Raw genomic sequence first — 144,179 nt, 5'->3', positions numbered from 1 at the left:
ACAGACATTGCAATGCTAATATGGAAAGCAAAAGTATTTCCTCTGAGAGAAGGAAGTATGCAACACAAAAATACTTAAAGTCTTTCTTTTATGCGCCGGGGTGGTTTTGGATGAGGGCAAGGTTTGGAGGGAGCAATCTGTTGTTGCAGTTCAGAAGGAGGTGACCTGCTTTTTTGAGATGGTGGAGTAGAGCCAGAAGAAACAGGAATCTCCGGAAGTTTTCTTTGTTGCATGTGATTCTTAATCTGGATTTGCAGGGCATACTCCTCAGCTGCAGTAAGGACAAGCAAACAAAAACTCTGAGTAATACTGATGGCCTAAGTCAGTGGTAGTCAACCTTGTCCCTAACGCCCACTAGTTGGCGTTCCAGCTTTCATGGTGGGTGGTAGGGGTCTGCTGTAGCTCTGCTTTATAAATGTTATAAAGTAAAGTTACTTCCCTACTTTATAAATCACCATTACTATGGAACCAGTGGCCAGTTAGAAATTTTTACTACTAATAGAGATACAAAAGTGGGTGGTAGGTATAAAAAGGTTGACTACCCCTGGCCTAACTGAAGAGCAGCAGTACAAAATCAGCTCTGGATGGCACGAATTTTATGCAGGCTATCACAAGGGTAAAGTGGCATAGGATTATTGTCAAGTCCTCAAATTCCAATACTAATTGAAATCTGCACAAAGGTAGACAGTCTCAGAAATGAAGAGCCTGCCATATCAAAGTTTCCAATCCAGCATCATGGTCTAAGTCATCCTTCCCCAAATTGGTAACATTACATGTCCTTACAACAGCCAGCATCGAAATGAAGAGTAGTAACCCAATGTATTTGGGGGCTATTGGTTGGGAAAATCTGCACCATGATGACTTGATTATCACTTGGCTGCCTTTTGTCTCTCATCATCTCCAGTCATCTCTACTTGATATCACATTTTTTAAAAAAAAACTTATTTCAGGACACAGTCTCAGAAAGCCTTGGGTAAATCATCATCATCCACTTTAAAAAGTAAACATGGATCAGAAATAAAGAATATCAATTAATTGAAATATATACAAATGTACAAAATAGAAATACTAAAGTACAAAAAAGGTCTTTATCATAAAAAAAAAGTTAAATAAGCTAGATCCTAAGTCCTTGTCTACTCTTTGCTAACCTTTGGGATATGTCCCATGTCGGAGCATTTAAGGTGAGGTTTTCCAAAAATGTTTGCTTGGCAGGGGAAAAAGAAAATAAAAACCATGCACCCACTGAGCACATTTTAATGATTTCATTTTTGAGGAACCAAGGTTGAAAAGCAGAGCAAAAATTTTTTAAAAAATCACACACTTTTATAAAAATCAGCCTTTTGGGGACACATTAAGTAAAATGCTGTATTTTCTCTGTGTTTCCTTTCTTCCCTTCCTCCAGACCTGAACTTTAGTTTTCATTAAAATATATCTAGAAATTGATTTAGTGCATATATATATATATATATATACAGTGACTAATAGGTTTAGCATGCTTGGTTGTTAGAAAGAGAGAAGGTTGCTCAATTTCAAATGGAAGGGATGCCAGGCTTACCTTCCCTTTCACGTCTTTTTGCTTTCTTCATTCTGATGCAGTAAATAATCAGAGCCAAAAAGATGATCAATATGACTACACTTCCCATGATTATCAGGATCATGAAGACCATAGGTCTTGAATAAAATACATCTGAAACACAGAACAACTCATAAGAAAAGACTGTATGTGTGAACTTATACAAATATACGCATGCCCATAGATAAAGGAAAGTGAGCGTATACAAAAGAGAAAAAACAATCTATTATTTTTTTCTGCCCTCCTAACATGTTAAAAATAAGGGGAAAAAACACAAAACTTTTATTTATGGGTTCCTTAAAAATGGTTTCTTGAATATATCACAGTTGGCATAAACAATCAAACCACAATTTCATTTAGCATCTATTCGTGTAACCGATTGGCTCTGTCACAATTACAAGGCTGTGTATATTTAGATAAGTGGAATATCTCACAATTGACTTGATTCATGTTAAAAATTACAAATTACAAATAGCTCAGTCTGAATTTACACATTAAGCCAGAAACTAAACATGGTTTATTTATTATGGTTTACATATTTAATATTCCAGGCTATACAGTCTAGCATTCAGAAGTGTGTTACGAAGCTAGGTTAATACCTGCAACTGGACATGTGATTTCTTTCTCGATATAATTCTTCATAGTATAAACATCAACCTCACATCTGAATTTTCCAGAAATGACATTTAATTGTAATGTCACCTTCCATGTTGCATTGTCATATGATGGTTGTACAGATATTTCAATTTCTTTAGTATCTTGAAACAATTTAAATCTGGGTTTTGCTTCTTCATAATATTTCACCTCACATGTCAATGTTTTTTGGGAACAAAGCTCGTTGATTTCTGGCAGAAGCTCTGAAAAAAAAGAAATATGCTCTGCTAAAAGATTTAAATACACCATTATTTTTTTTTTTAAAAACCAAGAATTGCATAATAGAGGATTAAATCTTTATCTTTTTGACTACTATTTCCGTGCAGAGCCACGGTGGCTTAGTGGTATAAAATTCAATATTTCAGGCTAACTCTGTCTACGGCCAGGAGTTCAATCCTGACTGACTCAAGGTTGACTCAACCTTCCATCCTTCTGAGGTCGGTAAAATAAGGACTCAAATTGTTGTGGGCAATATGCTGACATTGTAAATCACTTAGAGTGCTGCAATGGGGCAATATATGAATCTAAGTTCTATAATCTTCTGTTACTGGCTTTGTTGGATGGGACAAATAGGAATTGAATTCCAAAATATATAAAGGACATTAGAATGCATAAGCAGCGTGGAAAGAAACAAGAGTTATCTTACAAACTGCAAATTAAACAAAAATAATGAAAAAAAATCAGTATTTGGCTATTTAATAATGACAGATATTCACTGAATTCTGTAACTATTACTATTATCAAATAGAGCAGAGTAAAATGCAATACAATGTAATAATAATAACAATAACAATAACAATAATAATAATAATAATAATAATAATAATAATAATAATAATAATAATAATAATAATAATAATAATAAATAGATCCTTGAATAAGTTCCATCTGAGTCTTGTTTTCTTTTATCTAAAAATAAAGTAAATTGCCTATGCTCAGACTGCTTGAGGGATTAAAAAAAATATTTTCCTTACGGGGGGGGGACTATCAAAATGGGAAGCATGCCTCTGTCTGCATAACTAGGGAGAGACTCTCCACCCCGCAAAAAAACAATGGCTTGAAAGCGGCTCCTCTGCCATCCTCCCCCATTCATCTGCTACCTTTCCCAAACACCTCCCCCATAGCAAATGCAGCATGCTGTTCAGGTGGGAAATGCCTGGAATGCAATAAAGCCCATCCCCTCATCTCCTGCTGGCAGGCTAGCTAATGTAGTGAGAGGAGAGGCAGAGAAGCCAGAGGGGAGCCGATCGGAGCCCTCGGAAAGAAGGGGACTGAGGGAAAATGTGTGTGCTGCAGCATGCTGCGGATACCCTCACTCACGCCTTTGCCTGACTTCTTTCCTCCTGTGGTCTCCTCAGTGCTCACTCCTCCTCCCACTCCTCAGTCTAGCTTGATTGCAGGCGGAGCCACATTGCCTTTTGCAAGCCCGCTGTTCTATGAAGCTGGGTGCCAGTGAGGGCTGGCTTTTTGCATAGCTTTCTCCTGCTGTTGGTGAGGAGGGATTGCTTCCTCCCCAGGCCTCTGTCTGTCCCCCCCCAGCTGGATAAAGCTAAGACAGCTGGATAAAGCTAGGTAAAAACCCATCCCACACCGGCGCCCAGCTTCACCAACAGCAGGCAGCATTACCTTTAGGAAGCTGCAGTCTCAAAGACTGCATGGTAAGAAAAAAGGCATTTCATTTCCTTTTGCAAGAAGTTCAGTGACCGTGGCCAAATTTCCACCACCTGTTCACACGAACTGGTGCGAACTGGCTGAATAACACATACCCGTGGCAGACAGGTTTTTTTGGCTCACTTCAATCTATTGGTATTTGTTAGAGACTTGGGAATCTAAGATGTTATTTTCTGAGGGTTGTCTATCTTAGGAATGCTTATCAATTTTTCATAATTTACAGTAAAGACCATATGGGAATATCAGTACCCACAGAAATCCAACTATGGCCAATCCGAAGTGCAAATTTGAAGGAAAGAAGAAGTAAAATAAAGGTGCTCATAGGTTGATGGAGGGTAGATTGGTATTCAAAAACTCACCATCAACTTGCAATGTAATTAATTCATGAAATAATTCTTTGCCCTTTTCACCATGTGCTTCTACAGTGTATTTTCCAGCATCCATTTTCTTCAATCTATTTATTTTCAGACTTCCATTAAGAAATAAGTTGTATTTGTTTGGTTCTGGTTGTTTTTTTGACATAGTAATAATATTATTTGCAAACTCTGCAATAAACGTAGAGTTCTTTTTCCATATTAAAAGTTTTGGTCTGGCATTGGTTATGGGTGTTGAAAGAATAATTTGGTCTCCTATATGACCGTAAATCTTGTCATTCGTGGACCCAGAACCTACAAAAAAAGAGAACCAGTTGTTAAATTATTTAAATCCTACCATCGCATATTAGATGTTGGTTTAAGTAGAGGTATGGAAGTTTAAAATCCCCATTGCTTCAGTTATTCTTTTGTTTAATTTTAAACATGCATGAACTGAATATATAATAAATACACTGACCTTGAAAAATTCTGATACTTTGTAAAGTGTGTGTGTGTGTGTGTGTGTTAAACTCAAATCACTTTTAACTCTTGGTGACTATACGAATAAGTCCATGCAGTTTTATGGGTGACATTTTTGGGATTAGTCTTTTTCCCCAAGGTTCAAAAAGTGTGACTGATCAAAGTCATTCAGTTGACTTTAAAGGCAGTATTAGAATTTAGAATTATAAATTTAATCCCCAGGACCACCTTGTCAGTGCTGCTGAAATCAAGAAAGGTGTCAAGCAAGGCTGCATATTGGGCCCACTCAGTGATGGGTTTCAAATCCCGTTCCAACCGGTATGGTTGGAACGGGCCCGGAGACATCCTCATGAAGGCATGCAGTGCGCGCAATGCATCTTAGTGCCTGCACAACGCTCCAGTTGCTCTGCGTAGCATAGCGCAGGCAATGTATGTGCCATGTATGTGCACGGAAGCGCAGAAGCCTTTAAACGCAGGCAAGGAGCTTGGATGGGCAGGTGGGCCCTCCGGCGCGCCATACTGGAACGGTATCTGGTGCTCCAGGCTGGCTCTGGTACGCCCGTATCAGGGCGTATCGCCTGCAATCCACCACTGGGCCCACTCTTATTCAATCTGCTCAATACAAATTTTTATCCATCCAACCCCAAACTGGAAGACATTTCTCTGTTCTACTCTGTGCTGATAATGTAGATGATTCAAAAATACCTATTGGCCTTAAATGGGCATTGAGCACACTAACATGGTATTGCAAGGAAGACTAGTTAATACTCAATTATCAGAAATCAAAATTAAGGCATTTACCAAAGGCCCAAGAACCTTGGCCACAAAATTGACCAGGCCTCCTGTTTCAAATAACTGGGGTAAACATTCTATCAATAGTAGGAAACGTCATGGGAACAATGTTTCTGAAAATGCACAGATACACTCATCTGCCATCCTTGAATTTCATGACAATAGGAGGCTACTATTTACTTGCAACATTCAAACTATTCAAAACTGAGCCAATAACACAACTTCTTAATGGTGCCCAGGTGAGTCCCATTTCCTATTCTACATCATTAGAACTTGTTCAATCCAATATTTCTTTTTTAATATTGGCCTTTTAAGTCGCAAAATGTGTATCTGATAGCATTCAGGGACTGGAGATAGACCTCATGAAAATGGAGGCTAGAATGTAGGTGGTCATACTCAACTATTGACTCAAACTATTCATTTCCCCCTTAGCTTTGCTCCATTAACTAGTTTAATTCACATGGAAAAAGGAAGTAACAACTAAAATCTCATCTTTGGCTTTCTCTCCAGGTTGTCTACTCAGCATGAATATGATATCAGCCCAAAGCACTCATTAAACACAGAGCAATAATTGGAGCTAGCCAACCTTTATTGCCAGTGAATCCAATAGGTATTCTGTCTCCCTTATGACAAATTTAATTAATATTGACATATCTAACCATTGGAGGACATATATTCTGGCACAGCATTATGCAAACATAGCTGAATGTGAAGGCTGAAACAGAAGACTTCCCTGCCCAGAAAGGCAAATGCTCCTGGGATCCTGGACCAGTGACGTGCAGTCAGGTGAGGCAAGTGAGGCACAGCCTAACCTTTCATCATCAGGGCAGTGAGTCATTCGATGGGAAACTTGCCTTTTGGGAGGAATGACCCAGCTTGGCTCCCGCTTTCAATCTGCCGCCCAACGACCAAACGGAGAAGCGAAGAGGCAGGAGAGATAAAGCAGGAGCCAAGCCGAGTCATTCCTTCCAAGAGGCAAGTTTCCTATCGAATGACTCGCTGCCCTAGACTCGAGGCTCCAGTCCAGCCTGCGGTGCTTGCAGCCCCCGCCAGCTCCTCCAGGGACTCCCAAGCTCGGCACCAGAGAGCCGCCGTGAGAGAGGCCGGCCAGGTTGCCCGGGCGGCGGCAGAGGTTCCCTTTGTTCTGGGAAGCGGAGGGAGGCTTCCTCCACTCTATCCGCTCCCCACCTGCGCTGCCCTCACCCGACAAGGGCGCCCCGGATTCCGCGCAGCTCTGGCAGACGGTGCCGTGGCCGAATCCCAGGGCGGAGGGCGGCAGGTCGCAAATGATCATGCCTGACTGTGGAATTCTGGGAGTTGAAGTCCACAAGTCTAAAAAAATTGCTGCCTCACCAGCTATAAACCTCACTGCACATCACTGTCCTGGACACAGGGAACATGACTTTGTGAGATAATAGAGAGATTCTACCAAAGGAATAGTCAAACAAGAGGCAGCATAGCTCAAAACTAGATGCTGGTCAGAGGAAATGTCACAGTTGATAATTGAATGCCACAATTGTTAAGCAAATCCATTGTTTTCTATGGAAAAGGATTTAACTGGAAATAAACACCAGTTTCTGCCAAAAATGCCAAAAATTGCAGTCATGTGGTCATGGGGTGTCGCAAATAATTGTAAATGCAGCTGTCGCAAATAATTTAAAATGCAGTCATGTGACCATGGCAGGGCCCCAGACATCAGAATTTTGACTCTGGGGCAGCTTTTTGGCTATCTGCTGTAACTTTCAACAGTTGCTAAGCAACCAGTCATAAGCACCGACTACCTTATTCTCATAGCCATTTCACAAAGACCCAAAATCATTACAATTGCTTTGAGGAAAGTAAAAATAGGCTCTTTTTAGTCTAGCATTCCATTTCTCCCAAATGCTCAAATTGCCATTTAGTTGACTATTCATCCACTTTAATAAAATCCTTTTCATAACTACTTTTGTTTTTTATCATCCTGAATATTTTAGTATTGTCTACAAACTGCTGCCCCTTAACTTTTATGAACAAATTAAAAATACTGGTCTAAACACAGGTCCTTGAAGGAGTCTATTTCTTTCTCTTCATTGAGAAAACTGCCTATTCTGAGCTATGATCTTTAATTTAAATTGTGAGTCTGCAATTAGATTAAGAAGAGAAGGAGAAGGAAAAGCTAATAACACATGCATTCCCTTCTGTCCTAATTGTGATAAACTGAACGAAACACAAGGATAATTAGATCTATATGGATATGTTTATGAAAATAGAACAGAATAAAATAGGATAGGATAGGATAGAATAGAATAGAATAATAACTTTATTGTCACTTTGAATGTACACTAATCGGCATGCATTAAAATGAAATTTTGTTGCATACAGCTCTCAAAGGGTCATCACCTCCAATATATAATACATAAACATTACAAAATAAATAAATAAATACAAAATTATGTATATATCCACATATAATATATGACACAGAGAAACAACACAGTGTAGTTCAGATGTATACATGTACATGGTGAGTTTAACAGATGATGGCATAGGGAACAAAGCAGTTACAGAATCAGTAGTCCTGCTAGAAATATTCCAAAACCTCTTTCCGGAGGGGATTACAGAAATGGATTGTAAAGTAGCGGGGCGGGTGTCTAACAATGCTTTGAGCTCTAAGCACAAAGCGCTTACAAGCAGTATCCTGAATAACAGGAAGAGAGCTTCCTATAATCTTCTCGGCTGTCCTTACCAGTCTCTGTATGGACTTTCTATCTGCAGCCAGCAAACCAAACAGCGATGCAATTTGTTAAAATGCTCTCAAATGTGCCTCTGTAAAAAGTGGCCAGGACAGAAGGAGAAAGATGTGCTCATCTAATGCGATATAGGAAATGGAGTTGCTGGTTTGCACCCTTCACTAAGGATGATGTGTGTATTAACACTTAGAATCAGGTTACTTTTATTCAGGTTACACCAGTCCACCAGAGCCTTCACCTCTTCTCTAAAGTTAGGCCAGTTGGGAGGGAGCATTATTATAAATTATTGTGTGCATAAATACATATGTAAATATGTAAGTGAATAACCTTGAATTGTGGAATATGATGCACGTACTGCAGATTTGCTGCTTAATTCAGTAAAATAATATATGGCCGAAGAAAGTATGCAGTAGAATAAATTATTGCTTAGCAAATGATTCAATTTTGTGTAGGAAGTAATGCGATGTAGGAAATGGAGATGCTGGTTTGCACCCTTCACTAAGGATGATGTGTGGAGAGACCAGATCAGATTGTTAGTTATCTGCACCTCCAGATACTTAATACTGATTACCACCTCTACAGCTGCACCATTGATACTGAATGGAATATGACTACTCTAGCTCTTTTTAAAATCTACAATGACCTACCTTGTTTTATTAACACTTAGAATCAGGTTACTTTTATTCAGGTTACACCAGCCCACCAGAGCCTTCACCCCTTCTCTAAAGTTAGGCCAGTTGAGAGGGAGCATTATGGGTTTATATAACCAAAAGATTAGGAGGGAAAGGGCTTCACATTCAGGAACAGCTTGGTCAAGATAACACATACCTTTCTAATATTTAGGCAAACTATAAAACAGTTACATTTCAGAGCTTTTGTTATAGAAAAATCAACTTAGTTTGACAGTAAAGATGGTAAATAAATGGATTCCATTTTATTTAAAATGGGGTTCCGTATGGTATTTTATATGGAATTTTGATAGAAGTGTTCTGTTTTGACTGCCTATTACAAATATAATTTTTAAGAAAGCAATTCGGCTGATTCTAAACTACTTCAGATTTGTTGTTTTTCAGTGTTGGCATTACAATACAATTTTTCTCTGATACCTTTTTTGTAAATGTTTGTATTAAACTGCTAGGTGAAAGCAGATATTCACAATATTGCATCATATGTTCCATAACTTCTAGAAGGTCCATAGCTGACTTTCATAAACGTCAATAAAATTGTACAAAACCCAAACTCTACTAAATCCTAGGAGACTCATTTCCAATCTTAATAGCTGTAAGTCTAGAATAGTGATTACGGTAAGATGTTAGACTTGGACTAGGAGCACCCAGGTTTTAGTCCTACTCTCAGTTGCAGAAACTAACGGGGAGATTTTGGACCAATCTTTTTCTCTAAGTCCAATGTCTGAAAGATTAGCCTAAAGACATTCACTAACTTTTCACTGACACCTCCAAGTCCAACATCTTAGCCTGAATATTCTCATTTTCAAAAAAATGTATATTAAAAAATACTAAACTGTAATAACTTTGTTACTACAGGGAAAACATTTGCAATAAGAGTTCTTTGCATTTGCAAAGAAATCCAAAGAATGTTGCATTTTTAAACTCACCTTCCAAGCTGAACAAGATCATTAGGAATTTAATTAGGAATGGGTTGCCCAGGTTCATGTTCAAGGCTGTATTTATCTCTAGAGAGAGAAAGAAGTATATGACACAGCTTGCAGTATCTGACTCATGTACATCCCATTGTTCATTTTCTCTTACTCTCCCTCCCTCCGCCCCTCCCTTCACCCACACCACCTGCACTTCAGCTTTTCTTTCTGTAGTCATGAAAATAGCAGTCAGTTATAATGGCTTTCAGTATCTTTATAAGCAGATATCTAAAAAATATACCACTGATGTTTTTTCCTTTCCTTCCAAAATCTTTATTTTCTTCTGTGATTTCAAAGAAAAGTTGAACAAGGTTTATTGGTAAGTGTCAATACGCAACTGGAGGGTTACATTCAGCAGTTTTCTATACAGATGGCATATATGTCTGTCAAATTGTTAAAATCATGGCCAACACATCAAAGGAGAGGGGACCTGATTTAACATTAGTAAAAGTAGATGCTTTCTGCTGAGCAATTTTTTTCTCTTCAGCAAAATGTATAAATAAGAGAAAAATTATTGTGTGTATAAATACATATGTAAATATGTAAGTGAATAGCAAATAGTAGATTTGCTGCTTAATTCAGTAAAATAATATATGACAGAAGAAAGTATGCAGTAGAATAAATTATTGCTTAGGAAATGATTCAATTTTGTATAGGAAGTAAGTCAATTCTTTGTGATGTCTTCTTGTTTAAGATATTTATGAAGATATGGATAAGAAATGGTTGTGGGAACATGACATGTGCTGGTTTGGGACAGAAATGTATTGTTAGTGAGAACCTAAAAAGAACCCACAGATATCAAATATTAGATAGTGTTAGGGATGTAATCCTAGGCTTGGCTTGGCAATGTATATAAGCCATGATTGTAACAAATGTTACTGTTACTTTAAATGCTTAAGAGATGTAATTGGTTTGTAGATCAAGCAGCTATAAGAGGGAGCCAGAATGGCTGTTAGATCTCTGTTTTGTTAGAAGCTGATTGGTGTATTTTGAGGTATTGTAGTTTGCTACTGTTTAGCTATACTTTGTGTGTCAGACTGAATATTTTGATAACTGAATTACTGAACTTGGACTGTTAACTGGACTCTGAATACCTCTATATTTCTACATAGTAAACTACTATATTTTTATACTATCTCTGTATGCTGGTTTGTGCGTGTTATTCCATATCACTCTCATTACGCTTCTCTGCATACTCATTCTTCTAACGGGGAGCTTAATTGCTTAACAGATAGATTATTTGATATAAGAAGGATGGAGCTGAAAAAATGTGCTGAATACCAAAACAATTGATGGGGAAAAGTTATGCCAAAATATTTTAAAAAAAAATAAGAGAAAGAGGTGAATTACTATTCCTTGGTAGAATATTGACCAACCATAGGAAAATGGATGCAAATGCAAATGACAACAAAAGGAAGTGGGTAGGATATGGTTTGTTGCAAAAATGATTTTTTTAAAATGAGAGAAGCAAAATGACAGGCAGACGAGGGTGTGTCTTTAATTACTTTGTTGTAGGAAACCATAACAGGAAACTATTAGAATTTCAAACAAAAGGTAAAAAGAAATTGAATTAAATGGAAATGACTTGTACAATAAAATAAAGCTGAATTAAAGAATGGGTGGTGAATAAATTAACATTGAATATGAAAGTAAATGATCACCCCCCAAAAAAGAAACAATGACAAGGGAAATCCCTAGAATATAAAATAAGAGTAACCCACTCCATATTATGGTAGCACTGATGATGTTATGAATGATGATGATATTTGGTAATGAAACCTCTAGAGGAAAACAACCAAGCTCAGAAAGCACCAAGGATTCCCCATTTTAACCATTGTTGCTATGTGAACCCCTTGTAACAGCAGGTTTCCTATTTCAATTATTTCCAGGTACCGTCAGCCAGCAAGTCAAAACTGTACTCCTTGGTCACCCATTGAAGAACAGAGTTTATTCATGTCATCATGGCCTCCCATTTCCTTCTGCACCAGTCCTCTAATCCCTTTATCTATCAAATAAGATATTTGGGGATACATGTTTAGCACATTTTTGTGCTAGTGCTCTGTTCAGAAATAACACAAGTGACATGTCACAGGTACAAAGAAAGGATTGTATCAATCCAGAGCACTAGAACTTTTTATAGGAACTCTTTTGTGAAAGGGAAGGAACAATTTTAAATGTATTCAAATCAGTAATGAAGACAGATATTGCTCTGAAGGCATGAGGGGTAGCTATTCCAAGTGTGTGAGCCCAGCTATCATCTTAGTTTGAGAAGGACTTTACAAGGAAGGCCACCTGAAGACAGACATAACTTTATCTTCATTTTTATTTTTCTCCTTATGGAAATGATGATGGCAATATTCTGAAAAAATGTTTTCAGAAAACAATGGGCAAATAAGTTACTTGCTCACAACTTGGCCCCACTTTTGTCAATGGCATAATATTACACACCAGATTTCACGCCATGGTTCAATGTTAGACTTTGGAAGAGAAACTTGTTACTTTCCAGAATGTCATGAATCTGTATCAAACAGATTAGTAGAATCTATTAATGCTAAATAAGCAGTGGAATAACCTGCCTTCTGAACACTGGAGCTCTTCAAGAAAAGATTGGACAGCAATTTCTCCAAGACGTATGAAGATTTCCATGTTGGACAGTGAGTTGGACTACTTGGATCTCCAAGTCCCTTCCACTTATGTAATTCTATGGAAATATGTTTGTGCATAAGTAAAGATCAATTTGATGTGATTGAAGGGTAAAACCAAGGCTGGCAGACATTCTGGCATTGACGTAGGAAAGAGGAGTCTCTTATTTAGGGCAGGAATGCCTAGCAGAAGAAAGATATTTTGGTTCAAAGAAGCTAAACTTCTTCTTTCAGCAATGTGAACCATGTGAGATTGCATCTCCACAAAAGTCTAGTGGGGATATTTTTCCACTGACTTTCAGTGGAAAATGAAATAAAACACGTATGTTCAGCATAATAGCATATATGCTATTAAAAAAATTTTTTGTCTTTGGGGCTTCTTAAGATGTTGGCTATTTTTTGGTCAGTGTTGAAGGCTGTCTTGAAAAAAAAAGAAAGAAAAAAGAAAAAACTTTCTCCCTTTTCCAGCACCTTAAAGCTACAGGACATGAAATTAATTTTGAAGGAACCAGGTTAATCTCCAAAACAGAACACTTCAACAAGAGAATAATTATGGAAGCTATCGAAATAGAGAAACACCCCCACAACATGAATAAACGTGATGATACCGCCCGCCTTCCAGACATCTGGAAACCAGCCCTAGTCAACAAACGAGCCCCACCCACCACTATTACAACACAAAACAACAATAGACACACAGCCAGCACCAATCAGCACCAAATGTTGCCAAGACAATCTCAATCTTATACGGGAAAAGGCCCGAATACAACAAGACCAGCAAACCTACACCCGTGAAAATCTACAAAAACATATATACATACATATATACACACATACATACAGTATATCTTTGGATGAAGATAGATAGAGCCTGGTTTAAATCTCCATTCAGTCACTGTTGACATATAGCCAATTACTTTGTTTGTTTGAAATATTATCGAGTGGAGCCTGGTGTAGAAGACAGCAAAAGAAAGGAAGAAGAGGGGGAGACAGAGATAAGACCAATTATAATAAATGTGGTTCCAGCTCTTACCCCTTGCATATTTTAGTTGCAGAGTTTTGTGTCTTTGCAAACTGCCTGGCTATTATAACATAACTAAAACAATATTTATATCCCAGGGAAAGCTGTATTATTCAGTTTTCCATCAGGTAACTCCCCAAGTTACAAATATCCTGATGGAAAAGGAAGTCAGCAATCATGTCTATATAGTTTTTGGAACTGCTTCAGATAATAGCATTATGTAACAAAAGCTTGTATTCACAGAGTTGCATTCTTTTGTGTAATTCATCCTCTCTTTAACTCCTTTGTCTGGGAGTTAAAGAGACCTAGCTATATTCTCCACTACGATGTTTACATCACGTTTATCAAAATGAGTTACAAAAATATCAGTGTGAGTAAGAATTCTGAATAATAGTTCAGAATTCTCCCAATTATTATAAACCAAGCAGCTGAGCTGCAGAGAGTGGAAGACATTATTAAAAAAATAATGTGTACCATGACAATAACAGATAGCAGCAATTAGCCTAATATTGTAAGTTTTCACAGATAGCTTAAAAAAGGGGCGGGAAATAACATGAAATGTATGCATTTAGACTACACAAATTGTCACAAAGGCAACTGGCTTTTGTTTTTCTTGAAAAAAGGACAACCACGACCTGGTTGATTAAGAATCTCCATAGATAGATGGGTAACTCTGGCCAATGAGAAAGTTGTATATACTGGCTTGTGGTTTTCATCGATACAAGTCAAACATGAGTCAAAAGCATGATAAAATAGCTAAAACTGTAGTTATCAAAATCCAGGTGTCGTTGAGTTCTGGTTATCATTTTACTCTGTTTTATCTCAACATTAATGCAGTGCACAGTTGCAAAGTTAGTCTCCTGATAACCATAAAGGAGTTCTCAAAATCAAAATCTGTGAATCTCAGCAGTCTTGCATGTAGATTAAAGGTACAGGAAGCTAGTAAAAAAACACTATAGTGTTTCCACATGCGTAGTGGAAACTAAAATGAAAGCTGCTTTTTTTTAATTTTCATAACGTATATCAGAAGCGTGAAACAAATCCAGATTCTAAAAATGTGCAGGGCAAAACAACATTCTATGGAAAGATACTGGAAGCCTTGCAATAGCAGATTATTTTACCTAGGTTGTCCAGAAATCGAATCATGGCAACTGAACTTTCTTCTTTTTAGTTTGGAATATTTTGCTAGTTATCCAACTAGCCTTTTCAGTCTGAACCTATTTTACCTAGACTATTCTCAGTGTTCATCCTAGGGTAGAGTAATTAGTTATTACTTTACTGCAGAGGTGGGCATAAAAAATGTTAGCAAGGGGTTCCTGGCCCGGTTGCTGGGTGTGCATGACCATGGTGGTTGTGGTCTGGTCAGATTCCTGCACCACAGTGGAGGGGGATTGCCCTCCCTGGGCTTTCCTCAAGGCTCCAGGAGGGCGAAAATGGCCTCCCCATGCTCTGGATGCCATCTGGAGGCCAGAAATGGGCCCATTTCCGGCCTTCCTGAACTTCCAGTAGGCCCATTTTTCTGCCTCCCTGCACTTACAGTACCTGCATCCAAAATGGACTGCATGGGGACTTGGGAAGGTGAGTGGGTTGTGCGGGGCCAGCCAGGTGTGAGATACGCACAGAATCTTAGTTAGAGTTTCTCTTGAACCCCTGCGAACCCCCAGTAGCCCAGCCCTGCTTTACTGGCTCACATATTTACAGGCTAAATCACCTGCAAATGATCTTTGTGGCATTTCAAATGCTGCTAAATACAGCATCTTCCCATTGGCTAAACTGTTTGGGATCACTGAAAGTTGCAGCGAATGAAGCAGTGTCTAGAGTGCCACAGATTGCCTACGCCTGGTGTAAGCAATATTGGGCAAGACAGAAATGAGACGTAAGTATTATCTTCTTTCTTTCTTCCTTCCTTCCTTTTTTTCTTTCTCACCGTTTTATCTTTACAACAATCTTATGGGACAGTTAGGCTGAAAGATAGACAAGACCAGTTACTGAATAGTTGCCATTCCACACCTAATATTATACTTTATATTGTTTTCTGTTAAAGAAGAATCCTCTTTTGTCTGCAGCCATTTCCCCATTTTCTCTTTGTACCTTGATAGAGAAACGTATGCCATCGCTACAATTGAACTGTCAACCTTCTAAGTGGGAGGTGAGCATCTTCACCTCTATGCCACTATGCCATTCACTGTCCAGCCTAAAAATAAGCAAGAAAGCAAAGCAGATTTTAGGCAAGTAGAAGTTGCCTCTGGGCTGTGTAGGAATAATGGACTAAATTCTTCTTCGATACCAGAACAATTAAGAACAACATAACTCTGACTTATTCTTCGACAAGATAAAGACAATGTCATGGAGACACAAAAAGAGAAAGATGTTTCTGGGCGACATAAATGCTGCAATTAGGCGTACATGTGGGAAGGCCTACATTTTCTTTATTGGTAATCCATCTGATGATGATGATGATTATTATTATTATTATTATGTGGTTAATCTTTGGTGAGATTCACAGCCTTTGGGGATGGTTGGTAGCCTAACAGCTCGAGTCCTAACCAAGGACCTAGGAACTGTTAAAGTAACTTCGGAGGATATAAATTGTTCCAAGTAGGGTGGTTTTTTGTAGAATCAGAATGTTCAAGTCAGGTAAATTTAGAATTTTCAAATAGTGAGGTAGCCCTTTAGGTAGTGCTCCAAGGGCTCCAATTACAATTGGGACAACACATGATTTCTTTTCCACAGTCGCTCAACTTCAATTTGCAAGTTCCAGTATTTTGTGAGTTTTTCTTGCTGTTTATCTTCAATTCATGCATCACCAGCAGGGACTTGCAGTCAGGGGAGGCAGGGGAGGCAGAGCCTCACCTCTCATCATGAAATAATATATCATATATAATAATAATATATATTTCCTCCCATCCCTTTTACACGGCTCCCGCTAAGCTTCGGTAAGGAGAAGAGCCTTTGGGGAGTGAAGAGGAGGGAGGAGGAGGAGGAGGTGCACGGGTGGGATGGTGCCAGCTGGGCAACCGGCGGAGGCAGGAGGGTTCTCGGAAGCGCCAATGACCTTACTGCCTCCGCTGTACTTTGTGCGCTCCTCGCGACTGCAATAGAGGTCCAGATGTGGCAGGGGCTGTTGGGCTGGAAGCCCAAACCCCATTAGCCACAAAAGCCGCTTCTGGACATCTATTGCAGTCGCGAGGAGTGCACAAAGTCCAGCAGAGGCAGGAAGGTTCTCGTCATTCCCCAGTCACTTTTGTGGCTTTGTCATCAAGACGAAGTCCTAGAGCGCTGACAACATTTCTGCCTCCGCTGGACTTCGTCTTGATGACGTCACCGCAGCTGCCAGGTGCGGACGGACGGAGGTAGCCAGAGTGGCGCCGAGGCAGTCCGGCGGGCGAGCGACTGAGGATCAGGCTGCCTGATCCTCCATCGCTCGCTCATTCGCTCTTTCGTCCGCAGCGCCCAGCTGCTGCGGCGACGTCATCAAGACGAAGTGGCTTGGAGGCGAAGTGCTTTTCAGTACTTTTCTGTGCATCTGGCATTTAGATAGATAGCGGGTTGTCCTAAATGCCAGATGCACAGAAAAGCACTGAAAAGCAGCTGCTGTTGGGGACCGCGGAGCGCAAGCCAGCGGAGCACGCTCAGGAAGGCGGGGAATGGGATCACGTGTGCTGGAGGCTGAGGCAGCCTCAGCCTCCAGCACACGTGGTCCCATTCCCCGCCTTCCTAATGACGTCACCAGCCTCACCAGCCATAAACCTCACCGCACATCACTGATCACCAGGTATTGAAATGTCAATGAACCATACTTTTTTCTTTTCAATTATTGTTATGTCAGGTGTGTTGTAGGCCAAGTGCCTGTCAGTCTGGATTCTGAAGTCCCACAAGATTTTGCCTTTCTCATTATCTAAAACCTTCTCAACCTGATGGTCCCAGTGGTTTTTACTGTCCAAACTCAAATCCAAACTTGGCACAATTTCCAGTGAATAATCTTAGCAACACGGTCATGGTGTTGTGAAATTTTGCTGCACCTGCTGATAAAGTTGTCCACTGTCTCATCTTTCTCATTACAGAGGTGACATTTGCTGTTAGTGGTAACATGTTGAATTTTTGCCTTCATGGAGTTTGTGGCTAAGGCTTGTTCTTGAGCTGCCAAAATGAAGCCTTCTGTTTCTTTTTTCAGTACTCCTGATCTTAACCAGTTCCAAGTTAGTTTTTGGTCAGCTTTGCCTTCAGTACTTTTCAAGTATTGGCCATGCATAGTTTTTCTTTTCCAATTTTCAGCTCACTTTTCAATTACTTCTTTCTTATATTCAGCTTTTAACTTAGTTGTCTTCAAAAGGCCTCCTTTATTTACTTCCTTAATCATTGGTTCTTCACATTTCTGGATGTTTTTCTTCTTCCACAGTCTGCTTTACTTGTAGGAGTCCTCGACTACCCTCTGCTCTTGGTAGATACAATTGGTCAACATCACTTTTAGGGTGCAAAGCATGATTCATTGCCATAAGCTTCCTTGTTTTTATGTCCAAATTGTCCAACTCCATCTGGGTCCAGTCAGTTAGTCCTGCAGAGTATCGAATTTTAGGTATAGCCCAGGTATGGCTTTTATGATGTTTCCTCCACTGAGTTTGGACTTTAATATCTTATGAGGTCGTCGAATGTACTTGGTTGAGGTTAATTCCTTGACTTTATTATGCATTAAGTCAGAGGCCTCTAAAATCCTCAAGTACTTGTAGCCTTCTTCTGGTTTTACTGCCACCATTATTATTATTATTATTATTATTATTATTATTATTATTATTATTATTATTATTATTATTATTATTATTATTATTATTATTATTATTATTATTATTATTATACGATTGTATCACAGTGGCCAGTTGTTTTGCTGGATTTGGCATTGATTACTAGTCGGGCCCCACCCAGGGGCCTAGGACATCATAACATATTTTCGTAATATATGTGCAGATCCAAACAGTGCTGCTTTTTGCATTTGACTGATGGTGATTTTGTCAAGTTTTAACTGTTTTAAATGTAATTCCAGTACTTTTGGAATAGCACCCAGTGTTCCGATTACCACTGGAATTACCACTACTGGTTTGTGCCATAATAGTTGAATTTCAATTTTTAGGTCCTGATATTTCGCGTTTTTTTCATGTTCCTTCTCGTCGACCCTGCTATCACCTGGTATTGCGATGTCTATGATTGTAACCTCATTTTTCTCAACCAGTCTGATGTCTGGTGTGTTATGCACCAGTATTTTGTCTGTTTGTATACGAAAATCCCATAGGATCTTGACTATCTGATTTTCGGTGACTTTTTCAGGATTATTATTATTATTATTATTATTATTATTATTATTATTATTATCATCATCATCATCATCATCATCATCATCATCATCATCACTATTATTATCTTTGAAATGGGTCCTGCAGAAAGGTTGGATAAAACAAAGAATAAGGTAAAGGTAAAAGCTCCCCTTGCACATACAGTATGTGCTAGTCGTTCCCGACTCTAGTGGGTGATGCTCATCTCCGTTTCAAAGCCAAAGAGCCAGCGTTGTCCGAAAACGTCTCCATGGTCATGTGGCCGGCATGATTAAACATTGAAGGCGCACGGAACACTGTTACCTTCCCACCAAATGTGGTCCCTATTTTTCTACTTGCATTTTTTTATATGCTTTTGAACTGCTAGGTTGGCAATGTCACTGCGTTAATTGGTTTGCTTAGCTGTGCTGAAATTTATTGCGGATGCTCCAGTTCTTATCTGACAAATGATTTAGTACGCATGCTCATTCACATTACTTAATTTTTTCTTCTGATCTTCTGTTTGCCTGCGAAGGGTGCAGGCACATAACTCTGCAGAGATGTAATTAATTGAGTTAGCAAAGTTTTGTATTTTTATTTTCTTTTATATTAAAATGTTTTTATTAGATCTTGCTTCGGGTTTTATTTTTGCTTGTCTTCAGAAGTATGCTGCTAGGAGAAGCCACGGTCCACGCTTCGTTAATTCAGGGTGGAACTCCCCCTTGACAGGCAGAAGCTGGGACAAATAACAGGAGCTCACTCCATTACAAGGCATTAGGGATTCGAACCGCCGAACTGCCGACCTTTCTGATCAATAAGCTCAGCATCTTAGCCATTGAGCCACCTCTTAAAGAATAAGGGCCAATAGCTAATTCCATATTTATTAAGCTCTAAACTGGCTTCTAATAGATTAAGCATTTTTAAAGTGATAGAGTAGCTTGCAATCCGGACTTGACAGTTTTGAACTCGCTCCTCTTGTATTAGACTGTATTAGTCTTTCTTACACCAAATATTAGTTATTAATGAATGATTATTTCCCAAAGTGTGATGTTATTTGCAGCATCTTTGCAGGAGTTTGCTAGTTAGTCATGACTGACGTAATTCATAATAATGGAATTAAAGAAGGCAAGGTCATTGCAGAAATGATCTATAAATTAGAAAGTCATCTTTGAATTTAGGCTTCATGTTTACAGAAATATTTACCTTTTCATAATTAAATTTACAAAACTACATATGTTATGAAAAGAAGATCCAATAGCGCTGGGCCTCTTCAGACCAAGCATTTATTTTAAAAAGCTTCTTCATTTGTTAAGCTGTCTAGAACAATAATAAAGCAGTCTTTAAAAAATAAGTCTAATAATTTGAACATTCTATAGGCATTTACAGTTATTGACTTACCTTCTTGCAGCAAACAGCAAACAGCCTGATTAGCACAAGAAAAACAAATCTGCCTCTGTCTCAAAGTAATTTGCCTCCAGGAGCAAACAGCAAGTTTCACTTTGAGTTTAAGTGTGCCTCCCAATCATCATCTGTTTCAGGCTGCTGGGATTGCTATAGCCTATGGCAGCCTCTGCAAATCCCATTTTTCCCGTTTCCTGCAATGAGGTAAATTGCTGGGAGGCAGAGGCCAAAGGGAGATATCTCTCTCTCTCTCTCTTTCTCTCTCCCACCCACCCCCACTTCCCGCTTCCAACTTACTTCTGCAGAGGGTAGAGAAGAAAGAAGCGTAAGGAAAATACAGAAAGAAAACTATGCCCTCTCCAGTCTGAGGTTCTTAGAAAAGTAATGGGTCCTACAAACAGCTTTTGCTCAAACTTCCAATGCTGAAGTTTTGCCGTTTGCTGTCACCCTGTGGCAAAATTGTCAAATTGCACTGCTGTCCAATGCTTGATGCAGCTTCCTGAATGCATGTTAAATTATTTACTAATTAAACTCCTCAGCATAATATTCTGGATAACTTGTATACCTCCAACTTGCTTTTCCCGGTTAGAAATATTGTATCCTAATACTACCTACCCATGTAGACTGAAGAAATCTACCCATGAAGAAAGAAAGCAATCAAAGCAAATGATGAAAAGTATGCTGGTCAATAACTGGACATTGAATCTCCCTTAAAACTGGCCACACATTAACATGCAGTGTTTAGTATCGCCTGGAGATTATATAGTCCCATAGTTAGTCTTTGTTAGCTGGGCAACTCTTCTGGTCCAAAAGCTAAACAGGTATGCCTGGTTATTATTTGATTGGCTGACCATTAGGCAATACCCAGGTCTGTGGTCTATACCACAAAAGGTATATTTTAGAAGGTAGCATGGGTTTTTTCTTCTTGCTGCCCTGAAAAACTAGCAACTTAGATTTTCAGGCTAGTTTTTTTTAACAATATCTACAAGGTGAAAATAACATAGTGCATACCTTTTGGGTCCTTCCCTGATTTTGTGTTCAAGTCCTATGCATTCATCATTGAGTCAGCACAAATTAATTTTAATAATCTTTATCTTATTCTGCTTCCCCGTTGCATCCGTTGTAGTTCATTGCCAAACAGATCTCTTGTCTTGAGCAGGAGTGTGCCACTTGTTATGAAGGAAGGTGATTAGCTACTAGGTTTTTATTTCTTCTTTTCCTTCTTCTTTTTTGAAAACATGGATCAATATTCAGATGAGGAAACCTTAAAAATCCAAAATATCATGGCTGGAATTCAAAATCTATTGGAAGGATATGGGAGAATTGAGAAGAAGTTGGAAAAAACTAGTGTTTCTCACAGCAAAAGATGAAGGGGTTGGAGCCCAAAAAAATTAAGGGGAGAATGAAGACATAGAAGATAAAGACAAGACAGCAGATGAATTTATTAATGGAGCAAATGTGGGTGAAAGTGGAATGAAGGGAATATGGAAGAGGGAATTCGACGAATTGGAGCTCTACCCCAGATTCCAAGATACAGAAGAAGAAAAAAGGGTAATGATGATGGATTTAAGAAGAGAATTTTTTCAGAAGCACGATTGACAACCAAAGACAAGCTAATTTTAATAACAACTGGAGGGCAACGAGATTACCTGAGAGATCCTTCAAGCAACAAAGTATGGAGAGAAGTCTATATAAACCTTATAAAGGAGATAAAAAGAAGATTGACACCACAATTGGCAAGAGAGATAAGACTGTTTTCTTACTGGAAAGATACAGGTTGACAATGAAAGTTGATAATTAAAAAATAGTTAATTTTTGGTTGATCAATAAGTAGGAATTTAGTAATTTTTAGATTGTTTTAGATTGTTATTAAATGTTTATTTCTCAACAAATAAATAACTATAATAACAATAATGAAATGATAATGGATACAGCTTAATGATATATATATATATATATTTGTGTTACAACCCCTGGTATGCCTAAATATGGGAGGAAGGTCATTACTCCCTCATTTCTGTCCTTCGGCTTATCACAGAAGGCCATGCAGGCAGAAAACCATATTTTTATTTTTACTGTTGCCTTTTTATATTTGTGTTGTATTTGTACTGATAAATAAATAAAGGGAGACTAGTATAGATCTATTTCGAGCTAATTAGCTCTCATCAGCTAGCCATACCCTTACTGGGATTCGAACCTGGGCTGTATTATATCTTAGGCAGAAGTCTTAGCCACTAAGCCACAGGCTCGCCTCCTTATCAGTTGAGCCAGGGAAATAGGTATGTATTTGTGTTACAACCCCCGGTATGCCTAAATATAAATAGGCGAGCCTGTGGCTTAGTGGCTAAGACTTCTGCCTAAGATAGCTAATGAATGCCATTATGTGGTTGTGTCTTTAAGTATGAATAATTTGAGATAAAGGCACGTTCAAATAATTGTAGTCAAATGAGAATTGTGGTACATTGATAGTAAGATATACAAAGATTTTTGATTTAAAGTGTATAATCTAACATGAACTATAAGTAATGACTGTGGAAGAAATGTACGAAAGTTATCTGTAACCAATTGACATGCTTTCTACAAGATGTAATGAAGGATGATTCTTTTTTTGTGTTTTTGTTTAATTAAAAAAAATCAAAAAGAAAGAAGGTGATTGGTTTTCTCCTCTGGTTTTATTTTCACCTTCTTTTGATGAAACACCAACCAATTTTTTTTTAAAATAGCATTTACCAATAGGACACTGTGGTATAAATGGGAAAGATTTAACTTTGAAACTCTGCCTGACTGGCTCTCCTCTTCTTTGGGTTTTTGTGAAGCCTATCCAAATAATGTTTCTTACCTTCTCATCCTTTGAAATCTTCTCTTTATATTTCCCATTCTTTTCTATTCCTCTGGCTCTTTTCCTTCTTTTTTCTATGAGAAACACATTAGCTTTGAGAATGAATGTTATCTCCCCTACTCTCATGTCTGCTATAGCTACAAAAAAAAGCAACAACAATAAGTTCTATTGAGAAAATAAAAGGTAGCCCTGAGTCATTGCATACAAAATAAAGAACTTTTGCAAGCTAGGTCCTACAGAGCTAGAAAACTTAACCTGACTAACTGCTGGGGATGTAAGATTTTAGATCAAGGCCAGAGGTGGTATTCAGCCAGTTCTGACCGGTTTTGGTGGACTGGTAGCGGACATTTTGAGTAATTCGGAGAACAGGCAAATACCACCTCTGGATGGCCCCACCCCATCTATTTGCTGCCTCCCCTGTCCCAGCTTATCGGCTGGGTCTTCTTTTGTTGCCCTGCACAGGAAAATGGAGCTGAAAAGTAGGTTAGTGGGTGGGGAGGGAATGGGGATTTTGCATAATTTTCCCCCAGGAGTGGACATGGAATGGGGATTTTATAGCATCCTTCCCCTGCCACACCTACCAAGCCACGCCATGCCCAGTAAGCCACACCCACAGAACCGGTAGTAAAAAAAAAAATAATCCCACCACTGATCAAGGCTGAACAGAACAACTAAAACTGATAACCAGGGCCATGAGTTATTATAGCTCTATATAACTGGGTCAAGGGTATATACAATATATAAGGAGGAGAGCCTGATAAGGAGGAGAGCCTGTGGCTTAGTGGCTAATACATCTGCCTAATATGTAATACAGCCCAGGTTCGAATCCCAGTAAGGGTATGGCTAGCTGATGAGATGTCCATCATCACTAAAACCTAGCTAAATATACTTCAGCATTAATTTTGCTGTAGAACATATATATCAGGTAAATCATTACAAAGAAGAGAGACCTCCAATTTTATGGTAGTTTTTGCTTCATTTGCTCATCCCTCTGTTAGGTAATCAGATTGCATTGGCTCAAGGTGCTAATGGCTAATTCAACACTATATGCAGTAAGATTATCTTTATTCATAATTTGGTAGTGGATGAAAATATGAATTATCAAAAACCAGCTAGATAAAAGCAATAATAGTTGGCCTAAGATCTGCCTAGCAAAACTTTGGTTCTACAGCAAAATTAATGCTGAAGTATATTTAGCTAGGTTTTAGTGATGATAGACACTTTATTTTCAGAATGGGGCATAGGTCAGCCTTCTTCAAGTTTATAGGCAGTTCCTCTTCTGGTAAAAAGATACTGACAGTGACCTGGACCTAAGCACCTGCTTCCACATGAAAAGGACAGGACAGGCAGAAGAAAGAGGTCATTCCTACAGTTTTCCAAAATTCCATACCCATGTCTATAATTATGTACAATTAATCACCTGATTTCATTTTCAAAGTAAAAAGTGATAAAGCAGGACAGTTGTAAACATTATGAAGCTGTGGTAGAATAGTGTAAGCTTAAGGGGGACTCTACTTTAACACTGGTACAGTTAATTATAACTTAAGACTGTTTCATGAGGCCAATGCTGAAGATTAATATTATAGTATAGCCTTTATTGTCATTGTACAAAATAAATATAACAAAATTGGTTTTAGCCCACTGGTGCAATCCATGAGAACAAATGCAAACAACATAAACAGTATAAAGAATAATCCCAAGGCAAGTAATTATGGGAAAAGAAAAAAAGAAGCAAAGAAAAAGAAAAAACAAGTCATATGTTTCCCCGTGTATGTGTAGTGATTGTGGTTGTGTTTAAGAGTCTGACAGCCCAAGGATAGAAATTATTTTTAAACTGATTTGTTCGGCTCACTATGTTTTGATGTCTTCTGCCCAATGGTAGAAGTATGAAGAGACACTGACCAGGGTGTGAATCATCTCTGAGTATCTCCCTTACTCTGCTAAAGCAGCAAGACCTGGTGATGTCATCCAGTGGTGCTAGAGGACAACCAATGGTTTCCTGTGCCAAATTGATCACTCTCCGTAGTGCCTTCCTGTACGCAGCAGTTAAACCATATATTATACTGTAATGCAGCATGTGAGGACACTTTCTATCGTGGACTGATAGAAAGAGGTCATCAGCCGTTGTTCCACCTGATTTTTTCGCAGGACTCTAAGGAAATGAAGTCTCTGTTGGGCCTTGCCAATCACCAGGGATGTGTTATTTTTCCAGGTGAGATCTTGAATAATAAACACTTCCAAGAATTTAAAGGAGGAAACCCTCTCCACACATCCCCCCTCGATATACAGTGGGGCAGGTTTCTCTCTGTGCTTCCAGAAATCTAGCACCATCTCCTTTGTCTTACCAGTATTTAGATGTAAGTTGTTTTTTGAGCACCATGCAGATACCTTCTGGACTTCTTCCCTGTATGCTGGTTCGTCCCCTCCAGTTATGAGACCCAGCACCATTATGTTGTCTGCAAACTTTATAAAGATGTTGGATGGATCAGAGGATATGCAGTCATGTGTATACAGTGAGTACAGGTAGGGGCTGAGCACACAGCCCTGAGGCGAGCCTGTGCTGAGCTTCAGCATGGAAGACTACCCTTACTGTTTGTAGACGAAAGTCTTTGATCCAGTCACAAGTGAGGGGAGGGAAATTCAGATCAGTCAGCTTTTCAATGAGAATGCCTGGTAAGATGGTATTAAAGGCCGAGCTATAGTTTATAAAAAGCATTCTGACATAATTCCCAGATTTCTCAAGGTGGCTCAGTGCAATATGTAGAGCACCAGCGATGGTGTCCCCTGTCAGCCTGTTGCTTCTATAAGCAAACATCAGCACTTCATCACTATAGATGTCAGTGCAATGGGTATATAGTCATTCAGGCTGTTTATGGCTGCTTTCTTCGGAACTGGAATAATTGTGGCTGCTTTCAAGCATGATGGGACTGTAGCCTGTTGCAGGGAGATGTTAAAAATCCTTGTCAATACCCCTGTTAATGGTCAGCACAGGTTTTTACCAGTTTCCCCAGCACCCCGTCTGGACCTACAGCTTTATTGGGATTTACAGCCTTCAGCACAGCTCTCACTTGATGTTCATCCAGGTTAAGTGGCTGGAGATTAGAGGGCCGTTGGGCTAGAGCCACAGAGAAAGGTCTTTTGACCTCAAAGCGGGCAAAGAAGCTATTTAGCTTCTCCACCAGCAGGGCATTAGCACTGGCTATTTTTTTCATGTTTCCCTTATTGTTGGTTAGGTGTTGTAGCCCCTGCTTCTCAGATGCTTCTCTACCTTTTATTTGTATTTGTATTTAGCTGCCTTAATGCCTCTTCTCAAGTTTGCTCTGACCCCATTGTATTCATCTTCATTTCCTGACATCCAGAGTTTATGAATACTGTAAACTCTGATGTGCTTATTCACTGTTACATTGTCTGTGCATGTTTTAATGTATGAGAGCACAACATCAGTGAATTGCTGCAGCTCCAAATGTTCAAATATACTCCACTTGGTAGTCTCGAAGCAGTCCTACAACTAATCATGGTGCAATTAGTTTTATTCACTTATGATTCATTTATCAGGCAGTAGCCTGATAGTAGCAGGCAGTTAAAGAGAAGCAAGCAAAGTATCTCCAAATACCAGTATACTAAATACCAGTATCTCTCCTTATTTTAAAATAAATTTGGTGCCAGTCTACTTAACAATGAAAGTTAATGTGAAGTAGGTAAGATATTGGACTAGGACTGAAGGGATCCCGATTCAAGTCCATCGTCAGTCCCTGAGTGATGTTGAGATTCTTGTAACATGTAACATTTGTAGGAAAAGAATCTACGGAAGGAGTTTTATATATGCTATCCTGAGTTTCCAGATGGAAGACAGAATTTAAAGTTACCACATACAATAACAGGGAATAAATATGAATAGGACTGTTGTTTATACATAATTCTCAGGATTTCTTCTCTTCCCTGGGAAATGGAATAGTAAAATTAGACTGGCAAGAGAACCAGCTTTGGGTTGCTGGAGGATAAAGGTGACTCCTGGTTTAAAAAAATGCCAAGATTGCTGAATACGCTGCCAGGTAAGAATTTTAGCCAATGTTGAAGAATAAGCAAGTAATACAAAGAATCTTCGTTTTAGGTATATAAAACAACCTCTTTATTAGTGAAGGACAGCATCATAAAAAAATCACCATGGTGAGAATACAGCTCAAAGCATTACAGAAGAATGATTTTTCAGACATTGTATTATTGCAATATAAAGCGAGGGTGGGGGGAATTAAGCAAAGCGGCAAGCTATAGCTATTCAACAGAATATACAAATATACAATATACCTCGTGCCTGGGTGTTCTTTGCATCTTCTTTGGTGTAGTAAAGATGCTCCTCATTCAAAAAGCAGGAAGTGTCTGTTTTATTGTCCAAGGGGTCTCTAAAAATGCGTATCACCAGAATACTTTCATTTTGATTTAGTTACTTTTTCCTAATTAATACTCTTAATTGTATAACCCCCAATGAGCCTGGCCAAATCTACCTTAAAGCCTTTAGGAAGATAAAAAAAGAAAATCCTGCAATAATCCTGAAAATATGCAAGTGGTACAATAAACTTTGCAATCAAGGTAACTATTATTAAATGTACTGTTTACATACCATGTTTTTCTGAAAAGAAAAGGCATAAACATCTAGCCCCTAAAAAGGGTTGGATGGCAATAAAGTAGAAAAAACAGCTTTATCTCTGCCTCTTGTTTATTATTCTTAAAATCTTTCAGCGTACAATGCTTTAAATGATGGTTATAATAGATGCCAAAGCTGTATTTGTCATCACCAAATTGTTTGGTTGTTTTCTTTTTTTTTTAAGTCCACTGGAAACACCTACAGCCAATTCATACTATAGTATACACTCCTGCATTTCTTTTTTGATAGCAGACTAAGCAGTTGGAATTTTTTTGTTCACTGAAAGGAAGAGTTTTAAGCCTTAGTTTCAGTTTTTCATGAAATTAAGGCCTATGTCATTTAAAAAAAAATAAAAGCTTTAATTCTTTTTTTTTCTTATGGCAAGATCAGCATAAATGTTGCTGATTTAGATCAAAAGTCAAGCATGTTCAGCCTCATAGTTGCCACAGTGGTTTATCTGACATTTAGAGAAAATACACAAGACAATATGGGGGCAAACACTTCTCTTGGTTTTGTCCTTCAGAAAATGGAGGATGGTTTTAGAAGCATGAAGCACTGGTCCTTTAAGCTGTTTGTACCGGTAGCTATTGTAACTAGAAGTCTTATCTTCTTACATAAACTTGTTCACAAAATTCCACAGTAGGACACCTTCTATAAACATTTCTCACATTCAACAAGATCACAAGACAGATAAACTCAAAAGATACCTATTCTTTATTTTTAAAACAAACACAAAGCACATCTTAAATAAAGATGAGAACAATTATGAAAATATTGCTGAAAAACAGTGGATTTAAGATGATAGTATCGTCTGAAAAAACGGCGGTGAGGGAATTGCTCTGTTATTCTCTACCTGTTAGTCACACATTAAGAGCTAGAGTATGTATAGAAAAATACTTTTGCATAATTCTCTTCAAATGTCCAAGAGAAATATATGATTAGAATCCTCACCCTCAGCATTATAAAAATGTGGTGAAAGGGTTTTCGTTCATAATTCATTGGTTATGGACTGCTGTTGAAAGAGGGTGCAGAACACCCAAAATGTCATAGGCAGTTTGAGAACATCCTGTGTAGCGTAAGGAGCCTGCTGCTAACGCCTGGATTTTATGGTTCAAGAACCAGTTTTGGTTCATGTAAACACTTAGCACAGAAGTAAATAGACATGTTTAATCACAAAAATCTGCAACAGCTAAACATTTCAGCGAGGAAGCTTAAAACCGGCTCTAGAATTTTCTACAGAATTCTTGATTCTGATTTCAATGTAAAAAGAGCTAGAATTCCTCAAAAGAATTTCATCATTTGTATGTCTACTTAAGATGAACTAGGAATCTTGGGGACTTGAAGGCCAAACATTAACTTGGTAGAGAAATTATTCCAATTTGGGGAGAAGGATATCTGATATTTAGATTTCTCATATCTATATCATTTCTATAAATGCCCTTAGGAATAGAAACACATCAGAAAACCACATTTGGGGCTAATTTCAAATGGTTTATAGACTTATGCTATTAGCAGGTAAGTAATTTATAAAGGACATTATACTATTCTGAGAAAGCTTGGAATGAAGAAGCCCCAGTTCCCCAGACTTGGAGAAGGGAAAAGGAGCACATTCGATCAAGCAACAATAGGATCAGGAAAACAGTCGTCTATAACTTCCTCGGCTGCATTGTCAATTGTGTCCTCTTGGAACTCTGTTTCTGTCCCCACTTTCTCCTCTTTTCTGCATTCTGATTTCACCTCAGGTCCCACTGGAGGATTTGGATCCTCCTTATGGTCCGGTTTGAAAGTTTCACAGATTTGTGCACCTTTAAAAGAATGTCAGGAAAATTCATAAAGTATATAATTTAGTATTGTGTACATTTTCTTAAATCTTTCATCAAATCTTCATGTTGTCTTGCTTTTCATTCTTGTACATGACTCTAACATGAGAACTGAATTCTTGAACTTAAAACCTGTTTATTTCTTGTGAAGTTGTTTATGGATTAGTTAAGCTCCATTTATTTGAGGAAGTCTTCAAGAAATCATAGGATATAACTGTTATTATTAGAAAGAAAATCTATATCAGTTTTACTTCTCCTGATGTTGTGAGAAAGCATTTGACAAGGAATTCTGGGACACAACCCACTTTAGCAAATTTGTTTTACATAAACAATTGCTTAAAACAATACATGTACGTATAGAACAATCACTACATAGAAACTGTTCCAAGATTTCTTATTACACTTGCAATAAGTGCAAAAGATGGCTTACTTCAAAGGATACTGGAAAGAGTTGTATTACTGTGGCTCATCTCCATGCCAAAGTAGACAGTAGGGAAAACAGCTTTTAGAACAACACAGATACATTTACTTTCTGTTGTATAATAACAACACTGATGTCTCTGTACTTACTAGTATTGGGGGTACTATCAACAAGAACATCTGTAACTTCACAATGGTCTCCATTAGGAGGAGGATTTGGTCTTTCACTAGAAATGGCAGGCATGGTTATGCCCTCATCCTTTTCGTCTTCTGTAGAAAAGCACAGTCAGAATCTGAAAGCTCCAATTCAGGAGTGTTCTTTCATTCTTAATGTCGAATATAGATATGCTTCAGTCCTATACCCTTCGTATCTGGAAAGAAGTTCTAATGGGCTTTATGACTGTCATATTGTTGTCTTATTAATTTATTACATTTGTTTGCCGCCCATTTCTCTGCAAGGCAATTCTTGTGGTTTACAACATCAAGATATACATATATATCTTCTATATTAGGGTTTAGTGAAGCTTTGAGGGATGTTTTGAGCTGATGAAGATTCAAATGAATATCCCCATGAACTGTTTTGAAAAGAGTGAAACAGTGTGACCACATTCTTACACAGGGGTGTCAAACTCATGACCCACAGGCCAGATGCATCACAGGTCGCCCCTGCCCACCTCTAGTCTAGCGAAAGGGGGGAAATCACAATACTTCATGTGACAATAACATGACTCTGCGAGTTTGACACCCCTGCTCTTCCACATCACTCTGTTTGAGAGCCTATCTCTGTTTTTCTCCTAGTATTATGCTACATCACAGAAGAGAGCTGAAAATATTTTTTTTTCTTTTATTTTTGGCAAATGGTCCTGACTGGTCTTGGACAAGAATGTTTGTTCTATGAAGCTAACCAAGATCCATCAACAATGAGTGACTTTAACCATCATTATATGATTGCCAGTCAAAAGCCACTTAACATGTGTTGCCATGGGTCTTCCAGTTCCAGGGCAACTTTGGAAAACATGGAAACACACTAAGATTGCACAGCCTGGAGTCTCTTCCTGACTATTTGGCAACTGCTTTGGTAAAGGTCATGCTCTGGTGAATGCTCTGCTTACAATAGTCAGCTTGGTAAGTGGTCTGAGAAGGTAAACAACATGGGTTCAGCAGCATTCACCAAAGATGGAGATGTCTTCCATAAAAATATCTGCTAATTATTTTCCAATTCTCCTACAGGAAGTTATTAATAATAAATATAAATGGAAAAGAAAAACTTTCTGTCTATTTTTTTCTGATTTTCTTCATTATTGTGTTTAAATACTTATTTTCAAATAAGCGTACATGGGGCTGCATTTGTTGTGGCCCGCCAGCGAGTGCTCTGCGTCAGAGGCAGAGATGGGGCCAAGGCTATCTGACAGTTATCAGCTGCCTTCAGAGTCAGACATCAGTGAGGCAGACAAACAGCTGGAGCCTGCTGTGTGCATGCACAGAGTTGCCAGATGAAGGGAACAGCTAAGGAACAAGAGTCGACCTGGGAGTAAAGCCACAGATGGACAGTGAATGGCCCCTCCCATAGATAATAAAAGAGGAGCAAAAGGGGGAGGGGTGTTTGCAGGAGACTATTAATACATTCCTGCATTCTTGCCAAGTATTGCGGCTTCTGAAAGATATCACCCTGGCCACTCTTTAAGCCTGATAAAGGTCGGTAATTGTGAACTATCTTGAAAGACTGTGGGCCAGGACTTTGCTGGAGAGGAATTCGCTGTAAATTAAATAATCTTATCGGGACAAGGATTCGGCTTTGTGCTGCTGGGGAAGCCTAGGTCAGAACAGTATTATGAGACACTACATCAATGAGAAAAAGCATTACTCACCCACAGGGACCCGAACAAAGTTGTGTTTGGTTTTCATGCAGCAACATGTGATCAGTGAGGCTGTGACGGCTAGCAAAACCGCGCCACCTCCACAAGCTGTTAGGACATACAGGAAGAGGGGATTCTGCATCAGATCCCCTGGTAGAAAGAAAGAAATGGCCTTTAGCAGTTGACAAAGTAGAAGAAATCAATGCTAGTTTTCTAAACATTAAACCCTATCAGAACTAGAGCTGATGTCAGATGCATCTTGACACTAAAAAAGGCAGAGTTTTATTTTTTAATGTTTAAATATATGCATTGAAATATTATAAAATGAAAAAGATTCACAAAGTGTATATATCTTATGCCTTAAATAAAATTAGTGCTACGTATCTATTCATGTCAAATTCCACAATGCTGAGGTCAGTTTGTTTTGTTTTATTTTGTTTTTCACATTTTGAACTGGCATTTCCCTCAAAGAGAGTCTCTGGGTGGTGAAAGAAGGACTTTGGGTGGTGATTTAACAACTAGAAGCCAGAATGAAACATATGAATTAATATACACAGATATAGTTTTTATTAGTTTTACAAAGGGAATTCTGAACTGTAAAATACTCATTCAGAAAAAGGGGACAGTGTCAATGTAGTGAAATCTATCAATTTCCTCTGAAATAGATGCTATTCAAAATAAGTTTTTATTAAATTTAAATAAATTAAACAAAAATCTATATAATTCTGAAAGAACAGGCAACAAATATATATTTGATATAATATCATCATGTTACAGCAACTCCTTTTATTTCACATATTAATTTTGTTCCGAAAACTCGCTGCTTTTTGTAGATTTTTTTGCATTAAATGTGAATTGTTTGGAAACCAATTAGGAAATAATTGAAAATGAATATTGCTTTTGTAGTTGCCGTGCTCCAGATTTTAATTATCTGGAAGTGATCCCAGTCCTTCTCAATTTTATCTCGACTTTAAATATGGATCTTTGAGGGGGGAGAGTTTCCATTCCTGTCTGGTTTCTTTCCTCTTTGCTATCGTTTATTCTTTATTTTTGTATCCTACTGTATTTTTAAATGTATTTGTGAGATACCCAGAGATGTTGAGAGTCAGACAGTAAACAAATTAAACAAACAAACAAACATTTTTAAGATAGCTGAGTAAGCATCAAACTGCTTGAAATCTACCTGCATGATATTTTTAGAGATTTGGATTGCATATCCTAATATATATATATATATATATATATATATATATATATATATATATATATATATATATATATATATATATATATATATATATATATATATATATATATATATATATATATATATATATATATATATATATATATATATATATATATATATATATATATATATATATATATATACTTAATCCATAGGGATAATTTTATTTTATTTATAAGAGTTGTGCTTTTATGGGTTTTTCTCTCTTTTTTCTCTTTCTAGTTGCAGCAATTTATAGTAATTTTATTTATAGTAATACATGAAAATAGCATAACATGGCTTGCTTGCAATCTGCTGTTCATGGAAAGACTATAACATTTTCCTTTTCTGCAGCAGTTTGGAGTTATTCCCCCCCCCCCCTCATCACACACAAACAGAAGCTGCTACTTGCAGGTTAGATAATCTTGCACCAGTCTCTTCCACTGACTTAGACGCAAAGGCCCAATTCGACTCTCTTTCTGCAGCTCACTAAATCCATGCTTTCTCACCAATTTTCCAATTTAGCATGCTGTCTAAAACCATTTCAGTGTGTCGTGTGAATCTATAATAATTGGATTGAGAAAATCATCCAGCTAAGGTAACTATGAGTCAATAGGTTTGTGAATATAATCTTAGTGTCACTTCTGGTTCATTAAAAAGAGAGGAAAAGAAAACTTCTCAATTTGAAGAAGAAAGTCTTGGCAAGTAATCAGATAGGAGTGATGTGTCACTCCTCTGGCAAGGCAATCCACTGGGAGCTGAGAGAGAGGAAGGCTAGAGGAAACTCATGTGGTCATGATATAAAGTTTGACTTCTAAGATTAACAGTAGGAAGAATAAGTGTGGGTCTATACTTGTATTCATTAGGGTAGGCTGTTTCTTTGGTCCACTGATATGCTATACACCAGATTTTTGAATCACAAAATTATCATGATCATAATGTGAGAGAATACCCTCATCTTAATAGCAGTGAGTTGAATGCTCAAGGCAATATAATTTCCTTGACTTTAACATACAATTTTTATAAAATATCTGCCAATATCAACAGTTGCAGAAACCTTAAGCATAGTTAGACAAAATATTTTCTACTTTAATGTTTACATCCTATAAAAGACTAATAAAAGTTTAATAATTTAAACAATTAAGGGTAAAGTTATTATTAATTCATTGATTCCCTTATTTATTTGGATTATTCTATGTCAGTGGGTTGTCAGAGCTGCTATCTGCAAATAGTTGTGTGTGGCTTTGATGTTTATGATTCAGTGACAGATGCACAATCCCCTCAGAGATCATTGTTAATGCTCTTTTGCACCTTGCAATAGTGATAGAGCATAAACTATAGGAATTACTCAGGGGGTGGGTTCTGGCAGTCACTACTGCCGGTTTACTCGTGGGTGTGCCGTGCAATAAAAATTGTTCTGCACAAGAGCAGAAGCAAAAAAACAAGATGGCGTCACCTACAGTGCCACTCAGAGAACCAGTTCGATAGAGTGGCAGGCCTGGGTCGCTGCCGTTCCAGCGTCCCAGGCCACCAAACCACTACCAGTTCGGCTGAACCAGTCCGAACTAGTAGAGACCCACCACTGGAATTACTCAATGTTAGTTCAAGTATAGCCAATCTTAACAAAGAAATAATGTTAGGCTAAGGCTGAATAATCTAACAAACACATTTTATTTTATTTTTATCCATCCTTTACTATTTTTATACATAACTAAAGGTGGTGAACATGGATAGTAGTCCCTCTTCTTCCTATTTTCTATACTACAACAACCCTGTGATATAAGTTGAGCTGGGAGAGAAGGAATGGTACAAAGACACGTGGCAGGCTTCGATGCCTAAGGTAGGACTTGAACTCATAGATTCCCAGTTTCTAGCGCACTCAGTGATGTGCAGTCAGGTGAGGCAAGTGAGGCACAGCCTCACCACTCTCATCATGGAAAAAAAAGTAAAAGGAAAAAGCTGAGCTAGTTGCTGCCTCACCGTGGATGACTCTGCTTAACCTCACTGGTGCTCTCCCTCCCCAAGTGTAGTGACTTCCTCCCCAGGCCCCTATTCATTTCTCTCTCACACACACACAGCTGGATAAAACTATATAAAAATCTAGCCCAGCTTCACTGATTACAAGTTTGAAAAGGCAACGTAGCTCCACCTGCAATCAAACTACACTTGGGGAGGGAGAGCACAAGAGAGCACTGAGGAGACCACAGGAGGAGGCAGGAAGCCAGGCAAAGAGCCATGCTGTAGTACACACACTTCCCCCCAGCCTCTTTCTTTTGGAAGGCTCGGCTCAGCTCCCCTCCGGCTTCTCTGCCTCTCCTCTCACCCCAGCCTGCCAGCAGGAGGTGGTGGGTGGGCTTTATTGTGTTCCAGGCATTTCCCACCCAGACAGCAGGCTGCACCTGAGGGTAGAACAAGAATGGGTGGAAATTAATCAAGGAAAGAAGCAACTTAGAACTGAGGAGAAATTTCCTGACAGTTAGAACAATTAATCAGTGGAACAGCTTGCCTCCAGAAGTTGTGAATGCCCCAACACTGGAAGTCTTTAAGAAGATGTTGGATAGCCATTTGCCTGAAACGGTATAGGGTTTCCTGCCTAAGCAGGGGGTTGGACTAGAAGTACTCCAAGGTCCCTTCCAACTCTACTATTGTATTGTATTGGATTGCATTTGCAATGGTGGAGGTGTTTGGGAAAGGCAGCAGGGGAATGGGGGGGGGATGGCAGAGGAGCTGCTTTCAAGCCACTGGAAAAGATATCCAATCCAACTTTTGTGTGTGTGGGGGGGGGGGTTGTTTGAGAGTGAGTGAAGAGGGAAGGGGTAGGAGAGATAGTCCAATCCAACTTCTGTGTGTGTGTGTGTGTGTGTGTGTGTGTGTGTCTGTTTGTGTGTGTGTTTGAGAGAGGGGGAGGAAGGGAGAGAGGGAGGAAGGAGGGGAAGGAGAAGAAAAAGAAAAAGAAAGAAGGAGCAAAGGAGAAAAACAAATGCTGTCGCTTTAAATTGGAACTGAGCATGCCTGGCTGTGGAATTCTGGGAGTTGAAGTCCACAAGTCTAAAAATATTTGAAACTCAGCACTGTGTCAGTGCCTCACCAGTCATAAACCTCACCGCACGTCACTGAGCGCACTATCTTAACCATTAGACTACTCCAGACTCACTTTGTTTGTGTATTTGCATTAACAGCCAGGTATTTTATTTTCTGATATAGTTCTTGAAAAATTGAGTTTCAAAGCAATCAGTGAGTTTGCATGCAACATCTAGAGGGGTTTTTGGGGTGTGTGTGGACATTGTTAACTATTTAATTTCTTTAAATAGTCTCATCTAGATTATACTAATGAAAAGCAAATTATTTTGCCATAATTATATTTTCAAATATCCATAATATCCACACCTAATCAAATAGCTATGTTCATATCCACATCAGACTATTGATATAACCTTTATTTCTTTCTTTCTCTTTGACTCCCTTTTTTCTTACATCCAAACCAGGACTCAGGAAAATAAATACAGATGCAGAAACTGCAGTAGCCAGATTCAGTGTCAAGTTTGGAATAAAGCAGAGGTGGGTTGCTCCCGGTTCGGCCTGGATCAGGCGAACCGGTAGTGGCAGCAGGAGGCTCCGCCCACCCACCCAGCAAGAGTGCACACGCATAAGCAAACCAGTAGTAAAAAAAGGGAAACCCACTACTGGAATAAAGGATGAACTTCATAGGAATACATGCTAGAAGATTTTGAATTAGAAAAGCCAGGATAGGGACAGATTACTGGTGGTGATATTAGATCGTCACTCTGGCTTAATCACATCTAATGGGTGCATTTACTGTTCCCCATCGATCACAAGTGCTATCCTTTCATCACTTGTGCTGCTTGGTATTTGCAAAAATAATTAGGAAGATTAAAATATGAGAAAAAGGAAGGAGTTCGCCTTATCATCTACACTACCTAAACAAGAGCTGTAGTTTCACACTAATGAGGACAAGAAAAGGATTTGATAGAAATAAACAATTTTCTCTGGCCAGATTAAATGAAGGATACATAAAGGAGTGCAATCTGTATATTTATCTATATAACATTTTGAACTCCAATAAGACAAGTTAGATAAAATATAACTTACCGTTATCACATTTCATTTCAACAGGAGAACTCTTACAGTGATTTCCTCTTTGGCAAACATACTTGCCATGTTTACCTTTTTCCAAAATAATTCTAGTGCCATTATCCTTGATACAGCCATCACTTACAGGATTTCCATTCAGAGTCCAATGTACATTGTCATTGAACTGGCCACCTGTTTCACACAACAGGCTGATTTTTCCATTAGGGAAACAATGAATGTGAACAGTTGGAAGCAGATCTAAATGGTGGGAGATCAACAATCAGAAGGGAGAGAAGAATTCAATAGGTTATGACAATAATGTTGTTTCAAATATAGACAATAAAACATAATACAATAATACAATAGTAGAAGGGACCTTGGAGGTCTTCTAGTCCAACCCCCTGCCTAGGCAGGAAACCCTATACCGTTCCAGACAAATGGCTATCCAACATCTTCTTAAAGACTTCCAGTGTTGGGGCATTCACAACTTCTGGAGGCAAGCTGTTCCACTGATTAATTGTTCTAACTGTCAGGAAGTTTCTCCTCAGTTCTAAGTTGCTTCTCTCCTTGATTAGTTTCCACCCATTGCTTCTTGTTCTACACTCAGGTCCCTTGGAGAATAGTTTGACTCCCTCTTCTTTGTGGCAACCCCTGAGATATTGGAACACTGCTATCATGTCTCCCCTAGTCCTTCTTTCTCTTAAGCTAGACATACCTAGTTCCTGCAACCATTCTTCATACGTTTTAGTCTCCAGTCCCCTAATCATCTTTGTTGCTCTTCTCTGCACTCTTTCTAGAGTCTCCACATCTTTTTTACATCGTGGCGACCAGAACTGAATGCAGTATTCCAAGTGTGGCCTTACCAAGGCATTATAAAGTGGTATTAACACTTCACGTGATCTTGATTCTATCCCTCTGTTGATGCAGCCTAGAACTGTGTTGGCTTTTTTGGCAGCTGCTGCACACTGCTGGCTCATATTTAAATGGTTGTCCACTAGAACTCCAAGATCCCTCTCACAGTTACTACTATTGAGCACGGTACCACCTATACTGTACCTGTGCATTTCGTTTTTGTTGCCTAAATGTAGAACCTTACTCTTTTCACCATTGAATTTCATTTTATTAGATAGTGCCCAATGTTCAAGTTTGTCAAGATCCTTCTGTATCTTAAGCCTATCTTCTGGAGTGTTGGCTATTCCTGCCAGCTTGGTGTCATCTGCAAATTTGATGAGTTCCCCATTTATTCCTTCATCCAAATCATTGATGAAGATGTTGAAGAGTACTGGGCCTAAAACAGAGCCTTGGGGTACTCCACTGCATACTTCCCTCCATGTAGATGCAGTTCCATTGAGGACTACACGTTAATAAAATGAGTAAAAATCAATCTGGTTTAATGGTCATAGGAAAATATATCAGAACTTTGCCCTGGATAGTTTTACAAATAAGAAGATTTTATTCCAACAAAAACTTCATCACATTTCATTTTATATATAAAAGATGCACAGTGTGTCTTGCTAACATGTGGTAGGATTGTGGTATCTCTTTATTCAAAATCATTCAACACCAAATTGCTATGCTTTTCACAAAACATCTATCAACTTCTTTAGTCAGAAAAACTACAATTGCACATACTTCAAAAATCCTTATAGATTTTTCCTATTCTCCTGAAAAAAAAAAGATTTTTACTATTCTGTGCCTCCTGGAAAATAATATTTCTTTCTACACAAGTTATTTGGCGGCGGGGGGGTGAAGTCTAGGAACTTTATAAAGTAAATCACATGATAATACAATATTTCCAAATATAACATAGTACTTCGTTAAAGGTGAAATGACACTGCAATGAAGATATAATACAGGTAGCCCCTAGGTTATATTCAGCAACTTTCAAAGTTATGACTCCACTGAATATGTGATACATGACCAGTCCTCAGATTTTCAGCTGTCACAATGTCTTTGCAGTCACCACTCACCCCTGCAACATTGCAGCAAACTGTGGTCATGTGATTGCAATTTCCTATGTTTTCTGCTGCCTTTCCGCAAGCAAATTCAATGGGGAAGCTGTCAGAAAGTCAGAAGTTGTGGCTACATGAGGTCCTCATTTAATGAGCTGCACGGTCTTTGCATAACACAATCAACCAGAACTGCTGCATGATCCCACAATATCACCTGCTTTTTAGGGATGGCAATTCAAATCCCAATTGCCTTCATAAATTAGTGATGGTTGAACCTCAGCCAAATGGCAAAATATACAAAATGGAATTGAGTTTTTAAAGAGCACTTATGTTCTTTAAACATTATATCCATGACATTCCTCAACTGGCCACAGCTCATATATTAACACTGAAGAGAAGGGTAATACGTTTCCTTCCACCCTGAACATTCCCCTAGTCACTGGGTTTCTTCAGCTCTACCAAATTCAGAACAATTCTGCAGCATTTTATCTCTGATATCAGCAGTTTTCACTTGATGAGAATTTCCCATCTCATCCTGACTCAATTGAAGCCACGGCACTATGGCTCTTAAACACTATATCATTCATTTTTAAATTAAGTGACCAGTTTTGCCTCCCAGTGAAAACAAACACAATGACTTACTGAAAAAAGATTTGAATGGAGATGGGGAATGAGAGAAGTGTGGAAATTAATAATAATAATAATAATAAATATTTATTTCTTAGCCGCACCCTCTCCCGAAGGACTCGGGGCGGCGTACAACAAAACATATGAAATAAATATGTAGACGAGACAAACATATAACAGAGACATATATCGAGACATACACAAGGAGGAGGGCGGCTGATGAATAAAAAACAATTAGAATACAGTATTTAAAAACCCCTAAATAATTAAATATAATTAAAATACCCCATTAAAAACCCGTCAGGAGCGATATGGTTAGATCAAAGTTGAGCCAGGCCAGCTACTTGGAATAATCCAGGGCTGCACCTATGTATTAGCTTTTATGCTTTCCCGTGGTCACTTTTGTGGAGTACTGAGTGTTACAAAGATGACACTGCTGAGAAAAGTGAAGAATGTGTGATATTCCTCCTACTTCATCCTGCATCTGTTCTCTGCATCTCTGACTTGTCAGCCAGGCTATTTTTGGACATAAGTTAGCAGTTCTTCAAAAAAAGTAATAGACCAATGTTCAGAAATAGCCTGACTGACAAGTCAAAGACAAGGAGGAACTCTTGTGAGAGGCCTCTGGGTGTTCCTTCCTGCCTCCTTCGTGCTTATGACTGTCAACAGACTCAACAGACATAAAGGCAGAGCATGGGCTGAAGCAGGAGGGAAAGATCAATAATGAGTGAATTCTATTCTTGATTGCCAGAGAATGACAGGGCTGCTAGCAAATTACCTTTCCTGCAGCATTTGGAAGTAGCAGGTTAATTTGGCACAAAACACACACATGCCAGCAAAGTAATAAGTACAGTAGAAGCATGGACGCAGGAAACACCTTGTCAACAAAAGTAATGCAACAACTGAAGCACTCATTCGTGATAGGGCCTGGCTGCCTTTCCTGGTTTAAACTGATTTTTGCCCAGCTCAGGTCTAGCATTTTCTCAAAACAGCACTAAATCTATGTATATAAGAAGGGCAAGATTTACATGCTGTAGGTGGATGATTCAGAAGCCAGATGTCCCAGCTCATCTGTACACAAGGCTCAAATGAGCATAGAAGGCAATGGCCAGCAACTACACAGAAGGGTCTGTGACTGCAGCAGAATGAAGTGGCCAAGTAGAGCTGGCCAAATCCCCCTAACAACTCTTCCACCAACCATATCCTTAGTGAGATATACTGGATTGTGTACAGGGCAGAAATTGTGCCATGACAGAAGAAAATCCACAATAGAGAAACTAAAGATGAATTGAACGGCATTGATATGGGCTCAGGATGAATGAAGGCAACATTATGAAGAAATGTATATAAAATATTTATAAAACAAATGGATAAAAATATTCTTGCCAAGATTAGGGAGATATAAGAATTGAACTCCATCATTGAAATATAATAATCAAAAGTATGGCATGGGGATTTTTAACAATCGGAACTATGTACAGTAAGCAGAAACAGAAGAGAAGGTGCTTTGAATAAAAAGGTCCCTCTTTCCACAGCCTGTTTTCCAGATGCCTGAGGAATTTGTTCAAATACTTATTTGTCTCACTTGTCATAGGAATAGTTGTGACAAAAATGTTCTTGTACAGGGTTAGCTTTGTTTAATAAATAAGATGGGCTTTTTGGTCGCTTCCTATTCCTGCACAAAATAAAAATAAGAACAGAAAATATTGAAAAATACAAATGCGTGGTTAGAGAAAGAACACTGCATTTTTGTGGGGGTGATACTTGAATTAAAGATTGTCATTTTTAATAATCCAGGGCTGCACCTATGTATTCAGAAAGTTGGAAGAGAAATAATGTGTTCATAAATACAGCAGAAGTAAAGAGCATTTTCATTGTTCCAAATCTGTTGATTTGTGCAAAAATTGTTTATTTTATTTATTTATTTATTCATTTGTTCATTCATTCATTCATTCATATTCTTTTGCCCTCCCATCTCAATACCAAGTGAATCTTTTTTGTTGTAGTGTGAAATGACTAAAACATTTCTGTTCCCTGTTAGTCAGTTACTAAGATGACAAACTCCATAATCTTTCTAGGATGAGCTATATACTTTTAATATCAGTCCAAATTATTTTAGGTTCATGGTAAAACCAATAATGTGAAATGTCAATAATACGCTGCAGTCATTATTTAGTATGTCTGTATGGCATCTGGTAGGCGAACATAAAGATAGTTGAAGTTGTGACTGACCATCATAATAATGTGCCACCTGAGGTGATGATGAATGCCAGTTGATTACAAAATATGTTCCCTGTGCTATAGCCTTTAGGCTCCACTGTGTTAAACTCAGGTTCCAGGCGCCCAGGAGTAGGGCCTTCTCTGTGATGGGCCCAACCCTCTGGAATGACTTCCCCCCCGATATTAGAACCACTACTGACCTCCGCTCCTTCCATAAGAAACTCAAGACCCACCTGTTCCAATTAGCTGGCCTAGCCCATCTATAGTTCTATTCTTATCCTCCTGGCAGTTATTTTTAATTATTTTTAATTTTGGGGTAGATTTTAGGGGTTGATTTTAACGTTGTTCTTAATTTTATTTTACTGTACAGTTTGTATATTGCCTCCTCTATCTATATGTATGTATGGTGTTTTTTACTCTGACTGTACACCGCCCCGAGTCCCTTTGGGGAGAGGGAGCGGTTTATAAATCTAAATAAAGTTAAAGTTAAAGTTAAAGGTTCATTTAACTGCAGATCACGGTTTAAGATTAGATGCTTAACTGAAGTAAACAAGTTTAAGACATAAATACATATAATGCATTAGGAATTGTAATGAAGTTCTTTTATTTTGTCATTGTTGACCCCAAAATCAAAATACTTACCACACATGCAAAGAAAAGATGAGTCGTTTCCAGGGCAGCTGTGTACACAGTTTATGTCTCCTTTCCCTGATCGATTATCCTGTGATACTTCTGAGAAACTATTCTGAGTGGTTAAATTATTGGCAGCACAAGTCTTGCCTATAATAAAAACAAAACAAAACCCATTCATTATTGAACTAGTCTGGTATAGTAGATGTTATATGTATCTGGCTTTATAATGGTAAAACAGACAAAACATTGACATAGAGAGGAGTATATTAATTGACTGAGCGAAAGAGTGGTATTGCATTTGGGAATGTAACTGACATGCAAGAAAAAAACTACATCATCAACATAAAAAATAGTGAATATACTATAAATGTTATAATGATTAAAACAATATAATATGATTAAAGAAAAAACTTACAGAAAAGAGTAATCTAATAACCATAGACAATAATATAACTTTAACTCAGTACTAACATAATTTATGTTTAAATTATTTATTCATTTTATTTTATTTTATTGTATCCCACCCTTATTATTTTTATAAATAACTCAAAGTGGCACATATATCCAACACACCTTCCTCTTCCAAAATCACCCAGCTGGCTTTTATGGCTATGTGGGACTTGAACTTATTGTATTCTGTTTTATAGCTTGGTACCATAACCACTATGCCAAATTGGTTGTCATATATCACCATTTTGTTTCATTTGTTCGTTTTTAGAACAGAGATTTTTCACTCAATCCCTGATCATTTCCCATTCTTATGCTTGGACGACAGCAATGCGCTATACATGGGGCTAGCCTTGAAGAACATTTGGAAGCCACAACTGGTGCAGATATGCTGTGCAGACTGTTCTTGGGGTCCCTAGGGTGGTCCATGCCACACCACTGATTATTACTTTTAAAGCCTTGCGTCAAATGAGTCCAGGTTGCTTGAGAAACCATCTGACCCAATGGATTGACCCAACCCATGCTGACAGAAGCGGCATGATGTGAGTCTGTTGGGGAATTTTGGCTGGGTGCAAGGGAAGAGCCTTCTTTGCCATGGATTCTGCCCTTTGGAATATCTTGGCCCATGAGGTAAAATTGGCTCCCACCGTCCTGACCATCCATAAGGGTTTGAAGACCTAGCTCTCCAACTGTCTTGGGGCACCAACAGGAGAGTATCACTGGAGGTGGCTGATGATTTAAGAAAAGAGCCCAACTCCCCTCCTCCTGCTCTCTCCCATCTTTTGTTTTACCTTTACTTTGGATTGTAATTGTATTTTTATTGTTCTTAGAAATGTTTATTTTGTAAGGTTTTATTGCTTCTAATACTGTAAGCCACCCAGATTCCCCTCAAATCGAGATGGGGGCAAACAAATTTCATAAAATAAATTGTAAAATGGTACTCAGGCTTGATAGACCAAAGTTCCTGACAACATGGCAGACTCCATCTTTAGGACTATAATTCATCATCAAATTGACATTCTTAAATATAATATTTCTTTCTGTGATTCAGTTGCCATTTTAATTTAAAACCAAAACAACACTGAAGTTGGACACGATCAAATTATAAATGAAATAACATTTCTTACAAAATGAACACACACACACAAACAAACACACACCAGATATCCAACCTTTTTAAAACTTGCTTCAAGAGGTACAATAAATATGAAATAGTATTTTCTGGTAAACTAATATTTATTAATGCCTAGACCTCTTGATTCTCCAAAACTCAAAATCCTCGTTCACTTCACAATTCATATAACACACACACACACACAGAGAGAGAGAGACAGAGAGAGAGAGACAGAGAGACAGAGAGACAGAGAGACAGAGAGAGAGAAATGAAATATACACATAGTTCATTTTAATCTAATTCTCAAGCAAATGTTGTAGATGAATCATACTAACACATAATCTTTCAACATCTTTCAATCAGCTACTATGTATTAGCAACCAACTGATTTAAAGTATGTTTTTTAGTTAGCCTAAGTATTCCATTAAAATATCTTCTCTGCTGCTTGGGTTCTACAACAAATAGACATCAAAACTAAAGTCAAATTATATAATTAAAATCCTGATAGGTTAAAGCTATCAACATCAAAGGATAATCCCAGATAGTCAAGGATATCCTGAGGGTTTAAGCTTGCTAAAAAAAAAAACCACTTAACTAATTTATCTGTCTTTATATTATACAAATTGGCAAGGGAAAAGAAGTATCATTGTGATTGCTAATATAAAACAGCATAGCCTTATTATTTTGGGAACAGATTTAAAATATCTTCATATTGCTTTTCTTAGCTCACATGTTTACCTCATCAAAGTTCAGAGAAGCAGTAGATAACTGTTTAAGGAACATTACAAATGCTATGATTACCAAGTTGGTTTACATATAAAGCTCAATTTGATGTGATCATAGCTGAGAGTAAATCCTGTTCTATATTTATTCATCTATATTATCTATCTATCTATCTATCTATCTATCTATCTATCTATCTATCTATCATCTATAAATTAAAGCAGATGAGTTCACAGATCTCAGATTTAAATGAGAATGTTTGCTAATGTGTTACTAAAACAAAACTACAATCTATACATATCACACTTTGAGCAAATATTTAAAATTTGAAATATATTATCTGTCTGCTTATTTGTGTAATTAAGTACACCTTATAATTGTCATATATAATGAATACAGGTTTATATAATTATATTGGTTGATTCAGAGGCTTCAAAAATTAGGAGATGTTTGTTCACAGTTCTACACTAACACACGTATAATAAACCAGTAAGAGAAATAGCTTTCATTGTTAAATAAAAATATAAATAAGGACATGACCAGCACATATATATATCTGAATTTGTAATATTCTTTATAATATATATTCACTGATTCTTGAATAATGTAAATGGTTCTGGTATTTCAAATTTTAAAAACAAAGCAGTATGATAAAATCTTGAAATTTATTTTCAAAACTATATACAACTGGCCTAAGTGATTGGGATGATTTTTCTTAGCATATTTACTCAAGGACATATTAAGAAAAGAGAAGAAAGCCTAAGAATTATTGATGTTTAACTTCCCATTTTACCCACTGTATTATGTGCAAAGCCCTTCAATCAGTTTTATTTTCATTATAAATGTAGTAAGCAAAAAAAATAGATAAATGTAGTTCAAAAAGAATAGACTTAATTACCCCATTTTATGCTTTGATGATGATAACACCAAGACTTTGCTGAGATTTGTTGACACCTTTTAAAAAGGTATAAATGTCTGTGCAAAAGCACCATTTCCATTCTGCTAGGCATCGTGTTAATTTTATAAAATAAAGTTTGACTTACCACTAATAATGGTCAGGATCATCAACATACATGGCAGGAAAAATGAAAAATTGAAATCCATTTTAAACATCTTCTTGCACTGCATGCTGAGAGGATCTAGCTTTGCTGTTAAACCAATTTACTACTCAGGATATGATGTCAGAAGCAGTAACAAAAAATGAAATAAAAAAAGAACGAATACTGGAAGGATCCAAGATTAATGTAGAATCAAAATAGAATGGAAGGTTGTTTGGTTGACTGACCTCATGCTATAGCCACATTAGCAAAATGATCTATTTCAATGGCCATATACGCAGGAAGTGGGGTGTGTAAGAGTAAATTCAGAAGATGAGATGAAATAGTAATCTAAGCAAGACCATCTTAGCCTACAGGTCAAAGCTAAGAAAAAAAATAAAAGTAAATTCTGACATTACACCAGTTTCCTGTTTTTAAGTCTTTTCTTAAATAGATGAAGCGAATAATGAGTTTTTTTTTTAAAAGCATTATCCAATAAATGACTAAAACAGTGAACCAAGTTAGTTGCAAACACTGTGTGTTGGAACAAAAGTGCAAAATTCTATGGTACCTATACATATTGTACCAGATATAAGCTCAGCCAATATATTCTAAGCATGAAGGAGAAATAACATTTATGTTCTACATCTATAGAAAGAGAACCAACATGGAAAGCTTAAAACCGCACTAAGACATGTTCCTTATAAACAATATTACAAGTCACAGTGAAAATCTGTAGTCTTCCAGATGTGGTTGGTCTCCAATTGTTTATCACCTCCAGCTAGTATGAATCATGGCCAAGATGGCAAATGTCATATAACATCAGTGTCATATATCCATTCACTTCTACAAGTGAAACTTCATATATACCCATTCACTTCTATAAGTGAAACAGTATTTCTTATGAAATATTAAAAATGATCTACTGTACTTTACTGTACTAACAAGCTGAGATCAAAATTAATGACTAGTTTGTAGCGATAGAACTTGCTTAGTGATTGCCTCAGGCAGTGACCATTTGAGATTATATCAATGATAAAAAAGTAACTTTGCAACTAGTGCCTGTTTTTGCAACTTTCACAGCATCTCTCTCCCTCTTTCTCTCTGTCATGTGTTCACCATTATAGTCCATTAGCATGCACTGTTTGCCTGATTTATTTTTTTCTTTACTCGCAATGCATAGAGATTGCTTAAGCAATCTCAACAATGTACCATGTTTCCCACAGGTATCATAAGATAACAAGCTCAGCATTCTGTCCTTAATTAGGTGGCTTGTAGCTGCTGCCTGTAACTGATAGACTTTAAACACTTTCACACCAACAGTCTTGTTTCCCTCCTAAGCAGCTTGGGACTCATACCCATGAGCATTCTAGTCAAACAGCAGCACTCATGCATTCCCTTCAATGTGTATTCCCCATTCTGTACTTGCTTACTTTCTTGTAATTTTTTACATTCTAGTGAATGTAAATAAAAACATGATTTCCTTTCTTGCTATTATTCCTGTACTGCAGTGAGCATTCCAAAGAGTGGGAGAAAAGGAAAGCTGAAATAAAATCGCAGACATGGGATTTTTCACTTAGCAACTGTATCACTTAACTGGTTCCCCCATTGTGGTTGTTAAATCAAGATTACCTATAATTGGACTATGTCAGAATAAGTCCAAGTATGAAATGGGACAATCTAGCCAGAGTTCAGTTCTTTATTTGTTTACGTACAGCAGACAGAATCTTGAAACCCTTACTACTCCTAGCCTAAGAATATACCCTGGAAGACTCTAGGACCTGGGTATCTCACCCCCTTCCTCTGTCTTCTATGGGGATTATGCTACCTCTTGTCTCAATCTCCTTTCTGGAATTAGCTCCCTCCTTCCTGAGAAACTGCCATTTTACTGTAGAACTACAACTCCAGCTTGCCTTCCATAGGCACCATTTCTCATAGTAGTTACCTTCAAACTATTGCTAACCTCAAATAGAATCGAGTATATGTGTATGTATATTAATGAATTAAGTCAGAGAAGAAATGAAGGATTAGAGCATTAGCGTCAGAATGTAATTGGTTCCCTTTCTTTGTGCATACTATGGCTTCTTTTCTTTGCTAGATCCTACCTACCTTTATCATTATTGCCACTTTCATGGCAACCAGATGACCCTAATATAGGAAAAATAGCTATAATACAGTAATACTGATAATATTAATACAAATTTAAGTCTTGTTTATATTACAGCTGTATTAAATATGCAATTTTGACCAACAAAGAAATATAGCATATACATTTGTTGTGAATATTATATTAATGATCTATATGGTATAAGTATACACCATTTTTGCATATATATTGATCCACTGTACTGTATATAATGTATCTGTATATAATGTATTTTACAAAAAAAAAAATAGGCAGAGTCAAGTTTATAGTTAGTGTGTTGGTGGATTCCCCATCTAGCCCCAAAATATCAGACTCCATTGCTAAAAGCAGTAGAACTGACTGAAGGTCATGATAACTTAATTTTGTCTCTACTGCTCTCTCTTTTTAAAAAAAATCAGTGATCTAAGATGTGACAAAAATAGCCTTCCGTGAGAAAAGCAGTCATCTGAATCTCCAGACATCTGCAGGCCAGCACAGAGGGGAGAAAAGACATTTGCAATTAGAAAGGTACCCATGGATGCCCTTGTTCTTTGTGTTTTGGATTTGCGCCAACTCTATGCTAATAGGCTGCTCCTCTTCTCCCATCCTAAATAAAATAGGTAAGATGGAGAGAATGGGATCTTGCAATTGTGTATGTATTTGCACAGCAGCATCATGAGCTATAAAAGAGCCAATCCCATTTCGCCCTGTGTTATTGCACGATCCAAAATGCGTAGTTCCTGGTGGATTTACAATGTCAGGTGGACTTATAAATGGCAATTATTCTGGCTATTCTTGCTGGTCTTCTAGGTATATCTATTCTGAGAATAATAAAGGCCCAAATGTGAAAATAGTGTTCATAGGTGAACAGAGAAATATTCAGGAGAAGATTGCAGTCAGGTCAACTTGATATTTAAAGAGACTTTGGGCTTTAGAAGAAGCTCCTGTCATTTTTGAGTAGCAATGGCACATAGCAGTAACATTTTAACCAGCCCTCATCACTAATAGCTGCCTTTTAAATTTGCTATAATGTCAGAGATCAAGGCTACATTAGAGACCTTGTTGGAAGTTCGTATAATAGCTGGACCCAAAATTTTAGAGTGTAAATTATTTTTGAAGAGAGAGTTGGATGAAATTCATGGGGGGGGGGGGGGGCTCTGAGACTGTAAGACCAAAACTTACTGTAGCTTCAACTTCCTTCTTTTGGCTCTAGGTAAACATAAGAGAAAATGGCAGGAAAATCCTTCTGCACTTTCTTAGCAATTTTTGTTCAGTATGGCAAAAAGAGAAATTATTTCTGATGGAAGAAAAGTTTCTTTTAATGAACGCAATTGTCTTTTTCAAGGGAGAAGAGAATTTCTGGATGATTCTTATGAGTGGAGCGCTGGTGCACTGAACAAGATGGGAAAGGGTGTATGAGCATATTACACATTCATCTCTTAGTTAGTCTAAAGCCTTCCTAACTTTCTACATACCAATCAATTTCCCAGGACCGACAGAATGAAATAATGCTTTCTCCTTTTTTCAGTAATAGTATTACCATCAACCTGCAGTGGAATGCTGTCCTTGAGAAATTGTTGGAGAAATGCTACTTTTGTCTCTTTTCCATCCAATAAATTTGGTGAAGAATTTAGAAAAACTATTTAATGTGAAGCAAACAAAATTAAAAAAAATTCCTGAACTAAATATTTGGTGTATAAAGCAAATTCAGTTATATCTAAAATGACTTAGGATAATAATTAGGTTGTCCCTTGTCATTCAGAACTGAATTTCCAGGTTACCTGGCACAAGGTAATTTCTTAAAGGCATGAATGTATGATGTTGCCCTAACTAAACCCACCCATATTTGTATTCATAGCCAATTGCTAATGAAATTTTCTTCTGTGTAGCTGCATATCAAAGGTAGTATTTTTCATATTTTGCAACTCAAACTGTGTGGTCCTGTTTCCAAGCCGTGCTTCAATTCCTTTAAGAAAAACCCCTCCACTTCTGCTAGGTACTTAGCCAGCCATGCTCAGAGCAAAGTAAGAAGTTGAAATTCAGAAAATGATCCCTTAAGGTGGCATTATTTCCAGCCATTTTATGCACTGGAATCAGGCAGCTGAGAGCTGAAATGTGGAAAAGACTTTTTCCAATTCCAATTCTTTTTCTAATTTCTCACTCAAATAACCATTGGCAAGTTCTTGCTTTTGCATTTGCTTTCCCTGATTCCATACATCCACTTCATTTAAAGTCATGTGTGAAATATCAATAGGCACTATTGAATAAATGAGAATAACAATTAACACTTAATTTCTAGAAGTATAGAAAACTATTACAATAGAATGGACATACTGCAAATCCCATCAGTCAAAAAGTGTGGACTAGTGGGAACTAGAAGTTGGGCTTGCTTTTTTTGTTTTTGTTTTTGCTGTAGCTTCTGCCTTATGGAATATTCTCCTCATGGAGATTAGAATGGCCCCAATCTGTTGGCTTTTCACAAAGCTTTAAAAACCTGGCTATGTAACCTGGCCTAGAACTTGGAATGTGTTAAGGCCCCATTACTTGGCTTTAGTATTAGTTGATTAATCCTCACAGCTGCTGTTATACTTATTTATTTTCTGGGTGTTTTTATTTTTTTAATGTTTTATAATTTTAGAATTATAAACTGTCCATAGTCACTTGATTGAGTTTTGTGGCTATAGAAATTAAATAAATAAAAACTCAAAGGTAAAATTCAGGGCATAAGTGTTTGGTTTGAAGGAAAGGCAATACGTGTTGTCTTTCCTCCAAACCAATATTAATTATGATATTTAATTAATATACTTTAATTAAGTATATTTAATAATTAGTAAAGTGATATTTCCAATCATGCATATGATTAAATCAAATATTGATTATGGTTCTAGATTAGCATGAGGAAGGTACGGCAGTCAATTAAAAAGCATAGGTGATGCGTCAGAATCCAAAAAAATTATAAAAAACTAAAAGATATTAAAAATATGTGTATTAAAACAGCAATCATATATGAAAAAAACAAAAGTCTAAAAGGAGAAGGGACTGTATTAAGTGAATACAATGGAGCATAAAGGGTAGTAGTTGGAAAAATATAGCTATCAAATTACAGGTTTGTTTTATTGAGTACATCATTTTGACACAAATGAAAATAAACCAGCTCTAAATATTTACCGTAGTTTCAGTATAATTAAAGAAAAAGATAATTGCCTCCATCATGGTCCCAGATCACACTGTCCAATTAGGTGTTCTGGCATCTCCTTGGCAACTCCACTCAGTCTCTGGCCAGCACCTATTAAGATGACCTTGATTCCCATGGGTTGTTGTTGTCTGGTCTGACATTCCAGACTTCCCTTCTCCCACACTATGTGGCAATATGACAAACAGAAAGATGGCTGTGGCAGGCCCGATCCATTTCAAAGTTGACATAAATTTAGTACGACGTTGTTGTATGATGATCGGTGCCAGGTGCTCATTAAGTCTAGCTTATGGCACTGATCATCATACAACAAATTTAAACACTGCTGCATAGAGCCTGGCAACACTGTATGCAAATTTGATATTTCAAAGCAGCAACGAAGTATAGAATTGTCCTGTGTGTGTTTTTGTGCAGTAATGCTGAGATTAAAATAGTATTACTGTTTCTATAATGTAGGCACTGGAGAAGCACAGACTTTGTTGTTTTTGTCTGTCCAAAGTATTGGGACATTGTCTCTCTGTATGAGGGAATCTTCCTATATTGGTCTTCAGAGACAGCTGAGGGGAGGGCATAAAGTGCCAGAGTAAAGGCACTCTTGTGTTTAGACACTTCAAATTTAGTTAAGCATGCCATAGGGAAGTCAGAATATCTGTTGGATTTATTGGCACTAAAGATTGAGGGCCAGACTAAGTCCAGTTAGTACCAAGGATGGGATTCAGCTGATTCAGACCAGTTCAGGTGAACCAGTTGTTATGATTTTGTGCAGTTTGGAGAACTGGTAAAACTGGCTAGCCCCACCCGCCCCATCCCACCCTGCCCTATATATTATCTTACCTTCACCATGCAATCAAGAACATCCAGCTAAACTCCATGTCTCACTTGCATTGCTCACCAAAGGTAAACATGCCACCCGCTTGCCTTCACCTCAGGTCAGGGCTCAAGAACATGCCATTCCCTGGTTCTGGCCTTGCCCCAGAGTCTCTGCCCGCTCACCCGTCGCCTCGGCCAGGTCGAGGAATGTGCCATTCCCTGGCTCCAGCCTTGCCCTGGAGCCTCTGCCCGTTCACCCTTCACCTTGGCTAAGTCAGGGAATGCGCCATTCCCTGGCTCCAGCCTTGCCGCAGGCCTCTGCCTGCATGCTGCAGGTCTCAAACTACAGCCCATTGGGTCCAAAGCAATTTATTTAGCCTGTGGCCTGCCACGCTAAGCCGAAGGGCTGCCATGCAGTTGGTGCAGGAGGGCCAAAGTGGTTTGGGAATGGAATGGATGGTTCTTCTGTAAGAAGTCCCATCAGAAGGTGCTGCAGCAGAGATCTTGCAGCTGCTTCTTCCGTCCTTGCCAAGCCTTGGTCACTCGCGGAGATGCTCCATGTGTTCTCTGGGTCAGCAGCTTCTTCTCCCCACTGCTGCTCTTATTGGGAGAGAGTATCTTGTCTAATTTAGCAGCTGTGAGCTGCAGCTTCCTTCTAAGTCCCAACCAGAAAGTGTTGTGGCACAGAGAACCAGAATTCAACATGGCTGCTGCTTCTCTGTGCTGCGTGCTTTCCGGATGAGACTCAGAGGAAAGCGGCGGCTTACAGCTGCTAAATTGCACAAGAGATGCTCTCTTCCCCAGCAATAGTAGCAATGGAGAGAGCATCTCTTGTGCAATTTAGCAGCTGGAGAGCAGAGATGGAGCAGAGCAGCCCCCGAAAGGCTGCTTAGTCGATCCTTGTTGCTTGGCAGAAGCTGCACATGTGCAGAAGCCGTGCGTATTCATGAAACCAGTTTATACTACCCTTTTACTATAAGCTCCAGAATTTCTGTTTTGGATTTTGTTGTCTATGTTTGGATTTTTCCAATCCATTTAACTTTCTATTTCCAAGTCCTTAATTTATAGAGCCTTTATTATACCCCATTCCAAGGTACACAAATGTTGGGATTTAGCCTTGTATTCTTGACCAAATGGATAATAAAATTAAATATTCTACTGTTTGCTCCGTTCACTGAAAATTGTGAATGGAAGGTTATTTTGTTATCTTCAGAAATTAGGACAAATGGTAAAAAAAAAAATTCACAAATTAGAAATGCACATTAAAATTCCATATAAAAAGCTTACACGGGTTTTTTTTTGTGTAGAAGTTTTTCCCTTCTACATTAAACTACAGTAGCTAGATGATGGTACACACATGAAAATATAAATCAAATGTTTTCATTTCTAATCTCCCGTATCTATTTAATTTCAAAACTTTTAATAATATCATATTCTGTATATTTAATACTTTAAAAACAATATTTACTTCATTACACAACTGCTCAAGTATGTTTAATATTTGTATAACAAATTTGTATTTTTGGTGGGGCAAAACTGTTTCCATAAGTCATCTAATTGCATTGATGCAAGAGACCTGAATATATTTGAGTTAACATTTTATTTCCCATTAAAAACTGCTTCATGTTATCCTATTTGTACAGTTACACAACTTGTGCACAGTAAACAGTGTCTTTACAGTTAAATCAAGAATCATTAGGAAAATGGTTTAGTCCCTAAATAATTTATTATTGGCAAGGATGTTAGAGATTAATTGACCAGACAAAGAAGGCATCCTATCAATTATCCTCCACATTCTATATAACTGAAAAAGGTGCTTAAGAAAAAAAGAAGGATACAAAGATTTGTTTAACATCATGCATTCAGAAGACTTAGATGGTCCATCTCCACTGATCCTCTCTGCACTGAATACTGAATATTTGCTGAAACAGAAGACTTTATTCATAGAAGTAATAAATAATTATTTCAGTTATTAATAATTCAGTTAGTATTTGTTCAAAATTCTGATCCCTCGTTGCCTTCTTTTGTTTTTCGTATATTTCATTTTTTCCAATAAAACCCTTTTTATATTTAGTGGTTTGGATCATTGGTTTAATAACAGAACTTCTCATTAAGACCTTCTGTGTAAGCAGGAGCTCCAAATTGGCGCTATTCTCATATTTTATTTGTGGAGGTTCCTGTGTTTGAGATTTTTGGGGAGGTTTCTGGATTGAGGAGAATGTTTGCTAACTTCACGTAAATTTTCTAGACAAGGTCACTTATTGCATTTTAAAATATAGTTCAGATTGTATACAACTATGGTTTATTGAAATACCCCAATTGCTTTGATTCAACAACTCACTGAGTCACAAACTAAGCACACTGAACCACAAATTAACTAATCATATTTTAGTTCAGCATATTGTTTGAGTTTCTTTAGTCACTTTATTTAATCATAATCCCTTTTCCCTGGGGATTCTACATGTTTCTCTGGTTATATAATTTACAGGGGACCTGCAGCTACCACACTGGATCACATTTCCTAATCAACAGACCTTCAGAGTCCCAGGTTTTCAGTCGCTGTTTTTGAATTCCAGGTCAATCTATAATATGGCCTCCCTCATTTATGACTTGATCATGGATGATAGGGCTGACCTGGCATGGATTACTGAAACCTGGCTGGCCTTAAAGAGGAGAGTCCCTCTCTCAGGTTTGCCCTGCCAGGTTGCAGTATAACTAAGATTCCAATCCAGGGCTATGGTACTTGTTATCTCTGTTAGCATTTAGAGGTGATACTCTACAGATTTCTGGGTGAGAGACCGTGTATGTTGATTTTTCTCCAAGCTCGGTTGGGGAGTATTCTAACTACATGGTTGACTATTTTTCTATAAAGTGAGAACTTTAGAGAAGTGAGAACTTCAGAAACCACAATAGTTTATTCTCTTGTTTTCCAAATAAACCAACCAATAAATTGTGGATGGAATAACAATGCTTGTGTACCCCAACATCAGATTTTTGAGAAAGATGGTCTCTCTCTATCTGTGAAGGTAACATAGAAATTATCAATAATCTTGTCATCTCCCGCCACGTTGTATGTGCCATTAATTAAAATAATAAAAGTGACCTAAATATCAGGACATTCCCTGTGAAAATACAGACGTCTGTAAAAATTTTGTTTTGCAAAATGTTTGTGATTATTAGGCTTTTCTATACGGTATGTTGTTCTCTAGGGGCGTTGCAGAGTCTTGATGTCGCTGAGCACTGCGTTACTGATCATTGTTATCATTAATTACTAACACCCTTGAAAACCAGGAAATGAATCAGAAGATTATGGAATACATGTTTAAAGGCTGTGGGCAATGAATATTATTAATAGTAAACCTAATTAGGGCCTGTATTAGAGAAAAGTTTAGACAGTACCATTGACCACAACAACAGCACAATCACTAACCTCAATGGCAATCGCTTCTAAAACAAATTGTAATTCAGTTTTGAACCAGGCATAAGAAAGTCATTTTAGTAAAAACCTGGAAGTATGCAAAATAATTATTTTTTAAAACATGAATTCCAAAAGTGTCCAATGTAAGAATTTTATTTCCTTTGATAGTTGTTACTCATGTAGAGCAGAAAAACTTCCAATGCTTTTCTTTCAGGATTTGAAATTTTGTTTGCAAAAGTTTATTCAGAAAAAGGTTATGCAATATTTCCATAACTATCTCTCTAATTAATTGTTTCCAATTTGGTGGCAACAAGACTGCAATTCAGGTAATCCTTGAGTTACATCCTTAATTAAAACCAGAATTATTTTGGTCATTAAGAAGGTCCCCATATGACCATGTCCGAGCTTTTTTGTGGTGGTCATTAAGCAAACATCACGGTTGTTAATTAAATGCTGCAGTTGTTAAATTAATCCATTTTATCTAAAGCCTCTTTTTTTTGCCAAAACCAGGAAGTAAACACTGAAAACTGGCAAAATATGCTGAACATCTCAGTCAAGTGACTATGGAATGTTGCAAATGGCTATAAATGCCATCCAGTTGCCAAGCATCCAAAATTTTGTAGATACCGTTTTTGTGATTTATTTTTAATTTTGACTCATTGTTAAGCAAGGATTACCTGTAGGGAAAAAAAAAGCTGGGACATATTTAGATACCTCTTGCTCTTTTCATCAACCTTAAATGTATGTTACTGTAAACAGTAATAGCCATTTCAGATCATTAACAAACATATATTTTTCATTTTTGGCATATATATATAAAAGAAAAAACTTCCTCCCTTTTCCAGCACCTTAAAGCTACAGGACATGAAATCAACTTTGAAGGAGCCAGGTTAATCTCCAAAACAGAACACCTCAACAAGAGAATAATTATGGAAGCCATCGAAATAGAGAAACACCCCCACAACATGAATAAACGTGATGATACCTCCCGCCTACCAAACATCTGGAAACCAGCCCTAGCCAACAAACGAACACCACCCACCACCCAAGCCGTTACAATACAAAACAACAATGCACACACAGCCAGCACCAATCAGCACCAATCTACCAATCATGATACAACCACACAACCAATCATTCCACTTACTAAAACAAAGCCAGCACCCCCTCCCCTCCCACCAAGATTTACAGAAAGATGGCAGCTCCGTTCCCATTTTAAGCCCAAGCTTGAAGATGGCAGGTGAGATCTTGCCGAAACGTTGCAAAGACAATTTCAATCTTACACGGGAAAAGACCCGAATACAACAAAACCAGCATACCTACACCCGTGAAAATCTACGAAAACAAATATATATATATATATATATATATATATATATATATATATATATATATATATATATATATATATATATATATATATATATATATATATATATATATATATATTGTTTATGCTTCAGTAGCAAGGTATACACTTGCAACTTAAAATAATATTTTAAAGTCAGTGAACATTTTATATCATCTCTTTCTGTTTCTGATCAGCATGAATTTTTTTCAACATTTCCAAAACTGTTCTTATAGGAACGTAGGCTTTTTCATGTTCTTTTAGAATCTATAATATGAGTCTTTAAAATATTCAGTGATACTCTCTCTCTCTCCATTTCATTTTAGGCTTTTTCCCCCCCTAACTGTCTGTAGGATGATATCTGCTGACTGTGGTAAAAGAACTGCAAGTGTCAAAAGAATCTTGATATGAGTGTTAATTAGCATTGCTATATACTTAGCAGAATTCAGAAAAAGGCTTTCCAAAATCATTTTAAGAATATCAAAGAGAAAAAGACTAGTCAAATGAAGCATAAAATGTATCTCAACAAGTATGAAATGTAGAAATCGCCAATAGAGAATAAACTGATAAAATTTGAAAGTTCTCAAGTTTTATGCATTAGCATCTAATTACTTGTTCTGTTTTATTTTGATGGGAATAAAACTTTAACTGAACTGATATAAGGAACACACAAACAGTTCAGTTGCTTAGCAAGCAAAGCAGTTGGCAAGCTAGTTTTTAGGAAGAAAAGGGGTAAAAAGTGATATGATTGGGATTAAAAAGACACAGGCACAAACTGGGGTTTAAGAAAGAGACCCCAGAAAGATAGAAAAGCCAAAGGATAAAAAGTCCAGGAAGAAATAGGTGAAAAACCAAGTCAAATGATTTTGGTATGGGGGTAAAGATTATTTGAAACTTAGAAGGAAAGATCAAAACTTGAGTAAGGAAGATAGGAAAGTTGAGTCAAGAACTGAATAAGCAGAAGTTATCTGCACAAGTTGAAAAATGAATCAGCATTCTGGAAAAGAGGGGGGGAAGAGGCTACATAAGACTGTTGTGCACTTTTGTGCAGTTCAAAGGTGGCTCTTAGACTTTTGTAATCAAACTGTAGAATGTTAACTACGTTTGAGAAGCAGCTGCTTTATTTCTGTTCAGTTGCTGTGTATTTGTAACTTGAAATGCTGCAACTTTTTGTTTCACAGTTTTAGTAATGTCAGCGTCCCATACCTCCCATATCCCAGGCTTGAGTCCTAATAAGGTTGAAGGAGTTTGATGCCTTTTCAGTAACTTCTTCTAGAAATAGCCTTATAATTTTGCATATGGCTAGGTAAGTATATATGACATGACTTAAGATGTGCATGTTTATTTATTTACATTTTTTATTAAGATAATCAGAAAAATATTTTTTATTTATGTAGCTGCCTATCTCATATAGCTATTCCAGATTACAGCCCAGACTATAGTTACACATAGGGGCGCATTTAAATGTAACCGTTTACAATTTGGGGTCAGCGTAGCACCTGGACTTTTTCAAAATCTAATGGAAAGGCTGCTACAAAGGATACCAGGCGTCGTTCCCTATTTTGACGACATCCTGGTATCAGCCCTTTCCCTGTCCACCCTCCCGGCCCGATTGCGAACCATACTTCGGCGTTTCCGTGGTGCTGGCTTAAAACTTAAAATGACCAAGTGCCAGATTGCAGTTCCCCAAGTCGAATTTTTGTGGGTTTTAGGGGACAAGAAAGGAATTCATCCGACCCCTGAGAAAGTGCGGACTATTAGTCAGGCTCCTCCGCCTACAACCAAAGCTGAGCTTCAGGCTTTCCTGGGTCTGCTCAAGTTTTATAATATTTTCCTGCCTCACAAAGCGTCTGTTGTAGAACCCCTGTACAGATTGCTAGACCACTCAGCGAAGTGGGTTTGGGGCAAGAAGGAAGCCACAGCTTTTGACAATGTTAAAAAAAAATTAACTTCTGAGAGGGTCCTGCTCCAATACGATGAATCCATCCCTGTGATTCTGACTTGTGACGCGTCTCCTTACAGGGTCGGAGCAGTCTTAAGCCACCGTCTGCAGTCAGGACTAGAAACTCCTGTGGCGTTTTTCTCTCGCACCCTGTCCTCGCCCAAAAGGAACTATAGCCAGCTAGATCGAGAAGCTTTGGCTATAGTAGCCGGGGTGAAGCGCTTCCACTCGTATCTCTATGGCCCCCATTTTCACATAGTGACAGACCACAAGCCACTGCTGGGCATCATCGCTGGGGACAGACAAACGCCCCAAATTCTATCTCCCAGATTCACAAGATGGACTGTGTTCCTGGCTGCCTACAACTATACCTTGCATCACAGACCGGGGAAGCACATTTGCCATGCCGACGCCTTGAGCAGGTGCCCCTTGCCCATCGCAGTAAAAGACCCAGCGCTTGCCTCTGAGGTTTTGCTTATCAACGAGATGCAGTTGCCGATAACAGCAGCTGATGTGGCCTCACACACAAGTCGGGACAAACTACTCGCCAAGGTGCTGGCTTGGACTGAACGAGGATGGCCAGCTAAACCACTGGGCACTGAGTGGCAACCCTTTTCCACCAGGCAATATAAACTCTCTTCTCAGCAGGGTTGCCTCCTATGGGGTGGCCGAGTGATCGTTCCTGCCTCCCTGCGAGAAGCGGTGCTGACAACTCTTCATGAAGGCCACCCAGGCATCATCTGGATAAAGTCACTGGGCCGGAGCTATGCTTGGTGGCCGGGCATGGACCAGGACATTGTGAGGTGGGTCTCTGGCTGTTCTAAGTGCCAGGAGTCCTCACCTGCCTGTCCCAGAGCTCCCATCCAGAATTGGGAGCAGCCAAGGGCTCCATGGTCCAGGATTCGTATGGACTTGGCAGGGCCAGTAAAGGGCCAAAGTTTTATTGTTATTGTTGATGCTTATTCTAAGTGGGTTGAAATTGCATTATTGTCTACCACCACTGCCCCTGCCATTATCAAAGTGTTAAGGAGGGTGTTCGCGACCCATGGGTTACCAGATCTGGTCGTTTCTGACAATGGGCCCCAATTTACTGCTGCATTGCTGGGCAATTTCTTTGCTAGACTAGGGGTCCAACATGCTTTTGTAGCCCTCTTCAACCCAGTGGCCAATGGCCTAGTGGAACGCACTGTCAGATCAGCAAAGAAGCCCTGGCTAGGTTTGGCCCCCTCAATTGGAAGGAAGACATAGACACATACTTGCTATGGCAGCATGCCACCCCATGCTCCATGACAAACAAAAGCCTGGCATAATTATTAATGGGTCGGCGAATCAGAACAACACTAGACAGGCTACACCCAGAGTATGTCCCTTCAAAGCCCTTAGACTCGCACAGTCAGCTTAAGGGGTTTCCATTATACGCAACAGTTTATGCACAGAATTATGTCAGCCACCCACTATGGGTCCCAGGGGTAGTCAGAAAAATCACGGGCCCCTGCTCATACCTGACAGAACTAGAGGACGGCCGAGTATGGAGGCGCCATATCAATCAGTTACGAAATCGGCAAAGAGAGTCAAACATGGCAGGGGAACAACAGGGCCAATCCTATAGGCAAGCCACCGAGAGCTCAGAGCAAACGGCTAGGTCTCGGTCTACCTGCCCTGAGCGATCACATAATAGAATAGAAAAACCTAGACACTTACCTGATCTTCCCCGTGAGTTTCCAGCATTGACAGAGTCTGAAGGGGCAAGGCCTGAGGCCATGGGAACCGCGGCCACTAACTCTGAGGCAGAGGTCACTCTGTGAAGATCAGGGCGGGTCCGACACCACCCAGGCTATTTGGAAGACTATGCATGCGCGTTCTAAGTATGAAGGAGTGTTATGTATCATAGTTTTCCCTCTGGTCCGTTTCGCTAAGGGGCGCTGTGCTCGACGCTGATTGGTTGACTGTTTGACAGCCGGCATATATAAAGGGCTGTCAAACAGGGCTCAGCTGTTGCTAGTTAGCTGAGAGGCGCGAAATGTGAAGTGCCGCATTTGGCAACTTGTTAGCAATAAACTATTAGCATTTGTTAAGTCCTGGCTCGCCTCCATTTGTCCACCCGCGTTCTCCCAGCTAGAACAACTCCAGCTTCTAGGGTTGAGTCACAGCCAGTTTCTGTCCCTCCAAACCCTTACGGGCTCCAAGTACAAGCCAGCACCTGAGCAATTACTTTTCTGGCTGGCATAAAATGTATAATTGGGTATCATCAAACCTACTGATTACACTGAATCTCTCCCAGCAGCTTCATATATAGATATAGAAATAGGAGCAAAAAGAGATTTGAACCATGAGGCACCCCACATAATAGGGCCCTAGAACTGGATTTCCACCACAATTTGACTTGTTTTCCTTCAGTTTGTGTGACAATTCCAGAAACTTTCTGTTTACATTTCCATAATGCAGTCTTGCTGTTTCCCAGAGACCTTAACCCAGTGGTGAAATTCATTTTTTTTACTACCGGTTCTGTGGGCATGGCCTGGTGGGTGTGGCAGGGGAAGGATACTGCAAAATCTCTATTTCCACCCCACTCCAGGGGAAGGATACTGCAAAATCCCCATTCCCTCCCCACTCCTGGGGGAAGGATATTGCAAAATATCCATTCCCACCCCACTATGGGGCCAGACAGAGATGGTATTTGCCGGTTCTCCGAACTACTCAAAATTTCTGCTACCGGTTCTCCAGAACTTGTCGGAACCTAATACATTTCACCCTTGCCTTAACCCGTATAAATATATTGCAAGTCATACTTTCTTTTAGCATATCCACAAACTTTATACATTGCTTTTTTCCTTCTCTGTTTCTGAGAGTTTCATTAATTGCAAGAAACCATGATTTTTTAAGAATTTCTGTTCCTGAGAACTCCTTCACTCTTCTATTACATATTTCTTTTACAAATTGATCCCCATTCTTTGTTTTCATCTGACCAATCTATAACCTTTTTATTAACTACCTTTGTATTCAGTCTATGATCATTCAACATCCATACATATCTCATCTTATTTTACCCAAAACTTATTTAAATAATCCTCATTCCATTCAACCTTCTTTTGTTCCCCCTGATATCCACAACTCTCATTACCTGCCTTCCAGAGGTGGTATTCATCAGGTTCTGATCAGTTCTGGAGAACCGATAGCGGAAATTTTGAGTAGTTCAGAGAACTGGTAAATACCACCTCTAACTTGCCCCACCCCATCTATTCTCTACCTCCCGAGTCCCAGCTGATTGGGAGGAAATGGGGATTTTGCAGTAACCTTTCCCTGGAGTGGGGAGGGAATGGAGATTTTACAGTATCCTTCCCCTGCCATGCCTGCCAAGCCACTCCCACTAAGCCATGACACACACCCCAAGCCAGACCCACAGAACCAGTAGTAAAAAAGTTTGAATCCCATCACTGCTGCCTTCCTTTTTCATTTTCTAAAATCATATACAAATGAGCTCAGTACTACCAGAAATATTGTAAAATAAAAGCCTAATAACACGACTCCATATATATTAGAATTAGTCTTCTTACAATTAGAATTGGATTCTGAAAATAATTAGTTATTTTACATTATTCCTGACAGATCATTTGACAAAAGGCTCTGATTGAACATTGAATAACATGCTTAAACATTAATATTAGCCTGTCAATAAATGAAGTAATTTAAATTAAGTACTATGCTCCTAACATTTTCCTCAGTTGATCACATAAAAGAAATATTACTTTACCTCAACAGTTAATCATTTTTTCAGAAAAATATTGCTTGAAAAATTAACAAATTAATTAACAAAGCCTTAAGCTGAGAGACAATACACAATCCTAGGACTTGAGCTGATAATAAATTTTGCAAAAATAAATTAGCCTATTAGCACATATTAAAGCTGTGGAGTATAGCAAGTAAGGTGTTGAACAGAACTCTGAATGGTCTTGTTCTACCTCAAGCTGCTGCATACAAAATTATTTGTGGCTTCAGAGTAACTATTTTTATTTCTGCGGATATGTATGGTCCATTAGATTAGTTAAGATAAAATACTTTTGGTCTGTTTTTAGGACTCTTATGTTTAACATGTTAAAACAAAGTGTGGGAAAGGAAAGGGTTGCTGAATTTATGTTGTAAAATTTCAAGATCTCAGAAAAAGAAATCAAAAACATGGTGGTTAAACCTATAGTTAGTGATGTTTCTCTAAACAAACAAGTTCATTTTGCCATCTCTCATAGTTTTGTCGTCTTCACCAACCATTGTGGGTATTTCACAGCCTTTCCATTTTGCACATATAATAATCTCACAGCAGTAATTAATTGTAAAGATTATCTTCCCCTTTCCAAGCACATTAACATCTGCTTCATTGTTGCAACAAGGATTTTTTTTTCTGGTAGAAGATTAAACATATAAAATCATATAAAAAGTAGTAGCCTTGGGCAATCATAGTTATCTTCCACTCCTGCTCTGTTAATGTACTGTATAAACCTGATCAACCATGTTGCTCAGCAAACTGTTTAGGCTATTGGGTTCAACCCTCTTTGCAGTACAAGAATCAAAATGAAAGCATCTCAGACAGAGTTCTTTTTCTTTATTTTCTGGGTTTTTTTTTTTTTTGGTCCACCAATATTTGTCCATCTGCAAAGATCTGGAATTCCAAGGAATTCCCTCAAGTGCCTCTTACAGGGAGACATTAACGGTTGTTTTCCTGCCTTAGAAGAGTTAAGCTATGATTCTACTATTCCCATGATCGCGATCCTATGGCACGCGTGCCACAGGTGACATACAGAGCCCTCTCTGCAGGCATGTCAGCCAGCTGGTGGAGATCCCCAGCCCAGCTCCACCGTGCATGCGTGCATGCCTCATGCCAGCCAGCTGGATTTTGGATCTCTGCTGAGCATGCGTGGGGGGCAGGAACCTTGTGCGGGCAGCACTCACATTGCATTTTGGGAATTCATTCATGTACCGCTTTCCCTGCACCCCGTTTTAGTCTTGGAAGGCCTTCTGCACCAACCTGGAAGCCAAAGGGGGGCCTGGGGGAGCCATACAAGGCTCCCTTGTGCCCCATTTTGTGCATGGAAAGCCTCCTGCACCAATCTGGAAGCCAAAAATGGGAGGCGGGGGGGACGGGGCACATGCACAGGGATGCATACGCATGCATTCTGGGGGCAGGGGGCATGTGGGGTTAACCATCACTGTAATATTCCCTCTAGTTCTGTGATTGCAGAATAGAAAATAGATAACTAAGTTGCATGCAGATGTCTCCATGTGTGTCATACATAAAAAACTGGCAGAACTTAGATCACACACTTGTCATTTATCATACCCTGTGGACATAGAGAGACAGAGAGAGAGAGATTTTCCCTAAGTAGCTTATGCCACGATGATTGGATTCATATATCTTAATATATAATAATATGGTATATTTTATTTTAATTAACTCAATATGTAAGTTCGTATATGGTTTCCTTAACTGTGATCTGTTGAACAGGACATAATTCGCTAGGCTTACCAAACACTCAAATCATAAATCAGACTACAGTAATTAGATTCAAAGAACTCTTAAAATCAGAATAAAATTACCACATTTTAATTTTGACTGATGTGTACCAGATATTGCACTGATAAACTATAGTTCAATAGCTTATTAGCTTGCAGGAATTGAATTAATGTGTTTTTTCATATAGTTTGAAATAAAAAGGAAAATAATATTGTCTTCATATTTAAAAATGTAAATAGCAGTTTTCAAGGAAGAAGAGACTAGAGGTACTCTAAACTGGTAAAGTCATTTTATCTAGTGTGTTAGACAGATCAAATATCTCTAACTAGTATATGGTCCAGTATATTATGATAATTTAAACAATTGGGGTTAGTACATTGTTATTTGTTTATTTAAATAATAACCCAGCTGCAACATCAGATGGTGCCAATATAGATTTTCCTCTCGATGTTAACAGGAAATTTTGAAAAGTGTGGTTTTAACTCTTATCTTTGTAACCAGTCTCAGCCAGTCATCAGTATGCAGTCTTCAGAAATTTGGAGTAGATTCTACATTACAGATAATTATCAGTGGCTCCTTGGTCAGGAAAGCTGCATTTATATGTATATACCCGACTGCAATCATACTCAGATTTTCAGCATCTGTGTATATGCAACAGAGAGTCTTATTGGGCATATTTTTAACAGAATAAACATTGATGAATCTCTCTCTCTCTCTCTGTCTCTCTCTCTCTTTCTCCCCCCTCCCCCCCTCCCTCCCTCCCACCCACCCCCCTCTCTCTCTTCTTCATGCACCTACAAAGTTTTGGCATGAAATGTATTTAGTGTTTGGCCAATAGACAGTCTGGTCAAAGTCTTCTGACCATGCATCCTGGATGAATTATTGGCCCTTTCACCATTTCACTGTTTAAATGCTTATCCATCCATCCTTAAGTCAGCAGAAAAAAAATATTTGCATGAAAATTGCAGTCTATGTCCTTGGCAATCTATGTCCTTCATTATTATCTCTGTTCCAAGTCATTGCTGAAAAGTGCTGTCCTGATCAGATATACGTGCACCCTGACATAAATGAAGTGATAAGCACAATATGAATCCTACATATTGTGCTATATGACAGTCATGTGTTTATAGCTGAGAATTAGTTGCATGCAGCTGGAGCAGTTTCCATGTATACAGCGGTGTATCATTTGGTAAACTAGTTCAGTTCTATTGCTGTTACACAAATTCAAAGAACCCAGTATAACTTATTTTTATTGAAGTAAAACTGAGGTAGGAAGTGGCATCACAACCACTGCTTCCACCCTCCAATCCTTGTTAATGAAATAGCAATAGCATTAGCGCTTAGACTTATATACTGTTTCACAGTGCTTTTACAACCTTCTCTTAAGCAGTTTACAGAGTCAGCATACTGCCCCCAACAATCTGGGTCCTCAATAGGAGTGTATTAATTTAGCCAACTGACCATTTGAATTGAAAGATTCTGAGATAAACATTTTCTGGCACAAGAAATAATATGGAAGGAGTATAAAACAGCAAGGTGCCAATTATCTAAAATGATTGTCTACGTCATATAAAAATATTATTCATGAATATCAACCATCAATATTATTTTTTATTTTCCACTTGATAAAAAATTCCATTCCAATTAAATGTAATGATTTAAACAGTGGAATGCTTATCCTAGCACTGAAACAACTGTGAATTTCTAGTGCTGCCCGAGCTTGGTTGATTTCTTGCAGATGTTTCAGTACCAAACTAGGTAACGCCATCAGTGCAAATTCTGTTCTACTCTAGAAAATGTGACTATTTTCTCAGCATTTACTAACAATATTGTGACCTGTGACAACAAATGAGAATTTACTGCACATTTTACCTCTAGGAAGCAATAAAAAGATATTTATTTATTACCTGTTTCCAAGTGTTTCCTATTCATTTCAATAGGATTTACTTGCTGCTTGTCAGTAAGGTTGTCTTTTCAAACAGGTAATAACATAAGGAAATGTCTAATGTATGACCACAAGATGGTGCTGATATCTTGAGAATATATTGTAAAATGCATGCGCTTAAGTTTACAGAGAGCAAAAGGTGTTTCATGTTCATTGAGGAATTTTCACAAGATCCCTCTGAAAGTTAAAACTAACTTTGGATCTAACGGCACAATGGCATATGGTTTTGAGCAATTAGCCCTGTTTATTTGCTTGAGACTGAAAATGATTGAGTTTCATTTGTTTGTTTTGCAATGTTATTCCTTTAAATGAGAATAAGCAAGCAATCTATCATTGGAAGGAATTGAACTTCAGCCATTCTAGGCATTTTTATTTTATTTTATTTTATTATTCTGATGGTTTTGCAAGTCTGCATCATAGGAGGTAGACATATAATTTCCTTTTTAAAACATGGCCAAAGAAATGCAAATAATATTAATTCATGGATGACATGGATGTATGTTTGTAAGAAATTAATGTGTTTCTCTTTGATGCACCATGTATGCGAAGGGATGTTTGCTTTTCCAATACTTTTTACAGCCCAGGTCAGGAAGTGATTATTTTTGTTCTCAGCATTACACAGCCAACTTTTGAGGAACTGAAAAGATGAAAACAGAGTCAGTGTAAATGTATTTTAATGCAAGTCCATCTAGCATAAGTACTTGTAGCATCAGATGAATATATTTTCAGATAAATGTCAAATGAACTCTGGCAATCAATGGGGTGAAGGATACTGTAGTCAGATTGTCCTCACATGCATTAGAGAAATATATTTATTTTAAAATTTTCTGAAATATTTTAAGTTAAATATTCAGCTTCTGATATTTAGCTAAACGTTGGTGGCTACATATATTTATTAAACACAGTAAAGATATAATATTTACAAGGTTACATACATCACACTCCATTTTGGCTGCCCACTTCAAGCCTAAAATATTTCAGAGTGATTAGCTACTTTTGAATTGAACCAGCCTTCCTAATGCTGGACAGGGACATCAATGAATCAATGTGATTAAGGCAAAGATCTTATTTTTTCCTTCAGTGTCAAACTGAGCTTATCAGCAGTCATCTCCCAAAGGCAATTTCCTTCAAGGTTCTCTGAAAAGAAGCCCATTGAGAATGCACAAATGTTTCTATGTTATCACTAAAAAAAACATAGTGGAAATTTGACTCATGCAAAGGACTCCCCCAGCCAGAATGCTGGAGGAGGAGAAACTCCAGTAATCTCAAAGTCAGATCATGGAGAGGAAGACATCCACCAACTCTGCTTTAGAAAATCATTAATAATGTATCAGTGGGTCATTAAAATAAGGAAGAGCTAAGGGGCAGCTGAATGAAACTGCCCATTGGAGTGATCCACAAGGAGTATCTTCTCTGATTACTAGGCCACTTGTGAGCAAAATACCATATTGTCACTCAAGAATGGGATATGTTACAAAAGTAAGCAACAATTACAAGCAGTGGTGATTTATTGAATTGAATCAGTCTATATGAAATTATCTTGAGAAGAACTTATGCTACTTTCCTTCCACAAACCCTGGTTCTACATGTTAATTAGGATAAGAAGAACATATGCACGTGAAGGCTTCATTATTTAGAACAGCGGTCCCCAACTTGGTGGTCAGCGGGGGACGGGGGGAACCAAGCCAAGTGAACAGCATGTGCACGTGCGCAGCTCAACTTGTACGAACAGCAGTCCAACACACAGGTGCATGTGCAGATTTAGTTGTGAATAGGCCGCGGCCTGATAGCAGACCACAGCCTGGGGGCTATGGAACCCTGATTTAGAAAATGTTCTGTTTGTCATTATAACCAAAGGATACTAAATGGATTGGTGTAAGAGCTGAAACTAGCCAGATTTCATTCACAGACAGAATTGCTACATAAACATTTAGTAGTTATCTCTAACTTTTAATGCCAGAAAAAGAATGGCCAAAGTCTATTGACACCCAAAAGGCAGGATGGAAAGATATAGAATTGAAACACTTGAGACAATTATATCTAAGGTTTCATTTTTGTATTCATTAGTAGCAGATCTTCTGCACTTATATAACATTTTATCTACCATAAAGCATTTATTTAGCCAAGTTGTATCTGTGAAACTTATGCTACAAGACTATGATATAGGCTGACTGCCTGATGTGTAAAAATGTATTGCCTTGCATGAATTCTTGCAAATGATAGCACATAATACCTTGAATATACTGAGTATGAGCAGCCCTAAGATGCAGAGGACAAAATCCGCTACTTTATATTGAATATGTACATGAAAATATACATGTGTAGGACCCCATTATCCTCATTACTTCATTAAGTAAAAGATACACTGTATCTACTGGGGCTTTCAAGGTATACTCATATTGTATCAATTGTTTTAACATCATGATACAGCATAATGTAGTATTGGTTTTTGGTGCAATGTATGATTTGTGTATTGAGATTTATGGATTAGTATGTTGTATGTATGTCAGCACGTATTAGTATATTGATGGATTAGTATATATAGTATATTGGCAACAAAAACTTTTCACTTGTCCATCAAATCACAATTAAACTCAGCTTTAGTCTATTGACTTGATTCATATATCGTTATGATATATAAATCTAGTCAATAGGTCAATTACGATGATAGTTAATGCAATCTAATTTCCATGAACAAGACATAGCCATATAAGCATAAAAAAAAAAGCACAACTCACTAAGAGAGAACCTTGTTTATTAGTCTTCTACATTTAAAAAGTTACTGTATAGGCTAAGCTTACATATGGGTAGCTCAATTAGCCCCAGGCTGATGACTTTCCATTATTGTGAATTAAAATTTCTGGAGTTCCAGCAAAATGCTGATTGATCTTGAAATCTTGTGTACCTGTTGGGCACGAGTTTGTGAATAACTATAGCAGTTTGTTCTTTTCATCTGTACCAGGCGTGGGTTCTGCCCGGCTTTACTGCCAGTTTGCGCACAGTTCAATTAAAATTGTTCTGCGCATGCACAGAACTAAAAAACAAGATGGCAGTGACAACAAGAGAACTGGTCCAGGGGCATGACAGACCTGGGTCACTGTAACTGGCAGTGACCCAGGCCTGGCATGCCCCTGGACCAGTTCTCTTGCTGTAACTGGCAGAGATCCAGGCTGCCATACCACTACCAGGTTGGCCAAACTGGTAGAAACCCACCACTGATCTGTACGTACAATGTAATTTTTTTATGCAAAGATGTTAACAGAAGGTTTCCAATGATTTGTACAGCTAGGAAACAATGTACTGCTTTCTGCCAAGTCTGAAATATTTTCTGATATTGATAACACTTAGCAACAAGTTGTCTATCAAGAAAAAACCTGATATTTCAGAAAAAGAAATCAAACTGCTAGTGTTGTCACATAAAATAAGATGATTTATATTAGGATATCAACTAAGCAGGAATCATTGCTATTATTTGTTAAAAGGGATCCTTGTGTTATTTGTTAACAGAAGGAAAAGTGACAGCATGGCTTCTGCACTATTACAAAATAAAGCTAGTTTAATAAAAAAATCAAAGTTTCATAAGGTTGGAAAGTGTCTCAGATTTTCTGGGTCTTCACATGGAATCTTTCAAGATTTTAGACATTTTCTTTTTGTTTAGACATTTTAAACCCTTTTATTATAAAAAAAATGCATGGGGAAATTTTGAGGGTTTTTAAAATTTCCTGATGCCTTCAACATGATACAAAAAATAACAAACTCAAGAGCTCTTTAAGCTGCTAATTCTGCCACCCAATTGTAAGACTACTAATGCTTTACAAAAAATTAAAAAAAAAACATGAAGTAGTTCTTAATGGTCATGTTTATCCATTTTTTTTATTTTTAGGATTTTTTTCTATTGCTTTTAGAATAGTCTCAACCAGAAATAATAATCACAAAGTAATACTGATCTGTGTATGTATAAAAAATGTAGAGGGAGAAAGAGATTTACATAGATATATTCTTTGTTTCACTTTCTCTCTGTATGTATGTATTCCTGTATGTGTGTGTATGCATTTTGTTTGCATCTCATTTTATTCTTTCTAGTTGTAGTGTCTCCTCCCAATTGGTTTTCTAAAACAATGATAATTGTCCAAAGAGTATTGTCAGCAAAACCTGTACTTGAGCTCATCTTATGATAGGACCATTCAGTAACCCCAGCTGAAGCCTTTTATGGCTATACTTTATCTGTAAGGCAATGCTGATACATCATATCAGACAATAGCAAAATAACATGGAACATTTTCATTACAGCAAAATATACTGAGTTTCACTTTCAAAATAAAACATTAATCTCACTGGCATCTCCCATTACTGAATGAACAGGACATTAAAAACAATAACAAATGAACTTCAGATGTCATACATTGTTGTTTTGTCCTTCATAGTCCAATGCTCCATGTCTCGGTTTCAAGACATTTCCAAGAGGATGAAGATTTCCTTTTCCAGATGTTCTTGAAAAGTATTTCTTAATTTACAACAATCACTGTGTATTTATATGAAGTCTCTATTTCTGTCTGTATGTGATTCAGCAGAGAAATGGGACAAACTCGCTGAACCTGTGGCAATGTTTCCTGTGAAACATAAGATTCAGTGCATGTGGAAAATCTGCTATATCAGAAAACAAGAATTCTACTATACATTGAAATCGCTTCTTTAAAACTGCAAATGTTCCAGAGAGGGCTCAAGATAGAATATAAAGGCAGCACCTTTTCAGAAAGACATCCGAGAATAAATTTGCCAAAAGGAACCTTTGTGTTTTATTTCTTAGTCAAGTAAGCTGTTCCCTTCCAAGGGGTTTGACCATCAATTGCATGAGATCAACTGGATAACACTGACTATGATATAAGTTCTCAGTTCACAAGATGAAACATACATCTCTGAATGTACCCTATGAAAGCATTTATTTCTTTAAAACTTCATGACTTCATGACTGTATTCCCAGTCCATTAAGAGAACTCTTCTATAGCAACATCAAACCACAAGGGACATCCTTGTTGGGAATTCATTCTGGGGGGAAAAGAAAAGAGAAGCAAAAATATAAAATCTAAAAGCAATCAAGAAAGATGGAGTATAACATACCAATGTTTTACGTCCTCCTTCCACCCAAAAAACCATAAAATGAAAAGGGTCAACATTTCTGCCATATTATATCCCTAATACACACCTGCACAGCCTTCCAATTGAAAATAATGAAAAATATAGAAGGGTTTCATGTTGTATTCCTCTTTTTTAGAGTTAAAAATGTCCCAAGTACACACTCCATCAAAGGGCCTCTATTTTTCCCCTTCTCCATTGAAATAATGATCCCCTAGCAATACAATAGTCAGTACCATAAAATATTGTGTGGTCAAGTGATTATTCTTTCAGACAAAAAGAAGAAAGGCTTCACTTCAAGAGCAATGGGCCTTTATATGATATAAATAAAGAAACAAAATAAAAGGAAGGCTCTTCAACTATTTTTATATGTTAAGGCAAATTCCCTTTCCTCTTTTTTTCTTTTATTCAATGTGAAACAGGCAAAAAAATCGCTGTGCTTCTTTTCACATGGAACACACAATTCAATGAAATCAAGTATTCAGCCTTTCTTTAAAAAAAAGCTTTTGCCCAATGGCTTGGAAAAAAATATTTATCCATTTCTGAGTTATTCTAGGAAGAAGGAAGAGACAAAACAAGGAACAGAATGAAGTGGCCATTTGGCCATTTCAGGCCAAGGGACTATCCTGTAAGTCAGATATAATTTATCTGGAGGCTTGTCATGTGCTAATTGTAATCAATATGGATTTTTCATTGATTTGTTTAATGTTTATTATATACAATGATCATGAAAAGAAAGGTGGCTATGAATCAATTATTTATTCATTCATAGGAACCTTAAAAACTTGTGTGGACAGTTTGTCCCCATTCCTTTAAAATGTCTTCTCATAAGCACAACCTGAAGTTTATATTTAATGTAGGTAGTCCTCATTCAGGGACCACAATTGGAACTGGTGACTCAAGCAGGAAGTGAAAAATCATGTGACTGCAACTGTCTTTATGTTATTGCTTCAGATTTTTTTTTATGCTTTACAGAGTCTGAAGGATACAAATGCTTATATAGCCCCTTTTCCCTACTCTCTTGTCTTTCAGAATGTTCTCCCCACCACTAGGATAATTAGCAAGAACAAAATCGATATTTGCATTTACATTCAATAGAGAGGAGGGGAATACAAGAGAGTAACAGACACACAATGCACTACATCAAAAGGAATGCAGAAGACCCAGCTGTTTGCTTAGCATACTCCCAGCTGCCAGCCAATAGCTGCCCAAAAGACAAACAAAAGCCTTTAGTGATCCAAACTGATTTGGATCTTGTCAGTTTCAGGCAGCAGCTGAGAGTTGCATGGTTCTATCAACTAATGAAAATCACAGAGCTGAGCTTGTTAACTTGTGGCTAGCATTTTTAGCAATGCACTGTGGCGAAAAGTTTGGTTATAGACAATTACTGTGCTTTGTGAGTGGGGGAGGGAGGAAAAAAGTAATTAGGCATAGAACAATGTGTAGTAACTAACTATAATGGCAAACATGTGACTGAGAAACAGATGCTGTGAAATTCATAAATGTGGATATTGAGCACAAAATTACTTTTCATCATATTTGTAACGGTGAATGGTTACTGACCAAGGCAGTCATTAAAAAGGATTATCTGTATACTCAGATTTTTAAGGAATACACTTTCATGATTTACTCTTCACAAATCTGGTTCCACAAGGGTTTCAATGGAAACCAATGAAGTATCACAAGCAGAAGAACCATCTGAGCAGACTTTAATACAGAATCCTTTTCTTTTGCTATCATTCTTATACCACCAAAGCTACAATGTTCAATGGATAAGTTCATATTGTGAATTCACTGTATAACAACTCTTTCAACTATTCAGAAATAAGTCAATATGTCTTTCAAGTGTGGCCTAATATTAAATTCTTTAACTTAGAGGTGAAAATTAATAAACAATGATCTTTTTACTTATGAAATTAAGATGACATTAAGACAATTTCTACTGAATTCACGGCGTACCCTTCTTCCCATGACACACACTTGCTGAATTCATATTTTGCTTCACTCATGTTTTTCTTAATCTATCATACTGAATTTTGCACTATCCTTTTCATTTGGCCACATTTTTAAATGGGCATTTTTGAATTGTAAAAGCAATATTCCCTGAGGTAAAGAAAAAGTAGTGAGGGGTTGTTGTTGTTTGCCAACTGCAACTTTAACATTAAATCCAGAGTACACAACATCTCCGAATCGTTCTATCAAAGTGCAATAAACATTGTGCCCATTTATTCCTAGAGCAAGGGTATCAAACATAACCTCACTGTTTTGGGGGGCTCTTTTTTCCTCTTCTTCTCTGATGAATTGAAGTTAGGTTGTTCTCTGTTTTTGTATGAAGAACCCCGGCTCAATTCCCTCTCGCTGTAAGGTGGCAGAGTATCTTCTCCTTCCTCTTGTTGTGGAGGTTGTTGCTGCTGCTGCTGTTCTGCTTTATAAGTTGATGGTGGTGACCAAGCATAGTAAGATCCTCCCCTTTGGCTGGATTGTGAGCTGAGCTTTGAAGGCGTGTCACTATGTTCACCATTCTCATCATAGCTTCGTGATTTCCTTTCGAGGGCACTAGTGAGGTAGGAGTGATCATACTTCTGACTTCCTCCAGGTGTCCGACACACTAGCCGAGGCAGGTGTTTCTCTTCATGCATACGTCTCCTAGGTGGACTGTATCTCCAACCCCGTTCTGGGTCTGTTACGGATTCACGGTTTCCTCCCCTGCGTTTACTATAAAAATCATCTGAATTCTCCAGATGTTGTATTGGCCCCACCCTTGATCCTGTTCTCTCAAAGTGTCGTGGCTCCTGAGCCGCCTCAGTTCGATGAACCTGTTGATTGTAAGATTCAGCAAAGGCTGCTAATTCATCCATGGAGACAGCTGGCACTCCGAAAGAAAAACTCTTTCTTGAAAGCATTTCTGACTTTGATCTCTGCTGGCTGGGTAAGAGATAAAAGAGATGCTTTGAATTTTGGTTTAATTTTTTTAAATTAATTATGTAACCTACTTGCCTGTTCAGCCAATGTAAGTAATTCCCAGATGAACATTTGAAATATTACAGCAGTATTATACTTGTACTGGCAGCACCCAAGTGAGCAGTGGAAAATTCTTTTTTAACACTGATTGCCCTATTTCTAGAGCAGGGAAAAGTATATACCTAAACAAAGTCAAAACTTTTTATCTGTGTAGTTTTCTACAGCCAGGCTACCTGAAAGTCTCCAGTAGAGGTCTTTTATCACATGCCCTTTCAACTGGATTTGCAACTATTGGATTTGAACCCTTTGCCAGGCAAATAATCTGTTGTGCTGTCGAACTATAGCTAATAGAATTACAATAGGGTAATCCACATGCATGACTCCAAGATATACATTTTAACCTCAGTACAAATAATGACTGGGACTTAAGATCACAGAGCTGAGCCTGTAAACGGATGGTTCATCTTATTGATCAGATAGAGACAACTAAGAGAATAATACTCCAAATATGTCATTTCTTACATCTCATCTGTCCTCTAAGTTGAGATAGCCTGGCTCAGAGAATGAATATTACTAAACCAGGCATATGTTGGGGAAATCCTGATTTGGGAATAGTACATATGATTAAGATCTGACACAGTAGTTGGTTGCCAGCTAAACGAGGCAGCAGTATAATATTTTGGGAGAGGAAAAAAAGAAAGAAAGAGTGGATTGTTCTTTATTTTGTGTAAATCACTTCAAATATCGCTCAATTTCTGAGCACAAAGAAAGTGAAGAAGTTGTCTACTTCCGTGTTTCCCTGACAACAAGACAGTGTCTTATTTTCTTTTGACCCCCAAAATAAGTGCTTGGCCTTATTTTTGGGGTGGTCTTATTCTTACACAATACATTTTCCAGATAAGACAATGCCCTTTTATTGTGCTTAAACTGTGCAAACTACTTTGTAACTTAGCTTGATTATGATTAAATATACAACCCATCTTTATTTTGTACAACTCAAGATAGTATGCATAATGTTCATTCCTCATAACAACAGCAGTGTGAGGCTGTTGAGAGAGTGATTGGCATGAAGTCACCCAGCTAGCTTTCATGCCTAAGGGAGGACCAACAATCACAGCCTCCCAGTTTCTAATCTAGCGTTTTAACCACTTCATCAAACTGGCTTTCCTTGCGTTTATCATATCCAGTGCGGTATATCAGATCTTTTAAATGCCTTATGTTCATACTTGCTATTCATCCATATAAATCAGGAAAGTAAAAATACTGAAAAGCAATAGCCTTCTGTTTCCACTTTCCAGCACTGAACTTACCTCATTCTGAAGCTTCCTCCATGTTCCCTGTAATCAGAACGTGTTTGTGGCCTGGATGTACCACTTCCACTAACAACCCCTGTCCAGTACTCAGCATCACCACCCATGTCTCCTGAAGGAGGAAGTGCTTTCCTGCACACCTGACGATAAGACTGGCGGAAGTTGGCACCCCCGTCGTGTAAAGAACTGAGCTCTGAGATGGTGTTACTGTCTGGAATGAAAGATTGTAGTTACTGGGAAAGTGTTAGAAAAGATACAATTTCTTAAGATGCTCATACCACCCTGAACATTATTTGCATAAACAATTTCATTGTTTACTTATGATGTAGAAGAAATTACAAGCAATAGTTCTCAACCTTACTTATTTTAATTCTCACCACTGATTCTGTCAAAAAAAACCTAGCTGCCATGTGTGGGGAAAAGTCAAATTTTTCAAATTGTGTTATACATATAAACTTATGTTCTGCTATTCTGTTTATCACTATCAGTAAGTATGATACATTTTAAGAACAAAAAACTTGCATTAGTACCGTGCTCATAAACTTTACCCTATAACTCTAAAAAGAATAGGGGAGATTAATTGGGGTGAAACAGTGTTTGACTTAGGAAACCTTTGCAAATCAGGAACTATTTCAAATAATGAGACATGGCACAAAACGTTTATTTATCTATTTGCTTAATAACATGCTTATGCTTTCATAAGCTGCTCCAGAGCTAGATGCCAGAAGGTCCTCTGCTGAATGCTCAACTCTCTTTTGTCTCCCCACATTCAAGTGGAGATTGACTACTTTGCCTTCTATCTATTTGATCTTCCTTTCTGTTATAAATATACATACGGTACGTAACATGGATTCCACCGTACTACTTAATGGGTTCTGTCTGACCATGGGAAACGTAAAATCATCATCAACAATCTCTCTTTTGGGAAATTTACCAGCGTTCTGCAGCACAGAACCTCATTCTTGCAAAGAACAGAATACTTGCTGGCTTTTGGATTGGAGCTTGCTGGCTGATTTTCTGTACTCTCATGACACTCCGCTAGGAAGAATGTTCTTTCATTTAGTCCTTGGCACTGGTGATGCTGGAAAGGCCTGAGATAATTGACTTAGCACTTCTCCATCTGACTGAGGCCTGAGTGGGAAGGATTCATTTCTTTGGGGCAATGAATCCTTTGTTGCCAGTGTGCTTGTTCCGAAAAGAATAAAATAAGATAGCACCATTAGGAATCCCTAGAGAAACTGAGCAATTTAAAGGTCAAGGCCTGCTGCTTGTGTTATATGTGTATGCTTTGTTATATTTGTTGGCATACTGTTTATTATTGCTAAGTATATACAGTATCTATGGATATTAGTGCTTGTATATGCTGCAGGATGGGCATATAGAAGAATGAGTTTTCAGGCAATGGAAGATGTATCACTGGGAGCATAATTAGTCAACTAAAGAAAAATAACAGGCTAAATGTTTGAAAGCTGTCCCAAATCAAAAGTTCCAGGCCATCTTCTGTTATTCTGGTGCTGTTTTAAGAAACCAGGTCACTTGTTATCAACGTTCTACCCATTATTTCAGTGCAGATGAGAGGACTGATTGACATACATTATCAAAAATTGGATGCAAACATTGACAGAATTATTCTCTTTGCTAATTTAAGTAATAATTTCAGGGCAACCAGGTTTGGAGGGCCAAGGACAGAGTTTATGATTTTTTTCATAAAATTTCATCATTCTTATAAGGAAATATTAACTGTTTCCATATATTTGGCACTGGAACAGACAGTAGTATTGCTGGCTTATTAATCATTACATTCTCCAACAACCTCTCTGGCTAAATTGGCTGAAGTGGCCATAGAGGTGACAGTGAAGAAGCAAGAAACATTAATTTAGACTTGTAACATTGTTGTTTGGCAGAACTGTTTCAGGTAGTGAAAAGATTCTTCAATAATGACCCAGTAATAACAGCTCCTGAAAGGTTAGCTTGTTCACTGCCGTAAATTTGCTAAGAAAGTAGTTTGCATCTATTATAGCTGAATCTGGAGTGATATATACATCACCAACAGTTCATGTTTTAGGGGACGAGTTTCAGTTTCCGAGAATTTAGGGTAGAAATATGTTCAACCTATCACCTGCAAATTTGATTCTTGTCCATTTTGCTTATTACATCTAGTAGACTGGAACTGATGATATTGATCCAGGGAGAGGTAAATGCATTAGAGTAGCTTCTCTACTCTAAAAGAAGTGGTGGTTTAATCCTTTCTAAAGACCACACCTTAGACTTGGGAGATACTTGAGAACTACTGCCCTATTACAAGTATTATTGCTTGGGCTAAATGCTTGATAGGATGATAAACAGTTTCTTTATGAGTTATTGAATAATATTGATACACTAGACCTGTTCCAGTTTGCTTTCAGGCCTTGTTTGGCACTGAAGTTACTTTGGTTTCTTTGCTACATGACAGATTCAATGGGAAATATAGGATAATTGCAACTTTCTATTCTCTCCTGGATTTAATCTAAGTATTTTGCCATCTACCTCTGAAGTCAAAGGGATTATTTTTCAATGGCTTGGTGCCTACTCCAGAAACGATTAAGGGACTCCAGATCCATTTTATCACTCTTGTTTAATATCTATATTAATTCATTGGGGTTATCATAAGTAGATTTGGAGTTGAGTATCACTTGTATACTGATGATATTTATAGCTCTAACTGATATAGTTTTTTTTGTAGATTACTTTTGCTTGGAATTGGATCAATAAGCAAAAGCTGAATCCAACAAGATGGAAACACTGTGGATTGATTGTCTAGGAACTGGAAAATGGTTCTGGGTGAGATTACTATTTATTCCCTATGAAAGAGGTGGTACATAGAGACTACATCTTTAAAAATGGTGCCTTTATAATGAGGTCTGCTTATAGAACAGCATATCAAACGAATGTGACATTTATATTATAATGTAAACATTTTCATATGCATTATTTTTACGGTGTCAGAAATATGGTATCTCAGTAATACTTTTTCTGGAATGGTAAATGCAGCTTTTCACAATGACTTGATGTTCCCCACCCATCACCCCCATTGCTTATCCCACTGCATGTAATGACATTTGGATCCAAGGCATTCCAATCTGGAGGGAACCTTTTTATAGTATTCTTAGTGGGTGGAAATGGCAGCATGTTCAGTGATGAGTGCTGTAGAACACCATGTAATTTGCTAGTTTTTCTCAGAACTGTGTTTAAAGTCATTCCTTCAGTCTGCCTATCAATTGATTGAGGCAGCCTGCATGTCTGAGACTGCTAGAACGTACTGGCTCTTCTAAAGTGAGTCTATTGAATGTGTATGCTAAAAATAGACAGCAGCAATTATTATTTTTTACATAAAACTCCCTGTATTCATCAAATCTGAGAGGACTAAATGAGTCAATGTCTTGGGTTACTATTTTGTTTCACTTGAAATGATTGCTATGTACAGATAGATATGAAATAAAGTATCCGTGGGTAGCAATTTGTGGGCATGCACCTGCTATAATATTATTTAGGAAAAAAACACTTCAATGAACAACTCGGTTATTCACAGTGGAACTTATTGCATGGAAATGGTAATATAGCTAATTTATCTTCTTCTTAAAGTACTTGTTAAACCTTTTTAAAATCTGGTTTATAAAAAAAATTGGTTAAGAGTTGATTGTATTATATATTACTAGTTTATGACATAAACAATATTTAAACTACTTTTAAAAAGGAATCCATATATTATTAGCTAAGCAACAGAGGAAATAGGCAGTTCTAATCCTTGATTCTTATTTTAGTAAAAGGACTTATTTTATACAGCATTACAATTGCATGGAGGGGCTCATTTAATTGAATATTTTTGTACTTATTGAAAAAGTCACATGAAAATTCCAACCTCCTTCGAACTACAATATATGAACTAGATAACATGTTTATGTAATTTAAGTTACACAACTAACAGATTTATCAAACGTCTAGAAAATTTCTCCTAAGGATTTTTGAAAAGTAGCCCACTTTTTTGGAGGGGGCAGTTCTAACAACACCTGGAACCAGCATTACCTAAGGAAAGAATATGGTGGTGAGCATGGCAGTGGGAGGTCTATGTTAAAATCCCATAATATTTTGAATTGAAGAAAGGACAGCATTAGTTTGAAATAGTTGATAAAATTGTTTCTCACATCTCTCTCGCATCCTTCTGGCTGGGTCAAACTGAGCCAATTCTTTCTCAACATAGTACAGCACCTTCATAGAATCTCGGTCTTTGTCAGTTTGTATTCGGTAACCCTTGTGCACTGCATAGAGAAGTAAGTGATTAGTAAATGTAGTCTTTCTAGGACACAAATATTTAATATTCCATTAGGAGGTCATTGTCCTATAATATATAACTGTCCTATGAGTTTTTAAGTATTTAGAAATATATTTTATGAAATAATAAACCTTCACTATCTACTGATGAGGAGAAGGTTCCCAAGTCCACTTCGAAGTGCTGCTTGTCATCTTTAAAGCCCTGCTTGGGTCAGCTTCGATCTGTCTCTCTTTACCCTAGCTTTCTCCAAATTTCATCTGCTCATTCAGTAACATCTGACAGAGAGAGCTTGCTGGGAATCCCAGCATCAATGGAATGTAATCTTCACTGACTTCAGAATTCAAATTTTCTTCATGGTTTTCCTATTCCTTTGGAAACAGAAACATTCCCAACTAGATATCTGCCACAACTACTCCTAAATTCGTATTTAGACAGTCATAAAACATAGCTCTTCATTTGAGGGAGGGAGGGAGGGAGAGGGAGAGAGGGAGGGAGGGAGAGGGAGAGAGGGAGAGAGGGAGAGAGGGAGAGGGAGAGGGAGAGGGAGAGGGAGAGGGAGAGGGAGAGAGAGAGAGAGAGAGAGAGAGAGAGAGAGAGAGAGAGATTACCACTTTGTGTTCCTGCACCAGATTCACTTGGTGCCAAGGGAGGTAGATGGGACTTCTCCACAAGGACAGCATGAGATGGGACGCCACTACCCAAAACAGTAGGGATACAGTATGGACCTGGGATTGATGTGACTGCTGGAGGATATCCAGCTTTTGCAGCTTTTCCTGCTTCATACACTGAAAAAAGAGTAACAAACAATACTTAAAATATATCAATCAGCAGCTGTCCTTTCCTTGTTTAGCTAGCAGATGACACAGTCGATGTTGGCTAGTGTGAAAAATGAAGGAGGATTGGATCTGATCACTATTTGAATTGGAGACCAGGAGGAAATCTCAGGAGTGTAGGCTACATTGGAAATGGAAATAGAAAATCTAAAATCATTAGCTGAGCACAACTCAGAAGACTTGTCAGACTAGCTTTTCCTCAATCTTGGAAACCTGGGGGAGATGGGAGATGTGGGAATGTGGGAATAAGCATCATAATGTAAATTTAGTGAAGTCGTTTTGAAGAAGCAATCTCACTAGAAGATATTCCAGAACATAATTTACTTATTAATGCCACAGGAAAATTTGGTTTTTGAACTGACTATTTGTACAAAATTGAGCAGTATTTTACAATGAAATTTGAATAACTGAATAGACAAGTCCAGGATATACCATATTTTTCAGACTATAAAACGCACTTAGCTTTTGGGGAGGAAAGCAAGAAAAAAAATTCTGCCTCTGCCTCCCAGCATCCATCCGGTATTCATCTGGCCCATTCGCTGCAGCCCATTCGCCGCCACCACCCATTTGCCGTTCCCTGTTCGCTACCACTCCTCCGCTGCCCCTTTGCTCCTGCCGCAGCCATTTGTCACAGCCAGTTTTCCTCTCCCACCGTGGCCCATTCACCACTGTGGTCCCTTCGTTGCCACCATGGCCTCGTTCAACACCACCACTGCGGCCCGTTCTAGAACAGCTAATCAGCGGTGCACCAACCCCCCTCCCCCCACCACAATATTTGCTGTATAAGATGCAGAGATGTTTCCACCCACACTTTTGAGCATCTTATACTCCAAAAAATGTGATAAATGGTATTTGAAAAAATATAACCATCCACTCTCTTGCTGGCAAGGGGGTTGAATTCAGTGACCTCATTTGATATTTCCAACTCAGCGATTCTCCCTTAATCTCATAGCAATTTACCTTTACTACCATCGACAGTTAATATAAAAGGACCACTTGTTGAACAGATATAGTAACAAAGTAGGACTAATACAAACAAAAATGCGCATAATGAAATTGTATGAATGTTCTTTGTCACCCTATAGTCATTTTGATTCAGAAAGATGAGTGCCATTTTATACATGCAGTCATTTTGAATGCATACCTATCTTCTCCAGTACAATAATCCAGTTCTTTTTAACTAACTAAATTTAAGGATGAATTTAAATGTCATTTAGCTACCACTGTTGATTGAAGCTGCTGAAATGTTATGAAAAACATTCAAATCTTCAAAAATGAAACAGCTGCTTTATAAAAATAACACTTTAAAAAGTTAACATTGCAAACTCACACCCAATAGTGGCTTTGTGCTAGTTGTTAATATACCTGCTAATTGATACTGGAGAAACCTGCAAATTGTCTGTGCCAATCTCCATATTAATTCCAAAGATCTCAACAGTTTAAGATGAGCTCTTGAGAAAGCTTGTAGAATTGCAGATAAGAAAACTGACAAAATCTGGGTGTGCTAGCAAAAAAATCTCACAATTAGGTACATTATACTACACTAGCAGTACAAATAAATTGTAAACTTTGATAGTCAGCTACACAATAAGTGAAATAAAAAAAACATAGTAACTTGTTTATACAAAAGGCCAAAGGAAGTTATACCAACAGGCATGTTTTTAAAAATGTTCTAAAGCTGGGGTCCCCAACCCCTGAGCAACAGACCAGTAGCGGTTCCATGGCCCATCAGGAACCAGGCCATGCAAGTGGTAAGCAAGCAAGTGAAGCTTCATCTGCCCATGTGCAGAATCTAGCTTACATGCAAAATCATCCCCCCCTCCCCTGGTCCATGGAAAAATTGAAAGGTTGGGACTCCTGTTCTAAAGCAATGTTTCCAATCTCAGCAACTTTAAGATGCATAGGCTTTCATCTTAAAATTACTAAAGTTGACTAAAATGTCATCGAACAAAGTAGTCCAATTTTATTCAACCTCCAGTAGTTACATGTATCTGGTTAAACATGGTTTCACCTAGACTGGGAATATTTTGTTGCTATCCCATGAATAACATTTATATGTCCTCTTAATGGCCAGATAATTTAAGTTTTAACTTTTTATATTGATTTTTATACTGTATGTACCCTAACTACAGCTTTCAATACCATGAATAGCAATAGCACTTCAACTTATATACTGCTTCACAGTGCTTTACAGCCCTCTCTAAGCAGTTTACAGAATCAGCATATTGTCCCCAACAATCTGGGTCCTCATTTTATCAACCTCGGAAAGATGGAAGGCTGAGTCAACCTTGAGCCAGGGAGAATCGAACTGCCGAACTGCTGGCAGCCAGCAGTCAGCAGAAGTAGCCTGCAGTACTGTATTCTAACCATTGTGCCACCACAGTTCTTAGCACATATTTTTTTCTTTATGTAAAGAAACATACTTTATATAGACAGACAATGTATCTTGATGAAAGATTTGTTTACACTTTGATCTGCATTGTATACAGTTACTCACATGCTTGTGGACAGCAGCAGGTATCTGGACAGAAAGGGCAACGAATGTAACAGCAGCAGTTATGAGGGCAGCATTGGCACCAGCAAATGCCGACTAGAAGAAAGAAAAGGAAAAACCCCAGGATCACCAAGCCCACAAACATCCATTCTGTAAACAAAAAGAAGATATATGAATGAAAAGTTGGAGGTGTCAACCAATAACTGATTAATTAACTGATCATTAATAACTGATCAATGAAATACAAATAATAAATGAATTGCACAATACACAGGCTGAAAACAAATGCTAATCTTTAGTTTATAGTACTTATTTGATAAAACTGGTTTAAATTAAAAGTAGACCCATGAATCTGAGTCCTAGAATTATTTAAGACCAAAGAAATAGTGTTTCTTGAGAGGGTCTATAAGGAGTAATACGCTGTGGAGAAGAGAGCTGACGTTGTGACGGCACGACGTACGATCTTGGTGTTCAGAGATCGCAGTCGAATTCCTGCTGCTGAACGGTCCATTCGGACCTAAACCGTCCAGCAAAGACGGTGATTGAGAAGGGCACCTACTGTTGATCTCAGGGACACCGCAAAGTCCCTGAAAGATCCAGGAATAGCCTTTTTTTCCGTTGACAGAAACACAGCTAATGAAGCTGCTGAAGTTGGGACAGCTCAGGAATGAGAAGAAAGCAGAAAGAGAAAGTATGTTGAATTGGTGACAAAATTTTATTATTAGAGGAAGAGACTACCCAAGAAAAGAAATTAAGTTAAGATTGAAGACAAAAGACTGTAGGCGGCGAGATTGATCTGCATTGAACTTGTGTGTTATCTAGTTTCTAATTTCTTTTTTTTTTTTTTTCATGGATGGAACTTTTGCAGGGACCCCCTATTTTTTAAACTGAATGGATTAATTTTTTCTTCTTTTTTCACTTTTGCTTATACATATGGATTAAAATTCTCCTTTTTTTATAATGCTTGATTGGATTGATTGGATTGTTTTTGATCTCCATTTAAGGGTTTTTTTTTTCTTTCCTAAGCCTGGAATATAAAGAAGAAAATAAGAAGGATTATAAAGAGGGTTGTACAACAGAAGGAAAAGCAGTTACACTGCCACTTAGAGGCTGGAGGTTGGATACTTTGTTTTTCCTTCTTTCTCTTTGATCACTTGAGATTCAAGGTTCTTTCAGCTTGTTTACTGACAGTGATAGTAGGAAGTGCACAAGTTATTAATACAGGTGCCTTTTGGAAGTTCTATCACTAGCTATTGGAGAGAAGACAATATTTTGACTTGAAAGATAATAAATGAACCTGTTTGAAGTTTATTAAAATATCCTTGAATCCTATAGTGGCAGTATCTGCAAAATTGAAAGAATGGCCCAGCAGGAAAAAGAAACTAACATTGCAAATGATTATGTTTGAAATTCAAAATCTATTAGTTGTACAGAGAGAATTGAAAAGAGTTTGGAGAAAACAGAAAAATATGATGGAGAAACTGAGGATGTTTACTAAATGAAAAAAGTGAAGAAAATGAGCAAAGAGATAAGAAAACTGTGGATACTGACAGCAAAGTGAGCGTGGTTGGTAATGGCAAGAGCGGAATATGGAAAGAGGAGATAGATGGATTGGAACTCTATCCCAGACTTCAAATCACAGAAGAAGAAAAGAGACAAAAATTGACGGAGATAAGGAGAGAAATCTTGATAGAAGCACTAGTGATAACCAATGATAAGCTGATGGAAAGAGCAGATATTGGGTTTCAAGCTTTTGTGAGATATGAAAAGAACAGCATGTTACCAAGGGAGGTTTATACAAGATTTATTAAGAAAGTAACTAGAACATTAATGCTACAAATGGCAAGAGATATAAGACCGTACTATTGCTGGAGGGATACAGGTTGATGCAATGAAAATGTATAATAAAAATTAAGCTAAATTTAGTTTACTAGTAGTACCGTGTTTCCCCGAAAATACAACCTGTCCCAAAACTAAAGCCTTGCCACATTTTTCGCGTGGGCAAAAATATAAGCCCACCCCCGAAAATAAACCCCCTGGACAACCCCCCCTCTCCAGCCAGGCAGAGCACCACTCACTAACCTAGCATTATCCCGAAAGCACCAAGTCGCAGGAACCGGGGGGGAGCGCTCACGTTGCTTGCTGCCTTCGGGATACCGCTAGGTTGGGGAGTGGCGTTCTGTCTGGCCAGAGGGCAGAGTTGCCGGGCGGCTGCTCCCTTGTGAACTGGCTCCCGAAGAGCCGGGCACAGCCTCAAGGGCGAAGCAGCCATGAGGTAACCATGCTCATGAGCAGCCGCCCGGCAAATCCCCTCTCCAGCCAGGAAGAGTGCCATTCACTGACCTAGGGCGTATCCCTAAAGTGCCAAGCCATGTGGTGCTATGCCACCCCCCAGCTCCTGCAGTTTGGCACATTCGGGATACCCCCTAGGTCAGTGCATGGAGCTCTGCCCAGCTGGAGAAGGGGGTTGCGCGAGCGCCTGTTCCACCCGGCGCTTCACCAAACCCTTGCGCAACTTTCCCAGGCCACCGTCACTGGCCGCTGCTGCCCGCCGCCACCCCGCTCCGCGCATAACTTCCAAACTCCAAAACTCGGGGCCGAGTCTTCCAGCATCGGCTGCTCTAGGAGTGCTCTCTATGGTGGGCCCGCTGCTGGAAGACTCTGTCCGGCAGCCGGCCCACCATAGAGAGCACTCCTAGAGCGGCCGATGCTGGAAGACTCGGCCCCGAGTTTTGGAGTTTGGAAGTTATGCTCGGAGCGGGGCAGCGGTGGGCAGCAGCAGGCAGCGGCGGTGGCCTGGGAGAGCTGCGCAAGGGCTTGGTGAGGCTGCTGGCAGAAAAGGCGCTCACGCAACCCCCTTCTCCAGCCGGTCAGAGCTCCATGCACTGACCTAGGGGGTATCCCAAATGTGCCAAGCCGCGGGAGCTGGGGCAGAGCACCACATGGCTTGGCGCCTTAGGGATACCCCCTAGGTCAGTGAATGGTGCTCTTCCTGGCTGGAGAGGGGATTTGCCGGGCGGCTGCTCGTGAGCATGGTTACCTCGTGGCTGCTTCGCCCCTGAGGCTGTGCCCGGCTCTTCGGGAGCCAGTTCACAAGGGAGCAGCTGCCCGGCAGCCCCAAAACAATAAGCCCTCCCTGATAATAAGCCCAAGGGCATATTTCGTGGGGCAAAAGAATATAAGCCCCTGTTGTATTTTCAGGGAAACACGGTATGTATAAAATGAAGCGACAATAGCTATAGTTAAATAACGATTAATAATGCTAACAATACATATAGAAATATTAGTTTGATAATATGAAATTTTATATAAACAATATATGGAGATTATGAGAGGAGGCTTAAAAGCTTTATCTAGAATATGTTATAAAGATGTATTGTTATTGGATGATTTTAGGATGATTTAATGGAATGTTATCATATAATCCTATTCTAGATTTTGAATATTATATATAAAAGGACGTAAAAACAATTATAGTCAAATTAAGGTTTAGATATAATAATTGTGATATACATGAACATAGGTGAATTTAAAATATGCAATTTGATATGAAAAGCAGGTGGTGACTATGGAAAAGATGCATGGAAATACTGTAACCAACTGACACACTTTCTACAATTTGTAATGGAAGATGGGTTTCTTTTATTTTTATTTTTATGTTTGTTTGTCCTTGTTTAAAAACAAATAAAAATTGTTTAAAATAATAAAGGAGTAATACACTGTGTATAGTGTAATGAAGGAGAATGACAATATAATGACACACGTGTATGAAATGAAAAGCTCAAAGTCCTCCTCTTTGCTCATTTCAAATGGGTATTTGTTCTGCTAGTCGAAATTTGAATTTGTTAGCTGAATGAACAGCTAAAAAAAATTGAGCATGGAGAGATGTGAGGATTTCCATCTAGAACATAACTGAAGTTAAAGTATGGAATTATTTTGAAATACATTAAGCAATGCAATAATGAATAAAATAATTAATTTTATAATAATGACATAATAAAAACATGTAATATAATATGCAATAATTTAAACATCATAAAGTTGTCAAATCATAAAAACTCATAATAAAAGATATCTTACACTAATAATCAATATGTGTGGTCTGGATGCTCTTTGATACCATCTTGGTGATATCCTTGCAGTTGTTTCATTACCAAATTGGGTAACATTGTCACCAAACTAGATAAGATCATCAGTTACTAGGTAATGAAACAACTGCAAGAAAACTATCAAGTTCAGAGAGCACCAAGGATCCTACAGTTCAATCCAGAGGTACAATATTCTCTTTTATCAATAATTAATTTTGAAACTAGCCATTCCCTGGCCAGCTATTCCCTTATTGTTTGGTACCTCAAAAGATGAAATATAGTTTCATGGTCTTTCTAAATGTCAATAGAAAAGAAGCTATCCTTAATTTGAATACAAGCTAAAATAATGACTATTTTATATAACTAACATTATGACTTTATTGGATTTACGAAGAAACCTGTAGTGTTGAATAAGAACTGTTAGATTTTTAAGTATATTTTTTTAAAAAGACCAAGAAATAATTTAACAATTCTTTGTTAATGTATGTTTATACTAAAATATATACATCCAAATGTTGTAAACTGGTAAATTAGGCTAGGTATAAAAGGCTAGTAATGGAATCAAAATTCCCTAATATGGTGCTGTTGATAAATGCTGGTATTCAAATCAAATGACCAGACAGCCATTGTTGTTAGGAATGAAAACCAATACATCTCAAGAAAACATACTCGTAAAATCTGCTCCGAATATTGCGTGAGATAAAGAATGGCCAGTCTCTATATTGCCAGGATCTTTTTTTTTTTGGGGGGGGGGGGGAAATAAGAGGTCTAAAGCAGGGAAGATGATGACGCAAAGAAAGTAGACCCATGCAACACACTCATGAAAATAATTTCTGTTTTTTAAAAGTTTTAAATGGGAACATTGTTTTAAGAATACAATAAATTTGATCTCTAAATAATGTAAGCTTCCTTACTGAACATGGTGTGAAACAAATAGTAACCTCTGAAATGAGGCTTGGGGTTGACATGCATACATCCCTAGTATTTCAAATTCACTCAACCTTGATCTTAATATTTGCCTGAATTATATCAATTATACTAATAATTTGAAGAAGAAAGTTTGTATACTTCAAATAGTATTTGAACATAAACATACTTCCCATGAAGTAGCCATATTTACTTATACAATCCTAGCCTGAGTTATTGGAAGAGAAGGCAAGATATAAATCTAATTAATAAATCAGTAAAACACTCTTTTTACATCTCATCTTGACCTGTTAAAAACCTTACCACTTCCCCCTACTCTCCTTAAATTGAAAAAAGTTATTGAAGAGGTAAGGCTTCAATAAGGCTACAAGGAAAAGCAGGGAATAAATTCACAAACAAGGTACAGTAGAAAACAGAAGAACAGAAAGTGTTAGATAGCAGAGTACCTGACATAATATCCACAGCAAATTTGGGTAAGAGACCAGCAAGCATCCCTGTCCTGCCTAGAAAAGACCAGGAGGAATGGAAAGAAGGAAGTTAGTGCAGGAAAATAACTTCCCATTCTTTGTCTCAACATTAAGCTTATAGAACTGCATGGTATAAAGCCTATATATTGTCTTTTAGAATATTGATCATCTCTGCTTTGTTTCTCATGACATAAGTATGTGTTATGAAATGCTGTTTTAAATATTGTAACAAGTTCATTATGTCATCATTCCATATATAATGCGGCAATATGCTAGCTGATACCATAAGGATTTGACAGATACTCTTTTGTGTTTTCTTGACCATTACATATTGATAAGTTACCTAAGATTTTCAAAAGTTACCCACAATACTGTCCATATGAGGTTGAACTTAACTGTATGTGTGAATATTATCGTTCAGTTCTGCATTTTATATTTGTTCCAGCATGGATAACTTTATGCTTTACTTCATTAAGTTATACTGGCAAAATGTCACAATTTAGGTAGATTTTAACATCATATGTTTTATCTTAACTAAAAGGCAACCACATTTGGGCTTAATTAGGTGGGAACACAGTAATGGCTGCTGAACATTAAGAGGATTTTTCTCTCCTGCCGATGAGCTACTGATTTTGCTGCCAAAGTTGGCTGTTTGGCCGTACTGCTCCCTGGGTTTCAAAGGAAGCACTTAGGAATGACCCAAGATGACTTTTGGATGACCATAAACCCAACCTGGGAAGAGGAATCTTGAAGATTGCAATTCCCAGTATGAGAGGCCAGAAAGTCAGGTACCCATTTTTTCTTCTTGGCTGATCATTTTTTTAAACAAGACTGGGGTTTCACTACTTGAAGTTTCCTTTTTAACTTTTCTTTTTATCTCTAAAAGTTAATAGACTGATTGAATGCTGACTTATTTTAATCCCCTGCTAGTCTTTATCTGTTTTCTTTGTCTCTTTTTGGGGATCTACGTTGCTGTTTTGAATAATTATTCAATTTACATAAGGAAGTTATAGCATCGTGATGGTGAACCTATGGCACTCGTGCCACAGGTGGCACGCGGAGCCATTTCTTAGGGCACTCAAGACATTGCCCTGTCAACTCCAGCATGCATGTGCACGCTATCTGGCTGCTTTTGGCTTTCATTTTCGGCCATTTTTCACCCTCTGGAGGCTTCCCGGAAGTTCCTGAACTTCCAGGTTGCCCGTAGAACCATCTTTCTTCCTCTGGAGGCCTCCAGATGGCAAAAAATGGCCCTATGCGCAAGCTGAAAGTCGGGAAACAGCCCGTTTCTCGCCTCCAGAGGGCCTGCGGGAGTGGGGAAGGCTGTTTTCGCCCTCCCCAGGCTCCTAGAAAGCCTCTGGAGCCTGAGGAAGGTGAAAAACGGGTGCACCATGTCATTGTGTGCCAAAAGGGGAGGAGGGGGAGGGTTGCACATGCATGCAGGTGGGGGGGGTCGCATGCCCATGCACGGAGACAGGGCACACACGTGCATGACACACCCCGTGCTCCTCCTGCTTTTGGAACACGATGGCAAAAAGGTTAGCCATCACTGTTATAGCATGTTCTTGGGTAGTGAAAGTGTCTTGACTTGATTTATATTTATATTGGACTTTCACTACAGGGATTTTGCATTTCATTAATTTGCAAAAAGTTTGGAGCTTATTTTTTAAATTTTTTCTTTTAATTTTGGATTGAAATGTCCAAAAAAAATCCTCTCTGTTTCTCTATACATTTTTTACTGTGAGGAATATCACTTAAGCATTCTTTGTTCTCTGTCCTTGAAGAGCTTTCTTATCTTGGGTTGCTAAACTACAAGAGAGCAAATAATGTATCACTTTGTAGAGAAGCCACTCTGGCTGGCATTTTTGAAAAGACTGCTTTTTAACATACAAACCCAATTTGAAAACTTTTTTTAAAAGTTTGACAAAATAATAATGCTACAAAGAATGCCCAGATGCAAGTAACTATAGTTAAACCAGATTTACAAAAGGAACTTGGTTTAAAATTGGCAAATTCAGCGGAATTTGGAACTGAAAGAAATATGACCTTACAAACTTAGAACTGACTGAATGGATAAGTTATAAATTGGGCTCCCTTAAGAAGACTGAGGGAAATATTCAAATGGAAAACAATTTCATCTGGACTTTTTTGGGAGATAGATCGATTTTGGAGAATGGATTTATTACATTTAACCAATTGATAAGAGATACTATTTAGAAGAAAACAAGGATATTTGATCCAGGATGAATCAGAGTTAACAGCTGGGATGCTTTGGGATAGATAAGAAGCTGTGGTAAATTTTCTATAAGTTAAATACAAAAATGAACTGTTAACAGGATTTTTTGAAATTTTAATCTTGCCTTCATTTTTGTTATTCTTTCTGTTAGTTATTTTGGTATTAATATAATAGGTAGATGACAGGTTAATAATTTTCAAATAAAGTTAGAAGTTTAAAAATTTTGGGCCTGTATGGTAGGGGTTGAAATGCTAATATTGTTGAATTATAAATCAGTGTTAAACTAGTGGAAATAATATGTGTTTCTGTCCTTTTTAATGTACTTTTTAATGTCTTGGTTGTTTTTTTGTTCATTTCTGTAAAAAAACATGTTTGGGGGGCGCTTTGTATTTTAATTTTTTAAACAAAAATTTAAGAGAAAAAATATTTTTTTTTGTAAATGGACTAAGGCTATATTTCTATATCAATTGAGGTTAATTCTTGAAGGCTCAGTGCAAAGGTTATGGCTGCTTTAATCTCGGAGGGCACAGGCTACATGAAGTCTTCTGCAACCCTTCTTGGAACCCTTGTAGTGCAGGGTTAAATTACAATATTGCAAGCAAACTCTGCTCACAGCCTGAAGCTTGATCCTGACAGGGCTCAAGATTGAGTCAGCCTTCCTTACTTCCAGAGTGAGGAAGGCTGTACCATCAAGATCGGTAAACTGCACCACCAAGGTCAGTAAACGAGGACCCAGATTGTTGGGGTGCAATATGCAAATAATGCTTACATTGTAAAACTGCCCTGAAAGTGCTGGGGTGCTATATAAGCCTTAAATGTCTGGTTTTCAGTTGCAATAGCAGCAAAGACCAACAGAAAATGAAGAATGCAATAGAATTGATGCAGAATATATCAAGATCTGGAAATTTATCATTCTGAATACTCCTAAACTGGGATCAGTATAAAACAAAATAATATTATCTATACATGTTTTGTCAAGTCTTAGCAAACAAACATATTACTGTAGTCAGGACTGCCAGGAATGATCCTGGATGTTCCACTCCCAAGAATGGATTAATAGCTGGCTTCCAAAAATACAATGTTCTTCAGACACTGTACACACCTTCTGAAAAACTATTTTCTTTACTGGTTTCACAGATTTCTTCTCACCCTCCCCTTCTGCTCACCACTGTTCTGAGAAATAAAATCTGTAATGGAATTCACTAAAGCTCTCTTTTTATTAACCATTTCAGCAAAGGCTGGGTAGAAAAGCAACATCTAAATTTGAAACTGCAAGAAGATTTGAATGTGTCAGAACTCCCAATATCCAACCTGTTTTAAAATAAAACCTAAGTAATTCTGCCACAATTGTATTTTTTTTCCCTATGCACTGAATTAATTCAGTGATAACCCTTCTCCCTACCGGTGTGTAATTCTCCTCCCCTGATCCTCATTTTTAATAACCACTGTTAAGTAGGCTGCTGAAAAACTCTACAGCTGACCCAGCCATTCTTTTTAATACCGGTGGTTTCCACAGCAACAGAAGGAGGAGATAACACACAGGCTTGTCATGAATGCTTGCTAATTGAAGGCCAACTTTCCTCCCACAGGGATGAGCAACATGTGAACCAAAAATATATGGAAAGGACAAAAGAACACACATTGATTAGGGTAGGGAATGTTCCGAAGCTGCTGGAAATGTGATATGAGAAAATGGAAGCATTTTTATCAATTAAAAATGATATATTCAAACAATAAAACAGCTGTGACTACATGATATTTCCATAGGTTTATTTCTCGGAGAGGAAAGAATGCAAAATCAAGGAAAGGATCGGCAAATGTAGAGTTGCTAGAATTTTCAGAATAGAACTCTGATATTCTTAATAATTACACCTGAAAATACCAAGATACCCAACGAAGTAAACTAATGAATCATGGAACAAATCAATTCAGAGTTAACACTTAAATAAGAAATAGATGCCAGGGTTAAATTATATTCTGGACACATTATGCAAAAGCCAAATTCTTTTGAGAACTCTGTGATGCTTGCAAAGGTGGAAGGAAAAAGAAAAAGAACAAAAGGACCAACCATCAAGATGAATGGATTCAATTATAGCTGCAATGAGTAAATCACTGAAAGAACTAGGATGAAATAGACTCTTCTGGAGAAAATATATGTGAATACTAACATTTGATATCAATTTGATGGTACATAAACAATCAAAATGATCAGAGATTAGTAACAGGCATAGCAAATAAATTGGTTTTATTTTCTATCAAATCAAGATTCGAATGACACTTATATAATACTTTATTTACAGTCACAGACCAAAACACGACCACTACAAAAGAGACACAGCAGCCAGGCACCAAAAGCCCAACTAAGGGAGGTTACAGCTCTCTCCTCTAATGGTCACAGCTCTCAAGAAAAACCTGGAAACCTGAGAGGTGATGTACGAGGAGACATCCCCAAGGCAATGCACAAACAAATCACAGCCATCAGGTCCAGAAGGGACGATTTCAGGAAGAGACAGTAACCTAGATCTGTCCGCGTTATACATAGGGCAAAATAGAAGGACTTGGTAATGAAGAAATGCTCTATGCTGTCACACTTTAGATCTCTTATCAGTATATAAAACTATTCTATTAAAAATATACTGAAAATATACAACTGTTCTATGCTGCCTTTCCTTAATTCAGTACAAAAGGTCCACCCATACTTTGACGGTCTTCTGACTTTGCCTTCAACTATTTCTTCACTCATATGATCCGAATAAGGTAATCGTTGCTTAATGATCACAACTCGGACCTATAACCCTTTCATTAAACAACATGATCATACGGTGAGACATCACAAGATTGCAACTAGCAGTTTTACTGCCAGCTTCTACAATGACTTTGCTTGTCAGTAGACAGCTGTGAAGTGTGCAATGCAAATCATAAATGTAAGAACCAGTCATAAAGTTACTTTTTCAGCACTATCATATCTTCAAAAGATCACTGAACAGGACAGTCATTAAACAAAACTACCTGTATATAATTGCCTCAAAATTATCTGTTTTAAACACATTCCTATTCAAACATGTTCTATCTTTTTCTTATGAAGTGACCTTTCAGGTTTTGAAAAACCTTTGCAAAATTCCTTTACTCTCATTGTGCCCTGAAATTAATCTTAGCAGGCCTAACTGAATGCATAGTTTCAGATCAAATGAAATACAGTATATGAGATTTCTCTCTTCCTTCCCCCCTCCCTTTATCTAGCCTGCTTCTAACACTCATATCTACTATCATCTGTGTTGTGTCAAATTTTAGGATGTAAGCTGTTGGGCAAAGAAGCTAATAATCTTTTGATTTACAGAGATATAATGATACACCTAATTAACAGATTATGGTTGCTTATATTTGTCAATTTTATATTATACAACACATTTGTTCATTTGTAGTTACCACATTACCAATTCATTGTAATGAAAAGAATCATTAAAAAATGAAATAACAATAACAATAATTATCTTCTAGAGATTGAAGTAAGGTATATAGGTATGAATAATATGGTATTTGAATAGGGCTGATATACAATAAATATCCCATACCAATTAGTGGCACTTCCCACTTGTCCCAGGACTGTTTCAAGTAAGGGACATTTTTCTTGGGTGAAGCAAGCTTTCATTCCTGCACGGAAGAACATTTATTCCACATTTCACTTATCTAAATAACTGTACAATGCAATATATCCAAGCCTGGAAAAGGTGCCAAAACTCAGTTCAAAATCAAAGTCTGAACATTATGGCGAGATGGAGAGAAAACAAATTTAATAAATAAATAGGATACGGAACAATCCAATAAGTAAAAACAGCCTATTAAGCTATCCAAGGTAACATATCACTCCTCCTTCCTTTTGTTATTGCCTTTCCTCCTTGGATAGCAAACTGAAGAAATTTGATAAATAGATTATTTTTATTAATGCAAACAAAAGACCCCTATAGTCATATGTCTATGTTTCAGAGCAACTACTTCCCTGCTATTCTTTCTGCCCAATTTCTTAAGTCTGTCTCAGAAGGTTTGAATATTCAAATGGCAAGTTTACCCTTCTTTCGATAATAATAATCTAGCACACGCTGTCATTTTCTTCATTCCTACTGTATACTGATTATATTCCTTGTGCAAGTACATATAACAGATGCTTTTCAGTCATTTTGGTAAAGACACCTGCTGCCTCACATGCTTAAGCAGAAATTTGAGATGTGCATATAATCAAGTTGTAACAAAAATAGAGCAAAGCCGACAAAAGTAACTAGCACTGGTTTTACTGCATAACAAAAAATGTTCAAAGGTTTTGCTTCCTGAAAAAACATTTGATAATTACAATAGATCCATTCAAGCTGATTACAAATATAATCTCAGAATGAGGGTGATCATGTAGGAATCTTGAGAAATATGAAATTAACTTTTAATACTGCAATGTATTTAATTGTATGTTTCCTATACTCTGCATGAATTCAATAGGGCTACGAGCGTTTAGCTGCTGATTTTCATTTGTACTCAGTGTCTGATGCATCTTGTTGCAATGTCCAACCATAATGAGTCAGCATTGATGGATTCCAGTTGTCCTGATAGCATTTCTCCATTGTGGCAATATCCTGGTGAAACTTTTCATCATGTTCATCACTAACTAGACCTAGATTTTCAGGAAAGAAGTCCAAGTGTGAATGCAGAAATTGAATCTTCACTGACATGTTGTGCTTCATGGTTTTGTATGCTGTAAGAGGTTTGTCAACCAGCTGAATGTAGTTTGGTGCTCTGTAGTTGCCAAGAAAATTCTCAACGACATCCTTCAATGCTTTCCAGGCAAATAACTTTGGTCTGAGAACCACTTGTCCAGTGGTGGGTTCCAGATCCCGGTGCAACCGGTACAGTGCAACAGGGCCCTGCGTCTCCCACATGCATATGTGCAGCGTGCGCGTGCGTCCTTATCTCCACGACACCTCTGTGATGCTCCAGGAGCATTGCGCAGGAGCGTACGGTCTGTGCGCAGAAGCGTCAAAGAGCTCAAATACAGGTAAGGAGCTCAGGTGGGCAGGTAGGCCTTCTGGAGCACCATACTGGAACGGTAGCCGGTGCTCCCAGTAGGCACCAGTACGCCCGTACTGGAGCGTACCACCTGCAACCCACCACTGCACTTGTCACTGGTGATGTATCTGATTTATGGGTCAGGAAAAATACTTTTCTTAATCTTAACATCAGTTATTCTTCAAAACACCTGTCTCAAATAAGAAAAACCTGCACTTTCATTGTTGATCCCTTTCACAAAATTTTCATCAGTCTGAGTTTTCTGTGAAGCAGAGCCAAAATTAATATGTCAGACCAATAAGTGGTTCATGTACCACATTTTTCTGTCCTGGAACCAAATTCTTTCAAAGTGGAACCAAATTCTTTTTTTTTAATGTAATGAACTCTCTTGCCTCATTTGCATATGTAGCAACATATATCCAAGCTGCATTCCAAGCATTAGAGCCACTTTGTTTAGATCTCCATGAATATTCTAGTTGTAACTGGTGTACTGGATGTGCTTCAACATTTCCATGTTTTCCTATGTTTCTTTCATGTGTGTAGCATAGCCACCAGGAACTAAATGTTGAATATTGCCATTGTGTAAAAACAGAAGATTTCTATAAAATGGTACTGGATAGATTAAATTACATACTATTCATGAATTTATAAAAAAAGTATAAGATACACGTCAAAGTGTTCAGGAAGCAAACTACCGTGTTTCCCCGAAAATACGCCAGGGGCTTATATTTTTTTGACCCACGAAATATGGCCTTGGGCTTATTAAAGGGGAGGGCTTATTATTTTTGGGTTGCCGGGCGGCTGCTCCCTTGTGACTGGGTTCCTGAAGAGCCGGGCACAGCCTCAGGGTCGAATGGCTGTGTTGCGCTGTCGCAGCAGCAACGCAGCAGCCATGAGGTGACCAAGCTTATGAGCAGCCGCCCGGCAACCCCCCTTTCCAGCCGTGTATAGTGCCGCTGACCGACCTAGCAGTACCCGGAAGGCACCAAGCAACGCGAGCGCCTGTTCGCCGCCCTCCGCCTCCCGCGGCTCGGTGCCTTCGGAATGCCCCTAGGTGAGTGAATGGGGCTCTGCATGGCTGGAGAGGGGAGTTGCGCAGCGGCTTTTCCGCTCCCCGCTCGCGCTGGCGCCATCCGCCGCTTGGTTTTTTTTTTCAAAGCACGGAGGATGGATGCCGCTCTGGAAGTACGCTCTATGGTTGTACAATCTGCAGCCCACAACCATAGAGCGTACTTCCAGAGCGGCATCCATCCTCCGTGCTTTGAAAAAAAAAACCAAGCGGCGGACGGCGCCAGCAGCGCAGATGCCCTTCGCGCGAGCGGGGAGCGGAAAAGCCGCTGCACAACCTCCCTCTCCAGCCATGCAGAGCCCCATTCACTCACCTAGGGGCATTCCGAAGCCACCGAGCCACGGGAGGCGGAGGGCGGCGAACAGGCACTCACGTTGCTTGGTGCCTTCCAGGTACTGCTAGGTCGGTCAGCGGCGCTGTACACGGCTGGAAAGGGGGGTTGCCGAGCGGCTGCTCATAAGCTTGATCACCTCATGGCTGCTGCATTGCTGCTGCGACAGCGCAACACAGCCATTCGACCCTGAGGCTGTGCCCGGCTCTTCGGGAGCCCACTCGCAAGAGAGCAGCTGCCCAGCAACCCCCCCCCCCTCTTCAGCTGGGCACAGCGCCGCTGACTGACCTAGCGGTACCCCGAAACCACCAAGCAACGCAAGCGCCTTTGCCCCCACCTCATTCCTGTGGCTTGGTGCCTTCGGGATACCGCTAGGTCGGTGAGCGGTGCTCTGCCTGGTCAGAGGGGGGGATTGTCCAGAGGGTTTATTTTCGAGGGTGGGCTTATATTTTTGCGCACGCGAAAAGTGTCACAAGGGTTTAGTTTCAGGACAGGTTGTATTTTCGGGGAAACACGGTATTTGTTATCCAGTGCTTTGTTTAGAATATAAGAATGTATAAAATTGAAAAAGGAGACATATACCTAGAAGTTAACTATGGAATAAAAGCAAAGGAAAGCTAGATTGACCCTAAAGGTACAAAAAGACAAAACAATCCTCCTCAACAAGAAAACATTAGGCTGAAGAAGTAAATAATATAGTAATAGGTTAATATGGAAAAAATAAATTAGATAGGAAAACTAGCATTGTAACTTTGGTATGTTTGGATTCTACTCTATAAAATATGAGATTTGCTTGAGGCATATGTTTTAAGTTTAGAGTTGCTGATATTTTGGTTATTTGGCAATATAAAACTATATTTTTATTCTAGACCTCTAATGCTCTGCACGCTGTACAGCGTACATTGTACACTAAAACATAAGATTAGTATATGAAGCCTGTCCTATTTGTTTCATGTTTTTCTCTCTATCTTTGTGGGTAAAAAGGCCATCAAATTGTCTAGAAAAACGGAGATAAAATTAGGCTGGACAAATATATTTGAATTGGAAGCATTTTTAAGACAGTGTTCGGATACAAAACTCTACACATGAGATAAGCAACTAGCAACTGTTGATATGTTCATACACAATAATCTATGTAAATCTTAGGAAATTAATAACTAATAATAATAATAATAATAATAATAATAATAATAATAATAATAATAATAATAATAAATTTGAATTTATTAGCCGCTCCCTCTCCACACAGGACTCGGGGCGGCGTACAATAAAACATATAAAACATAAAAACATATGTGCAAACACGTAAACTATCCAAATACACACATATACAAAGACATACATGCACGGAGGAGGTAACAAATTACATCACATTAGAAATGTTAAAAATCAGCCATTAAAATACCCCATTAATAATTACACAATTTAAAATTTAAAAGGACTGTCAGGAGGAATAAGAAAAAAAATTACTCTTGGAATTTTATCCCTTGCTGAACGAAGATATGCACAAAATTATGAAACAGGTCAAAGAAACAGAATATCGTGGGCAATAAGACAAAACAAACAAAAAGCAAGCAAATATGCAACTACATTGGCAGCAATTTAAACATAGGATTAAAAAATATATCATAATTACATTATTGAGAGAAGGTGTATTGTTCATAGCTATATAGTTGTGCAACTTTTGCAGGAATTCTTTTGGGAGGGAAACTCCCAATAGTGCAAGTGTGCAGCCAAGCTGTAACATTCTTCTGACCTAAGCATTCCAATAACTTTTCAAATGCACAGAACAGGAAATGTGTTTCTTGTAAATCAGACAGGCATCCAGCAATCTGCTGGGAGATTTATTAACAGCGTGTGGTCATTTAATTAATTCCTCCTTGCTCCCTCAGATAGAATTAAAGCTGCTTTCCCATCAGTTCTTTTGGGGGATTGTCAATCCATGGAAAAACAGTGGCAAAATTTGCCAGAGATCAAAGTTTTCACAGACACAGAAATAGCCATACGGGCTGTTACCATAGAAACTTTTAGTGCTGAGGGCTTTGAATTGAACCATTAACCTTTGTTAACAGTGTATGGCTGAGATTGGCAAGTAATAAGGAATGATGGGGAGATCATTGGGCAATAAGTAGCATTTCAAAGCATTGTTAAAAGGGCAGGGACAAGACTGAACTCAGACTGAAGAAGCTGCCAGCAGTGTCATGCAAGTTATAGAAAAGGAAGATAGTTGAAGAAGCTGCACTACTTACAGGTTAGAGTAAGTGCATAGGATATATAAGAACTGCTTCAAAAACAAGTATTCAGTTCCAGGTCAGTAGAACTCATAGATACCGTATCTGTAGAAATATTATAATCTGTTTATAGGTTTATGACTCAAACATAATAGTATATTATTTGAGTAGTATTATAATATATACTACATTGTACAATTGTGCAGTAGAACCTTAGCAATAAAAAGGAAGGCTTGGTAGCAGTGACGTGCAGTCAGGTGAGGCAAGTGAGGCACAGCCTCACCACTCTCATCATGAAAAAAAAAAGTAAAAGGAAAAAGCTGAGCTAGTTGCTGCCTCACCGTGGATGACTCTGCTTAACCTCACTGGTGCTCTCCCTCCCCAAGTGTAGTGACTTCTTCCCCAGGCCCCCATTCATTTCTCTCTCACACACACACAGCTGGATACAACTATATAAAAATCTAGCCCAGCTTCACTGATTACAAGTTTGAAAAGGCAACGTGGCTCCACCTGCAATCAAACTACACTTGGGGAGGGAGAGCACAAGTGAGCACTGAGGAGACCACAGGAGGAGGCAGGAAGCCAGGCAAAGAGCCATGCTGTAGTACACACACTTCCCCCCAGCCTCTTTCTTTTGGAAGGCTCGGCTCCCCTCCGGCTTGTCTGTCTCTCCTCTCACCCCAGCCTGCCAGCAGGTGGTGGTGGGTGGGCTTTATTGTGTTCCAGGGATTTCCCACCCAGACAGCAGGCTGCATTTGCAATGGTGGAGGTGTTTGGGAAAGGCAGCAGGGGAATGGGGTGGGGGGATGGCAGAGGAGCTGCTTTCAAGCCACTGGAAAAGATATCCAATCCAACTTTTGTGTGTGTGTGTGTGTGTTTGTTTGAGAGTGAGTGAGAGAGGGAAGGGGTAGGAGAGATAGTCCAATCCAACTTGTGTGTGTGTGTGTGTGTGTGTGTGTGTTTGAGAGAGGGGGGGAAGGGAGAGAGGGAGGAAGGAGGGGAAGGAGAAGAAAAAGAAAAAGAAAGAAGGAGCAAAGGAGAAAAACAAATGCTGTCGCTTTAAATTGGAACTGAGCATGCCTGACTGTGGAATTCTGGGAGTTGAAGTCCACAAGTCTAAAAATATTTGAAACCCAGCACTGTGTCAGTGCCTCACCAGTCATAAACCTCACCTCACGTCACTGCTTGGTAGGCTGCTGTAGTACTGAGTAGATCCATATGAAAGGTGAGCCTGTGAAATTGGTCGCTGTTTTAGTTGCTTAGCAAGCTCAATAAAAGAAGTGTCCTAAATGTATTGACAAATAGGAAGAGAATGGGAACAGTGAAAGTCCTGTTGGGACACAGGCTATTTGAATGGGGGTTGGTTGCTACACTCTTTTTATTTGTGACTACTGTCTCTGGTTAGGAGGCCAGCCTAATTAGATTGGAAAGCCATGATAAATTACTCAGGTCCTTGTCACTACAAATGTAAATTATTGCAACATGTATATACTGTTAGATCGGGTGAATGGAAGAGGCAGACTCAGGCTAACAGTAACAACAGGTCTTTATTAGTGATAACTATGTACAATCCAGCAGCCTTCTGTTTGACAGCATTCCCTTTTATAGGGTGCTGTCAAACGTCTTAGCCAATCACCATTCAGTATTTTCCCACCGGATCAGAAGACCTCGGTGGAACCTACCATCCTTTCTGTCAGTATGTAACATATACAACATGGGCTGCTTTCTAAGATGACTTGGAAGCTTCAATTAGTCCAAGTGCAATGGTTCGCTTAAGGAATGATAACAGATTCAACGATAGCAATTAATCAGTGGAACAGTTTGTTCCAGAAATTGTGGGTGTTCCATACTGACAATTTTTAAGAAGAGACTGAACAGTCATTTGTCCAGAAAGCATAAGGTCTCCTGCTTGAGCAGAGGGTTGGACTAGAAAACCTCCAAGGTTCCTTCCAACTCTGTTATACTGTTACTGTTTTCTGACTTTATCACAATAATTAGGCCTTGATTTGTATATATCTATAAATATAATCCCAATATCTCATTCACTGTACTAGTTGATAATTTGATGCTTGGTCCATTTCAAACGCTGGTTTAAAGTTCTACATACCACGCTCCTAGATATCAAAAGGACCATTTCTTCCAATAAGAATTGGCCTACTCCATGCTTTCCTACAGGGAGGGGTCTCAATTAGGGTTCCCAATCCACATGAGGTGAAGTGGGCGAGAACCTGACAATTGCCTTTTCTTTATCTCCCAAGTAAAGAATGCTCCAAACATTCTAGGAAACTACTCAAAACCTGGCTTTTCTGCAGATTTCTCTTGTTCAAATTGTAGGTTTTAATAAATCCTAAGTAAACAGAAACTGTCACAACTTCTCTATGTTTAATCACTAATTTTTGATTGATTACAGCAGAATACAAATATAAATAAATCTTTCTGCAAATTTGAATATATAATATTTATATGCAGTCATTTACATATTTGAAATAATATGCAAATATGGCAGGTGAATATGGCAAGTGCATGTTTGGACTCATTTTCAATTAGTACTTTGTAAATCCTCTTCTGGTAGAAATAATAGTTTCCAAATGTTTCCTGTGGGTAGCTAGCAGACTACTGTTGCTGTTTAATTCCCCTACTCCACTTCCTTATAGAACTTTTCTCCCTTAGCAATAACCTTAGGTCTCCTTGTACACACTTCACATTTGAAATATTCCCATAGATTCTCAATAATATCCAAATCTAGGAATTTTAAAGGTCATTCCAAACCATGTAGCTTCAATTTTTTCACTGATTATAGGACATTAGCTTCTAGGATATATTGATATTGAATGGAATCCATTCTTCTGCCAACCCCCACAAGTATTTTCTGTGCCACGGTACCATTAATAGAGCCACCCTCGTGCTTAACAGGATGTTCTCTTCTTTAAATGCTTCATCCCTTTTTTCTCCAAATATATCTTTTGTGATCATGGTGAAATAATTCTGTTTCTGTTTCAGCACTCCAAAAATATTGTTCCCAATTGTTTCAGGCTTATCAAGGTCTCCCCCAAGCCACCCCCTTGCTTTAGTTAATACTTTTCTGATGAAGGTTTCCTTCCGACAACTTTCTGATGAAGATACAATAATACAATACAATACAATACAATACAATACAATAGTAGAGTTGAAAGGGACCTTGGAGGTCTTCTAGTCCAACCCACTGCCTAGGCAGGAAACCCTATACCGTTTCAGACAGATGGCTATCCAACATCATCTTAAAGACTTCTAGTGTTGGGGCATTCACAACTTCTGGAGGCAAGCTGTTCCACTGATTAATTGTTCTCACTGTCAGGAAATTTCTCCTCAGTTCTAAGTTGCTTCTCTCCTTGATTAGTTTCCACCCATTGCTTCTTGTTCTACCCTCAGGTGCTTTGGAGAATAGTTTGACTCCCTCTTCTTTGTGGCAACCTCTGAGATATTGGAATAATGCTATCATGTCTCCCCTAGTCCTTCTTTCTCTTAAGCTAAACATACCCAGTTCCTGCAACCGTTATCATTGCAATATATAAGATCATTGCAATATAAACAATGTATAAGTATATACAATATATATACAATATACATAACAATGTATATACAATATATAAGATCATTGCAATATAAACAATGCTTTATTGTGGACCTATGAAAACACTTCATTATCAGCTAATCTTCTCCACAAGCTATTTGTGTTGATCTTTTTGCAGATCTGGGAAAGATTTTAAATTTCTTGGCTCTCAACCTAATGTTGAGTATTTCATCAAGATAATAGTCCTTAATAAGACCACCTTTGGTATCAGGTACTTAGAGGAAAGAAAAAAAGTTTTTTAATGTATAATAACTTGTTCTAAAAATTGGCCTGCAGCTATATGTGATTGACCACAGTGAGATCCCCAGGCAGTTTGTGAAAGTAATCTTCTCAAAAGAACATTTCTGCATTGAGTATTGGAGAAGAGACTGGCAGCTATCTCCAAGGAGAACCGAACTGCCAGCTGCTAATCTATGATTCAGAATACCAATAGACTGAATCCCAAACGTCAGCATCCCATGCATTTCAAAGATAACATCTGTTTTAATTACTGCAAAAAACGCTACTGGAAGCCTTTAGAAAAATAACATAAAATCAGGATAATTTACTTAGACTGCCATAGTTTAAGTAATCTATTCATGGAGGTTTTTCTGACTTCCATTTCAAATTATATTGTATAACATGTAATTTTATGCTGAATATTTAAAACTTGACAGGATTTAAAATACATTTCGTCCACGTATACATACAGTATGTATACAGACCATGGTTAATTATTACATCATTCCTTTTAAAATCTGACAATAGAAGTATCTCGCCAGTTTCTTGCTATGGTATAAGAGATTATATCTCCCTCAATTCACCAAACCACATACATTGTGCAAAAGAAGGGTTTGTTTATCTTCTAGACATTATGCCAGATGCTATAAAAGAAAAAAAATAAGTTTTCTATGTATTTTACTGATTTTTCCATGAATTGTACAGTTCAGAAATCATGTTGTTTCCCTATCTTAGCAGTAATATTTTTAAATATAATATAAGCAACTGAAACTTTCAGAGTAATAAATTATAAAAATTAATCATCACTCCAGGCAAATTCAAAGAACACTTCTCCTGATGAGACATTAGCTGCAATAAAATTGCATTATTTTAACATTCAAAAAGCTGCAATTTAAAGATAATAGTAATAGGTTTCTATACTTACTCCCAAGCAGCAAATGTCTGCTGCATTGTGGCTAAATGGATAACTATTTAAATCATATCATCTAATGTTATAGAATTTACCTGAATATTACTTTATAACTTGTATTAAAACAAATTATATTTTCACCTGTAATTCATTTTCATGATGCAGTGATTTAATTCAAAAGCATCTAGTAACAAATACTACATTCATATATTGCTTATTGAAGTTTTATATAAACATCATATATCAATGATGGCGTACCTATGGCACGCGTGCCACAGGTGGCATGCGGAGCCATTTGTCAGGACACGCAAGGCGCCCTTTTTTAAAGCCATTTATTGCCCTCCCCAGACTCCAGAGCCTTTATAGGAGCCTGGGGAGGGAGAAAAGAGCCTCCCCCGCCCCCCCTGAGGCCCTCCGGATGCTTCATGAGCTTCCCTAAAGCCTCCGGAGGGGAAAAAAACAGCCCTACGGGCAAACCAGAAGTTCAGGAACGGACTTCCGGTTTGCTCAGAGGGTCGTTTTGACTGCTCCGGAGGCTTCAAGAAAGCATCCTGAAGGTCACTCAAGCCTTTGGAGTGCTCAAAACGACCCTCCGAGCAAACCGGAAGTCACTTCTGGTTTGCTCGGAGGGTCATTTTGACTGCTCCCGAGGCTTCAGGGAAGCGTCCTGAAGGTCCCTCAAGCCTTTGGAGTGCTCAAAACGACCCTCCGAGCAAACCAGAAGTCACTTCTGGTTTGCTCGGAGGTTTGTTTTGACTGCTCCGGAGGCTTCAGGGAAGTATCCTGAAGGTCCCTCAAGCCTCCAGAGGGCTTCCGGGGGGGTGGGGGAGGCTGTTTTCGCCCTCCCTAGGCTCCTATAAAGCCTCTGGAGCCTGGGGAGGGCAAAGAAAGCATGCACAAAATTGAGGGTCGTGCCTGTAGTGCGCACATGCGCACTGGGGGGGGTCACACGTGCATTATGGGTGCAGCATGCCCACACACTACCCCCCTGCACTCCCCCCACTTATGGCACGCGAGCCAAAAAAGGTTCGCCATCGCTGTCATATATATTACTTATTCAAAAATAAAGTTTATTTTTCTCATTGTGCCTGATATATCAAAATATTCTTTTTAAAATCAGAAACTGTTGCACAATCTGTTGGCAACACAATGATTACTTATAGGTAGTCCTCAACTTACAATGATTACTTATAGATAGTCCACAACTTCCAATTAATTTAGTGACCATTTGACCATTTGACCAATGGCACTGCAAAAAGTGACTTATTACTGTTTATCACACATGACTATTGCAGCATGTCCATGGTCACATGTTCAAAATTCAGATGCCTGGCAACTGACTGATATTTATGAGAGTAGCAGGGTCATGTGATCAACCTTTGTGACCATCTGATAAGCAAAATCAATGGAAAAGCCACATTCACCTAACAACCATATGACTAACTTAAAACTTAACAACTGTGGCAAAGCAAGGTTGTAAAATGGAGCAAAATTAATTTCACACATATCTCACTTATTAAAAGAGATTTTGGGCTTAATTATAGTCATAAGTTGAGGACTATTTGTACTTGGTATTGTGTCTCACTGAGCAATCATGGTATGACACAACTTTAAAACATTAATGTTTTTTTTAGTTTGTGGCACGGTTACTCAAAAAAGCAAATACCAGTATTTGTAGTTATTCAAATTGTGAAGACAAAATTCATACGAAAATTCATAAAAGGCTAAATCTTCCAATAATCTATATTCTGTTTAAATAAAAGTTTTTTTTTGCAATAAATCTTATTCTGAAAGAACCTAACTGAAACGTTGGCATGAGCAGTTTTTACTGTTTTGACTCCTACAGTTTTTAAAATATGAAAGCCAATGAAGTGCATCTGACCATTTAAAAATACTTATTTTTACCAATACAAGCTAGAAAAGAACTAAATCACTGTATATTTGGTTACTCCTGTGATTGTAGTACTTCAAAACTTCTGTTTATTATCCAGTAACACACACCTGGTGATTTTGAAGAGTTTCTCTTAAAGCATCAAAACAATTATTTTCACTTTAATCCAGAGAGAAACAAAAACTTAGAATGTTTCAGGATTTATAAGAAGCTTTGTGTTGCAGAGAAAAGAAATGCTAAGAGCTTGAAGAAAATATTGCTATATGATTCTTTGCATGCTATAAAACTCGTCATGGCCTTTAAATGAGCAAAACACTGCATCTTGGACAGCAGTGGGTTTCACATTTTGTTACCACTGGTTCGCCGTGCATGCGCCCCTCTCTTGCGCAGGTACCTGGCCTTCCACACATGTGCTTTGTGTACGTGTGCGCCTTCCACACATGCGCCTAGCCTCAAAAACAGTTCGGGTGAATTGGTCCGAACCGGCTGAATATCATCTCTGATCGTAGGGCAACATTTTTGAACTCAGGAATGGATCCAAAATCCCAAAACCCATAGCTCCTGGAAGAATGAAATTTGGGGAAGCTGTGGCTGCTTCAGGGCTGCTACTATGCTGCTGGGCTTGACATGCAATCCCCCAGCTGTAATTTATTTATAATCTTTATCTTCATATTGACTGTTTTGATTTATTTGCTGTTACTATTTGTAAAACATATAGCATTTGTTACCAGCTATTTGTTTAAAAAACAAGCTTTTGGAAGTTCAGCAAAAACACATTGGTTATTATTTTTTCATGAATTATAGAAAGAGCGGAAGGATTCTGGAAAAAAATCTGCTTCTGTCACGAATGTAAAGGGCTTTCCCCGTGAGCGGAAAAACATCTTTCAATCCTGTGGAAGGAAAGCCTTGCAGTGACGAGCATTTGGAAAAAGATGTATTTTGTGTGGGAAGAGAAGGAAGGAATTTTCAGCTGAGGGAGTGGAGTCATCAGCTTCAACAGGCAGCTGATGATAGAGGAGGAGCAAGCTTGGACCAGCAGCAGAGAAACTGAAAGGAGAAGCACAGCCCAGAAGCTTCACTGCTCCAGCAGAAATGCTGAAAAGCTTCAGCCAGCTGGCTGCTGGCAAAGTACCTTCTTTTTCTCACTGCCAACATAGACTGAGAAACTGCCAAGTCAACCTTTCAGCAGCAGTTTAGAACAACAGCTGACAGCAAGAAAAGCCAATTTGAAAGTGGCTAAATGGTGGCTAGAGATTTTGACTTAAGCTCAAGCAATAAAAGACAATAGAATTGTTATAAGGTGTTTAGAAATAAGATATAGAAATATAAGTATAGGATAATATATCAAAGATCAGTAATAAGTGTCAAGGTACAAATTAAGAAAATAAATTTATTAAATTTTAGATAATAAAAACCTGTTTGTTGCTCTATTTTCATTTCTCAGGAGAATTTGTTTAAACTCATTTATATCGTGGCTGACTAGTAATGGTCTGAACCAGTAGCTGGCCTGTAAAATCTACCAATTTGCATTCAGGAACAAATCAAGCACCATTACACTTGGATACACATATTTCACACAGTATCATCTGGTCTCTGGCTGCTTTCTGGTGTTATTTATATAGCAAGGTTCAATTCTACTTTGAAAAATAAACAATCCAATACTGGGCCAATCCATTTATACCATCCCCAAATTTTCAGATGTATTTGTTTTGGCTTGATTGGAACATTTTTCTTGCACAACTGCTTATATGTTGGAATAGTTACTGTTATCTTTTAAATCAAAGATTCAAGCATTTTGAGGGCCATACAAAATTTGCTATATTTTAAAATTTATATCTGTACATTTCCTCTGGCATTCTTTTAATTTGATAATCTAGTGTTGTTGTTGTTTTTAAATCTACCTTTATGTGTCAGTTATTACACTAAAACAGTGTTAAATTAGTGCAAAGTGATTGTGAAACAGTATTGCTGGCCTCATCTTACATCAGTCTTATTCTGAAACAAAAAACAATGAAAGTGCAGAATTCATGAATGAGGTGCATGCAAATTTACAAGAATTGTTGTTATTAATATTTATTGAATAACATGCATATATATAAGAAATAAGTAGGGAAGAAAACTCACCCAAAACAAGTAGTTCCACTGATTCCTCATTCTTGCCTTCTACATCATCAGGTGTGATAACGAGGCAATAATACAATCCACTGTCTCCCCACATCAATTTTCCAATGTGGAGGTCTGCATCTAACACAAAATATAAAACAAGCAAGAATCAGAGAGAGAGAGAGAGAGAGAGGTACCTAATACCCAGATGCTATCGACAACATTAATTTTTCTTATCTGGAGTGCTGAAATTTAATTCATTAAAAATACTACCCGAAAAATCAAGGACTCTTCAGAGAGCAAGGGAATTACTGTAAGTTTTTTTGAACCTGAGACTGTCACACAAAGTGTTTTTTTTTATCATTTGGCTTCACAAAGACCTTTAAGCTGATATAATTATTGCATAACCTTTAAGCTGATATAATTATTGCAAATAAGGGTATTTAAGGGTATTTATTTTTTGTATTTGGTTTTTAATGAGGTGCCTGTACACCGCCCCGAGTCCCTTCGGGGAGAGGGGGCGGTCTATAAATCTTGAAATAAATAAAATAAATAAGTAAAATAACCGTGGTGGTGCGGTGGTTAGAATGAAGTACTGCAGGCTAATTCACTGCTCACGCCAGGAGTTCGATTCTGAATGGCTCAAGGTTCACTCAACCTTCCATCCTTGCAAGGTCAGTAAAATGAGGAGCCAGATTGTCATATACTGCTTAGAGAGGGCTGCAAAGCACCATGAAGCAGTATATAAGTCTAAGTGTTATTGCTAGTGATATTATTGAATAGTCAATTATAATTGTTCACAACCATTTTAGCAAGAAGTTATTAATGAAGATCAATGTGGAGTTTTACCTAACAGAAAAAGTAAATGGCAATGTCAGAAATGTTTCGGACATATTGGAATATTTGAAGCAACATAATAAAAAACAAGCTGCATTTTCTTAGATGCAGAGAAGGCCTTTGACAATTTAAGTTGGGCTTTCTTTCAAGATTTTGGAAGATAAAGAATTTTGGCGAGAACTTTATAAAATAAGAAAGATTGATTTCTTTCTTATAAAGACGTCCATTGCAACTTCAAACAGTTGCTAAGCAACCAATCACTAAGTGAGGACTGTCATGCAGAAAGAGAACCTTCTGCATGTTGTACTCATAGAGGTAAATTTATAATTGTACTTATAACTTGCTAGATTGTATTCTTTTTCTATTTCTATTTTACTTTTTACCCCTTTCTCATGCTATTAGCTTTCTTTTTGATTTCTTACACTCTGTTAAGACACAAATATCACCTATCAGATGTAACTCAATGGCAGTATTTATAGCTACGACACTTATAGCTATCAACATTCTTTGTACCCATAGCATTTTCAGCTTTTGAGACCCCAAAATACTAGAACTGATTAAATATTTTAAAACTAAAATAACTACAATTAGTTTTTCTAGATGTTTGTTATCAATAAATCTATATGATATATAGAAGTTAAGAGATGAGTGTAGTAAAGAATTACAAGTTTATTTTTTAAATTCTTTGATAAAATGATACAAAAAGTTTAAATGATTTTGCTACAAAACACAAGGATTTACTTGATTACATTGTGTCAGGAAATACATGAGCAACTTGAGATTAACAGTACAGGTAATCCTGGATTTACAACCACAATTGAGCCCAGAATTTATGTTGCTAAGTGAGAAATTTGTTAAGTGTGTTTTGCCCCATTTTACAACTTTTCTTGCCACATTTATTAAGTGAATCACTGCGGTTGTTAAATTAGTAACATGGTTGTTAAATGAATCTGGCTTCCCCACCAACTTTGTTTGTCAAAAGATCACAAAATATGGTCACATGAGCCCGGGCATTGTGACCGCAATAAATATGAAGCAGTTGTCAAGCATCTGAATGTAAATCATGTGACCATGAGGATGCTGCAAGAGTCGTAAGTGTGAAAAATGGCCAAAGTCATTTTTTTCAGTGACTTTGAATGATCATTAAACAAACTGTTATAAGTCGAGAACTACCTGTATAAAAAGAAACTATAGCCTTTTTTTCAAATCATATTAATTTCAGGAAAAAAATTAGGCAGAGATGCTTTTCAATACTATGTTGGGGGAAAAAATCTTTATTCAAAGTGATTACAGTGGAGGTCTGCTAAATCTTACAAGACTGGAATTTTCCAACCCTAAAATCTCTCACTGAAAATCATTCCACAGTCAGAACAGTCTGTTTCAGGGTGGGACACTTCTAGTAACATTGGAACAGCTTGTTCCAATGTAGAAATATTTTGGTGAGAGTAAATGAAACATTTCCTGAGAGAGTTTGGGGGGGGGGGGGGATTCTTTGCAGGATGAGAACATTTCAACCTTTAACACACAAAGGGTGTTACAACATGTTGTGCTATAACAACATGAAATTACAGAATAAGAGCATTACTGTACTATTATCAGATCAGAAAACAACGTGACTTAATTTAAAACATTTTATAAATCTAGGAAAGGACAATTATTGGCAACAATAGTACCTCCTTCAGAAAGTATTCGAACTCTGAGCAGTACCCAAACAAGCTGATTTCTTTCAGCATGCATAATGAAATCATACACTGAAGGATCTCCTCTGAAAATCTTAATGCAATGAAAGACAGAATGAAGGGAAGTGAGTTTTCAGGTTATTTCATTGCCAAATCATTTAGAGATTTAAAGGAAAAAATCAGCATAATCAATTGGGGCTAGTAAGAAAAAGGAAGGCAATTAAGGATTATAAAACATAGCTGTATGTAGATAAATTACACAAAATTGAAAGTGCTGAATTTTGCGTGAGAGGATGCTTTAAACCACTTCTAAGGGTATATAATTTCATTCTAATAGCCAAAATGAACTAAAGGATACCTATGACAAAGTTATCCTTATACATGTTGTCTTTAACCCAGGAAACATTAAAGACAACATGTATTTTGAGCAACATAATCTGTCATGATAAAGAACCCCCAAAATGCTCACTAGTTTATTGAGGGGCACACTGAAGTCTGATTTCTCAATTCAATGAACTTATCCTATTGTCTCATCATTTATCTGCATTCATTCCATTCAGATGCAAAATGGCTTGGTAGTTTTTATTAAATAGATTCAGCCAAAGTTTGCAAATGTATTGCTTATTTTGAATGTTTTTAAATTTTATTTAAGAGGAGAAGAAACCAAAGGTTAAAAAAGAAAACCTGGAAAAAATTAAAGAGCTTGTGGACACAAACGCAAGACATACTATACCAGTTTTATGTAAATTTTCATGAGTGGCATGCAGGAAATTATTTCCCCTTAAATACTTAAAACTAGAATCAAAGATATTGGGAATCAAGTCAGAGGAAATAAAATTGCAATAACAATTATCTATATTAGTAAGAATGCCTAGGGTAAAGTATATAATATCAATTGACTCAATGAAATAACTTTTCATTTTTTTATTCTCAACTGTATGATAGTAAAGCTGTTTAGCTGTTAAAGCTAGTAAAGCTATTTTCTGTTCAGGAAACAAATTAACTATTTTTATATCATTCGTCTCAATGATAACACCCACAATTCTGTCATGCTGTCCTCAAAGGTTTGCCTAGTATCTATTAAGATTACTTTTTGATGAGTAAAATATCTTTTTTCATTTTATGTTTTTAAGAATTTGGATAATTGTTGCTACATTTCTTAGAAAATAGTTACATTGCCATCATTCGTAATTGTCCTGTTCAGTTTAATGTTTTTTTTTAATTTTTAGATACCTTTAAATATAAACTTACAGGGTATATGAAGAGTGCTATTAAATATTTATAATAAACTATAATTAAAATGTTATACTACGCCAGGGGTGTCCAAACATGGGAACTTTAAGACTTGTGGACTTCAACTCCCAGAATTCCCCAGCCAGCATGCTGGCTGGGGAATTCTGGGAGTTGAAGTCCACAAGTCTTAAAGTTCCCAAGTTTGGACACCCCTGTACTACGCTCTAAAACAATTTTTTTATTCATTTGTATCTGCCTTTATTATTTTTACAAATAAGGCAGTGAATATCCAACATACCTTCCTCCACCTGTTTTCCTCACAATAACCCTCTGAGCGGGACTGGACTGAGAGCAAGTGACTAACCCAAAGTCAACCCGCTGATTTTCATGGCTAAGTCAGGAGTTGAACTCATGGTCTTCTGCTTTCTAGCCTGGTGCCTTAACCACTAGGCCAAACTGGCTTTAATTCTATAAGCTACTGATTTTGTATGCTACTCATTTTATTTGCTACTATTCATAATATACTGTACATGATGTTCTGTACTATTCATAACATAATATACTATTATCTCATTTTATATGCTATTTATAATAGCTAAAGAAAAACGTAGGTCATAATAAAATAATAAGCAGATTGAATTACCATGTTTAATGGAGATATCTCTTCCTTTGTAGAACTCTCCCGTCGTGACCACCGAGCCCTGTTTGGATGCCACAATGCGGACTGTTCTCCTGCTATCCACACAGTCCAAGTACGGATCCCATTCCAAGTTCCTCTTGTTTATTGCTTGGATCCCTGCAGAGACAACTCCCAGAGCTTCTCCCATGCGATCTTGGCAATAGGATTTGAATTTCCATTGCACCACAGCTGGTTGTGTGGAAGAAGTTGAAAAGTGGCATCGAAGCACAACTGATTGAAAGAGCATTGCTACCTGTTTCTTCTCAGGCACCCTAACATGCACTGCTTCAGTCACAGCTACAAAGCAAAATCATAAATGTTACCAACTTGTAAGGTATATATCATCTATTCAGTATGCCCATTCCCGAATGATAAATGGGATATGGCTGCTTTCTAAGACTTATCATCTAGCTTTGACGTTAGAAGAAACTGTGCCAAAAGAACATGGATAGCAAGATAACAGAGAATTTTAATGCTAGAAAATGGTAAGATGATGTTATATCTACCATAAATAACAGTGGCTTATCAAGTCATACTTATGACTTAGATTTGCTTTTCAATTAACCATCGCTTGACATTTAATTTGAAGCAAAATGTGGCTAATCTTAATTCTGAGTTGCTTCAAATAAATCACTAATATTAATTAATTTTAAGCTACTTATCAACAATTGGTAGTCATAATGGCTACATGTTACTTCAAATAGTGAAGACACTATGTTGGCCAAATACATAAAATATGAATAGGTGACACTTCCTGGCAACTATGTTGATGTATTACTTTTGAACTTCCTACAGACATTCATTTAGTCACTACCTCAGTATCAGAGTATTAAAAGATGTTTGTATCACAAAAGTCAAATTTCAAGGAATTGTTTTCAGCTTACTTTATTTATTTATTTCCAATCTTCCCTTTTCAAAGAAACCATAAAAGAAATATACAGACAGATCACAGCAGCATGGCATTAGTCACCAAAAGGGAGGAGACATTTGACAGATGCCATATGCAGGTCAAAAGAAAAACTCTCTTCCCATTGTGCTAAGATTCAAATAAACATTTGAAATAAGTAATGCTTATTTCAGGAAAATGCTTGGATGAAGAATAAGATTTATAACATCATTTTTTCCAATGTCTTTAACAGTTACCTGGAATATGTTACTATATTTTACGGGGCTAATTCAAAATATGGTCTATATAACAAAAAATGTTAATAGCAATTGAAAATAAGCAATTGAAATCTATTCTTTCCTTTCATTTCTTTTTGTGTTCTTTTTTGATGACACTGCTGCTGTTTCTTTCAATTGTGATCATTTGCTTTCTGCATTTTGAGCCACTTTTATTTTCAAAACATCTTTTTATGTACAGTATTAGCCACCTCAGGAAATTCTGTAATTAAAAGACTGAGATTTTTACAGAGATGTGAAGTAACAACCGTACCGTAGCTATGTATAAATCTCCTTTAAAATGAGCCACAAAATCTAGATTGTATTCAGAAATTTATTTTTATTTCTTTTTTTCTATATCTTTTATCTTTTTTCTAGAAAATATTCAAGATGTCTTAGAGTAAGCCAAATTTGTTTGGCCCTGCTCATATTATAATTCTGGCAACAGCAGTTCATTTCAGTCAAATTGCTGTATATTTAGGTTACCTACTTCTTTTTAAGTGCTAATGAGACATATTTTGAATTCTCTTGACACTGGTATCTTTCTTTTTAGTTGAATTCCTAAATTTTCTCCACAAGTGTGTGGTCTGTACTATTATATGCATATAAGTAACTTGATAGACCACTTTCAACCATCAATACAAGCCAGTAGCTTTGTGTCTTACTGAATAGGATATGATGCTGCTTATAACGCTGGACTGTATGGACAAGGTTTTCTAATTGTGTACTATCCACTTTTCTGTATATTTTTTGTTTATTCTTGATTCTCATTTTCTGGCTCGTGCTAAAAATTCACTGGATTATAATACTAAATTCTTCAATTTTCAATCCTTGGGTTGGAGTTTGACCCAAGTTTATGAATTTGTAGCATAGCAACTACGGGTTTATTCCAGATAATATTTGGCCTCATACATGAAAGTGGTCATACGTGAGATCTAGTTTTCAACTCTTAGTAATTGTATGATGATCTGAAAACTGATGATTTGGTTGTTAGTCTTTTGTTGTGGACAAATAATTTCCAGATTTACCTAACATTAGTTGATACCTCAAATTCCTGAAGGACATGAGCACTGTTAAAGAGATCTGTCCAAGATATAGTACTTTATAGATTTGAAGGATTGCAGCAGACAATCGGTACTTTTTCCAGGAATCTGATAGGCAATTTTACTGAGCACCAAGCTTAGTCCAGAATGTGGAAATGATAAAGAGCATTTGATGATGATGCTCCTAAGCAGTCTTTTATTTGCTTATTCTGAGATACTAAGAAGCTCTAAGAAATAAATTGTTTCCTGGTGAGTCTGTGGAAATTTCACTAAACAAACTCACATGCAAGGGTAACCTCAGGAACAAGTGTGGAAAGACATTCTTACTTATTTGCACTTACTGCATTGCAAACACTGCATCAACAGTTTTATTTAGGTTAATCCGCTCCTTTTGGGGGAAAAGTATCAGCAAATATTGCCTACAAGTTTCTGTGGGAATTGATATTTTTTAAAAAAAATATTGATTCCACAGTAATAATTCACCATAAGAGAACAATTCTGAAAAATGAAGAGAGTAGAGAAAAAGTAACTGAAATTAAAACTCAACAGGGCAAAATCTCTCCACAGATATTATTTAAAACGACACTAATTTTTTATAAAAAAATTTAAAGACAAACAAAAGACAAACAAAACATAAAACATACAACCTTTAGCTATATGAAACAGTTAAAACCACACTAATTGAGACTCAAATAAATTATTAAAAAGTGATCCAAGTTCAAGAATAGACCAGCAACATTATGTAGTACTGTCTAAAAAACACTGTAAAAGTTCAATTTCTTTTAGGTGACTGAAAGTGATCTAATAAGAGGCACAAACAAGTGCACAAAAATGTAAGGTAACAAGAAGAAATAAAAACAATAAATTAAAAACATATAACAGAAAAACTTTTAAGACTAATAAGTGCAGCTTTAAATATATGCTAAGCAGGTAATGTCCAAGGAATCAACTTAGACAATTTATTTGATTGCAGAGAAATTAAATGAAGTCTTTGTATTTCTTACAGATATATAGAATACATACCCAAACCATTACCAATTTTCTCTGGGATAAATTAAAGCAATTAAAGCAGGCTAAGATAGTGAGTATATTCTGCGACATCATAAGAAACTCATACTAATTAATCATTGGACCACGATGGCAATCACTGTTTTAAAAAGATCTGAATCAAGTTTTTCAACCTCTGAACATAAATATGTAACTTATTCTTTGAATACCACATTGATAGAAGTGATTCTGTTGAAATTGTATTCTTGGACTTTCACAGAATTTCTGACTAAATTCTTCATTAAAGAGTCTAAGTAATCTTAGCCATCATGGAATAACAGGATCTGCCCTTTCATGGACTGCTAATTTGTGGGAAAAAAGTGAAGAGAAGAAAAAATGAACAATTTTCTCAAAAGAAAGAAATGAAATGAAGAAGCATTTATGTTGGGGCTAATTCTTTTTCATTTGTTTAGGAATTAGGAGTAAATTAGAAATAAGAAGTGAAGCTGGTCAAGTTTGCAGTTAATACCATGTTTCCCCGAAAATAAGATAGGGTTTTATTTTCTTTTGACTCACGAAATAAGTGCTTGGCCTTATTTTCAGGGAGGTCTTATTAGTTTTGAGATGCAGAAAGCCCCTTAATCTTGACCTGTGGCCCACAGATCAGCTGATCCAGAGAGGGCCAGAAGTTCTGTCTCTGTTTCTGGCACACTCTTGCCAGCCCTAGGACCTGCCGCTCTTTTTGTGGCTGCCACTAAGAGAAAGGGCAAGGTACCTAGGATATGCAGGGGCAGCCTCTGCGAGGCCATTTTGTGTGGATGGCAGGTGCATATGAGGCGCGTGGAGCATGTTCCCCCCTCCCCCCAGGAAATGGTGGGGACCGGCTGCGCATACGTTTAAATATTTTAGAGGAGGGCTTATTTTTGGGAAAACAATGTACCAAATCATGTAGTGGTGAAAAACAAAAATTGTGAAATGTTTTAAGCTGGGTGGCAAATGATTATCAATTTAAATAAATAAAAAGTGATACACACGGAAGATGGAAAATAAACAAACATCACAAATACCAAACAGTGTGTCTAAGTTGTCTACAACTAACAGGAAATGAACCTTAATGTCATAGTGGATCAATGAAGATGTCAACTCATCTGGAGTTATGAGAAAAGACAAATCCACGCTATGGAATCATTAGGAATAAGATGGGAAATGAAATGTCTGCATTAAAATGTGCTTATATTTCTACCTATATTCATCTATATTTCCAATACTGTGTTCAATTCCAGTCACTATATTTGAAAAAGGATATAGAAGAACCAGGAAAAAGGAAACTAAAGTCAACAAAGCTCAAACAACAAAAGACTCAAATATTTGGCACAATTTAGCACAGAAAAAGTGCAAATGATATGACAGAGTTATACAAAATTCTGCATGGATAAGCTGAACAGGGATAATCTGCCCCTGTCTCAAAGGTCTAATACTAGCATTCTTCCAATGAAGGTGATTGGAAGGAAATTTGAAATAGAAAAAAATTGTTTACTTTTGTTATAACTACCCTATGGAATCTTATGATCAGCAACCTTCTCTTGAAGAACACCCAGAAACTATAGTTACTATAGTATAGTATATTCAGAATATGGCAACACAAGCAGTTATGACTTTAGTCTACCCATGTTACACTATCAATGCATGAATTGTACTGGCTGACACTGGGCTTCTAAATATAATTCAAGGTGATGGTAGTTGCCTATGAGGTTCTTCCTGGCATACTGTATGGTTATTTGTGGAATCATAGGTCTCCAGTTGTCTCTGCCTCGCATATACAACCTGGCAAGGCTAACATATATCAAGTTCCATCAATTAAACATCTCTGCCATAGACCCTTCCCTGTGAAATAATCCTCCCATCCCACAAATAAAATTAATTATCCCTATTTTGCCAGCCCTTAAGGATACCCTGAAGACATATTTCTTCTTTCAAGTGCTACTTCAGGAAATTAGATGAATGTATCTTATGAGTCCTTTGTCTGATCCTCTTCCATAGTGTATTTTACCTTATTATGCTTTATTATTTTACCATTTTGTTTTAGGATTATTTTAACCCTTACGTTTTGTTAACTAAGTTGAAAGAATCACTTTATGGAGTGAGATGGGCAGCATATAATTTTAATTAAGTAATAGCAGAGGACCATATAAATTGAGGAAATAAATAAATAATGAATAGCAGACCTTTACCAGACCTAACTGCCAATCCTATTTTTTTCTTCATTTATTGAGAGATACTATCAACAGTAATCTTTTTCAGATTACTTTTATTCTAAAAATCCTTGGTTCATATATGTTCTTGTATCCTATATGTACTTCCATAAACCCAAACCCATTTATATAACTTCAATATTGCAGTACTGGCAGCTTCCCAGGATCCTCTCTAGCTATACTTAGATACAAAGTAATATTTTTCCACCACTCCTAGAAGAAATGACTAGATGACATTCTGCCCATAGAAGTGTCAATCTTACAGGGAGTCTGAAGAGTTCTTTTCCCCTTCCTCAGGAACAGAATTACCTCAGGCATCTTCAGGCATAATTTTTATATAGGTAGCATTTGTGAAAGTAATTCTGCTAAATTGTATACATTGCTGTGTAAAACTAATGAGATTATTTTACATACAGTGAAAGTCAATGTACACTGCTATGTATATAATTTTATACAGCAACACAGATTTGGTAAAAGCCAAGCTAGATGGCATGTTTTCTGAGGGAGTCCTGATCAGTAACAAGAAAAGTAGCAATTTAATAGCAAAATAATGGAGTATATACTTTCAAACAATCAAAATAGTCAGAATCAATATTACACAATGCTGGAGTATCTTAAATCTTTTTTTAGGATTACCCTGATGTACTTTATGTGATCCTGCCCTGAATTTTTTTATATCCATGCTATTTATTGCAAGACGTAATTTCAGTTAGTAGACAGCAAAGTTAGATACCTCCTTGAAAAGAAATAGGGGCAGAAAAACTGATCCCTGTGTCAGCAACTGGGCATTGCATGACCCCTGCCTCTAATTACCTCTTCACACTGTACAATGACACCAAGAATTACTTTGTATTGCACCTGGATTGCTTCAAGTAGGCTATCATTTGCTCGCCTTAATGTAACACTCCTTAACCTCCCTAAATTAAACCACTGTTGTGTTAGAAAATACAAATGCAGGGCTTCCTGGCTTCCATCAGCACACTACAGTTTCAGCAATCTGGAAACGGAATAACTCAATGACCTAGCATGGTGACTCCAGGAGGCAAAGTGAAGTTGACTTCAAAAGCAAGAATAGCTATTTATAGATGTTCCAAAAAATAGAAGGAAGTATAGATAATCTGGGATCTTCCGGGTATCAGAAATCTTTGATAGAGAGAAAGAAACCACAAACTTTCCTATGCAGATAAACTGTAACAGGGATGAAAACTATAATGGGTTTTAAACTTTCTGAAAGCTTATTAGTCCCCTCCAATTTTCTAGTTCTTAAGACAATTGCAGACTAAGATAAGAATTGGAAGATTGACTGGTTGATATTATTTGGAATGTTCACCGTTCCAAATCACCACCACCTTCCCTTCCATATCAAATTGTGCTAGACTATAGAAGTGATTTTTTAAAGGATGGTCTAAAAATGATTTCGTCCTTCTGCTGCAAAAGCTACTTATTATAAATGTATAATCTGCATATTATTCAATGTTTATGAGAGAATAGAGAGTATTAATTTGCATTCGTGGAGTATGGACAAAAAGAGTAATAATGACTGCTTTGCAAATCAAGTCATTTGTGTGGGAAACTGTTTCCTCTCTTAGAGCTCAAAGAATCTTCAGCCTGCCCTTACCGTGCTAACTCTCCATATTCTCTGTAGATTTACAAAATATATTTCTTTGCATGGAATCAACTACAAAGAAATTCCAGAGATGGCACCCTTAGGAAAAGAAAAATATTTCAGTAATTTATGTTCTTCATCACACTAAATACTGTGGCAACTCATTCCCAGATTAAGTCTCACTGAATCAAATCAAGAGGAGAGGTTCAGAACAGGAAAAAAAATCTCTTAAATAGTTATGTGACGAAGAAAAGGGTATATTATTGATATACGAAACAAGATTGTATGTCAAATACACTGTTTTCTATTTGCTCAGCATCTTGCTCTCTGTGCCTCTCATTGCTTTATATAATATCAAGGAGATAGCGTGCCTGCAAAGAAATCCAAAAATCTTCATTTGCAATCCAAAAAGTTCTTAATACACAAAGAAATTAAAGGTAAAAAAACCTTACCTGTCATCCACAGGAAAGTGGTCCAGCCCAGTAAGACCCTGTCCATCTTGTAGTCTGTCCAGGCAGAAGAACAGCAGGGAAGGAAGCAGAACCAGAAAGTAAATAAAGCTCCTTGTTTTGAATACTGTGAAGTGGCACGTAGAACAGTTCTTTCCGTTATCTGCAGGTCTTCCACCACACAACTCAGTGTGTGAATAGACAGAGTTCTGAATGGGAGCTACCATTCTGCTAGGGGGAAACAAAACCATGCAACGTTCTATTCTAATAATTCTATTCTCTCTTGCTTTATTAACCAATCTTGGGCAGGGGAGAAAATCACTGTTAGCCACTTATTTTACTCAAACCAAATCCAGATTGAAAATATACTTAAATGTTATCATGTTTTCAAACATCACCTCCCCTGACTTCATTCTTAGGCTACAAGTGTGTCTAAATCACATGGCAATCCATTGAAACTGTCCAGGAACAGAGAGAGTTCATCACTGGAAATTCTTAGGGTCAACCAGCCTGCCTAAAAAGACCAATCACATCTAAAAGGCGTGAGTGAAAACTAAAAGAAGAGACTAATGTTTAAATAAAGTTGCATGATTTTTCACCTCATAATTTTACAATACTGTAGAATGAAACTGAAAAAGGAGCACTTATCTACAACTTTGTATTTGCATCAATTAGAGAAAGGGAAGAAGGTAAGGCAAGCAATGAAAATTTTGTGACTGTTTCCTTCAAAGTGATTTATAAATAATAAATAAATAAATAAATAATGTCTTCATAGCATCTTCCAGCTGTTGCGGAAAGTGTTGTAAAGCCTGTCCTCAATACTATTATTTTGGCACAAGACTGAATTAATGATTGTAGAAAACACTATAAGTTGCTAGTGGAGATGCCGTTTGTAACAGGTAAGTGCAATTATCAGGCACAACCTGTTAAAATTCTATAGATTGTTCTACTGTTCATGTTCTAACCGTATTCCATTGAATCTAGTTGTGAAATCTCCTTCAAGCTGTAATGTGCAGCAAAGTAGTTGATATGTTATTCAAATATGGATGAGTTTCCATATACACTTGACACATTTAGTAACAATAATAGATGCAGGATGATTCTATATGCTATAGTTTCCAAACATTAAAAAAATTATTTTGATATGCAATTTTCTCTCCTCTCCCCCAATACAAAACTCACTGGCTGATGTTCCTGCTGGCAGAGCAAACATCAAGTCATGAAGCACCAATAGAGGAAATAAATATAGCTATAAAACAAGTACCAGGATATCTCAATTTGGAATAATGAGATATACTGAGATCTTCCATGTACCATTTTTAGCAGGGGGCACTAAATCATAGAATTAGAATGGTGGAAATGGTCATTTAGATCATCAAGTTTAAAGCCCTACCCAAAAAAGAAATTCAAATTAAAACAGCCCAGACTTTTGATTGTATTGTCATTTCTTGACTATATTCTACTCTCTCTCTCAGTAAAGACTTCAGCAGCTTACACTGCTGCAGTGCTCTTACGTTGGAAAACAGGTCTTTATATGACTAGAATTTTCACTACTACAATACGTTTTCTATGTCTGAATGACATCATAGAATGAATGAGCTTCAGTCTTAGCTTCCATTAATGTAAATTCCTTCAATTTTTCAAGAGGGCTACTATATTCTGTTCAGTGATTTTCCCCCTGAAATTGTCTTATTCTCTTCATGAAACTAAGGTGTTAATTCCAGGATAATCTTTGTTGCTCTTCTCTGATACTCTTCTAGGGTTTTTTTTCTGAAGTCTTCCTAAGATACCCAAAACTCAACCCAATAAGTCACAATGGAATCTGACTAAAACAGAAAAAATGGAAAATAGTTCCTGTGATTTAGAAATCTTTATTGATCAAAAGTTTCCAACACTGCATTTGCTTTTTTTTCTGTAGTCATATCACATGGCTAGCTAATAGTTTGCAATCAGTTACCATTCCCATCACTTTTTCACAATTACTATTATCCAAACTATATCTGAGCATCCTAATTTGTTTCCGAAGTAAAGACACTTGTATATGTCCAGCTCAAATGTCATTCTGTTATTTTCAAATCACTTCTCCAACTAGCAAATTCATTATGAATGTTATTTCTGTGTTCTTATTTATTAGCTACCCTACCCTATCCCATATCATGTCATTTGCAAATATGGCAAGTATCCCTATTAATATCCAAGTCACTATTAAAAATAATGAAATGTAGAGGATATCAAACCATCTCAGATAGGACACCTCTCAATACTTTCCCCCAATTTGATGAGAAACCATTAATGAGCACTTTTTAGCACACTTTTTCAGCAATGCATTTTTTTCTTTATCTAGTCCACACAACATGCTAATCAAGGTATCATGGGAGATATTGACAAATACTTTGTGGAAGTCAAACTGAATTGTCTCCAGCATAATCGTAATCCATTGAGGAAGCTACTTTGTCTCCTTAATTTTGTTCTTTTGGCTTCACGTGGCCCTTTTCTGAGGACCTTTAATTACTGTTCAAAACTCTATAGAATAAACATTTCTATTCATTTAGCTACCCTAACAAATAAACATTGATGACTGCCAGCAAATACTTTGTCTTTATACCGGCTCAGTTACATTCAAAGAAGCTCAAATATTTTTTCTTAACTCCAAAAGAGATCACTTCATGAACATTTAACAGTATTTTCCCCTGGGAAAATGTTAATGGAAAACATTTACATTAGCTAATAGACAAGTATTTAGTAATGTAAACAGAATCTACAGGATCCACTCTGGATCAGTCACTGGGACCAGACATTTTGTCATCCCAGCTTTTGGACTCGTGCTGGAGCCCATTCTCAGGGAACTTCTCTCTAGAAAAAAAAAATTCTCTAAAGAAAAGTTCCCTGAGGATGGGGTTCAGCACGAGTCCAAAAGCTCGGAAGACAAAACCTCTGATCCAGATTGGTTCTGCAACATTATTATTTGCCTTCATTCATGACAGACTCTAATTGGGACATTAAAGACACTTCTACACTAAGCCTGCTTTCATAAATATGCATTTAATTTTCAGTTGCTCTGATTCCATCCCAACCACTAGTTCAGTTCTTAACTGACTTCAGATTTATTTTGAGTTAAAACAGAACATTTGGAAAAACTATTTTTCCCAAAGAACACTGTCAATATCAAACTATCTGTAGATTGTAAATGCACAGAAAAATACCTAATTCAGCTATCAGATATATTTTACATTGTGGTAAAAAAGAATGACAACGATTCAATATAAGAAGATGGATTTTCTCTGAACATAACTGTAAATATTTCTTTTTTTAAAAAAACAAAATTTTATTGGTTTTTTAAAAAAATAGTCAAGGAAAAGGGTAATGGATAAAGTTACAAATTTTGACAGTTACATTATGCAGGAAATGGCCCCCTCCCCCATTCTCATAACTTTCATTTATCAATACATTAGATTGTTACTACTTAATGGTATTTTGTCAGCATATAAACTTTTATCTTCAAATAATTTCAATCATTTTATATCAAACAGATTTTCTAGTTCATTTTTGTGATCTGAGTTTTCTAAATGTTGCCTCTTCTCCCCCCTCCAGCAGAGCTCCGGCACCTCCCGTGTCCTGTATGTCCGGTGTAGTGTCATCAGGTTTATCTAGGAGGGTATAACTGTAAATATTTCTAAAGTAGTTTTCTTCTATTAGTAAATCAATAGCAATAGCACTCAGACTTATGTACCACACCATAGTGCTTTATAGCACTCTCTGGGTGATTTACAATGTCAGCGTATTTCCCCCAACAATTTGGATCTTCATTTTACTGACCATGAAAAGATGGGCGACTGAGTCAACCTTGACCCCGTCAGGACTGAACTCCAGATTGTGGGCAGACTTTGCATGCAATACTGCTTTCTAGTCAGTGCACCACCAAGGCTCAATCCAAATAATTACATTTCTATAAAAGCTGTGTATTGTATTGCAATTTCTCCAGTGCTTCTATAGGAATAAAATAGGAGATTAAGAGATACTAAGTAATGTAGAGCAGTACCAGACAAAATATGAGGTATATCTGTAAGCAACATTTTATCTTTATATATGCACATTTCAGGATCAAAGTGGTATAAAATGTCTGTACTACAATTAACTATGCATAATCCGTGTTTAAGAAATACTGAAGTATTCAGATCCTTAATTATCTTACAGAAATTTTACATTTGGAAATTAATTGTTCTTTTATGTCTATCTACACATTTTTTCAGAACTGCTTTTATCTTGCAGCAATTTCCATAGAAACAGTTATTTCTATAGCTCTGTGAGTATCAGGCAGCCCTCAACAAATATATGTTGCTAAATTACTTCATTGCATTCACTAAAGGCTGGCATGTCACAGAAAGTACCCATGAATAGAGCATGCATTGACTTCATATTATTCAATGGGTGAATTTTTTCATGCACTGTAATCACTTCTTTGTGCTTACATTCTATGTGGAATCTTTCTCCTCACATTTACAATAAATTGGCCTGAGTTGATTTTATACAAATGTTTTTAAACCATAAATAAATTACAGTTGAAGCTCTTAAACATATTATATTGTTTCAGGCTGAATTCAGTGAATGTATGTTTTGCAGTCTTTCATTTTAACAACAATCAGATGTAATGTGTACATGTTCATCATTCACATATTTTAAAGCTGTTGTCAAGTTGGTCTTCTAAGGACAGCTTACTATCAGGCAATGTACAATAAAGGACACAGCAAATAACTATTTAGAAGAGTGTCAGACAATGCATGACTCCCCAAGGTCTATATTTCGTTTCCAGCTTTGAAGGTCATGATGCTATCTATATTTACAAAGCAAAAAGCTCTGTCAAATGTTGTAGAAGAGTTTGTTATTAGATCCTATTGTATGCTGTCACCTGATATCGACTTTAATATATATATGCTGCAATTCTTATACATGACATTTGATCAGTAAAAGCAACAGAGTCCCCAGCCTTGGAGATTACAATATAATACCTTTTCTAACTTGGTGCCTTTTCAATTTCCTGCCAGCCAAGAATAATAAGGAATTGATCTGACAAAAAGCAGTTATACATACAAGGACATAAGTGCACAATTTATACTTAATAACCAATTATCACACAGATAAACAATGGAAACACTGTATGAGTGTATTTACTTGGAAAATTCAGCCAAATATGACACTAACCATGGAAAAGATATTTAGCATATATCTGGTGCTAGACAACACTATAAAATGATGCCAGTCCTGACTTGTTGGTTTGCAGATATTTTGGTTGATATTCCAGTAGCCTTAGTCTAGGTTCCTATTTAATAAAAGTAAATTAAAATTTAACAATTAATCAAAGGAGTTGAAGCACCATAGACAGTATGGGGAAAGACTTCTCTTTCCCAAGCTGTGCAATGTCCTATCTAATGCTATTTGCATGCAGGCACATAAAGGTGTTGCGATATAAAACCTTTAATGATGTCCAAAAACTAGATTTCCAAAAACTACAAAACACCTTGAAGAAACGGAGGAAAGTACTTTTGCCACAATCTACCAGAAACCTCTGTGGTTAACCAATGTCACAAATTCACTTTCTATAACATAGTTTAACCAAGTTAGGATGCCATCAATGTAACCCATTCTTATTTGAGGACAAAACAAAAAATAATAAATCACTTGAAATTAAGCTATTCAAATTAATCATTTGAAAGTAATGAATTGTTGAGCATTTCAAAGAAAGTGCTTAAGTTATCCTAAGGTCACAGAGAAGAAACTGCTTATACTGACTAGCAGAGCAAAAGGAACAAGGCAAGTATAAGTTCTTGACTTTAGAGAAGCAATTTAATCTGTCAAAAACAAAAAGCATGGGTATTCTTTTCCAGCCATTATTTCCTCAAGACTATTAACTACACAATAGTTAAGTCTCTTTGTTTAACTGCACAATAAAAGCTTCCAACCAGTCAAACACATTTTGTTGGCCAAAAAATTAGTATATGACTCATTCCTGATCTCCTCTGCTCTTTTATTCCATACAACAGCTTTGCTTACTTATAGAATACATTAGCTGGCATTCCAAAAGCAATCTTTTTGATTCGCATGATATGGTATAGCAGAACAGGTGCCAGAGCATCACCCATGATTTTCTCCTAGATACATATAAATTAGTAGCAGAGGCAAATCACAAGCAACTCTAAAATGTCTCATAAAAATATTTTCTTTGGAGAAAATATTATTGAGAAATAAGATTTCCTTGTAAATGCGATAGAGGTTACAGGTTGGAGGGTAGGAGAGAATACTAGTCTAAGTTAGTTTTTTTGTTGCTACCATTGCAGGTTAATGACAGCTCTTTGTCCTATTGACAGTGAATCTAAAACTCCAGATTGGCATGTAATTTCTGTCCAAAAAGAAGTAGATCCTGCATTTTCAGCTGAATGTTTTATTAAGTGATCCACTTCAAAACAAAAATAGCAGGAGACACTTAAGATACCCTTAGCTGTATTGAGGTTAGACCAGATTCTAACAGATTGGATTAGATTCACTTATTTCAATACTGTTCAGAAGAAGCTCAAGATACGTAAAAACTATTTGTCACCAGTTATCTCAAAACACTTTTTTGGATTGAATTCACACTCTCAATATTTATATAAACACACCCAACACTTCAATCTCCATCCAAGAAGTGAATTGAGTGACTGCAGTGATATGAAGCAGGCTTAAATTCCAAGTAGTTTCTTACTGACTCAAAGTAAATAAATAAATAGTACTTCAAACTGGCAGGGGCCCAAAGCCCAGAATAAGCAATAAAAATTAATAAATAAATATATAAAAAAAATTAAAAGGCTAGTTTGGTCTACCTGTTAAAGCACCGGACTAGAAAACAAAAGTCAGTGAGTTTTAGTCCCATTTTAGGCATGAAAACCAAAGTGGATCACTTTGGACCAACCACTCTCAGTCCAACCATCTCACAAGGTTGTTGTTATGGAAAAAATAGAATGGAAGATGTATTAGGCATATTTGCTGCCTTTAGTTTATAAAAATGGTAAAAGCAGGATATAAATGAATAAGTAAAAATAAAATACGCTATATTAATTCTTCTAGTAAGTAAATCAAAATAAGAAACTTCATGTTTTGAGATTTTGGTTTCTATCCTTCTGCTTAGAACAGATCTGTGTTACAAGTTTTAACTTTATACAGGTAGTCCTCCACTTGCAACAGTTCACTTAAGGACCGTTCAAAGTTAAAGCATTGAAAAAAAATGACTTATGGCCATTTTTCACACTTATGACCATTGCACCATCCCCATGGTCACCTGATTTACATTCGGAAGTTTGACAACTAGCTCACTTTTATAGCATTTTCAGTGTCCCGGGGTCATGTGATCCCCTTTTGCAACCTTTGGACAGGCAAAGTCAATGGGGAAACCATATTCACTTAACAACCATGTTACTAATGTAACAACTGAAATGATTCACTTAACAACAATAGCAAGAAAAGTCATAAAATGGGACAAAACTGACTTAACAAATCTCTCACTTACCAACATAAATTTTGGGCTAAATTGTGGTTGCAAGTTGAGGACTACCTGTAATTTTCTTCCACCAAAGGCTGTACAGTATTAATGGGAGTGGGAGTAGGGCTTTACTGTCGAAAGATAATATTATGTTGCTTGCTCTAGCAAAAGAGGGTAAAAGAGCTATCTGAATAGAACATGAATATCAGAATAGAAAAACAAACATACAAGAGCACACAACAGATACAAACTCAATGTAAACTGCTCCAAACTTGATTGCAGAAAATACGACTTCAGCAACAGAGTGGCCAATGCCTGGAATGCTCTACCCGACTCTGTTGTTACATCTTCAAATCCCCATAACTTTAACCTTAAACTGTCTACTATTGACCTAACCCCATTCCTAAGAGGTCTGTAAGGGGCATGCATAAGCGCTCCATTGTGCCTACCGTCCCTGTCCTACTGTCCCCATTTATTCGTACCCATTTCATTCATACTCATGTTTATTCTCATACCTATTATCTTGTAAACGATTGACAAATCAAACAAAAAATGAAATAAATAAATTTGAAGAGACTGGATACCTCAGTCCTTTCCTTTTTGTTTACATTAAAGGTATTCTTTTTTGCTTTTAATTCAAAGTACTAAGCAATCTATCCCTCCTAAGAATATTTGTTTCACCATGGTTACTTTCTCACCCATTTTTGAATAACCAAATAAATAACCATTTTTGCCCCAACATCTTAGGCATTGGGCCAGAACTCAACACTGTATTCTCAATCATCCAGGTCATGGTTATCCCAAAGGTGCTTTTCTCCCCCCTTTTCTTTTCAAGAGACAACTGGACTTCCTTGTTTTTTCTTTGAAGACGCTTCTTCAGGTCTGGCTGAAGTTCTTAGAGCCGGCAGTTGTTAACAGGGGTCTCCAAACTTGGCAACTTTAAGACTTGTGGACTTCAACTCCCAGAATTCTCCAGCCAGCTATGCTTGGGAGTTGAAGTCCACAAGTCTTAAAGTTGCCAAGTTTGAAGACCTCTGTGTTAAGAACTACAATACTTCGCCTACAAAAATTCGATCTCTTTCTTGCCCTGTAGGGATAGACCCGACTTTGGCAACCCAGATACGGCAGCCTTAAATGATGACCGGGGGGTGGGGGGAGGGTGTATGTGAATTTGAAAGACCCTGGATTGAAAGAGAGTAAAATCAGCCCCCGCAGTTCAAAGGGACCAATGAACTCCCTCGGCCCCGCTTTTTATTTCTCGTTGGCCACGTGTTGGCCTCAGAACACAGAAAGGCGGCACAGGATTGGCCCATTCTCCCTTTAAAAAAGGAGAGCCGCCCCCCCCCCTCTTTACCCGCCGATTCCCCTGCAGGCGTGGTGCGAAATGGCGAGCTGTAGAGGCTCGCGCAACGCTTATTATTTCTTCGTGCTAGAGAAGCTGCCGGAGTTGAAGCAGCAGGGCCTGGCTGTGACCAGCGTCGCTAACGCCATCCCGTATTGCTCCGATGCCTGGGCGGTGAGGGAGCGTGGCCGCACCTTCTCTTTCTGTCTTGGGACTAGAAGAAAAAGTCCTGGGAATGGCCACCCTTCCACTTGCAAGGACCTGACCTGATATTTCCTTACTCGTTATTTATAGCGTCTTCTAACCTACGTAGTCAGACGCTTCCTAGTATAATACTCTAGTAATAATACTACCTTTATGTGATCACTACGATTCTTCGCTAGAAGGTCTTTAAAGCGCTAGAAGGCGCTTTAAAGTGAGGCAAAATAGAGGTTGCAGTTAAGACGTAATAAAACCGTCGGATCTGGACGGCAAAAATCAGGCCGGTGGTTGATGACAGTTTATTTTAATTTTTTTTTTTTTTTGCAGCTGAGAATTGGTAGCCATAGTTACAAAATCTTTTTGAAACGGCAAGTGAGCTTCGTGCTCATTAGCTAAAAATGGCTTCTTCCTGAATTTAAGACGTATGTATTATTTGCTGCTTTCCAAACCTCGCTGAAGAAAGCTGCAAAATTTGGGCACACAGTGCTTAAACTCTTTACAACAGAACTGGTCTGTCGAGACATTTCCAAGCACTAATTTCCTGGCCTTTAAGCCATACTGATGGGACTGGCAAAATGGTTTTGCAACCTAAAGGAGATTTGCTTCCCAAATATTTCTGCATTGGTAGAATGTTTAATAACATCAACGATAGCAATTGGACTACTAAAAAGTAGAATTTTATTTTATTAGATTTTTATCCTGCCTTCATTATTTTATAAGAAGCTCAAGGCAGAGAACAAACCTAATATTACTCTCTCTCGCTATTTGCCCCAAAGGAACTATCTTGAGAGGGTGTGACTGGATCAAAATCATCCAACCAGCTTTCATGCTTAAGGAAAGGAAAACTCTGGTTTCGTATTTCTAGGCAGCACTAATATAAATTGTTTCCTACCTCAGTTTTTGTTCTAGAAATAAGATATATTACTTTTAAAATAACTACTGTTAAAATGATGTTTCAGCCTTCCACTGACAGTATAAGGTGCATTGAGCTATTATATAACACTTGAGAAAGAGCACTATATGGAAGTTACTAAACCTAATCTAACATTTGACTAGAGTTAATGTTAGCATGTTTGACTTTCCCAAATGAGTACTGTTGGATTAAGTCAGTGGATGATTTGGCAGAAAACATTGAGCAAATAATGCAAGGATTTATGTAATTGTTTTTACTCCTAAGCTACTTAATAATGCGCAAAAAGAAAAATATGCAGAAATGGCTCGTCAGTGGAAAGCTACCAAGTCAGAAGTAGCAGCAGAAAAGGTAAATAGAATTATTTTCAAGTGCAATTGAGTTTAAATTGGGGAATAAGTAATAAAAATTACCTGTAGGTATGTAGAGAAAGATATGGAGTGAAAGGTGTAGTTTCAGAAAACTGATTTTTTCCTGTGTAATGGAGAGCAGATTGGTCTAGATTTATCTCAAATAGTAGATTAAATCTTACAAAAATATGAAGATAGCTACAGGATTGGCTATGCACCAGCTTATGATTATGTGTTATCAAATTGTTTTTGATGTATGATAACCACATACATTTTTTCTATGATAATCTATCCATAATCTTTTTTTCAAGGTTCCCAATAATGCATTTATTGCCACTGTAATGGAGTCCATCCACCTTGCTGCTTGTAGTTTTCTTCTTTCCACCTTTCACATAATTAGAGCCTTAATGTCATATTTATACATTGCATTTTCCCTTTGATATTCTTATTAAAAATAGAAGGGAAGTTTGCATAGCAAGGTTTCTAGTACAGTAATATTTGGAAAGGTGTGCTATAATTACTTCTAGGCCCTGCAAGGATATTCAGACTGCAAGAATGGAAGGAAAAATGTAAAAGTAGAGATGTTACTGTCCTCCCATTCCTAAAAACTTTTTTGTTCAACTGAAGAAAGGAAAATGGCATGGCTATTATTCTGATAGCAATGTTTATAGAAACTTACTTTATTTTATTGAGCTGCCCAGCATTCTTGATGAGTATCAGCTGTGCTGTGTTTTCATGAAGATGATATTATAAGCGGATAAACACATAATTTAATAATGCTGCTACTATCTGCATTCACACACACACACACACACACTCGTATATGTGTGTAGAAAGCAGTTCTTAACTTATTACCATAACAGCTTGCCTGTTAACAGTCAAAAGTCATGTTGGTTGTTAAATCAGGTGCCCATGTCACTTAACTGCTCTCCTTGTCATTAAGCAAACCTGGGTTGCTAAGAGGAACATGTGGTGCTTCTGGTGGCAGAGGCCTAGTCCACTATCCCATTGTAGTACTTCCCTGGATAACTTGCCTCCTAGGGGATATATTGCCTTCTAGGGTCTCACCCACCCCAAGGTACTGCTTACCTTGGGCCTTCTTTCCTACCCATTGAGTCCATACAGGCCTTCCCACCTTGCTGAGTCTAGCTGCAATGAATTATGGTCACTCTGAAATGGTGTCAGTTTCTGTACTGTGCCCCATGGCTTTGGTGCAATATAGAGAGGCCAAGGGATGGAGCAGTCAGCTCCTCATTCTGAAATCAAACTCCTGAATTCCCCAAAATGGCACTGTCTTCTGGGACAGCATCAAACAGTCTCCATGTAGGATCAGTTGCCAAACACCTCAATTTTATTCAAGTAACCTTGAGGAACTGCAGCAGTTATAAATTTCAGGCAGAGGTACATCCCTTCATTTGTTGCTATCGTAAGTTTGAACCATTGCCGAACAAATGTTTTCAAGTTGAGGGTTTTCTTATAGGTCTGCCTGGTGTGTATCATGGTATAAGCTCAATCACAGGTTTCTGTGTATATTGTCAAACAGCATTGTACCTAGAAAGGAACATTCTATGTATGTTTTTTCTTCATTTGGTAAATATTGAATGATTTAAATTTTTTTTAGCCACGTAGAGAAGTCCCAATACCTACTCAAAGTCAGGATATGATTCCTCTTACAAACCTTACAAGCATATTTAAGTATGAACAAGGTAAGGTATAGTTTAAAGATAATCCATCTCTTGACCAGTTTAGCCTAAATGTTCTGTAAATGTGGTAGGTGTCAGAAGATGATATATGTATCAGAAGGGGTCCCAAGGAAACCGTAGGAAAAATTACAAAATTGAAATGTATATAAAGTAAGGCTTTAGTAGTGTCCAAGAAATGTAGTAGCATCCTTAGAATAAATGCCTGATTATAGGATAGGTCAACTAAAGCTATTGAGCTGATGGGATAATTGCTATTAAATGAGTTTGAACAAATGGTAATTGGTATTGAAATAAGTTATTTTGACTTTGTGTTTTTGTTTACATTGATTGGTAACTGCTTAATCCTTATTTACATGAGTTGACAGATTAAATCCATGAACTATTTTTAATTATAAATCATTTCATATTTATGGTTTTACATTGCTTTAGCCAGGCCAATAAACCAGGATTTTAGTCAATGACATGCAGACAATATTCATTTTTCTAGAGGGAAAGCTAAAATCCTATATCAAGTGTTTTAAAAGCTTTTAAATATACTGACATATTTTGTGTTAAAATTTATTTCATTTATTAGATTTATGTGCCAACCATATCATCTAGAAGGAACTATATTAGCATTAAATATTAATCACATAATAAAATATATTGCTAATTTGATTCAAATAATTGTTTCAGTTGTGCTCGAAACTTCATTCTACTTTCTGAATATCTTCAGTCATGGAGTGTTGCCCCCACACTGCAATCAGCGTTTTCTCCCTTGTGAAATTGGGTGTATCAAATATTCACTTAAGGATGGCATAATTGCAGAATTTCATCATTTTATAAATCCTGGTGAGTGTTGGAAAAAGGGAAGAATTAATTTTTTCTGATTTGTCTGAAAGGGTCTTAGAGTTTCAGGCCTATTCTGAAAGAAATAGGTTTCAGTTTGTTCAAGAATCTGGTTTAATAATTCCTGCATACTGAAAAAATAAAAATGCTAATGGCCAAAACAGTTTGACAATATTATTTGTGATGAATCGATCATGATCTAATAAACATTACATCGCCAAGAAAATGTATTTTAACAGTGAAAAATTCCTATGATCTTAATTTATTTTTTATTTCTTAAATCTGGCTAATGTCTTGCAAGAGAAATACAGGTAGTTCTCATTCAACTACCACAAGAAGTTAACAATGGCACTGAAAGAAGGACGGTAAATTATAGGTATTCAGGTAACAATTTAGCATCACAAAGTCAATGAATGTATTTTGTTGATTTTTGGTGTTCTGCAGGCGAAGTACCACGGGGATTTCGGTTTCATTGCCAGGCTGCAGGTGAATATTACACAAAAGCTGAAACAAAGATTTACTCAATAAATTTGACTAAATTTTTACTCCTTTTTTTTCTCATCACAGTTAGGTATTGTATCAGATTTTCTGAAACATTTGATTTTACCTCTATAACTTATTCTGTGTAGCATGCTATTGTTAAGAAACTTCAGCAATTTCACAATTATATACCTTTTTTTAAATTTTCATTTAGGTTTTTTTTAGCTCATTGTGGCACTTGTATCATCTGATCTCCAGTATTGATTGAACATTGCAAATTACATTTTTCAGTAAAATTCAAGCTAGAATGTCCCCCTGAATGATAAAGCAAACATTGGTTATGGATAGTACTTTAAATCAATAATACAGCAAGGTTCAACTTTTGGAAAATCTTTATTTCAAAAAGATGCCCTATATCGGGACATTTTATTCTACATTTATGACAAACATTTTTCCTTCTTTATGAGACTAGTTTTGTTCTTATTGAATATTTTAATAAAAATCAAATTAAGATATTCAAGCTTTCATTATAGAATTGATATATAGATCTTGCAATCTATAAGTATAGTTAAGATTAGAATATGTATGGATGATACTTTGCATCTTAAAATATTTCAAATGTTCCCTTAGGTGATGCTACCCATAAAATTCCCATATCTGGTTTTGATATTGCAACTGCAAGTTACTCAGTTGTGTTGCATGACCTATATGAGTTCATCAAACCACAAAGGGGCAACTGGCCATCTGTATATTGTAAGGTACATTGACCTGACATTCAAATTTCTGAGAAGTAATTGAATGAATATCCATCAAAATATATTTCTACATAGAAGAATTCAGCCATAGGGATAAAGCCTTTTGCTAATATTTATTAATTAAAAGGCATTCGATCAGTTATTCTTCTGATCTGAGCCTTCCGTGTTAAAAGAAGTTCTTTGCTATCTTGTTCCTCAAACATTTAAGAGTAGATACTGTAGGTGTCTAATGTTTCTATGATCATTAAAGTATTATAAGCCTTGCTAACCTCATGTAAACCAAGGTCAAATTTTGAGCACTACATCTCCAATATTTGACCCACTATTATTAAAAGACTCATGTAGGTATCGAAATTGTTTCCATTTAAGTTCATGCATCAGTATTTATCCATCTATCTGCCATTATATTTTATATTTCTGAATGCCCATCTTCCTCAAAGAGGGTCTGCACAATAAAAAATAACACAAAACTATATAAAAATTGAAATGTTAAGTTAAAATTATAAAATTTTCAGAGGCAAAAATAATTAAATCCTGTTAAAAATTAGTTGACAAAGGCATAGGAAAGCAATCATTCTAATAACTTATTCCGTGATTTTGAACACTTTGTGTAATCTATTGGTAGTTTATACATTTCTATTTCTATATTGTACATAATTATTTGTATTGCTGTTTGGAGATTTTGTGGCTATTGATCCATATGTACCAAATGTTATCAAATGTCATAATAATCAATGTTGTGAAGGTAATCTAATTAAGTAAATTAGAGCCATAATAGATTTAGGACATTTTAAGAGAAAGCAAATTCTTCTGTTTCTCATCACTATGTATCTGTACTGAATAAATAAATAGTTTAATTCTTTTTTTCTTTTTCTTTTTTGTAGTCTGATGATCACTTCAGAATTAGCTGGTGCCTAAAACACATGGCTAAAGAAACAGGTAAGAAACTGTTACCTTTATAATAGGTAAATATTGTTAACAAATATTTTGTAATATTCTTGATGTTGAAACTTATTTTCCTAATAGGCAGTGTCAATCATGTAAAGCTTTTAAATGTGGAAGATCTTGTTGTGGAGCTATATTATAAAAAACTTCAAAAAGAACCTTCTAAAACTTGGGTGTGTAACACACTGGATGCTTCCATGTGGGATTACTCAGGAAATACTAGGTATATTTTTAAATCTTCTCTCTTTTTCCTTCTACATGCTGAAAGAGCCCTAAACTTGTATATCTCTGTTTTGCAATGTTTTATTTACTATAAATAACAGTTTTTTTCAAATTACACCTTAATGTGGTTTTGATGATTCTTTACCTTACTGAATAATGTTCACAGAAATAATTACTTCAGTTTGTAACTCTCAGAATATAGAAAACCATTAGTAGAGGAATATAGTACTTTTAAAATTATGAAGGAATGCATAATTAGTATGATCAGGGAGGGGGGAAAATCTTGCTTCAAGTAATTGAATTTAATACTTGATGGTTAAGATTCCCAACGATACTACATTTGATAATTGCTTGACATTTGGTTAAGATTCCCAACGATACTACATTTGATAATTGCTTGATGACAAGCATGCATTTATGACTATTGTAGTATCCCATGTTCATTTCTTTTTTCCCTGCCCACTTCAGTTCCACCCTCCCACCTATTCCCCCCCCCCAAAAAAAAATATCTCCGGTTTTTTGGCTGCCCTATATAGCACAACTGAGATGAAGAAGCCACTGTCTTCTGCTGTTGCCTTCTCTGCTGCCATCCTCTCTGTCCCCAGCTGACTTTTGTTGTTGTCTTTGCTTTGCCTCTCCTCTGCTCAACTCACCAACCCTCATCAGCCTCAAGAACTTCTGCATGGCACCTCTGTCAGTCATGCTCTGCCAGGTCCTGGTGGACTTTACTGCTTCAGCAGTCTTAGCTCCATGCAAAAATACCCCTACTTTGCTACCCGGTGGAAGAATTATCCAGGCCGGCAGTGGCATGGAGAACTTGTAGTCCTGTCCTGGTATGCAGTAGGATCCAGAGAGCTACTTTCTAGAATAGGTTTCTCTTTTGTTCAGGGCAGCAGTAGAACTTTGTGCATTAGAACCTCTAGGCTAGTGACCAGCTAAGATTGCTGACACCTGGCAGGCCTACCAGGATCCCTGCAGTCAAGGTGACGGAGTGGGGGGGAAATGAATCCAGTGCCAACAGAGTCCCTGTCCACTCTCTGGAAGTGGGAAGTGGGCAGAGTCCAGTGGAGGCAAAGTAGACCAAGGTTAGTTGGGACGATGGGGAAGAGCAGCAGCAGGTAGGTGGCAGAATACAGTGCCTACCATTTTATATTTTTGTATTTTATTCTATGATAATAAAATGTTTAATAGCAATAGCACTTAGACTTATATACCGCTTTGCAGCCTTCTCTACGCGGATTACAGAGCTAACATATTGCCCCCAATAATTTGGGTCCTCATTTTACCTACCTACCTTGAGCCTGGTGAGATTTGAATTGCCAAATTGCAGGCAGGCAGCAGAACTACCCTGCAGTACTGCATTCTAACCACTGCTTTACTGTAGCTTAAAGACTAAAAAATGGCAGACATGGGGAATGAGTTAGGTTGGTGGAAAAATTGAAATGGAGAGGCAATCCATGCAGGGCAGGAAAAGTGTGAGATCCTTGCCTAACTACCATATCCAGGACTGTTATTACTAAGTAACCCACTCATGTAATGTTTTACTTAACTGCTTCAGTTAGTGACAGAAGTTGTAATCCAATAATTACTTGTATTCATGACTGGAATTGGGTAAAAAAGTCTACTTGTAAAGTACATGACCTAAATTTCTCTGGGCAAAAATACTCAGTGGTCTCTGTTTAAGGTGGTGCTTTCGAAATCTGGAGAAATTACCCCAAATTGGGTAGAAATAGGTTTTCTTTAGGTAGCAACAACCTATTGCCCATTAACTTGACGTAAAGATTGCCACATGCACTAAAATATATTAGAAAATTATCCCAAAATATTCCTATTAAGATGAAAATAAATCAAAATATAAATGATGATTTATTGAAATAACATAAAGATCATTCAGTAATATTGTTTTTAATTATTCAGATTATCCTAAAATTAACAGCCATTTATTTAACAACTGTTCAAAGTTATGACAGTGCTCAGAGAAAGTACTTACGGTCAGTTTTTTGAAGTGTGATAGGACTTTCTGATAAGTCATTTTGGATAATGAAAGAAAAAGTTGGGAAAGGAGTGGTTTAAGGGATTTAACAAAATAGTCAAAACAAGAAGTATAATGTTTTAATCCACTAAACAGTTGCCAAAAGTGTTAAACATAGAGTAAACAACTAATAATTACAGTGAGAGTTGTTTTAGTTTTTTTCCAACAGATCTATAATCTTAAATATTGTGTATGTGTAAAATATGTATACATGTATATTTTAATTTTACTTTTTTAGAAAGTTTCGTGTTTTGATGCACAAAACAGGGATTAACCAAAGTAGATTTGATTTTAATCTTCCGGCATCTTAAAGACCAAGATTTTTGAGATGCTTTTGAATATGTTTAAAAATCTTGAACTATGTAAATAGAAAATTGCAAGACCACCTTGTACTGAAAAAGTGTTGATACCCATGCATTAGCTCAACAATATTAATTTTTTAACATTACAAATTCTGTCTTATTGATGCAATGTGCATTTGAAATTCTGGATTCATTATGAAAATATGGCTTCTCTTTAGGTGTCAGTGGCATGAAACAAATGATATTGTATTCTGTGCTCTTGCTACATGCAAGAAAATTGCGTAAGTATACATTTTTATTTTACTCTCTATAAAGCTTTTGCACTTGGTTAAAAATAAAAGGCTATTCAATATACTGATTAAGGAACAAGCTAGAAACTGAGCGATTGTGTCTTCTAGTGCTACCTTACACACAAACTAAATGGTGATCTTGCGCCAATGACATTCTTTCAGCCCTTAGAAGAAAGCAATGGCAAACATATTTGAAAAATCTTGCCAAGAAAACTGTAGGGACTTATCTAGGCAGCCTCTAACAATCGGACACAATTGAATGGAAGAAGAAGAAAAAATTACTTTTGGAATGTCATGTTAGCTGTGTGATGTCTGAGGTTATTTTGAAAATAATTTGTGGACTCTTGTGACAATCAGCAATTATCGTAAGGTTCTGCTATTTTTGTATTGTTGGTGATATAGAAGGAATATATTTTAAGTTAATCTAAATAAAACCAGTGCTACAATTCAGTAAATCATTTCTAGTGATGGATTTTGACTTCATTGCTTTCAAATCCCTAAAGCAGATTTTGAAAGGTTGTGGGAGCAGGAAGAGAGGATTCAAAAATGTTGTGCGAACAGAATTTTTTGTTGCTAAATTCTACCCAAGTTTTTAATCTTAAATTTCCAGGTGTAAAGTGCTAGTAAACTGCTAGGCTTATATTATCAGTAATGTTAAATGTTAAGTAAGAGGGCATATCTATAATCTGTGGTGTCCTGATTGCTTTCTTTTTAGTTAAACATTTCATGAATTTATATATATATAAGTGTAATGTGTGTGAGTGTATATTATGAAATGCATTTGTCACTGCTATAAAAAGTGTTATCTGAGTATCCTTCAGATATATCAAGCAGCCTGAATATCTATCTATTTAGCCAAACATTATTCTAGATAAGATTTTTTAGAATTGAACTCTGGGGTGCATCAAAAGGGCTACATGTAGGAGTTTGCAGACCATGTCGGATAAAATTACTTGAATTTACTTCCGGTTAGATGCCATCATGGCACAGGTCATATTAATTACATGTAGGTCTCTCTTCAGCTTTGATAGTGACACAGTTTGTCTCAATATGGGCTTTTGCTGTTCAATTTAGATACTGCATCAGCAATTCTCTAGCAAATATGTATGAAATCCAATTAACTGCATCTCATTTACCACTAACTGAGAACTGCAAGAGCACAACAAACCCTAAGATGATAGTGCTGGATGCTGGACGCTTCCAGGTCAGTTTTCTAATTTAACACCTTTTCTTTCTTCTATTGTATTGCTTATTTTATTGGAATGGCTGGTGTGAGTGTGTGTGAATGAGAGACAGAATGAGAAAGAGTGTGATTGTTGAGGTTAAGCATTAAAGTGGTGCCCTAAGGTCTTCAGCTAAGTATTTTCTCCCTTTGAAATTTGTCAATTTCTTCCATGTTTTCCATTGGAAGTTAGCACTTCATATGGAGTCCTACTAATATATAAAGGGAGACTTAATTAACAAATAATATCAACGTTTGGTTCTTTCATTTATTTCATAAAATGATCCAGTATCTCCCATGTATGGCCAGTTGTTGCGAACACTTCATTAAACAATCAGAACTAATTTGGGATAGCTATGTCCTTTATGAATCTCATAGCTCTATTACAGTGATGTTGTTAACCAGGAGATTCCAGAAGCACATGATTTGCAACTCTGTAGAAATAATGTGAAGTCTCCACAAAATTGTTGGTTTTGAAATTTAATTTAATTTATTAAATGTCTGTGCCACACATCTCCCCTACAAGGTGATTCTGGTCAGAACAACTTATACAAACAAGTGAAAAATAATGTAAAAGATTAAAACGAACAAGAGCCAAGAGGCCAACCAGCAAGGCCAGGTTTTGATATACTTCTGGAAGGCCAAATGGGAAGGAGCAGTTCTCGCCCCTCGTGGTAGAACATTCTGCTAGGGCCAAAAAACTCTTGTCCTTGGTCCCATCTCCTTCAGTTCCTTAGCAAGCCTCTTACACTGGCACAAGTGGGGTGGGCTTGAGACAATGTTGTATAAAAAAGTTGCAAAACTATTTCTAGAGGTCTGGATCTTCCTAAATCCTTGATCAGAAATACAGTTTTACTAGATTATACGTAACTCTGGATTAAAGTGTTGAGTTCTTAGTGTTCTCTGTGCTTGGTTGTTTGGTTGCAGATATTTTCTAATTTGATAATAAACCATTTTGAAACAGAGATGACTTGAGCCAATAATAAGTCTTCCTAGGAATGTTCATCATGTGATATAACTTTATGAATGCTCCTTAAAATTGTCCAGATATTTTCAGAAAACCTAAGAAAAACATCCAGTGAACTCTAGGTGTCTTTTATCTTGGGTAAATTGTGTGTCATCACTCCATTCTCAGTAAACCACTGGGTAAAAAGAGGACTCATGGAAAAATAGCAAGGCAAAAGCCACTGCCACTTGAATGAAGTTCACCATAAAAATGTTTGGTTGAAACTTTCAACTTTGGAAAAACGGTCTACGGACAAGTGAATATTGTTTTGCAACATTGAAAGTTCAAAGTTTCATGAATTCTGGTATTACATCTTTTGTAGACTCTTTGCCGAGTTTTAGTAGTTGAAGATAGGCTATTTATGTTTCTATTTTTAATAATCATTTCAAAATGTTTTACTACTAATAGTACAATAAGATGTTTTAGGAAATTTGCATTTCAAGATATCAGTTCGAAAGTAGGTTAATGGTTTTGGTTGGCACACTGTAGTTCCTTAACTATTAAATCCACTTTGCCTTTCTCTGCAAAAAATACCTTGAAGATCTAGTGAATGAGGTATGAAAGGGAAAACTTGCAAATTTCAGTTTATAGCATGCATACAGTATATATTGGTGATCTTGTGTTTGAATTGCAGAAAGGGAAAGTCGAAAGCACTGGAAATGACAGTTATTTCAGATCTCTTAATAAGGATCATGGTGCCACACCTTGTAGTGGTAAGTAGAGGTTTTTTTTTGGCAACTTCAGATGTTAGGATAACATAGTACTCTTAAAAATTAATATTGATTGAAATCTAATGAAATACCTCCTAATTGAAGTATATCCCTAAGTATGTCAGGTCTTAATAAGCTTTATCTATTAAAGCCACACTTAAATTGGGCAGGGTTAATACAAATAATAAAATTATTGTAGTTGTTAAAAGTTTGAAAAATAACTAAATTCAATTATAATTAATTCCTGATAATTATTTAACATAATTATTTAATTAATATTTAAATCACGTAGTATGGTTGTAAATTTTGTAAGATCAGACAAACGGCTTTGAGGAGGTATAGGTTGTGCATTTCTAGTCTTTTTCTTTGGAAGAAAATGTAAGCAGCTGAACTTTCTCAAGCTAGCTGATAATACTATTCTGGCAAAAGGTGTTAAATAAAGTAAACTGCTTCCTGCTTCATTCTTTGGTATTACTATAGTAGCTGCATTTTCAGAGAAATTGAAATACTTCTCCCCTCCGTTCCCAGGGTTGAGAAGGCAGACTAGCTGTACTCAATCACAAATAAGTATATTGTATTTTGACCAATTGTATTTACTGGCAGCTTCGCTAAGCTTGCTACTTCTTGAACAAATAAAAATATTACAATGATTCCTAATAATTCTAAATATAACTGTTTGAAGTTCAGCTACCCAGTGTGGTTATATTAGCTTTGGCTTCAAGACAGCACTTAGCCAGTTTTGTCTTTGCTGGGAAATTAAATGGGTCAGGCTTGGGTAGTACTTGGATAGGAGACTATTGGCAACACAAGTCAGATAGCTAAGTGAGGAAACCACAACTCATTCTGGAAGAACCAGTGGCAAGCCATTCCCAAGAAAACATAATGTTATGTCCATATCATCACAAGAAAGCAATGTCAGTGTATCTTTCCTATTTTCCTATGTTGAAAAAAAAAATCCATTCCTAATCTACTTAAGTTCTATGGAATAGAGGTTCTTTTTATTTCCTATGCATACTTATTTTCAATTGATGGATGAGTATAAGGAGTATATATGCGTGTTAAATTTGTGTAAGTTCTTTGTAATTCTGTGTAAAGCAGGGCTGTCAAACTCCCGGCGTCACATGCTGGCCACGCCCGTACCTGGTTTAGTGAAGAGGGCAAAAGTCCCGATATGTCATGTAATACTGCCATGACGACGTGAGTTTGACACCCCTGGTATGAAGCAAAGTAGTTTATATATTGACAGTAGTGCATTTTTTAAAGTTGTACCCTCAGGAGTGAAAACAATGAATGCACCAATCCCTAGAAGTGGAAGAGGAATCGCACAGTTTTTGGAAAGCACCTTCAAGTACTCCAAAACTTAGAAGCATTCAATGCTTCTGTGTATGTGATTATAATTATAATTAGATAATTAATGTTACATTAATCTGCTATATATGTTATATTTTTATGAAAAAAATCATTTAGAAAAATTTTGTTCTTAAAGTAACATGTTTTAGTTGCTGTAAGGCAAATTGTGATGAATATTTGTCTGATTAGGAATGTTTAATGAAAATTAGAGGAGACGAGTGAAATCAGTAAAACTAATTTTTCAAGCAATGCTTTGGTTGCTAAAGCCTATAGTACATTATTCAGAATATATATATTAGCCATCTTTTTTGCTTTCCCACTGAAGTTAATTTTGTTTTTTATATAGCATAAGAAATATTTAGTAATAGGGCAATTTTTCATAATTTATACCAAATGGTTGTTGTTTAGGTTTTGTGCAGTCGATTACAAAACTCTTGTACCCAGTAATTAGACGATTGCAAAATCAGAGTAGAAGTTATTCTGGAAATGCTATAAAAATGCTATAACAAGGCAATAAAGACTATTTTTCCTTAAGATTATATATTATATATTCCTGATGTTCAGTGTTAATTTCTTTCAAGATACTTATAAATCAAAACCATGTTATACCAGTCTTTCTTAAACCAATATTAAACTGTTGTTCTAATTTGTTAAATATTTTATGCCAGAATTTTTTGGGTGTCCAAAATCTGCCATATAGGAATGGGAAAATGCAAAATGAACATAAAATAATATGAAAGCAAATGTAGATTACACTGCTATAGAGACAGACATTGCACTCATATTGCCTGAACTGAGTGAGGTATGAAAACTGCATCATTGTTCTATGCACAAATAGAAGTTTCAGAAAAGATAATAATTTATATGTAGAGCATGATAGGCCTACAAACAACTCTATAAAGGGATCACTTACCTGTGTCCCCATTCCAAATTATCCCTTTAAAACTTTTATCTAAGCTCCCTATTTTATACCAAATTCTGGGCAGCTCTCGAGTTCCAATGCATTGTTCTAAATTAAGTGTTTGTTTTAACGAGCATTCTTAGGAATAAGTGCTAATGTGCATGGATGAAATACATTATATGTTGCTTCAGGAGTTAATTTTTGACAAAATATATTTTCGATTGAATGAATCGTCTGGAGCTGTCATTTCATGGAATTCTCAAGAGGATGTGCAGCTTTCAAGAATGAAACACTTGTATAGCAGAAATTCCAATCATATTGAATTAATACCAATCATAATACAGTATTTTTTTAACATTAACTGCCTTTTTTAGAATTTGGAATTCCTATTGCTTTGATACCAAGGAAGTATTCTTTATTAAACCCTGCTGTGCCATATAACCAATGTCGTTGTATACATGATGTACAATGACAGTAAAGTCTATTATTATATGGCACAACAAACCAAAATGAACCATTGATTCTGTACATGAGATAATTTTTCAGCTGTAAGAATACAGCATGCAATTGAAGTAGTTGGGCTTTTCAGAATAAGGGTGCCCAAGCTCATGTTGCTACATAACCCAAATCCTTTTATGTACTTCATTCAGCATTCACCCCAACTTGGAATTTGTTAAGCATTGTGGAAGTATTCTCCTGTTGTTCTCATCCCACCACCTCCCCCCACCCCGCTCTCCCCTCCCCCCGTTCTTCTCTCTGGATTCACTGAAAAAGATTTCTTAGGACAAGCCCTGCAAAAGACTGTAAAATTAA

At 37.3% G+C, this 144,179-nt stretch overlaps 4 protein-coding genes across 6 annotated transcripts in view; 1 reads left to right on the top strand and 3 right to left on the bottom strand.

The window, feature by feature from the left end:
• The window catches only part of CD2 (CD2 molecule), a 20,917-nt gene extending 296 nt beyond the window's left edge, over positions 1 to 20,621 (bottom strand). Inside the window, exons 1-6 of the mRNA XM_081951136.1 lie at positions 20,574 to 20,621; positions 9,868 to 9,945; positions 4,258 to 4,566; positions 2,173 to 2,430; positions 1,556 to 1,687; positions 1 to 271 (exon numbers count right to left, since the gene is read on the bottom strand). The exon at positions 1 to 271 is cut by the window's left edge and continues 296 nt beyond it. Coding sequence (XP_081807262.1) covers positions 75 to 271; positions 1,556 to 1,687; positions 2,173 to 2,430; positions 4,258 to 4,566; positions 9,868 to 9,925 — 954 coding nt within the window. The 5' untranslated portion in view covers positions 9,926 to 9,945; positions 20,574 to 20,621 and the 3' untranslated portion in view covers positions 1 to 74. The remainder of the gene's footprint in view (positions 272 to 1,555; positions 1,688 to 2,172; positions 2,431 to 4,257; positions 4,567 to 9,867; positions 9,946 to 20,573) is intronic.
• Positions 20,622 to 27,321: 6,700 nt separating this feature from the next.
• On the bottom strand, positions 27,322 to 46,015 carry LOC309391685 (uncharacterized protein). The gene is made up of 6 exons (XM_081952350.1): positions 45,933 to 46,015; positions 42,615 to 42,752; positions 37,192 to 37,431; positions 31,866 to 32,003; positions 30,148 to 30,267; positions 27,322 to 29,562 (listed from the first exon to the last, which is right to left on the bottom strand). The coding sequence occupies exons 1-6, from the start codon at positions 46,000 to 46,002 to the stop codon at positions 29,372 to 29,374; spliced, it is 897 nt and encodes a 298-aa protein (XP_081808476.1). The 5' UTR covers positions 46,003 to 46,015; the 3' UTR covers positions 27,322 to 29,371.
• Positions 46,016 to 68,948: 22,933 nt separating this feature from the next.
• On the bottom strand, positions 68,949 to 130,531 carry ILDR2 (immunoglobulin like domain containing receptor 2). 3 transcript variants are annotated; one of them, XM_081951134.1, is made up of 10 exons: positions 129,513 to 130,531; positions 112,774 to 113,106; positions 108,403 to 108,522; positions 88,712 to 88,768; positions 83,254 to 83,400; positions 80,532 to 80,708; positions 79,796 to 79,909; positions 75,615 to 75,825; positions 73,605 to 74,268; positions 68,949 to 71,256 (listed from the first exon to the last, which is right to left on the bottom strand). In XM_081951134.1, exons 2-10 carry the CDS (start codon positions 113,054 to 113,056, stop codon positions 71,221 to 71,223), a joined length of 1,809 nt encoding a protein of 602 aa, XP_081807260.1. In that variant the 5' UTR covers positions 113,057 to 113,106; positions 129,513 to 130,531; the 3' UTR covers positions 68,949 to 71,220. The 3 variants fall into 3 exon arrangements, with proteins under 3 accessions (XP_081807260.1, XP_081807258.1, XP_081807259.1); XM_081951132.1 differs by lacking the exon at positions 129,513 to 130,531 and adding an exon at positions 120,311 to 120,477; XM_081951133.1 differs by lacking the exons at positions 88,712 to 88,768; positions 129,513 to 130,531 and adding an exon at positions 120,311 to 120,477.
• On the top strand, positions 129,169 to 143,679 carry MAEL (maelstrom spermatogenic transposon silencer). Its single transcript, XM_081951135.1, has 12 exons — positions 129,169 to 129,333; positions 130,538 to 130,621; positions 132,242 to 132,326; positions 132,999 to 133,154; positions 133,596 to 133,637; positions 134,262 to 134,389; positions 135,271 to 135,325; positions 135,413 to 135,554; positions 138,106 to 138,168; positions 139,252 to 139,381; positions 141,040 to 141,118; positions 142,379 to 143,679. The coding sequence occupies exons 1-12, from the start codon at positions 129,202 to 129,204 to the stop codon at positions 142,477 to 142,479; spliced, it is 1,197 nt and encodes a 398-aa protein (XP_081807261.1). The 5' UTR covers positions 129,169 to 129,201; the 3' UTR covers positions 142,480 to 143,679.
• The last annotated feature ends 500 nt before the right edge of the window (positions 143,680 to 144,179 follow it).

The sequence above is a fragment of the Natrix helvetica genome (genome assembly GCF_964273705.1).
Source record: "Natrix helvetica genome assembly, chromosome: 4".
Taxonomy (NCBI): Eukaryota; Metazoa; Chordata; class Lepidosauria; order Squamata; family Natricidae; genus Natrix; species Natrix helvetica.
The sequence above is the reverse complement of the archived record's forward strand: the minus strand, read 5'-3'. Positions and strand labels throughout refer to the sequence as shown.

Coding starts and splice junctions, on each gene's coding strand:
- ILDR2 (XM_081951132.1), bottom strand. CDS start 120,356: ATGGACAGGGTCTTACTGGGCTGGACCACTTTCCTGTGGATGACAG. Junction 113,107..120,310: donor CACTTTCCTGTGGATGACAG/GTAAGGTTTTTT, acceptor TTTGCTTTGTAG/CTGTGACTGAAGCAGTGCAT. Junction 83,401..88,711: donor TGCTGTGGATATTATGTCAG/GTACTCTGCTAT, acceptor TTTTGTTTACAG/AATGGATGTTTGTGGGCTTG.
- MAEL (XM_081951135.1), top strand. CDS start 129,202: ATGGCGAGCTGTAGAGGCTCGCGCAACGCTTATTATTTCTTCGTGCTA. Junction 129,334..130,537: donor ATTGCTCCGATGCCTGGGCG/GTGAGGGAGCGT, acceptor TTTACTCCTAAG/CTACTTAATAATGCGCAAAA. Junction 134,390..135,270: donor GGCCATCTGTATATTGTAAG/GTACATTGACCT, acceptor TCTTTTTTGTAG/TCTGATGATCACTTCAGAAT.
- LOC309391685 (XM_081952350.1), bottom strand. CDS start 46,002: ATGTTTAAAATGGATTTCAATTTTTCATTTTTCCTGCCATGTATGTTG. Junction 42,753..45,932: donor GATCCTGACCATTATTAGTG/GTAAGTCAAACT, acceptor TTTTTATTATAG/GCAAGACTTGTGCTGCCAAT. Junction 37,432..42,614: donor ATCTTTTCTTTGCATGTGTG/GTAAGTATTTTG, acceptor CCCACCATTTAG/ATCTGCTTCCAACTGTTCAC.